The following is a 144,179-nucleotide window of genomic DNA, read 5'->3' as shown; positions in this document are numbered from 1 at the left end:
TCCTTTCTGTTTCTGATTTGCCCAGATCGCACAGAGTCGCAGGGCAAAGAGCATACGCAGAAATGAAAGGTATAGATCCGGTAATTAAAAAAGGCTAAATAAACCGAAACCGAAATAAACAGAGAGAAAATAACTGTAAACTGCAAAAAAACACTGTATACCTCCAGATCTTAAAAATGACGCAGCTAGGGCTACCGGAAACCTTTTCGTGTGAAACAAAAGGGGTTCCTCACTGGAACAGATGCTCCCAACACAACAGAGCAATCCTCTCGGCCCAAAAGCAGTCAGAAACAGTAGATCTAGGAAACGGCAGTCGGATGCAGTTCTACCGGCTTCAGATTTGGATCACCAACGGACGCGGCCCTCAAATAGCTCTGATACCATGTAGGAATTTACAGGGTAAGTTCCTCAGACAGAACACCAAAGGACACCGCTCACAACAAGATCGCAGATCAATACACCAGTATTTTTGACGTGGTTAAAACCCTCAAAGAGGGAAACAGTCCACGGCCTGAGCCAACGCGGCCACTTCAGGCAATTTATTAATAAAAGAATGAAAATTTACATAAGCTTCTCTCATGCACGGATTACCCTACAAATGACCCTCCATGCGCTTTAAATAGAAATCATGGACCAATCGGGTGTCAAGCCACGGATCAAGTGTCGGTAATACCGAGGAGAGAATGAACCGTCAAATCACTACATATCGTGACCGTCGGATTGTAAGTTACAAAATGTACAAGGTAAAGAAACACACTTTACCTAACTCTATACTAGACCAAGTTGTACTTAACTATTTCCTATGTGTCGGAATAGTACTACAGTACATTTCGCATGGTGTGAATAAATGATTTGATGTCAAACACCATACAAAGTCTTTCGGTCGAAGGCCATTGATGTCAACCTATCGCCGGAAGCGAGAAACCTGCCATTGATGTATGCAAGCCTTAAGGTACTAAATGGGTGTTTCTAAGTCAACTTCTTGGATAAAGAGCTGATGTCAACAAGAAGCGACTCGTCGCAGGAGGGCCTTGATGTATCCCACATCAACAACATGAAACGAGGTAAATGATTTTGGAGATGAGAATTGACTTAGACACAAAGGTTCAGGAATGGCGGTCATGAAAATGAAGGTTTACGGTATTACAAAGGATGAAGTTTGAACTGAATGACTTCTCTTGAACATGTTGGTGACACTATGATGAATTGGTAGCATTGACCCAAAACAAAGTAATGGATGGTATGATAGACCAACGATGTGATAACCATCAAGCTGAAAAACCCAACCCACATAGTCACGGTGATAAGGTGAAAGTGTCATGTTCAAGAGTGACTTGCTACCATAAAGTTTTCTCGGATTTTTCCATTTTCCCCAGTCATTGCTGACCAATACCTCTTTATTTTTTATCAAGCTTGAGGAGGATAACATATTCTTGTTGTATAATTTCACCCTTCGGGCAAATCCATCGCTATTTGATGCTTTAACGAGTCTAGCAAAGGTGAAACTCGGCCTTGTCTAGATGGACAAGTTTGTCGCTATTTGATGTTTTTAACGAGTTTAACGACAAAGACAACTCAGTCCTTTTCATGTTTAGAGAGTTTGAAAAGGGACGAAAAGGAAACTCCACAAGTTCTTTTTCGTAAAATAATCTCTCAAGTCCAAAAAAGCGTAAAATAATACAAGAGAGATGTCATTTCCAATCCTTTAATGAGCTGGAATAGACAAGCGCTCGACAATATTTTCATATTTAGAGAGTCTGAAAAGAGTTTAAAGAGGACTCCAAGGGGGTTCCTTTTTTGTTTTTAACAAAGCTTGAAAAAGAGACAAAAGTTTGCTTTGTGGTCAAAGATGTTCAATTTACACTTGAGCACGTCAAATTCTACTTTTCAGCTGTTAAACCTGCTCAAAACTCCATCAAAGTGGATTAAAAGTACCTCCTCATGGATAAAATGAATAAAAACTAATGTTTACTCGATTAACGTGCAAGAAATAAACATAAAAACAAGTTTTATCATTCATTTTTACCATTTCACTTTTACCCTTTGACTTTGGTGCTCTGGAGCAGTTTTCTACCTCGAAGTTCACTAGCTAATTGCAGAGGATTCAGTGGACCGTTTCTCATGTCGTCCGGACCAGGTAGGAGCTATCTCTATTCTCTTTCATTTTATTCCATTTATTTTCAGTTTTAAGCAAAAAATTTGGGTTTTTGAGGCCCCTAGGGTTTCATTTTTCGAACTCTAGATCAGCGCACCCTTTCAATATCGAAAGGTGCACTGCATTGCACACACCTAGAAGGTTGTATGCATTGCAGTGCACTGTCTCTAAGGGAGGGGTGCGATGGGCGCAAAAAACCAAATTTTCACAATTGTTTTCTCCCAAATTTTCCACCGTTTTTTGCAAAAAAATGGATCCTAATTTGTCTAACGGTTGCATTGTAGACATTCATCGGATCAAAATGGTGATTATATGGAGAGAACGAGAGCATGAAGAACAAGATATGATTTCCCTAAATAATCAGGGAACAGTTGACGCCCTAAGGAATTGTGGGTTACTCAAGTATTTTCGATTATCTAGCATGCGGCAACAGATTGAGCTTTTACAGTTCCTTGTTCGTTCTTGGGATCCTACCGATCAAATCTTTTACATTAGGGTGCCCCCATTTCACTATCAGGATTTACCAAAGGAGGTGAATCAGTGAGAGACTATATACGATAGTTTTTTTGAGAAGGAGCTCAACCTAGCAGAGATAGAAAGATTAACATCAGGGATGTTAGTGATTTACCGTTGAGAACAATTCTTCTTACCCTCGCCAAACTGGCTGGCAGTGCAACATTACACATGGCAAATAGGTCATATATGCAGTATGCTTTAGAGTGTTTGGAGCCAAAAGTGTTCAATTGGTGTGAGTCAGTTCTTTCATCCATGAAAAAACAACTGACCAAGGTAAATAATGGAAAGGCAAAAAAATTTGGCTATGGGTTGATCTTGATTTCTTTTGCCTTGGAGAGAATTCCACTCATGTAACCATAACTCATCTCACTAGGAGTACCTGGACCTAGAGACCCACGGATGCAGAGGTGGGTAGATCTTATGGCTAGGCATGCTGGCCAGTCATTGATCTCATTTACCCATGCTTTCTTTGAGTGGTTTGACCGACAGGACATGGCCTTCACAGAATATCCATATTTAGGAATGGATTTCTGTGGTGATCCAGATTTGATGTTACCGGTTGGAGCGCAGTGGAGTGCTATTGGTAAATTGTTTGACCAAAGTGTTTTTTTTTTGTCTTTAAAGTTTCTACTTTTTTTGTGTTTTTTTATTATTGCCAAGACTAAAAAACATTTTTTATATGTATGCAGATGTTGGACCTATTCGACCTATGGGACACCAACAAGAGGTAGGTGTGCCAATACAGAGAGCTGTTGGGAGAGCAGTTCTCTGAGACTTGGATTTAGCAGAGACATTGGCCAAGCTACAGGATCACATAGAGGGTTTGACCCTAGGTATTCCGGATGTCCGGATCGAGGAGTTACCTATGTGATTGCAATGCCACACCATTGGTGTGCCAAGTCATTGGATGAGACTCCTACACATGATAGCACAGGCTGTGACCTGTTATCATGAGAAGCACTAGTCTACTTGAATATTTTCTACATACATTTTTGAGTTTTGTGGGTCAGATGACCAATTTTTGTCTTGGACACAAACTGTTTGTAAAAATTTTTATGCAACTATCTATTTTACTTTCAGAGCTTTATTATCATTAAGTGATGCAATCCTATTCAACTGATGATGTGAATTGAAAATATTTACTTTACATATGTCGCAAATGTCTATTTAACACATAATTCGCTAGAGAATCAGTTAATGTGTTTATATTTCTGGAAATATGTTGATATTGAATAAACTCAAAATACCTTTCCAAAATATGAACTCTAAGGAACATGCGATGAATTGTTGGGTTTCGAATGGTATAGACGCCAGTAAGTTGTAGTACAACAAGTTGTGAGTCTAGCCTAATGATGATTTGGCCAATGCCAAGTGAAACGGCATCAGAGAGGAGTTCAATCAACGCGGTATACTCAGCGATATTGTTTGTCGATTGTCCAATACATATCCCTCTAAAACTCACTAACTCGCCGCTTGGAGCGAAAATGCCCCATGTTGCAGAAGATAAATTCTGCGTACTACGACTAGCTCCATCGGCAAAACCAACAAATGGTTCCAAGTTCGACATCTGCAACAAATGCGAAGTGGATTACTTAACCAAACAAGAACTCTAAAAGAAACACACACACACATGCAATCGAAGCATATATACAGTGAGTTTTACTACACTTCACTAAGCATAGTAACGTTTAAGGTACAGCCTGTTTCGGGGCTGCGACAATAGAATCACATCATAGTCCACTAACACGTAGGCACCTTTCGTCAACACACGCTTAATAATATAAGGGCCCATCCATAGCGATTCAAATTTTCCCACTCCAAGTTTATCAGAGTCTTGATCGTAAAGCAACACCAAGTCACCTTCTGAGAAGACACAAGGCTTGACATTTTTATCATATTGCGCCTTGATGCGTTTCTTATGTGCCTCGTTAGCCACTGTGACATCACGACGGGTTTCATCAAGATGGATTAATTCCAAGAAACACGCTTCTTCTTCAGGAGTGTCAAGTAGCAGGTAAATTCTGAGTTTGAGAGACAAGATTTCACATTGGATTGGAAAGACTGATTCCAAACCATACACCAACTAGGCAAGACTGATTCCAAACCATACACCAACTAGAAGGGTGTGAATCTGGTCGCATTTATCACCAAGGTTCGATATGCCCACAAAGCCAAGTACAGGATTAAATTCCAATTCCTTTTATGAACTCCAATCATTCTTTGCAACATGTGCTTAAGTACTTTGTTGATAGCCTCAACTTGTCCATTAGCTTGCAAGTAGTATGGAGTAGAACTATCATGAGATAGTGCTAATTTGGCAGCTAATTCAACCATCATGTGATTACAAAAATGTGACCCATGATCTGTAACTATGGCTTGTGATACACCAAACCTGGCAACCACATGGTTGAAGAAAAACAAAGCAGTTGTTTCACCACTGTTATTCAATGTTGGCATCGCCTCGGCCCGTTTGGTAAAATAGTCAACGACGACTATAATATACCAATGCCACCCGGCCAAGGTGGGGTTACATGTCATGAATTCAATGCCCCATTTTGAGAATGAGCCAACAACAACCACTGGATGCAATGGTGCAGGTGGTAATCTGATTTTACAGTCAAATATCTGGCAAGCATGGCAATTTCTGACAACAAGAATGCAATCTTTGAAAATGGTTGGCCATAAGTAACCAGCACATGGAATTTTCTGTGCAGTTGCGTAACCAGATAAACGTCCCCCACAAGCACCTGAATGACACTCATTAAAAAAAAAATTGACCTCCTCATGAGTAAGGCACCTACATAAAATCGTATCGACACCATGACGATAAAGTGTATCACCAATGATTAGATAATCTTTGGCTTGGTATCAAGTACGTAGTTGTTCAGAGCGAGAGGTATTAGGCTGAAAAGTTTGGGTCTGGAGATAAATCAGTATATCTCCATACCATGGATCACTTGACGAGATAAGAAACAGAGACTCATCCAAGGTTGATGCTTCTAATGTTAAATCGTTCGAGGATGAGGGAATATCGCAAAGTAACTCGGCAAAGACGAGATTTCTTTGATTTAGATTTGATGAATTCCAAATCAAACTCCTGCAAGATAACTATCCATTTAGAATATTTTCCCCCCAGCAATTGACGTGACAAAATGTATGTCATAGGGTTGCAATCCGATATAATGGTAGTTTTGTGGAGGAGGATGTAATGACAAAATCTCTACACAGCTTGAACGGCTGCCAAGGCTAACTTTTCAATATGTGAATACTTGCTTTCTGTATCGTTGAGATTACGACTCAAATAATAAATAGGATGTTCGATTCCACTTTCTTCTTGAACTAAAACCATACCAATGGTTGTATCTGCAATGGCAAGATACAGGTAAGAGTCTTTTTTATAGTTTGGGGCATACATTAATGATGCTCTAATCAGGGAATCTTTGAGGGCATCAAAAGAAGCTTGCGCAACTTGGTCCCAGTGGAAAGGTACCCCTTTCTTCAATAGATGTGTAAAACCTTTAGCCAATTCAACATAGTTTAGAATGAATCTCCTCAGAAAGTTTGCCTTCCCTTGAAGTCTCTGTATCTGTAACAAGTTTGAAGGTGGAGGTAAGTCAAGGATTGCCTGAACCTTAATGGGATCAAGTCGAATTCCATTTTTTGAAACTACAAATCCAAGCAATCAACCAGAACCAACACAAAAAACACATTTATGTGGATTGAGTCTTATCTTGTAGTGTCGACACCGTAAGAATATTGCTCTCAAATGTTGCAGGTGATCAGTCCATTTTCGTGAATGAGCAGGAAAATCATCAAGATAAGGTTGAATAATGTGCTTGATGTCATGGAAGGCATAATTCATCACCCTATGAAATGTAGCCCCTGCATTCTTCAAACCAAAAGGTAACTTTCGATAAACGAATGTGCCCCACGGACAAATAAAAGCGGTTTTTGGTCCTGTGGGCAGATATTGATTTTATTATAGCCAGAAAATCCATCCATGAATGAAAATATTTCACATCCGACACATTCATCAATAATCTGGTTGATAAAAGGTGTAGGATAATTGTCTTTTGGACATGCTTGGTTTACATCCTTATAATCGACGCACACTCGAATTGTCCCTTGTTTTTTCATCACTGGAACAATATTAGATACCCAATCAATAAGAGGTATAGGGAAAATGAAGCCAGCACGCAAAAGTTTTTCAACCTATGCTTTAATAACAGCGACTTTCTTAGGATGAACAAGTTGAAGCCGCTGTCGTACTATTTTGACACCAAGGTACATTTTAATCTCATGTTCAACAATACTTGAGTCAATGCTTGGCATCTCCTCGTAATACCATGCAAAAATATCTCTAAATTCACGAAACAGAGCACGGTAATTATCAAGTTCCAATGGAGAAAATGATTTGCCGACATGAATGTTTTCTACAATGTCAAGCTTAGTCGAAATGTTTATAGAAATTGTTTATTCTATGTTTGACAAATTACGCTCAGAATCTACAGTATTTACAAAATTTGACACAATGGGTGATTTAGTTCATTTGAATAATCTTCAATATCATCTGGAAGGTGGAAACGATGATGATAATCCTCCCACGGTGCCTCTCCTATCATCATTGATTTGACGATTCCTTCATTCGTAGAATGCATACGTGAAAAAGGATCTGAAGAGGTACCATATTCTAACGATGTATCTACCCATACAATTGTTGAGTGTGGATTAGTGTTTGTTGCACAAGCTCGAAAGATTGATTGCTATGATGATTCAATGGGGCTTAACCGCAACACCTCACTATGACCATCAATTTCAAAGTAGTTGGAAATCCTCTTAAAATCAGATGATGTAGAAGAAATCATGTTGCAAGATGGTGATGGGAGGGTAAAGGTTCCCATTAGGGAAGGATCTTTAAGGAGACCTACTCCAACACTTTGAAGTGACAGTGGAGGTCCGTGTATCAATGAGATGCTTCCCGTAGCCTATGAACTATTGGCAAAGAAGGCCAGATGGTTAATAACTATGACTCCACCCTTGAAAGCGAATGCAATTGTATGAAAGTACGTGGAAATGACAGTAGCCATAGCATATACCCAAGGCCTTCTTAGTAAAATGTTGTAATCGAGGGGTTCGTCAACTACCTCAATGTCAACAGTAACTGTTTTGCCCCCTAGTTCGATTTGCAAGTTACTCAAAATCCCACATGGAGTATATGTTCTTCCATCAAAGGCTTTTAACGTAGTTGGTGATCGTGACAATGGCGGTGAATCAAGTGTTTTCCAGTAGCTCTTGGACATAATGCAAGTAGATGCCCCCTCATCAATAATAGTTCGGCGAACATTCTTATTGAGAGCTTTTACTTGGATTAGGAAAGTTAATTGCGTTGGTAACTGTGGTGAATATCCCACATGGTTAAAAACCACAAGATTTGAATCCATAGGATCTATTCGACCTATTGCTGACAATAAAGCTTGTTTATGGGAGGGACAGTTTTGCAACACCTCAAGTATCGACATAGCGGAAGGTGATTGAGCCAGATCTTCCACTATATTATAGTTTTGAGCTGCTCGATCATGAGGGTTGAATGTTGACTTGTGCACAACTCCCTTTGGTGGTTTTATTGTCAATTTAGGTACAACTGGTGGAACAAATTCAGATGAAGTCGAGATCGAAGTACTAGGTTGATCAGTGGCCTGATTGTTCGATGACGACGGATTTCCATAATCTTTGTTTCTTATGGCCACCAAAACATCGTTTTGTCGATTTGTGATGGATAACATGAGTACTTGGGATGCGGAAGCATGGTCAGTTGCAACCAAATGTGTCTCCGGGGTTGGAAACGGATCTGTCAACACTGTTGATGTGGTTGAAATCTTTAAAAGTTTAGAGACCTCAGAGTGATGTGGACAATCTCTTGTATAATGCTCATCATTACATATCAGACATGGATAACGAGGTTTCCTGGCCACGGTGGAGGAATCAGATGATTTCTTTGTAGAGGAATTTTCTTGTTTCTTTTTGTTATTCTTCCCCTTTTTCTTACCTCCTGGTTGCTTTGGATTTTTTCCTTTGTCAGATGACACGACATTAATCTCTAAGGCAAGAGTGTTTTCTGATGCATTTGTAGTTTGATTGGAAACAACAAGAGTTTGACCAGATGGTCTTCCTGCCGCCTGTTTGCTTCAAGAACCGATCACACTATCACCAGCATGAGAGTCCTTACTCGATTGTGGAGGTGGTGGAATAGTGAAAACTAGTCTAGGTGCATTGGGAATTTTATCATAGAGCGTGCCGGATTGTGTGTAAATCAAATCCAAGTATTGGGCATGAGCGATGACTTGCGCTTCTGTGACAACTCCACCTTTTGCCACATCCTTAGTGATTTATGGCAACAAGGACTTTATGAACCACTCAGCTAAAAGCTGATCGGGAACATATGTCTTAATCATTTGACGACGACACCGCCACTCATGAATATGATCTGATATATGGGTAGCAGTAGTCTGTTTAAAGTTGATCAAGAGCTTCGTTCCAGTCTCGTATCTGATAGGTAACTGGAAGTGGGTCAAAAAGGTAGTGGCTAAAGTGGTGAAGTTACCAAAAGAAGCTCTTGGTAATTCAATGTACCATTTAGCAGCTGGACCAGTAAGTGTTCTTTGGAAAAGATGAAGTCTGATCGAATCATCATTCAAAGTGTTGGATGAACACCATAAATGAAAGGTCATAACATGATTCGATGGGTCTTCTCCAGGATTTCCGTTAAACTTCGGAATATCAGATGGTAACTTATGCGGAATTACCGGCCACCAAGGTGCATATGAGATTGGATCATTGGTGAGCCGATTTAAATCTGGTAATTCTAAAGTTGCTACGAATGGAAACTGTCAATTCAAGTCAGGTTGAACATACCCAGGATATGATGGAATTGCCTATGCAATAGGTCTTTGCAGACCAACATATGGCATCTGCATTTGGTAACCTTGGTATGGTTGTTGAACAAAACCAGTATAAGGTGGTTGTTGATAACCAGGCTGAATTTGTGGTTATCCATAACCTGCAAAGCCTTGTTTCCCAAGACCTTGGTAAGATTGAGATTGACCAAAACCAGGTTGAGCTTGTGAACCAAGTCTAAACTAAGGTTGGAACTGCTGGAACTGGGGTTGTTGGAATTGTGGCAGCCACGGTTGTTGAACCAACTGTTGTGGACTTAACTGTTGTTTCCCAACAATGAAAGGTTGACCAGGTTGTGAATCAACCATACCTGTGTAATCCTGGGTCAGTCCAAATAAAGGTATACTAACATGAGGTTGTTGTTGCACTCCAAAAACAAGTGGTTGTTGTATAACAACTTGAGAAACTTGAACCTCTTGACTTGAAACTTGTGGTTGCAAGGGAGAAGGATCAGTTTGTACCGGTTGAGATACAACAGTTTGAGCTTGTGACTGTGGCACAGTAGTAACAACAGGTGTAGTAGGAACAGCTGACACAGGTTGCATTGGTTGTGTTGGATACACAAGCCTTGGTTGAGTTAGCATTGCTGATTCCATTGACAAACTCTAATTCCAGGTTGACTTGAATATTGTGGGAAATTACCATATGGTTGTCCTCCGGAATAAGGAGGATACGATGAATAAGCATATTGCTCTCCATATGGTGGCAATCCAGTATTTAATGGATACACAGGTCTTTGTTGACCAGATTTCCCAGCCTGATACTGATGTGCAGGATCAAACTGTTGAGTTCCCATTAGAGAAGAACCAGGTAAAATTCCGGTTGAGGACATGGGTGATGACCATGGTGCAGAAGCAACCCTTGAGTGGGTTCCTGACAATGATTGGTAACCAATCGGGACGGACAATTCACCATACAGGTGCGACTCAGGTGTGGTAGAAAACATCGAAGGAATTACAACAGAAGATTCTGATGTAGTTGCATCAAATGATATAGTCTAGGATGTTAACGGTTGTTCAGCCTTAGTTAAATGTCCCAAAAGTTGTCCAAAGATTCGATGGCTACTTGAAAGGAAGTAGGATTAGATGAAGCAAAGTAATCAGGAGTAGTAGGGTAAAGATAAAGCCCAGTTCCAAAGTGAAACGAGGTTCCAGATGTGAAATCTTCTACTAATTCCTCCTCTATGGAAATCAAATCTGGTGGAAGAACTTGACCATCAAGTCCGTAAAATATTTCTGGTGTTGATGAAATTGTAGTTTCAACAGTTACTGATGTCTGAGGGGTAACAACTTTTGAATGTTGAAATGCGAAGTCCAGATGTTCAGGTAAATGAAAAACAGTTTCAAAGGGAGGTTCCTGAACAACTTTAGGTTCATATGTAACTTCTATTTGAACTGGGATAAATTCTGGACTAACTTCTGGTTGAACTGATTCAAGTTTAGAAGCACTTTCTTATTGAACAATTTCAAGTTGAGTATCAAGTTGTTGTTGGACAACCTCGGTTACCGTTTCACTAGGATCAGTGCTAATGTCCTCAGGTAATTGTGAAACTTCTTCTTTAGGAACGGATGTACCAGAAATATTCGGAGTAACTGGAGTCTCTGTACTTACCGAAATAGATGTTTCAGGTAACTCGGATGAAGAACTAGGAGTTCTTGATGTACTAGACTCAGTTAAGCGAGACCGCTTTGTCTGAATTGGTGTCGCTTCTGGAGGCAAAGGCGGTTGGCTTGTTGTTCTCCGCGAACGACGGGGTTTGGATTGATGTTCCTCCACAATTGCTAATTAATTTAATTATCAAAAAGAAATAAACAAAAAGGGGTAACTAGGCAAAAGGTTTACTAGGCAACTATGAACTGCAGAATACCTCCTGGTGAACCAAGAAGTACAGGCAGGCAATCTCCCCGAATGTTGTGTTCGATGTATCACATTTGCAAGGCGGCCGACTCGGTTACTTAAGGATGGATAGCAACCTAGTGTTGTCCTCCCATATATACCCGAAGGTACGTGGAGGCCCAGTCCGTATAAGCACTGTCTAATGCAAAAACGCACAGTGAGAGCATTCCCATATACTTTACATACTGTAACACCGCCCTATATACCTGAAGGTATGTGGATGAGCTACGATATACTCATGTATTGGAATGAGGTATCACACTTGGGATGTATTGCAGACAAGTTAGCAACAACTGCTTGGTTTAACGACGCCGAAACACGTCTCTAGCCTAGAACCACTAAATTTTTCGTTAATGACAATGTTCCATTAGGTAAATTGATATTTATTTTAAGTTTATCTTGCTTAGGAATTTGTCTTTCAAGTTCACCACATGATGTATTTTGAAATTCCTAGGAATGCAACTATCATGATAAGCATTCTTTCCATTCAGTTTTAACAATGAAAATCCTAGCTACTTAGGGATAGAGCAATCATATTTCTTTTGATCAAAGAGCAAAGAGCACAATCTAAATGCAAATTCCCTACACTATTCCTTTCAGCATACACAAAATCTTTTCAATGCAAGATGCATGTATTTCTTTTCAATTTCCCTTAATGTGAATGATTCAAAAAGGAAAACTAATGCACAAATGATCAGCAAACTCTTTTCATAAAAATGACGATTTTGCGACAATTTCTTTTCAAGGAAAGGAAGACTCTACGACACTTTCATTTTCAAAGAAATGAGGAATTACGACACTTTCAATGAAAAGACTAATCATATGCACATATCAATCAATCGATCTTTCATGAATGAAGATTTTATGACAATTCAACTTTCGAAGGAAAAGACGATTTTACGACACTTTCTTTCGCTAAAGATCAATCGATCAAAACTAACTTTCGACTATAGATTGAAAATGACAAAGTAAATACATAAGAAACATTTATCAATCCTAGTCTAAGTAGGGCCAAATTAAGGAGATGAAAAACTATTTTCAGAGACAAAACATCATTGACATTCAGCAACTCATTCAAACAAGAGAAAATTGGCAAAAACTTTCAGTTCCTAGATGGGAAACTGACCCTCAAGGGATCAGCGCATGAATCAGTTAGAGATAGTAGGCTGAATTGCATTGGATCTATGTGGGAAGTGCGTTGCAGTGCATTGTGTCCTTCATTGGACTACGCTAGTGACAGTAAGCCATTCTAAAGGCAATTTTGACATAGTTTCAACTCAATTTTCAATGAAAGAAGACTGAAATTCAAACAACGACCACAAGTACAGTATGTAGAAATGTCTTAAGAGGCTGATGAGCTACTAAGATAGATGATCACTCCCCAATGGAGTCACCAATTTGTTTTGGGAAGTTTTAGTGTTCTTGGATAAACGCCTAACTCTCTAGACTGGTAGCTTAGTCTAGAAACAACAGTACAAAGCATTCTCTACCTTTCCTATAAACAATAGATAAAATAAGAGAATAGAGAACCTACTTATAGCTTCCGCTTGTTCCTTATCTCCTTTGACACATGTTGTTGCTCCTTCCCGCACTTAAGCCGCTTGAGAAGTACCTGCACACAGATAGAAACAAGAACCCATCAAAGCATATGATAATGATCTATTGATTAAACATAGCATGGAATCGAGTACATGATAAGCATATGAAAGCATAAAAAGACAATACAAGCATATGGAAAAAGCTTTGAACACTTTATTAGTGAAAGGAAGAGTTACAACCCAATTTGCCTGATTCAGCATCACTCCTCCAGTTCAATCCCATCCTCTCCTCACAACAAGCAAGACACTTTGACATCATTACAACACTTGCAATCAACTCAAATCCCATACCAACAGCATCTCCCTACCATTCAATAATTTCCATCCCCTGATCACTTAGATGAGTGGTCTTTGTATAGGTGAATGAAGGAAGTTATGCCATGAATGGTGATAATGAATTCCCTCCCAAATTTAGAATTCAGTTACATGGAAGAAGGGATAAGGGGATTGATGTTCCTTAACTCCCTTCCTCATCCAAATACGAACTCAAAGGAGTGGATAGCCTTGAGAAACTTCTAGAGGCATCCAATGGATAAGGAATCTTTAAAACCCTCATGGAAATTCGCTCAAATTCGCCCAGCGTAGGCCAAAGAGGGACCATGTGCACTGCATAGCACCCTGACAGTGTATGGTTTGCATTGCAACGCAACCTAATGAAGGTCTACCTGCACTGATCTTCTTAGAGGCAGTTTCTAGATGTTTTTCAGTGATGGAACTTCTTGGGAAGTGAGGCATTCTGATGTTTAACTTCTTTAGAGCATGTAAAAACTGCATTTGGGGTTGATGGGCCCTAATAGTATCGATTTGTAAGTTGGGGTTGATATGCCCTAATGGATCTGTAATGCCCAGATACCTGTAGCTCCTTCCCCTGTTGTTTCTGGATTTTCTTTATGTTGGGTTTGCTTGGGAGTTTGCATTTTAGATGTTTTCTCAAGATTTGTGTCTATATGGAGCTTTTTATTGAACTTCTCCCATTCTTGATCCAGGTCAATGATTGGATCTTTTCCTAACTGAGTTGAAGTAGAAGCAACCTCACCATATTTCTTTACTAAGGCCTGCTCGACCGTCTCCTCTATACTTCCAACTGTGTCTTTCTTAGACTCTTTATTTGTGTTTCCTCCCCCATTTTGAGATTGTCATTCTGAATGCTCTGACTCATGAGTCGAATTCTCTTGGGTTTCTTCTTTAGAATTTTCTTTGGAACTTCCCTCCAAGATTACGCTAGGAGTTGGCTCTCTTATTGGTTCAATCTGCAGTAGTTCCAATGGGACCTTTAGCAGTCTCTTATTTCTGTACACAAGGAAAGAATTAATATCTTATGGGATCAACAGTAGTGATTCCATATGTAAAACTTGTGAAAATGTTTATGCTTGTAGGAAGAGGTCATCAAAGGCATCCTCTTCATGGGTGAATTGTTTGACTTTTACCATAGTAGTAAATTCCTTAACAATGTGATTTGGGTCGTATTGCCTTCCTAGAACTGTAGCCAATTTCAGAGACATAATAATCTTTGCTTCCTTTACTGCATGTCCATAATCGTGTAGTGCGAAAGCACCACATTGTAATGGGAAAGTTGACCAAATGCCTTTCTTTTTCTCTTTGAGTCCTCTGGTTAAACCGCCTTCCCCTGTTGTCTGGTAGTCTATTTCTCTAGCCAAAAGTTTGTCAGGGACATAGTATGGGAGGACATGCGGAGAAGCAATTCTCCCAAAAACCCTAATGTAGGTGAATGTCTCTTCCCCAAACCATCTGCATAGTGGCAAGATATCTACTTCGGCCTCTTGAGAAAACCTAGGGGTTGTTCTATCAAAAACTGCTTTATGAATAAGAAACATAACACCTTGACAAATTTTATAAAAATGGGGGTGAAATTGGGATTCCCACAAAATTTTATGGTATATATGGATGGGAAGCGGGTTTTGTACAATCCACTTCCATCCCATATTTGGAAACTGAGAACTAAAACAAATTGCATCCATAACAAAAGCACTCATAAAGAAAGGGGGGAAAATCCTTAAAGAAGGACTTCTTTTCCTTCTATATTCCATAATGGTCTTTTCCAAATTGTCTGATAAAATTTGAGCCCAGTTCATAATCGTTACATTAACTGCTGCATCTATTAACGAGAGCCATTCCATGGAAAATTTGGTGCTATCAGGTCTACCGAATAACCTACATATCATTGTTGTTACGAAACTATGAGGGGGAGAGATGGATGCTATTGAGTACATACCAGTTTTATCTCGTTTGAGTTTGCTTCCGCTTGACCTCTAGGTCTATGTAACGTTTAATGGGTCCTCGTTCTCTTTGGTGAATTTCTCAAGGAACTCTTTGTTGTAGAGCTTTTGAGGCTCTGGTAACTGGTACATTAGTTGTAGGTTGTCTGGTGAGAAAGACCCCATGACCTGTTTCCTTTTATTCTTGAAGGTTTTGTCTGAGATGTCTACCTCATCAATTACCCATTTCACCATATCTATGTATGGTATTATCTTTGTTCTCGCAACTATTCGGTGCAAGAATGAACATGTTGTTTCGAAATAGGAAGCATCAGATGACTCCTGAACATTAGACGTGGCCTTTGTTACCAGTGGCCTGGGCTACTCTTCTTCTAATAGGTTATACATGGCTTCCCATGTCGTGGTTCCTTCGTCCTTGCTGCATGTGGTATCAGAGAAAATCTATGCCAAGTTTGATTTCTCAAATGCAGTCACCTTTCCCTTCTTCGCCATTATTTCGAACAATGAGAAAATGGAAACTATCAGATAAACACAAAGAGAGAATGACAGTGAGAATTAAATGATACAGTTACCTCAAAAGGTGACAAGAAGGGAGCTTTTACTCAAAATGCAGATGAAAAGATATCATATCACGTCGAGCCGCTCTTAACATAAATGCCATTAAACTTATTAACTACCCACTAAGGTCTCTTATCATTGCCTTTATTACTCATTTCAACTACCACATCGCAAATGAGAAAGGGAAAACTTTAAGGTGGCGAGTTTAAAGTGCGAAAATGTCCATTATGCAATTGCGATAACATTATCACAATATCGCAAATCGTATTATCGCATTTTTGGTTGTGTGTTTTTCTAGAGTTGTTTAGAATTCCGCGAGATGCGAGATGAGTGGCATATTTTTCATTTTTTAGAGCGTACTTCGCCTAAATGAATAATTATTTCATAAAGTGCCCTTTTATTAAGCGCCATACTTAACTTGTAGTTTATAACATTTGTTTTTATCGGGTCTGGGTTCTATCGCACTTCACAAACTTTTATAGTTCACAAGATTTTCTTTTAAGTAAAGTGTCACCATGCAATAAGTATTGGCTTGCTCTACAGCAATATCGCAGTTCGCATACTACGACAGGTTTTGTGAGTTGCGTCTTTTGTGAAAGCCTATATGCAATTGCGATAAGCGCTTCATTTTACAATAAATGCCTGTAGTCTTAGCTTTTAAATGGAAATTCTAATGATATTCTACGTTTATTTCGGTGATCCATTCCATCGCAATTCATGGATCCTGGATGTTAATTAACCTTTGACACACTTGGTCCTATGATATGCGATAAAAGCGAGATTTGCTAGTGTTAAAGGGATTCGACTTGATATCTTAATTTATTTCTAAAAGTTTTAAAAATAAAGTGCCTAAGTGCTAAATTTTTCTTGGAGGGCTTTTATTAAAGGGTCCCCATTTATTAATAAAATATTAACTATTAAATCAATAAATGGGGGGGTTGTTGAATAGCACAACAATTGACAATTCACTGGAAAAACTAGTTATCTCTGATAGTTTTTTGAAATTTCTAAAACTTTCAAAATAAAGATAGTTCAAAAAATAGGAATTACATGAAATATAAGATAAGTAACATTTCTCTGAATAAGAAAACAAAATCCACCTAATTATCATCCATTTGATATCCTCTTCAAAATGAAAATTCCTTTGTCTACATCAGTCTTTACTTGGTTTTAAAGATAAAGCAGGGGGCTCTTGCAAATTAGCTTTTAGATGTACTCATTTGTCACAGGTAGAGCCTCTGCTGCCAGCAGATGTCCATAGCCTCGACAGGGTTACCTATTAACCACCAATGATTTAGTATCCCATCCAGATAAGAGTGCAATTTTTAGAGATAAATTCAAATTCATATACCTACTCTTCTTTTTTTTCTTTCTTTTTTAGATAGTTTATTTTTTCTTTTTTAAACATTTTCATTTTTTCTAATTCAAGGTCATTGTCTTGATTTGGTGGCCAAAATTGACAATGCCATTCACTAGTTATAACTCAAATGAACAAGCTGGCTCATGATGAGACCCATTGTCTTTTGATTAAAATAATCTCAAGCCATTACCTTGTTTTGATATGCAGTATTGGTAATGTCAGTTTATTATTTCTCAATGAACATGGTAAGTCGGCTCTTGATGAGACCTCTTATCCTTTAAGTTTAAGTATATTTTAAAATTACACTCTAAAAAGAGAAAAGTTTACTAGATGGGGAGAATCATGGACTCCTTAAGAGTTTCTGGATGACAATTATAGAGTTAAAGATGCTTATTTGCAAAGAGTCTTTGCTTTGTTAAAGATTCTTTTCTTGATTGATGCTAGAACAAAGGTCTTTTTATGAAGTTGAGGTTTTTCAAAGGAAAAATGATTTTGGTGGAAAACAAGCAGGTTTCAGAGAAATAGAACTTAGCTTATGTCTCAAATGTGAAAATTATCTTCTCAACAATCTCTACTTATACAAGTGAAAAGTCAAAATATAAAAGAGATTTTTATTGAAAGGCCAAAATTAAATGCTATTTAACTTTTATTTTCCTAGAAAAGTAAAGGAAATAATGTACAAGAGATAGAAGATGTTATCTTCTATGAAAAATATTTCTTCAAAATCTGCCCATTAACAGGTAGAGAATCTCTCTTGCCTGATAAATCTTGCAATAAAAAGGTTGATGGGCTGATTTGTTCCACAATTTAAAATGGGCCAAGCCACATTCTTTGGAATTTTGTATGCTTACCTTTTTCCTCGTGTGCTTTATCCCACTTCGATACAAGGTCTCCGAGCTGAAAGGATTTAGGACTTACAGAATTCGCATCAAATGAAGATTTAACTAACTGTTGATGATGTGCATGTATGATTTTGGCTTTGTCCCTTTCTTCTTTGAGCTTGAGAATTTGCGATTGTCTTAATTGCATAGAAGAGGAAGGAGTTTCTTCAATAAATTGAACCAGGGCTAGAGAGGTAATAACTACATTTCTAGGGAGAAAAACCTCTTTCCCATAGACTAAATTAAAAGGAGAAATGCCCATTGAGGCCTTCTGCGTTATTCGATCTGCCCATAGAGCAAATGTTAAATATTTATGCCAGTTTTTCTGACTTTGATCAATGGTTCATTTGATGATCCTTATGAGATTTTTATTTGTAGATTCATTTAAACCATTTCCCTGAGGATAATAGTTAGCAGAATATTTAAGTTTAAAACCTCTTTTAAGAGCAAATTCTATCATAGCATTGCATGTAAAATAAGATGCATTGTCAAACATGAGGGCAGTTGGTAGACCAAATCTAGTAATAATAAACTAGTCAATAAATTCAATGTTGTTTTCAAAATTGGCTACCTTAAGTGGAATTGCTTCCACCCATTTTGTAAAGTAATCAGTTGCTGTAAGGATATATCTATGTTGCTTTGAAGAGTGAGGAACGATATCACCTATTATGTCCAGTCCCCACTATTCAAATGGTTGTTCAACGTTAACCGGTTGCAATGGTAATGCGGGTTTCCTCTATCTTCCAGCAACTGTTTGACAAATTTTACATTTCCTTACATATTCATGTGCATCTTTGAATAAGGTTGGCCAATAATAACCAGCATGTAGGATTTTACGTTTGTTGTGTCTCCTCCAAAATGTCCACCAGCATGTCCATCATGGAGTTCTTGCAAAACCTTTTCTGCCTCAGATTTTTCAAGCCATCTAAGTAAAACAAAATCATAATTTTTTCTAAACAAAACATATTTGATGATTTCATATTGCTTAGATTTTATCCTCAAAGCCCTTTTTCTTTTATGCATAGGGGCATATTCATTTTTCAAATAAAAGATGATATCAACATATTTAGATTCAGTATCGTTGAGGCTTACCTCACATATTTGTATATCATCACCTGAATCTTGTAGTGTTGGTAAGTTGGATGCTCCTGCTAGCATTCTGCAAAAACCTTGACCTTTAACAATTTTAGCTGGTCTGATCTCAATGTCATATTCTTGCAATGTTGTTACCTAATTTTCTCTTTTCTCACCTACTTCTCTTTACATTAGTAAATTTCTCACTGCTAAGAATGGGACTACTACCTTAGTGTGAGTTTTGAGAAGAAAGGGTCTGAAATGTTTTATTGATTTGAAAACAACAAAAGCTTGTTTTTCAACATCTGAATAATTTAATTCAGCCCCCTGCAAATTGGAACTAAAGAAGGAAATTGGTGCTTCGATTTTGTCATCATTGACCTGTGTCAATATAGCTGCATATGATGTCTCAGAAGCAAAGGTATATAAAATGAAATGATTAGAAAAATTAGGAGTTGCTAAAGAGGGAGAATTTATGATTGCTTGTTTGATCAGATTAAAAGCTTCATGCTCGGTATGTCCCCATTTAAAAACATATTTTTTCTTAATCATAGATTGGAGGGGTAAAACAATTCGTGAAAAGTCAGGGACAAATCTCTTAACAAAATTTATCTGACCTAGGAAATATTGCATGGATTTTTTATTATGAGGTAAAGAGATTTCAGAAATTTCTCTTATCCTATCAGGATCAATGTGAATCCCTTCTTTAGATACAATAAATCCAATAAGTTTTCCTTCACTCAAAGCAAAGAAATATTTCTTGGGATTTAGAGAAATTCCATATCTTTGACAACGCTCAAAGATTTGTTTTAAATCCTTTAAATGATTACTGCGCTTTTTTGAATACAAAGTTATGTCATCTAAATAAATTACCACTGATTTATTTACCAAACCTTTGAAAGCTATATCCATGGCTCTCTGAAATGTTGCACCAGCATTTATTAACCCAAATGGCATCTTTTGGTAAGCATATGTTCCCCATTTGGTTCGAAATGTGGTCTTTAGCCGATCATTTGGATGTACGAGAATCTAATTATAACTTGAAAATCCATCCAGAAAAGACATCAGTTCTGAGCCTGCAACTGATTGCAGTATCTGTTCCATAGGAGATAATGGAAAGGTGTCCTTCTAACAAGATTTGTTGAGATCACAAAATTTTATACATATTCGAATATCACCATTCTTTTTTCTGACTGGAACAAGGTCATAAACCCACCTTGAATGCCTGACAGGAAAAATTATTTTGGCTTTGAGAAGCTTATTCAATTCAGGTTTGATCTGATTTTCTAAATTCAAATGAATATTTATCAACTTCTATTGTACAGGATTTTCATCGAATATCATGGGAATGGTATGTTGAATGATGGAAGTATCATATGCCTTAAGATCTTCATAGTTCTACGCAAAAACATTTCTGTATTTCTTTAACACATGAATAAAGGCTAGTCTTTCATCAGGTGTAAGACCAAGTCCCAAATTAATATTTTAAGGTTTAAGGTCAGTTCCAAGATTAACTAATTCAAACCTCAAAGTTGAACTCTGAAGTTTTGAGTTAGTAGGTTTCTTGAATCTGTCCTTAAGATCATATAAATCTTCTAGCTTAACCACAGATTTAGGTATGGAATTTGCAGTTGTTTCTTGCTTAAGCTGGTTGTCATGCTGATCTTCATCTATTATCTGGTCATCATAAGAGCCTTCAGATGTTAGAAAATTTATGATATCCGGATCATTATTAAAAACTTTCCAATTGGTGATATTGTTGGGAATAGAAGGACTAAAAATTAATTCAATAGAAAAGTGATCAGGGCTATAATCTCCTGGTGGAATGAGCTTGGATGAAACGTTAGCCAAAAGATCGACACTTGCATTTTGAAGTCTTGGAATCAGGGAAATGTTAAATGTTGTAAAATGGGAGGTTAGATTCTGGACTAGTGATTGATAATGTTTCAAATGTCCAGAGAGACAATGTATAGTATTCAACACTTGTTTAATTACAATTTCTGAATCTCCAAACACTTGAAGATATTTGATATCAAGGTCGATGGCTTTGTACAACCCTTGAACTAATGCTTCATATTCGACAGTGTTATTTGTGCATTTGAATTCAAGTTTGCATGCTAACATAGTTTTTTCCCCTTTGGGACTAACCAATATGCAACCTGCTCCAGCTCCATCGTTAGATTTAGATCCATCAAAAAATAATTTCCAAAATAAAGACTCAACTACAGGTCTATCTACAAAATTTATACACTTAGAAGAATCTGTTTGAGAATAATTTTCAACTTGTGATATAATAGAATTTTCCAAAAAGGGTGAAGTATTTGCATTAAAATTGCCTAGAAATGATTCAACTGAGTAATTTCCAATGATATTGTTGTTGTATGCGACAGGCTCATTTTCTCCCTCCAGTTCTGTAACAATATACTTTTGATGTTTCTCATGGTCAACCCTTATTTGATTCGGCTTATTGTTATAAGGAAGCCACATATGGGACCAGTCAGTTGCGAAATAGCCATGAATATTTTCAGACCAGTCTCTACTAAGGATCAAGCCGTAGAATTCCAGGATATCGGCCAGAAGAATGTCAATTAATTGACATACTTTCGGGTTTGATGAGAGTCTAATACTGACCTGATTGAGTTCTCCTATAACTTCGACTTGAGATTGATCTAACTACACAATGCGAACATCATACTTTTGGGGTTCCACATTCAATTTTGCACAAACTGTTTTTGGTAGAATATTGGATGAAGCTCTAGAATCAACTAAACAATAGTGCAAATTCTTATTGAAAACTTCAAAAGTCAAAAGAAATGGACATGTATGGGATTTGGATATTCCACATATTAGAGCAATATCAGTTGAACTGATTTTGTTTGATGAGGTAGTAGGAGGCCTTCCCATTTCTTGAGCAGCCTGTGAGATTACAGCAGTGGGAAGAGGAGAAGTAGGGACTGCTTTTATCTCTTTGAGCAATAGATTATGTTGATGTTTTAACTTGCTAAGCTCGTGGAATGTAATATTAGCCCTAGTCTTTTTCATATCTTCAACGATGTTGTATTCCATTTCATCAGATACTAGCATAGTTTTGGCTGAAGGTGAAGAATTTGATTGAGGAGGAGTCATTTGAGTGGATTTGGGGGAAGATTTCTTACCTATTGCTTTATCTTTGGGAGCTGGAGTTGATGTTTTCTGTTTTTGATTTGTTTATGGAAAATCAACAGTGCTCCTACTCCTAGTTGCGACAAGTAATGCTTCTTGTGATTCTTCATTAGGAAGAATGAAATCCCACATTCCTTGTAATTCAACTACTTCTTCATCATCAGTTTGTTCTTCAGTTGTTGAGATTTCCTCTTCCTCCGCATCGGATTCAACATTTGATATTGTATTTAGATGTTTAGGATCGAAGGAAGGATTTCTTTTGTAAGGTCTGTAAGCTTTCCTTGAAGAAGTCTCAACTACCTGTTTTTTAATGTCGACCATTTCATTGGACATGGTTTTAAGGACCTTTTGTAGACCTTCAAGATCAAAAGGATCTTTAGGTGTTTTCTTCTTGGAGTCGTCCCTGAACGTGACCTTCTTGGATTTTCTTTCTTCTAATGCATTCTTCTTATCTAAAGCTAAAATGCATTTTTTCTACAGCTATGGCTTATTTCATATTTTCTGCCAAGGTTGGTTTGGCAGCCATGTCCACAAAAATAGCTGCGTTCGAGGGAAGAATAGTAATGTACCATTCATTCGAACAGCTCCTGAATTTGTCCATGGTCTTTGAGCCATCGTGAATCTCTGTGTACAGGAAGATTTTCCAGTAGTTGAAGGTGATTGGGTAGAGGAAGCTTGTGCTCCAATACCAATGTAAATCACGATCTGGAGTTGTGAGGTGGATGATTGATTTTGTAATGAAGATGACGCAATCAATGAGGGTGTTTTGGGTGATGATGAAAGAATCTCACTATGAGCTTCAGATGGTGTTTTCTTAGTTTTCCTTCTAGGGTGAGGTCGAGGAAATTCAAATGGGGAAATCCCAAATTTTTCGCTCTGCGGTCTGGTTAACCTTTGAGAGGAAGGAAATTGAGAAGAAACACTGGCTTGGGATAATTTAGATTCTTCTTGAGATAGAGAAATCCCTTGCAATTTATGGATTAAAGACTGAACTTCGATAGTTTCTGTAGAAGAAGATCGATATGATTTCTTTGGAAAAACAATAGTGGATTCTAAACATTTCTTTACAACTTCACGCATAGGATTTGGGGATTTGGAATGTGACCGAGAAGTTGGAGGTGATGGTGAGGGAGTTTTACTCTTAGAATGGCTTTCTGATTTAGATTTGCTTGCCATTCATAGTCAGACCCTCCTTCTAGTGCCAAAATGTTGAAGCCTCGAAAATCGTTGTGACAACATGGAGGAAAACCACCCGGTCCGGACCTTGAAAGCAGCTCCATTTTTGTTTGGTATAGTGGCTCTGACAGGGGATAATGGGACTAGTTTCCCAGAAAGGGTTGATTTGATAATGTTGATGGGATGATATAGGATGTAACACGAAAGGAATCAGCTAAGTGTAATCAAATCTAACTACTAAACATATGCATATATCTTAATCTAACATTATCTGACTATAAATATACCCAGGAATAAAATACGATATGCGATTTACAATGATGTCTTACAACAATTGGTCATAAAGATCATTCAACTCCCAAAAGAAATGAAATCATTTAAAAATAATTGTTTTGGGTAAATAGTTAGAAAAAACAATTGAGAGAAATATATCGCATATGAAAATCATTCATGTATCCAAAAATGAAATCAGAGCTAACATCATACAGAAGTTCAATAATGCAAAATTAGAATTCTGACTTTCATACATAAAACAATTAAAAGAAGAAGTATTGCTTAATACATAAATAAAACATAATCATACGATAAAAGTACCATATATGATAAGTCCCACTCATGTGCTTCAGCAATATTGACCCAATTTCATTCAATCCGACGCATTCTAAGAGTACAAAAGTGCATTTCAGTAGAGCATCCTAGATATTTAAATAAAAATAGATCATGTTCCATTCATTTAATCAAAACCTCCTCAAAAGTACAGAAGTGTAATGTCTTGAAAAGTGTTTTTGATAAAAAATTCTGGACCCCTCTCTAAATGCATGAGAGGGGTTTAAATACTAAAATATATGCCTCAAAATAGATTATTACAAAAATAGTTGAGGAGGTTTCAAACAACCTTCCTCAGAATGGGCAAAAATAAAAATAAAACTAAAATAAATTAATGACTAGCTCCTTTGAACTTGATCTCTGAGGTCGCAAATATCAATCATTGGCTTGAGCTGAGGCAGCTGGCTGATTGTAGATTTTAACTACCCAGCAAATATGGCATCTGTCAATGCTGGCACCATCTTTTGTGTAGAGGTTGTTAAACACCTCAGATTCATCCACTGGCTATGTGGTTTTACTAGAAATTGCCAGTATGTCTCCCAATTCAGGTTGGTTAGTTGTTTAATAGCCTCTTCCTTTTCCTGCGCTATTTGTTTCCACTGCTATTCTAGTTGCTTGACATTTGGTAGAAACCCTGGTACACATTATTTGACAAGGTTGGCACCATGAAGGTTTTCATTTACGACCTCTATTATGCTGCTTGTTGCTCCTGCTACTATTGTTGTTGCCCTTTCTTCCTGTTTCAACCGAGAATCCCAATCTGTAAACAAAATATCTTTGTGGGACTCTTCCACTTTTGGTAGGTCAACCTTCCTTCCATCTTCTGATTCTTTCCAGGTGATAAATTCAGAAACCTTTTTGTGGATTTCTTCGTACTCAAACCTCATATCAATTACTTGGTTTGTTAATTTATCATTGGTCTCGCAGTAAGGATTTATTTGCGATATTTTCTGGCAGAATATTTCCTCCTGTTGCATTAATAGGGAATTGAGGCTGACTTCTTCTTTAATGAATTCGTCAATTTGCGGGTTGTCTCTGAGTTTATCCACTATAGCTTGCATTTGATGAATTTGCGCATCCTTTTCTGATAAACTGGCCTGGTGTTGTACTCTCATATGCTCGAATTCCCTTTGAAGTTGGGCTACCTGTAATTCTGCTTGTTGATTAGTTTTTTCTTGGGCTAATTGTTGTTCTAGCAGCAAAATTTTTTGTTCCTTTTCCTTCAGCAGCATTCGGACTTCTGTTTCCTTGTCAATGGTGGTTGTGGCATAAGCTCCTGCAAATTGCAACAACTTTGCAAGATTCTATGATGGGTCGATAGGCATGTCCTTCCACACAATATCCATTGGTTCATTTTCCAGAGTCGTAACAGCAGTGGTGTCCAGTTTCCTTTTCTTCCTTTGTCTTTTCACTACAACCTTGTGGGTAGGACTGTAGAATATATCTAATGGAGGTATTTCCTCAATTCTTAAGACAATTTCGGAAGTAGGAACAACAGGAATAATCTCAATATCCTGGGTACCTATAGCTCCTTCCCCTGTTGTTTCTGGATTTTCTTTATGTTGGGTTTGCTTGGGAGTTTGCAATTCAGATGTTTGCTCAAGATTTGTGTCTATATGGAACTTTTATTGAACTTCTCCCATTCTTGTTCCAGGTCAATGATTGGAGCTTTTCCTGACTGAGTTGAAGTAGAAGCAACCTCTGCCTGTTTCTTTGCCAAGGCCTACTCGGTCGTCTCCTCTGTACTTCCAGCTTTGTCTTTCTCGAAATCTTTATTTGTGTTTCCTCCCCTATTTTGACACTGCCATTCTGAGTGCTCTAACTCATGAGTTGACTTCTCTTGTGTTTCTTCTTCAGAATTTTCTTTGGAACTTCCATCCAAGCTTACTCTAGGAGTTGTCTCTCTTATTGGTTCAATATGCAGTAGGTCCAATGGGACATTTATCAGTCTCTTATTTCTGTACACATGGAAAGCATTAATATCTTCTGGGGTCAACAGTAGTGGTGCCATATGTAGAACTTGTGAAAATGTGTATGCTTGTAGGAAGAGGTCATCAAAGGCATCCTCTTCATGGGTGAATTGTTTGAATTTTATCATAGTAATAAATTCCTTAACAATGTGATTTGGGTCGTATTTCCTTCCTGGAACTGTAGCCAATTTCAGAGACATAATAATCTCTGCTTCCTTTACTACATGTCCATAATCGTGTAGTGCGAAAGCACCACATTGTAATGGGAAAGTTGGCCAAATGGCTTTCTTCTGCTCTTTGAATCCTCTAGTTAAACCACCTTCCCCTGTTGTCTGGTAGGCAATTTCTCTAGCTAAAAGTTTGTCAGGGACATAATATGGGAGGACATGCAGAGAAGCAATGCTCCCAAAACCCTAATGTAGGTGAATGTCTCTTCCCCAAACCATCTAGCTACTGGAAAGATATCTACTTCGGCCTCTTGAGAAAACCTAGGGGTTGTTCTATCAAAAACTGCTTTATGAATAGGCAGCATAACACCTTGACAGATTTTATAAAAATGGGGGTGGAATTGGGATTCCCACAAAATTTTATGGTATATATGGTTGTGAAAAGGGTTCTGTATAGTCCACTTTCATCCCATATTCAGAAACTGAGAACTAAAACAAATTGCATCCATAACAAAAGCACTCATAAAGAAAGGGGGAAAAATCCTTAAAGAAGGACTTCTTTTCCTTCTATATTCCATAATGGTCTTTGTCAAATTGTTTGATAAAATTTAAGCCCAATACATAATCATTGCATTAACTACTGCATCTATTAATGAGAGCCATTCCATGGAAAATTTGGTGTTATCGGGTCTACCGAATAACCTACATATCATTGTTGTTGCGAAACTATGAGGGGGAGAGATGGATGCTATTAAGTACATACCAGTTTTATCCCGTTGGAGTTTGCTTCCGCTTGACCTCCAGGTCTGCGTAACATCTGACGGGTCCTCGTTCTCTTTGGCGAATTTCTCAAGGAACTCTTTCTTGTAGAGATTTTGAGACTCTGGTAACTAGTACATTAGTCGTAGGTTGTCTGGTGTGAAAGACCCCATGACCTGTTGCCTTTTATTCTTGAAGGTTCTGTCTGAGATGTTTACCTCATCAATTACCCTTTTCACCATATCCATTTATGATATTATCTTTGGTCTCGTAGCTATTCGGTGCAAGAATAAACATGTTGTTTTGAAATAGGAGGCATTAGATAACTCTTGAGCATCAGTGGTGGAATTTGTTACCAGTGGCCAGGGTTGCTATTCTTCTAAGAGGTTATACATGGCTTCCTATGTCGTGGTCCCTCTATCCTTGCTACATGTGGTATCAGAGAAAAGTGGTACCATATCTGATTTCTCAGATGCGATCGCCTTTCTCTTCTTTGCCATTCTTTCGAACAATGTTTTGTGCGGAGGTTTCCTGAAATGGAGCAAATGGAAATTATCGGATAAACACAAAGCGAGAATGAAAATGAGAATTAAATGATATAGTTAACCTCAAAAGGTGACAAGAAAGGAGCTTTTATTCAAAATGCAGATGAAAAGATATCATATCACGTCGAGCCGCTCTTAACATAAATGCCATTAAACTTATTAACTACCCACTAAGGTCTCTTATCATTGCCTTTATTACTCATTTAAACTACCGCATCGCAAACAAGAAAGGGAAAACTTTAAGGTGGCGATTTTAAAGTGCGAAAATGTCGATTATGCGATTGTGATAAGATTATCGCAATATCGCAAATCACACTATCACATTTTTGGTTGTGCGTTTTTCTAGAGTTGTTTAGAATTCTGCGGGATGCGAGGTGAGTGGCATACTTTTCATTGTTTAGAGCGTACTTTGCCTAAATGAATAATTATTTCATAAAGTGCCTTTTTACTAAGCATCAGACTTAACTTGTAGTTTATAACATTTGTTTTTATTGGGTCTGGGTTTTATCACACTTCGCAAACTTTTATAGTTCACAAGATTGTCTTTTAAGTAAAGTGTCGCGATGCAATAAGTATTGGCTTGCTCTACCACAATATCGCAGTTCGCATATTACGACAAGCTTTGTGAGTTGCGTCTTTTGTGAAAGCCAATATGCGATTGCAATAAGCGCTTCATTTTACAAGAAATGCCTTTAATCTTAGCTTTTAAATGAAAAGTTTAATGATATTCTAAGTTTATTTCGGTGATCCCTTCCATCGCAATTCGTGGATCCTGGTTGTTAATTAACCTTTGACACACTTGGTCTTGCGAAATGCGATAAAAGTGAGATTTCCCAGTGTTAAAGGGATTCAACTTGATATGTTAATTTATTTCTAAAAATTTTAAAAAGAAAGCGCCTAAGTGATAAAGTTTTCTTGGAGGGATTTTATTAAAGGGTCCCCATTTATTAATAGAATATTAACTATTAAATCAATAAATGGGGTGGTTGTTGAACAACACAACAGATACAAAAAAAAAAAAAAAAAAAACCTATTCCATCAATTTTATTGTTTACATTTATTTAAATAAATAGGTTTTTTTTCCAATAAAAAAAAAATTGCACTTGGTTCAGGCTCGCCCGGCCCCACACAAGTGTGCTTGCAGCACAATGGCCCCTTCGTAGGCAGGGGGTCGATTCCCAGAATCAACTCCCTACCTGCCAAGGGACCGTTGTGCCGCGGGTACGCCTTCCCACAGGGTGCCTGCTACACAACGGCCCCTTGGCAGGCAGGGGGAAGATTCTGGGAATCAACCCCCTATCTGCCAAGGGATCGTTGTGCATCGGGCACACTCACCCACGGTCATGCCCATGACACAACGATCCCTTTGCAGGCAAGGGGTTGATTCCCAGAATCAACCCCCTTCCTTCCAGGGGGGACGTTGTGTTGCGTGGGCATGCCCATTGCTCAACGATCCCCTCCCTGCCAGGTGGTTTTTGTGCCACGAGCGGGAGTTCCCGCGACATAGTGGCCCCCTTGAAGCTAGGGGGTTCTCGTGGAATAGGGCCCCCCTAGAAGGCAGGGTCGATTCCTAGAATTAGCCCCTGCCTGCTAGGGGGGCATTGTATAGCGAGCACTCCCGCCTGCGGGGTGCCCGCTGCATAACAACCCCCTGCCTGCCAAGGGGCCGTTGTGAGGTGGGAACGCCCACTATGCCCATTGCACAACGACCCCCTGGAAAGCAGGGGGAAATTGTGCCGCGGACACCCTGTGTTGGAAATAATACTGAGAGGGGGGGTGAATCAGTATTATCAGATCAATCAAACCTTTTCTATGCTCAGAAACATATACGCTACTTCAGTTAAGTAAAACAGCGTGTACACGCTACTGTGACTAAATAAAACAGCGTATAAGCAGAAAACTCATAACTTAGTTAGCTTATTCTTCAGTTAAGTTCATCAGGACATTATTCAGCACATTAACAGTAAGCAGATGCAGTATAACAGAACGGATCAAAAGTCACACACATGAACACCAAGATATAAGGTGGAAACCCAATGTGGGTGAAAACCACCTGCTGCAAGTTATCTCTATCTTTCTTTAAGAAACTTCAGTTTACAATCTTTTGTACTGGTGCAGCCTTATACCAGTACGCAGGCTACAACCTGCAGAAGGCTACAACCTTCTCTCGTTCTCCAAACTTCCTTGGAAGGGAGCTCCAACCCCCTTTGTTCTTGTACTAGCCAAGATACTAGTACGTAGGTGCTGACCTACAATCTTCTTTTCTTCAGGTATCACCTTTCATACATTTTCAGACTTGAATATTCCTGAAGCACAACATTACAATCTGAAGACCACAATTCATTCAATTTCCACAACAGATCATTGAAGCATAAAACAACCAAACTCTGAATCACTGAACCACTGAACCCTGTCAATCACCAGTTATCAGAACACAGAGCAGACTACAGAACTCTGCAATAACTGTCAGACCCCACTGTAAACCCAAAAACAAGCTTCAAAAGATATACGCTACTTCAAGGAGCCAAACCCGCGTATACACGCTCTTTTACCGAAGCCAACCTGCGTACAGATCTAAAAATAAACTTTCTCAATTTGCAGCTGTACCAGACATTAGTTAGACCCAGAACATAGCATTGCGACAATATGCAGATCTAGAAATAAGCATAATCAACCATATCATGATAGTGCATTTCAAACCATTAGATCCCGATCTATCCTTAGATCTAGTCTTCCATCAACCAATGTGATCTCTCCTTGGCTTAGATCAAGCAACCCAGCACCTGCAAATCAGATCTCTTTCACTCTTAGATATTCAAGCCTTGTCGAAAGATGATTTTGCCTAATGATCTTCTTCTCCTTATATAGTCTTAGGCCTAGCTCAATACCAAGAGCCAAAACCATAGTAACACAATACCATCAACTTCAAAACTAGGGATCGACACGCCCGTCGAGACACAATGGTCCGAAATCATAGGCACAACTTCCAAGGACTAACCACCATGGACCAAAGGAACCTTTCCACATACACGCGCTTTTTATGAATCGAACTAGCGTGTACACGCGACTTGGGCTTAACGAAACGGCGTGTATGAGCTTCCTTGGCATGCTGTACTGAGATCTGTCTTCTGATTAAGATGCCATCACTTGTACCAACCTCTGAGCACTTGTACCATCCTCTGAGTGAGTTGCCATCAAGGACAACACTTGAATCATAATGCCAACAATCTCCCCCTTTGGACTTGATGGCAACCACCACACCAAGTCACTCTCCCCCTTTGACATCAAGAGCAAAGGGCTGTGCTCCCCCTGAGGACATGCTGATACCTCTGCTTGGCTGTGCTGACTCGTGCTCCCCCTGACAGTAGGCCAGATCTGAAAAAGATGTTCTTCAACAAGAGCCAAGATTTATACACCATAAGGGACCTTCCTATCACCAAAAGACTCAATACATACATCCATACTCCCTACCAAGAGGGGACATATCAGAAACAACCAATTATATTACAGCATTCATCCCAGGCATAGTGGGGAAACCAACATAGGCCGTTACATGACCTTGACACCATAAAAGAGATATGACAAGAGAGATACATGACATAGAGACAACAGATCTAGACCAAGACTTAGGAAAGACACCAGCAACATCTGATAAACATCTTGTTAGATCAGCAACCAGAATTTCTTTCTGAGCTCCTTCTCCTGAAACCAACAACCAAAACATCTGAATGCCAACAATGCTTTATGAGACTTTTGAGCTGCTCCCCCTGAACCTGTGCCTGTTGCACTCCCTGAAACTGTGCCTGAAGAATTCTGACATTCCTATTGCTTTTCAGAACTTCAGAGTTTTCCCTTGCTGTTCAGAACTTCATATACGCGTTTTATCCTGTATAAAACAGCGTATGTACGCGGATATTCTTTCTGCAACAAGCGTCCAGCATACACGCGACTTACCCATCATAAATCCGCGTGTATACGCTCATATCCCTTCCGTAACCTGCGTATACCAACTTTTCTGTAGAACAAACAATCTTCAACAACAGGATGAAGCATCAACTACTCCCAGCTTTTGTCTGAGATATTCAAAAGTTTCCCTGGGCAGTGGTTTTGTGAGAATATCAGCAACTTGCTCCTTAGAAGGAACATACTCCAACTTGACCTTCTGCTCAAGCACTTGTTCCCGAAGAAAATGGTACTTGATTGGTATGTGCTTGGTCTTTGAGTGCATGACAGGATTCTTTGAAATGCTGATTGCACTTGTATTATCACATAAGATAGAGACAGGTGGAGTGCAAGTGATTTGAAAGTCCTGCAAGGTCTGCATCATCCAAAGAAGTTGTGTGCAACAAGATGCTGCAGCCACATATTCTGCTTCAGCTGTAGATAAGGCAATCGAACTTTGTTTCTTGCTGAACCAAGATACTAATCTAGAACCCATGAAGAAAGCACCTCCACTTGTGCTTTTCCTATCATCCACACTTCCAGCCCAATCTGCATCTGTGTAAGCATGAAGAGTGAGATCAGTATTTCTAGGATACCATAAGCCATAGTTTTGGGTCCCTTGAAGATATTTGAAGATTCTTTTGACTGCCTGAAGATGAGTTTCCTTTGGGTTGGCTTGAAATCTTCCAACCATTCCTACTGCATGTGTAATATCTGGTCGAGTACCTGTCAAATAAAGCAAACTCCCAATCATGGATCTATAAGTGGGTTGGTGAACTGCTGCTGATTCATCATTTGCACTGAGGCTGCATCCTGTAACCATGGGTGTACATACTGGTTTTGACTCTTCCATGCCATACTTCTTCAAGATCTGCTTGAGGTATTTGGTTTGAGACAAGAAGATACCTCCTTCATTTTGTTGGATTTGCAATCCAAGAAAATATGTCAATTCTCCAAGAAGTGACATTTCGAATTCTTTCTGCATAACCAAGGCAAAGTTTTGACTCATGGTCTCTTCATTGCTGCCAAAAATAATATCATCTACATAAACAACAAGGATTAGCAATTTGTTATTTTCAACTTTTATATAGAGATTGCTATCTGCTGATCCTTTTGAAAAGCCTTGTTGGTGAAGATATTTGTCCAAGCGATAGTACCAAGCCCTTGGAGCTTGTTTGAGCCCATAGAGTGCCTTTTTCAATCTGCATACAAGGTTTGGATCATTTCCAAGAATGAACCCATCTGGCTGCTCAATATATACTTCTTCTTCTAAGTCTCCATTTAGGAAGGCTGATTTCACGTCCATTTGAAATACCTTGAAGTTTTGAAAGCTTGAGAGAGCAAGGAACATTCGGATGGCCTCTAGTCTTGCCACAGGAGCAAAGGTCTCTTCAAAATCTATTCCTTCTTGCTGTGCATACCCTTTACAAACAAGTCTGGCCTTGTTTCTAATTACTTCTCCATTTTCATTTAACTTATTCTTGAAGACCCATTTTGTTCCTATTACATTCTTATCTTTTGGTCTAGGAACTAATTCCCAAGTGTTGTTCCTTTCGATTTGCTCAAGTTCTTCATCCATTGCTTTGACCCAACATTCATCTTTGCATGCTTCTTTCACATTTTGTGGTTCAATGGAGGAGAGTAGAGCCAAGTAGCTTGAAGCTTCTGCAAGTGTCCTTCTTGTTTGTACTCCTGCTTCTTTCTGCCCCACAATCTGAGTTTCTGGATGATTCTTTTGGACATATCTGGATGGAGTCTTCTCTTCTATTCTTGTCTGCTCCTCTGGTTCTTCTTGAGATTCTTCTTCTTCATCATTTCGCCTTTGAGAGTAACCTTCATCTTCTTCAATGTCTTCATGATGAACTTGCCTAGGAATATATCCCTTCTCATCAACCACTATATCAATACTGTCAACAATTCTGCCAAGTCTTTTATTGTAGCACTTGTATGCTTTGCTATGTGGAGAATAACCAAGAAGAATGCCCTCATCTGCTCTAGGTTCAAGTTTGCCAAGTTGCTCATCAGTATTCTTAATATAACATTTGCTCCCAAAGATTTTGAAATGCTTCACGGAAGGAGTTTTACCACTCCAAAGCTCATGAGGTGTTTGAGTGCTGTTTACTCGGACATTTGTTTTGTTAAGAATGATAACAGCAGCATGTGCAGCTTCACCCCAGAAGGTTGCAGGAGTACCTGATTCATCGAGCATAGCACGAGCCATTTGTTGGATAGTTCTGTTCATTCTTTCCACAACCCCATTTTGCTGAGGAGTTCTAGCTGTAGAGAATTCTCTTCTTATCCCATGTTCATCGCAGAAATCGAAAAATTCATTTGATGTGAACTCCCCACCTCTGTCAGATCTGAGGCACTTAATTTTGTGTCCTGATTCATTTTCAGCCAATGCTTTGAAGGATTTGAATTTTTCGAATGCTTCATCTTTGTGCTTCATAAGCCCTAACCAAACAAACCTTGAGAAATCATCAATGAATAATATCAGATATTCTTCTCCTCGAGGTGTCCTTTTCCTAAATGGACCACATACATCTGTATGGACTAGCTCAAGAGGCAAGCTAGCTGATCCTTCCTTTTCTGGAAAGTTAGTTCTGGTTTGCTTTCCAAACTGACAAGATTTGCATATAGTGTTGTCTGGAATTTTGATATCTGGAAGATCGCGAACTGCCTGATATTTGCATGCTTTTCTTATTTGTGAGAAGCTTAGATGTCCCAACCTTCGATGCCATAGCCAGTGCTCTTCATCCTTGCTAAGATAGCATTGTTGTTGTCCTTCTTCAAATATGTACAGATTATTTGGAGTTCTTTTGCCTTTGAGAACTGTTTTACCTGTATCAAGATCACGAACAAGACATCCATTCGATCTGAAAATAACCTCGGTTTTTTGATCACACATCTGACTGACACTTAGAAGATTATGCTTCAATCCATCAACATACAAAACATTTCCAGCCTTGACCTTTTCTTTCAAAGGAGCAATACCTTTTCCTTTTATAGTTGCAGGAGTATCATTTCCAAAAGAAACTTTCTTTCCCTTTTCTAAAGTAGAATAAGATTCAAGTTTTTCTTTATCACCTGTCATATGTTTCGAACATCCACTGTCAATGTACCATAGATTTTCCTGTCCTTCTGCATAAAACGCTATCCCACATCTTTCTGTCTGAGGTTCTTTTATTCTCCATTTTTTGGTGCTCGTGGCTTGTTCCTTTTTCTCCTGAAACCTGCTCCTGCATTCAGATTCTTTATGACCAAAATTATTGCAAATAGAACATTCAACTTCATTTTCAAGAACCGAAAAGTTGTTATAGGTCCTCTTTGTAATCCCTGTCATACTTCTTTGTTTTTGAGCTTCCCTAGTCATGATTGTTTTATATGCAACACATTGAGCTGCTTTGTGACCAAAGTTATGGCAAGAAAAGCATTGTCCATTGAAGAAGCTTCTGCGGTTATTGAATCTACCAGCCAACTGATTGTAATTTCTATTTTCATCTATTCTTGTGCCAAACTGAGAAGATTTTACCTGTGGTTGGTTGTAGCTTTTGTTCACCCTTAAGAAGGATTGTCCCTGATAGTTTTTGTTTGTAATTCGTCCCTGCTTTACCTGATTATCTTCATTGTTCTTCTGCTCATTTCTTCTTGCTGCATCAAGATAATTCTTTGAGGTGGATGCTTAGAGGTTTCTCCATTATAGCCCAAACCTGTCTTGTTTAGAGGAGACCGCTGCACATTGATAATCTCATCCAAAGTTTCAGATCCTTTGACAAACTTAAGATTAATAGCTTTTGTTTTCTCAATTTCTTTTCTGAGACCAACAATTTCACCTTCTAGTTTTTCAAGATGTTTTTCCTTTTCATCAATTTGAAATTGCAAAGTATCAATGATCACACTCTTTTCTTCTATGCATCTCTTGAGTCTAGTAATTTCATTATAGAGATTATCCACATCTACAGCATCCTCATAATCATCATCTTCAAATGCCATTAATAGCTTATATTTATTACCTTGTTCATCTTCATCACTGTTTGATAAGCCATCACTATCTTCATGGGTGTAGTAGCTTTTCTTATTTGCACTTTGTTTCTTATTCCATCTAGCAGGTTCTTTTCCTTTATCTTTATTAGGACATTTTGCAGCATAATGACCTACTCTTCCACAAGCAAAGCATTTGAAAGGTAGCTTACCTCTGAACCTTCCAGCACCCCTTTGAAGATTTCTGACAAAATTTGATTCTTCTTCCTCTTCTTCTGGAACATGGCTTGCCTCATAGTAATCTTCTTTTCCTGATGCCTTAAAAGCAGCTTCCCTTCTGTCTGATGGACCTCCCTTTCTCATTTCATAAGCAGTTAGAATTCCATGTAACTGAGACATAGTGAGAACTTTGAGATTTTCCTTTTCTTCTATTGCAGATACTTTAGATTCAAACTTGGGGGATAATGATCTTAGAATCTTTGAAACTACTATAGTCTCTTTTATTTCTTCACCCAAATTTTTCATACAATTAACAATCTCGTCTACCCGAAGAAAATAATTTGCCACACTTTCATCATTATACATCTTGAGAGTCTCATATTGAATCCTGAGAGTTTGAAGTTTAGCTTCCTTTACCTGTTCATCTCCTTCATAGCTAGTGATCATTTTGTCCCATATCTCTTTTGCTGATTTGAAGTGCATGACCTTCATGAATTCTGTTTGGGATATACTTCCTAATAGAGTACTGACTGCTTTTGCATTTGTTTCATATGTCTTTTTCTCAGCTGGATCTGTAGGAGTAACTGAAGGAAAAGCATAGCCTGTTTCTACAATGTTCCAAACTTCTGTACCAAGAGATTGAAGATATGCAGTAACTCTTACCTTCCAATAATTGAAATTTGTTCCATCAAAAACCGGTGGCCTGATTGATGCTTCTTTCTCGTAGTTGCTCATGATGAATGATCTACCTTCAAGCGATCAAGCTTCCCTGAAGGACCTGCTCTGATACCAATTGTTGGAAATAATACTGAGAGGGGGGGTGAATCAGTATTATCAGATCAATCAAACCTTTTCTATGCTCAGAAACATATACGCTACTTCAGTTAAGTAAAACAGCGTGTACACGCTACTGTGACTAAATAAAACAGCGTATAAGCAGAAAACTCATAACTTAGTTAGCTTATTCTTCAGTTAAGTTCATCAGGACATTATTCAGCACATTAACAGTAAGCAGATGCAGTATAACAGAACGGATCAAAAGTCACACACATGAACACCAAGATATAAGGTGGAAACCCAATGTGGGTGAAAACCACCTGCTGCAAGTTATCTCTATCTTTCTTTAAGAAACTTCAGTTTACAATCTTTTGTACTGGTGCAGCCTTATACCAGTACGCAGGCTACAACCTGCAGAAGGCTACAACCTTCTCTCGTTCTCCAAACTTCCTTGGAAGGGAGCTCCAACCCCCTTTGTTCTTGTACTAGCCAAGATACTAGTACGTAGGTGCTGACCTACAATCTTCTTTTCTTCAGGTATCACCTTTCATACATTTTCAGACTTGAATATTCCTGAAGCACAACATTACAATCTGAAGACCACAATTCATTCAATTTCCACAACAGATCATTGAAGCATAAAACAACCAAACTCTGAATCACTGAACCACTGAACCCTGTCAATCACCAGTTATCAGAACACAGAGCAGACTACAGAACTCTGCAATAACTGTCAGACCCCACTGTAAACCCAAAAACAAGCTTCAAAAGATATACGCTACTTCAAGGAGCCAAACCCGCGTATACACGCTCTTTTACCGAAGCCAACCTGCGTACAGATCTAAAAATAAACTTTCTCAATTTGCAGCTGTACCAGACATTAGTTAGACCCAGAACATAGCATTGCGACAATATGCAGATCTAGAAATAAGCATAATCAACCATATCATGATAGTGCATTTCAAACCATTAGATCCCGATCTATCCTTAGATCTAGTCTTCCATCAACCAATGTGATCTCTCCTTGGCTTAGATCAAGCAACCCAGCACCTGCAAATCAGATCTCTTTCACTCTTAGATATTCAAGCCCTTGTCGAAAGATGATTTTGCCTAATGATCTTCTTCTCCTTATATAGTCTTAGGCCTAGCTCAATACCAAGAGCCAAAACCATAGTAACACAATACCATCAACTTCAAAACTAGGGATCGACACGCCCGTCGAGACACAATGGTCCGAAATCATAGGCACAACTTCCAAGGACTAACCACCATGGACCAAAGGAACCTTTCCACATACACGCGCTTTTTATGAATCGAACTAGCGTGTACACGCGACTTGGGCTTAACGAAACGGCGTGTATGAGCTTCCTTGGCATGCTGTACTGAGATCTGTCTTCTGATTAAGATGCCATCACTTGTACCAACCTCTGAGCACTTGTACCATCCTCTGAGTGAGTTGCCATCAAGGACAACACTTGAATCATAATGCCAACACCCTGCACCCAAGCCCGTGGCCCAGGGGCCCTGGGCACCCAAGGTTGATCCCCAGAATTATAAAAGTTAACTTTTATTTTTTTTGTAAATTTTCAATTTAAAAGTTAAAAGTTAAATTATAATTGTTTTTTGTTTTTTTTTTTAAGTTTAAAATTTTAAAATTATATTTTAATTGTTTTTTAACAAAATTATTTTAATTGTTGTATTTGTTTTTGGCTGTTTTTAATTTTGTTTTGTTTTGTTTTGTTTTTGTTTACTTAAGATATGATTTTTTTCTGGACGAAGGCGAGCAGCAAACCATGGCAATGGAACTGGAACAAACCATCGATTTTAGGGCTTCCGATTACCTTGGTTTGGGTTAGTTTTTCTTGGAACAGTCGCGGTGGGGAGTATGCGGTGAGGGGGATTCTGACTAGTCAGAAAAGGGAAGACGTGAATATTCTCTGGGCAGGGACATTGTTGGCAGGAGGCTGCAACCGTTTCCGAACGTTGTTATCATGGAGGAAGATCTCTTTTCTGCTCCACTGATTCGATGGATTCAACGCCAATATGGACAAATGATCCACCTTAGCGTCCATCCAAGCATTCATCGGCGAGCCCCCATGAACCAGATGACTAGGTTGGGACATATATAACTGAAATGGAGGATGATGTGACCTCCTTCAACGAACTAGGGTTTTCGCAAACAACCCTTGCTGTAGCTTCAGATTTCGATTTCAACCTACAAGATTTCCAGCCCCAGCCGGTACTCATGATACTGTCTCCTTCTAAGCTACAATATTAGGAACTTGAACAAATTGCAAATCAGGCATTTGGACCAAGAGAATCATCCGTGGCAGCAGGGGGTTTATCCAAACCCGAAGCAGTTACATTTGGCTTCAAGAACCTAGGGCTTAACATACTAGGAAAACCATTAACCGACCCAAGGGTTTCTCGCCCACAACACACAGTTAGAACCTTCGGTTGTTTCGAGGGAATTTCCCAACATATTTCAACCCAAGAAGAAAATAGGGTATCAGACTCGGATGATAACCAGCTAGAGGAGCCAGAGCATACTCCGGAAAATCACCCCCAGAGATTGGGAGGCAAAAAATCTAAGTGTACCAAGGTAAGGGAGCGTGGACGACTGCTGGTATTTGGCGAAGGCATAAGAATGGCACAGGAAGCAGACACAAAGAGGAGGGTGATTGTCGGCAGAGTCAGAGGCCATAATTATTCCACTGCAAGGCTAAAGAGATGGATGGTGGAGGTTTAGTGACATGTCCTAGAACAATTGTTGGCAATCCTCACCATGACGAGAGGATGGTTTTCCCTCACACTTGCAAACCCCGACTAGGCGAATTGGGTACTCTCCAAGTTCTAGCACATTGAGATGACTCAGTCCTGCTAAAACGATGGTCGCCACTATTTGATCCTGACAAAGAGAAATTGGGGGTGGGCCCAATATGGGTTAGAATACCAGGATTACCTCTTCAATTCTGGTCGGAGGATGTATTCAGGTGTATTGGGGACGATTTGGGGGTATACTTAGATCATGACAAATCATACATTGAATCTGGAAACATCGCCATAGCCAAAATACTAGTACACTTGGACACCAGAGAAGGACTCGTGGAAAGTCTCCATTTGCAATATCATGGGTTCATCAGATGGAAGATCCTGGATTATGAGGGGGTTCCATTCCGGTGCAGGAGATGCCATGAAGTTGGCCATTTATACAAGGACTACCCGTTGATCACATCTACAAACATTAAGTCTTCCAAGAGACAAGTGATTACGGGCACACTATTGAGAATGCAACAAGATGATGGAGCTTAGTGGAAAGAAGTCACCTTCACTAAGTGGGCCCGCAGGCTATTTGTGGCGCAAAGTCTATTTTTCGACTATGTCTATTTTTAGACATGGATCATGGTCTATGAGTTACAGGATGCTATTTGTGGATGATTGGTCATGTTGGTAAAAATAGATGGACTTCTATTTTTAGACATATGGGCGGTTTCTATTTTTAGACTGCCAGGCTAAAAATAGAACAGTCGAATATTATTAGCTCATAATAATATTTGGACTATAAACATTATCTTATCCTCTTAGAGCACTTTAGTTTGAGCTACATATGTGGCACATGCAGCTGTCAGAAGGAAATACGCTTTTCTTGTGAGTCAGTTGAGCTATTGCATGCAGGACTTCAGTTAGAACTCATGTGGTTGAGTTCGGTGGAGTTGATAGAGTTGTGTTCAGTTTGACTTGGTTGAACTAGTTGTATTTTAGTCTAACTAGAGAATACACTAGTGATGATTTGTGTGAATTAATTATTAATTAATTCACTAATTATTAACTCATAGAGAAACTGAAGAATACATCAGTTAACTCAGTGCATGTACAGTTCAGTGGAGACAGGTGTTAGAGGTTGAGATTGCTATCAGCTGTGACTATAGTTGTGCATGAGATTTGCACATGCATGGATGGAGATTGCCCATGAGGCTAGCGTAGTATAACCAAAGGAATTCGATTTCACAGAGTGATTGATTCTCTTGCGGGATTGCGCAGTGGAGGTAGGCAAAGCAGTGGAGGAGATTTGAGCTGTGATTGATCAGATCTGAGCTAGTTTTGTGTGTAACAGGTGGAGATAGTATTGAGTACTTGTGAGGAGTATTGTACTATATATTGTTACATGTTCTCTATCATTATAATATACAGATAGTGTGGGGTTTTCAACTGTATGATTTCCCCGGGTTACATACTGTGTTAATGTGTGCATGCGATTGATGTTTCATTATTTTTTGATGCTGCTAAATTGATGATCAACGTAGAGGAGATTATGTATTGTGCATGTATTCCGCAATAGTGTATAATCAGGATAATCTCTGTGAATAAGTGTCATATTATTCAAAATTTCTACACACACAAACTCAAATGGATATTGGAACGACCCCTGCACAGAATGCATCAACAGAACCCCTGAGGCGACAGAGGGACATTGGGAAGACTCCTCAGTAATCGGTTGCTTGGCCTCCTTCAGCAAGGGTCAAAAGATCTCAATCTTTTGGAACTGGTCTAATATCGAGTATTTCACTCTCATCCTCTCCTCCCATATCATGTCATGTTTTAAATTTAGTATATGCAAATTTATCTCTTGCTGCAATGGGTTTTGGCCTATCTACATGCAATTTGAGCCCCATCACGTGTCCTGTTGCATTGGTCCCCTTACCAACCCGGAAAATGATCCTACCACTATGGAGGGTGTCCTCTCCTCTCATATTGTAAGGGTTGAATCATCAGGAAACAACTCCCATCATAGATATAATCTTAGATCCCTCGCTCACCCCAAACCTCAACTTACCTTCGGCTTGGGTGATGACCCAACCCCCCTAAATCTCAAAAAATCCCTAGGGGAAGGCAATCCTACATATCCAAAGCTATCCATTGGGTTGGGATTGAGGTGGCGACTGACATACAATCCTCCATCGATCGTGTTCTTAGAGCATAAGGAAACCCTGAATTGGTTACCTTATGAAGTGCCTATCCTTCAACTACAGGGGTTTGGCCAGCCCAGACAAAAAATTGGCCCTAAGGAGACTATTTGAATATGAAAGGTTAGATGTAATATACCTACAAGAGACATTGGGAGATGGAGCAGCGATCAACACTATTCTGACATCCATCCTACCAGGTTGGACCTTTCATACCCTTGATGTGAGAGGACGATCGGGAGGATGTGTTATTGGCTTCAATAACAGAACTATCAAGACTGAAAACATTTGGGGAAGTGAAGGAGTATTGGGAGAAGACATCATATATGTTGAACTTGACACCCCACTCCGCTTGATCAATATATATGGGCCCTGTCACAACCGTGTAGGTTTCTGGGATAAACTGATGGCTTCATCATTTATGAATAAGGACAATATCATCATTGGTGGAGATCTGAACTTCTCATTGGGACATGCTGAATCATGGGGATCACGAGCATAGACTGACCCCCTAAATGACTATTTTGAGCACCTATTGGACTCACATAGTCTCCTGAATATAGACATGCCCAAAATTCAGCCCACTTGGCGCAATAAGAGGATCGGGGATGATGCATTGGCCCGAAGACTAGACCGATTTATCATTAAAGCACAACTGGTGGATCGATTGGACAAAATAAGACATTGGGTGGGATCTGGGGGTATATCTAATCATTCCCCAATTTTCTTCGAAGTCATGAACTCAAACTGTAAGCCAAATACTCCTTTCAAATTCAACTCAGCATGGCTTGAGGAGACTGAATTACATAATATTGTTAAGGAATCATGGATCCACTGCTGCCAAGATTCCAACTCTTCACCGGCCACAGTCATATCAAATAACTTGTCTCGGATCAAGCACAAGACCATTGTATGGGAAAAAGGAAAAAAGAAAAGAGATGAAGCTACTCTACTGAAGATTGAAGCTGAACTTGCTGCGATGGAGGACACTGGCAATTTAGGTTTTCAAACCATTGAAAGGAAGAATCAACTTATAAGTTTGGAAGCAGAAAATATTAAACTCTTAAGACAAAAAGAGGAAGCTTGGAGATTAAAGAGCAAAGCCATTTGGCTTCAGGAAGGGGATGACAATACTAAATTCTTCCAGCAATGTGCCAGAGGGAGAAAATTAACCAATACTATTTGGAAATTAAGGGATCAAAATGGCAGGGAGGCCAACACATTCAGTCAGCTTGCGGACATGGGCATTAGACACTTCTCCCAATTGTTTAGAGCTCCACGAGAAGCAACTATAACAAAAGTGCTCCGCATTGCCAGGATAATGCCTCGATTTTTTAATGAGGATGATGTGGAGAACTTGAACAAACCGGTCACATTGGGGGAAATTGAAGTTGTTCTGAAGTGGTTCAAAAAAGACAAAAGCCTCGGAGTAGATGGATGGCCCATTGAATTTTATCTTACCTTCTTTGACTTTATTGGTAAGGACCTCCTACTGGAAAATGAGGAATGCAGGTTGTATGGGAAGATGTATGATGGATTCAACTCTACATTTATAGCTCTCATCCCCAAGGTTGACAATCCCCAGACATTTGATGACTACCATCCTATATCCTTATGCAACTGCATATACAAAATCATATCCAAAATCATAGCAAACCACATCAAGCCCATCTTATCCATGCATATATCCAAGGAACAATTTGCCTTCCTCAATCATAGACAAATCCATGAAGCCATTGGTACTGCTCAAGAAGGCCTACACTCTATTAAACTCAAGAACCTTAAAAGCATCATTCTTAAAATTGACCTCTCAAAAGCCTTTGATAGAGCATGCTGGACATACCTTCAACTTATTCTAACCCACATTGGCTTTCCTCACTCTTTCATAAATTGGATCATGTGTTGCTTCACTTCTGCATCCTATAACATTCTTATCAATGGGGTTGCATCCAATTTTTCCATGCCGAGAGAGGCCTCAGACAAGGGTGTCCATTATCACCCCTTCTCTTCCTCCTGATCATGGAAGGATTAAGTAGCCTCATATCCACTGCCCGATCATTTAGGTCATTAAGTGGGGTCAAGTTGATTGATGTAACCTATCTTACACATCTTTTATTTTTTGATGATGTACTAATATTCTTAGATGGATCCATTCGGGACACAACTTGTTTCAAGCATATTTTGTCCCTGTTTTGTAAAGCTACAGGAATGATGCCTAATTTCATCAAATACACAATTTTGCATGAAATTTTTTCTCTCAATGAATAAAGATATGTTCTTCAACAATTTCAATTTACACAACTTGACATTGAAGAGGCCACCAAGTATCTTGATTTCAGACTCAAACCAAATGATTATCGTATTATGGACTGGACTTGGCTCATTGCAAAAATTGAAGGAAATTAACATTTGGCAGCATAGATGGTTATCTAGAGCTAGCATATTAGTGCTAATCAAATCAGTGCTAGAAGATATACCAATATACTGGATGGCTCTGGCCTGGATCCCTAAAGGTATCACCACCAGAATACAACAAATCTACCACAGATTCTTATGGAGAGGGAAGCAAGATGGCAAGACTTTTGCCTGGGTGAAATGGGAGAGAATAGGAAAGCCCAAAAAATGGGGTGGCTGGGGCATCAAGGATTTAAATAAATTTGCAATGGCTCTTGCAGAAAAACTGGGTTGGAAGATATTAACATCAGACAGCTTATGGAAAGAAGTTGTTTATCACAAATATATATCCCCTCTAACAACTCTGGAATGGATCCGCAGCCCGATCAAGGGAAAGTCTGGTTCCTCCATCATCTGGAGAGCTATAACACAATCCATTTTGGTCATAAAAAGAGGATTGGCTTGGCGTATTAGTATTGGTGAACTAGTATGCACAGGGAAAGATGCATGGTCAGGTTGTCGGAATGCGCACATACTATCACTGGAGCTCAAACAGACTCTCGAATCTATAGGAATTACACATCTCTCCCAGATCGTAGATGAGGAAAACTCTACATGGCTCTCACAGGCTTGGAAATTGGCCCAGGACCTCATGATTCCAGACATTTGGAGCAATGAATGGATCAGATATATTGGAGCACTAGAAGAGTCACATGTCAGAATAACAGACCGAGAGGATGAAATCATATGGGCTGCCTCTCCCCGAGGACGCTACACACCCAAAGATGGATATACCTTCCTTATAACGGAACAGGAACCTGTTGTTGCTGAATGGTGGTGGCGACCCCTCTGGAAACTCAAGGCACCTCCTAAATCTCGGATGTTCATGTGGTGCCTATTATCAAATAAAGTACCTACTAATGATAACCTCAATTGCCGATCTATACACGGCCCTTCACGATGCAGTCTCTGCAAGGAACATGCTGAAGACATTGACCATCTCTTCCTACTATTCCCTTCAATTAAACATGTTTGGAATCAAATATATCTTTCCCTTGACATCACCATTAGATGGCATGGGGATCAACTCACCTCAGCTTAGAAAACTTGGTGGAACTATGCATCATCACAGAAAATCCGTAACCTCCCCCTCCTATTTTGCTGGGGCATCTGGCTGGGATGGAGCAATATAATCTTCTAGGACTCCCACATTCAATGGAACTCCATATGCAACAACATTGAAGCACTATATCAGTTGATCCCTGAGGATCAGCCAAAGAAACAACCCCATACCATAACACTAGAAGCTATAGATAGATCATACCCATGGGCTTATTTTGATGGATCTTCCCAAGAAGTTGGTTGTGGAGGAGGTGAAATCCTATACATCTTGGATAGACATTATTACAAGCTCAAAATGGGATTAGGCCGAGGTACAAACAACTATGCAGAATTAAATAGCCTTAGACACCTACTCATATTTGCACTTGAGAAAAATTGCAACAGGATTCAGATCTTTGGGGACTCAAAAATTGTCATCAATTGGATCAACTTTGCATCTCATTGTCACGTGCACACACTTAGGGGATTACTGGATGAGGTTACTACTCTAAAATCACATTTTGATTTTATTGTCTACTCACACATTTATAGGGAAAGGAACCATATTTCTAACTGCCTTTCCAAGGAAGTCACGCAGCAACCCAGGGGTCAGTGGATAATACAAGAACATCAAGATCAGGAGTTGTACCATTTATATCACAGGCCTTTTATAGAGCATACAAGAGAAGAAGAGTCGAATGATCAGACTACATGATCCTTCGACTGATTTTGATAGCTTCATATGACTAATATTATGCTTTGCATGTTTATATATTCTAGCACTTTTTTATGTATATATTTATGGACATTTTTTGTATGAACTATGAACTGACACTGGATAGATGGCTCGATCCATCTCTGATATACGCATAAATCTTTATGCAATTGATACAACATGTAATTTTCAATTTTGACAATGGAAATTACGATTTTTTTCTTCGGAAAAAAAGATCTGAGTCTTTTCAAATTTACTTATATATATATAATTTTTGTAGGAAAATGGCATCAAGGAAGGTCTCTGTGAATCTTTCTGGACCAAAGGCAACAATTACATCATCTAAAGTTGCAGGTGGACCCTCAAAGAATATTGTTGAACGAAACCGACATATGCCACATGGTTAAAATCCAACAAGTGGCTCCTCAAAGGAAAAAAAGATAATTTCATATTGGATGAAATCACAAGAAATGAATTGTACAAAATTTTCATGATATGTGAAAGATAGAGAACGCGAAGAAGATCTGTAGATACATCTATATGCTGGTATGATTTACAATGGTGGAAGTTATGAGGTGTTGGGAAAGTTTCTAGACAAATGTTTGGTGTCGAATAAAAGTTGTTTACATACTTACAAAACCTCCCAAGTCACATGAGAATATTAGATATCATTTTGCATTGTCAATGTATGATGCAGATGAATATTCTACAAAGATAAGTGAACAAATTGTAAATGACATTGCATAAAAAAATGTATGTTTTCTTATTTATATTTATGTGTTTTGCGTTATTCTAATTGTATCATTATATTTTTTGTAACTTACTTATTATTAACATATTATATTTTGTTTGATAGGATTTTGTTGAGGGGCTGTCAATTATGTTGGGGGGAGTTTATTTTATAGAGCGAGATATTATGAATGTGGTCAGTGGTTTCAACACAGAGTCAGAAGAAGATATGGGAAAGAAGCAAAAAAAATACTTCATGATGCTACAAGACTACATACAGGAGATCAACAAAGAATGCCTATAATGGATCAATCTAGTAAAGCTAGACATGTTACTTTTGAAGATGAGGAAGTTGAAGCTGAAGAATATGTTTCCATTACTGAGAATGAGATTAGAACTAATGTTGGAAAGGAGAAAAACCATAAAAGACCAAAAAAAATGCCCAGGAATGTCTCTCTTCCAATTGATGATGAGGAGATTTCTTATGTAGAAGAAAATATGATAACCAATAGGAGGAAGAAATCAAAAGTTGGTCATTCTAAAAAAATCATGGGAAACAATGAAGATCAAAGTGAAAGCTCAAAAGGAAGCAGGGAAATCATAACACCAGGTGCTGATTTAGAGGATGACATTATGAAAACAAAACAAAATGCCATACGAATTCATTTGACAAAGTCAAACTTAATTGAGGGTGATCATGCAACTTAATGTCAGCCAATTATATAAGCCAAATGAAAGACAATCTAAATATCAAATTATAAAGCCACACCATCTGCATGTTCATAACTTGAAAACATTGTTCAGGTACAATCCATATGGACATGTGTTTGATTAGGTGGTTCTTGTTGATCCAATTCAATTTCTCAACAAAGAGGCATTTTTGAAGTTAAAATGTTTTGAATACAAATATTATGTAATTGGGGGGAACCATTCTGCAGAGGCTAGAAGACAATTGATGGAGGAATATCCCAATAACTCGTGTTTTGAAATAGTGAAATGTATCATTTATGTTAGTTTAACAGATACAGAAGCAAATTTATTAGCATGGGATCATAATACATATAATGAGTATAGGATGTCTACGACTTTCATCAAAAGGGTAAGATTTAGTCATAGCAAATTTGAAGAAAAATGTGGTGGGGATAAGACAAAAGTTAGTCTAGCATTTTAGAAGGAATGTTGTATGGAAATAGGTTATCAAATTGAAGAAAAAATCAATTCAAAAGGTGGAAAAGTAAATTCAGAGATATTCAGAGGTATGGATAACATTTTCCAGTTGGCATTTAGAACTAGAGAGATATGGGAATTGATTAATGATATTTTTGACATGTGGGAGAACATTGCCATAAAAAAACAGAAGGTTAGAAAGTATAAACTATTGATATGTACGAACAATAAATCAGGTCATGAAATCAAACACCTTCCAGATGATATGACTATCACACCTTGGAGAATAATGCAAGGAGTGAAGGATGACAAACTTGTCAAATCAATATTATCCTATGTGAAGTCAGGTGAATTATCATTGGACGAAATGTGCGAGGAATTTCAAAAGTAAGTTTGTTGAATTATTTTTACTTATTTTTGGATTATAATTTTCTTTTAAATAAACATATTGTTGTTCGTAGAATTTGTTATACATATCAATATATTAACATTTTTTATTTTATTTATTCAGTCACAAGGTTTATATGAAAATACAAGAACAGATGGTTAAATTGTTGAATGAAGATAGTTGGGATGATGTTGTACACAACTACCCAAATTCAAGTTCTACATCAACACTAAAATATTTTTATCTTGCATTTAAAAATGTATGCTGATTTATACATTCATTTTTCTTCATATGTATACTAATTTTAATTTTATGACTTATACATATATTTGTTTATTTCATTAAAGATGTCGAAGAAGGATGCAAATGGAGTACCAGATAGTTTCAAAAGCTTTATTGAAAAAATTAAGTTGGAAAGGTTGAGAAAGAAGTGTCTTAGGAATGTTGAACTTGACCCTAGTCTTAATCATTTCATTTGGAATGGGATCGACACTATCTAATATCAAATAATACAAGATGTTGTGAAAACATTGCAAAAATCATACCTAAAAGGGATTATTCCCTAGTTATTGTAGATATTCCTCATGGTCTCAATATCCCAAACGTTGAATATGATAGTGAGCCTTATACTTATGAAGCTTTTAGTAAAGTGGTTACGTGATTTTTAGTAGTCACAACATTACCATTTTGGAGATTTGTCACATTTCATTTAGACACACAATTTGGAATGTTATTGACAAGATTCAAGGGAAAAGCAAACTCAAGGATGCAACTTACATGATAAGACATTGAAATTGTATATTTGATTAATGTTAAAAAAAAAATTATGTACAAGTTAATTGAACTGTTAATTAAACTTTTACTATTTCATCTTACAGGCAAAATTCAAATCTTATTGGTTGCGGAGAACAGGCAATTATAAGTGATTGTGAGTTCATTCATGTTGAATGTTGGACAAAAGATGATAGCTATAAGCCTATGCTTCTAAATCGGGTAGATGGAAAGAGTCATAGCCAAGTACTGGTTCATGATGTTGTTGTAAAAAAACTAACATATGAAGATAAAGAAGCAAAATGAGAGATAATTAACATTTATAAAAAAACACAGTCATTGATTAACTATCTTATAGATTTATGTTCAAATGAAGGAGATTGGGTTTTGGATTTATTCTCAGGTTTAGATAAGTTTTATTATATAAAATTGAATTTCAATATATATATATATATATATTATTAATTTTTATGTGTTTATACTAATTTACTTAATTATTTCTTTTGTACTTGATGATTAGGTACAACACTAGCATGTTGCCTACAAAAAGGAAGAAATTGCATTGCCATTGAAAAAGACTCACTACAATGCAATTTTATTCAACAAAGAATTAATGCTATTCAATTTCTTTCATATGGAATGCAAGAAGTTGGTTTGAGGAAAAGGGATTATAATGAATCACGTGTGAAAAAAATGCAAAGGAACCTCAACCACCGTTAGATGGAATGATTGGAAAGTGATACTTTGGGAGATTTACAAACATCAAAGATTCGTCAGAAGAGGAAAATGACCAAACTAAAGCATAAAATATTATGGAAGAAGACAATAATGAAACTCTAGAAGATGATGAGCATGGATTATATGATATTCTTGATTAAATTTAAGTTATGCTTGCAAATCAAGCTCATTTTTTGGAACTATTCATTAGTTATACTTGTAATGTTTTGACTTTGAGATTTTATGAGAAGAATAAGTATTCAATTATTGTTGTTATATGTTTAATATTTGTATTATGTGATTTTCACTTTAATTTTTATGTGAATCATTATTTTTTGAAAAACAATTGTGATTATTATTATTTTTTGACATAAAATTCATAAAATTTGCTATTTTTTAAACTTTTTTGTTAAATTTTTCCCATAAAAATCATTTATTTGACATGTCATTTTTAGCAAAAAAATCTCAAAATGTGTATTTTTTTTGTTATATCTATATTCAAAATGTGTATTTTTATGTCAAATGTTAAAAATTATTGCTATTTTAGTGACAATTATTTGATGTGCATTGAAATATTAATTAATGATAGATAAATATATAGAAAATCGTAACTTTAAAATATATTATGCAAAAGAATGAAGATCTCACTAAAAATAAATGAAAAGAAAAACATAAAAAAAACACTTAAAAATAAATATCTTAGAGAAGAAGAAAAATAAGAAGAAGGCGATTGCCTAAAAAATTGTTAAATTAAAAAAATAATTATCCACACTTAATACATTAGAAAATTTAAAGTGTCTAAAATAAGTCGTCTAAAAAAATGGTTGATGTTGCATCAACACTTTTCAAAATCAGCATGAAAATCACTAACATTTTAAAAATAATGTTCATACTTGATACATAATAAAATTTAAAGTGTCAAAAATATGCCAAAAAGAAAGGTGTATTCTAGATAAGAGCTTTTCAAAATCGGATGATTTTTTGCTACCTCAACAAAAAGGTTACTCGGTACAATTCCTGTTTTATAGTTTACATTGTTTTAGGCATTTTCAAAGGAACATGGATTATAAAAGAGCCACGTAGAAAGCGAGTGAAACCATGAATTACCAACAATAAAAAAAAATTAAAAAATTAAACATAAGAGTGTTTTGAAAAGAGAAGCTCACCAAAACAATTTTTCCAAATTAGTTTGGAATCTAGATGTAAAAGGCAAGTTTTATGTGGTTGAAACAATAGGGTCACTACAAATCAATGTGCAAAAATACCCAAGATAACTAAATAGAGTTCATCAAGTCAGTTTCCCAAGATGGTGAAAGAAATGAAAGACTTTAAAAGGTCGCAACTGTCAATTCAGAGGCTGAGATCGAGAAAACTTACTATTGTTGGAAATATGTTAGAGAAGTGGAGGCAATGGGGGAGTAAAAATGAAAACCCGAGAAAAGAGAAAATCACGCAGCACAAGGCGAATAAGTATAATAATAAAGTGATTTAACAAAAATTTACATGAAGGGTCCCCATATTAATTTTTAAAAATTAACATGGGGTTGTTGTTGCCACCACACCACCCTAAAGGGATAGTTGCATTTGACACATGTCACTTAGACATTGTGCCACATCATTTATGCCACATTATCAATGCCATGTCCTCACGGGCCTTGGTCCCCAACCCATTCTAGCATTTAAATCTTTACACAAGCTCGGGGTCGTGCTATTGGGGATTAAGTTTAATCCTAGTTTATGGCCACTCAAGCTCTGAGTGATTGGAGACTTCCACAGTGATTCATATTGTTATAGATTTCTGGAAGGGTATTGTGTAATATATGTGATCCGTCCAACGTTTCAAATGGGAACTCCATCCATCATCAGGGACCAAAGGGAGCCATGAGAGTGAACAAGTGTTGGATTTCCTTTTATAAGAACCTTTTGGATTATGTACTTGTTGATTAACGGTCAAAATAATATTAGAAATAATATTGAATTTTATCATATTTGACCACTCAAGCTCTATCGAGGATTAAGTTAACCCCACTCTTAATCCTTGGTTATGATCTTTCTCAGTCCTATGTGGCATCCATGTTGACATCTTCTCCTCCTATCAAAACCTTCCATGTGAACTTAAGTCATAGGCTCCCCCAACCTGGCCCATCATGTTGCAACCACTCTCCATTAAAACTAGCCTACTTAAACACGCCATTGTGGTTTGGGTCCCCAACCCATACCAAGTGCACACATTTCAAAGTTAACCTTGAGAGCTCAGGGCTATGCATATGTCAGCCCGATGGGTTCCTCTCCACACATACATCACCCTGACCCAACCCTTTTAAGACTGTGCCAAAAAAAATTACTCATGGAACCTGAGTCATGCGCACATCATCCCTACATTATCTGACCCTGACCCTTTTCAGCGACTCTCAAATTCAAATAACTTAGAGAGCCTGAGACTGTAGGTCTGTGAGTCATAGTCAACTGGACTTATTTACCTATAGATGAAAAAAAGTGGAAACAACCCAAAACTTTGATTCTCTATGCTTATGGGACAAGGGCTCGATGTTAAGGCGTCGTTGATGATGAATGATAATCAACAACAAGATCCAAGACCTATAAACACTAAGAAAATAATAGTTCCATAGAAATGAACGAGAACAAAACCCAAGATCAACAAGACACTACCATATATCAGATGCTTCTTAAAGCTTAAGGAATGGCTCCAACAATCAGATTTGTCATAAGGCATGTACATACTACACTACCTCTATGAATTCATTGAATTCACATAATTCAATCGAATGAATAATCACACTATAGAAACCGAGATTATTCATGTATGTAGCTTTGTACCTCATAAGATGAATAACAAACATAAAGATCTATAAAATTCAATGTATCCATGATAACAGATAAAACAAGCATTCAACATGCACATTATAGAGATCTCAACAACCTTTCACATGTTGTACCAATCCATACATTTTCATAGCACATACAAGACATTATTCATCAATCCATGGCACCAATAAAGTAAAGTAAGTACATTTACATGATTAACTTGAATGGTTGGCAACTAAAGGAGGGAATTCAACTCTCCACCCAACCATAGGTCAACTACACCGCAATTTTTCTTGTAGCTAAACAACTCCTCAGATTCAGAGTCTGAGGAGTTGTTTACTCAAGGGAATTTCACACTAATGTCAAGTCAACCAAACAAGAGAGAGAGTGCATTGTCAAGGTGGTTTAACAATTGCCTCATGCAGTAAACACCATAATGACACTTCTACCTCTCTAAAATATATCATCAAGAATTACCCAAAGCTTAGTGAAGTTATGCTTAGTCTAAGAGAATGATCTCACTCTAGGAGTGGTTTATCAACTAGATTTTCAAAGAAAGCATTGCAGGTGTCTAAAGCACACTATCCATGTGGTTTATTAGCCCATTCGACAAGCTTTAAGTGGTTTATCATCCCCAAGGCAAGAACTTAGAGGTTTATCAACTGAGACAATAAGAACTTGAGCATCTCAACATGCCAAGTGGATTATCATCCTTCCAGAAAGTACCCCATTGTTTTATCAGCTCATTCAACAAGCTCTAAGTGGTTGACCAATCCCAAGGAAAGCACTTATAGGCTTATCAACCAGGACAACAAACACTACTGAGTCAATATATCCACTGAGTCTTGAATGGCCCATCAAAAAACTAATAAACAACACTAGCCATACTATAATTATAGGGAACGATGTCTCATCTTCTCTTCTGCATGCTCCCACATACTCTACTCTTACTCTCTCATTTGCTTACTTTGTGATCTGTCTTCTCTCCCTTGTCCCTTCTCTTGCATGTATACATTCTCAAAACATCCCATAAGAACATTGATAAAGGCCTCGCCCTTTGCTTCATACCACCCATACACAACTTCAGTGCTTGCAATGAAAGACCATTAATTTCTTAGGGAGATAGATGGGGAAAAATAAAAGAAGTGGGTGTGGTTTTGGGTTTTTTAAATAACACAAGTAACTCCCCCATCATATCTTTGAATTCGTGTCCACTCCTCCAGCTCGGCCATTTTGTATTTTCATATTTAAATTTATTTACATCAACATATTCACGTGGTGATATTTACATGAGCGATAGCAAAAGGGGTTGTTGCATTTTCAATTTGGAGCGTCAAACTTGTTGCCATATACACAACACGTAAAGTTGTTTCCAATTTGTATGGTTAGTTACTTGGTAACCTCTTATATTTGAATCATATCCATCTTGATATTTGCTTTGTTGTTGGTCTTGTTGCCTAGTATATGCAAACACCCCATGAAAGTCATTGGAAAGAAACAAAAAGGATACTTAGATATATCTAGAGTACAATTCAATTTGGGATACATTATATTTTAGGGGTGGCTCCTTTATTGGCTGGTTTCATTGGTTCAGATTAGGTTGGTAACCTTGATGATCAGAAGTCTATTGAAGGGTATGCTTTTAGTCTTAGTTTTGGACCCGTCACCTAGGCTTGTAAAAAGTAGCATGCTATTACTCTTCCTTTAGCGAAAGCAGAGTATTGAGCAATGATTAATGCAAGTCAAGAAGTCTTGTGGTTTTAACAAATCCGTTAAGAGTTTGGATTCTAGTAGCAACATCCAACCACCCTCTAGTGTGATAATAAAAGTGCCATCAAACTCACCAAGGATCCAATTCAACATCAACACAAAAAATACATTGAGATAAAAATGCACTTCATCGGAAAGATCATTCATCATCAACTTATTGAAGTGTTGTTTTGTCGTACAAATGATTAAGTGGTCGACATTTTCACAAAGTCTCTTACAAAAGAGAAGTTTTCTAACTTAGATTTATGTTAGGAGTTTAAGAAGTGGTCATTAAGGAGGGATGGGCACTAATGCCTTCTTCCTTATCCTATTATGTCACCTTTGTAAATCCTTCAATCCTATCCCAAGTTGTTCTTAAGGGGAGATGTTAGGATGTTCAAACACATGGGAGTTAGTTAAGTCCAACTTGGTTTAATGTGTCTATTATATAAAAGTGTGCTTCTTCAATATGCATTAGTTGCATTGTACTTAAACAATCATGATATGTTCTAGACATAGAGTGATCTGACGACTCATATTCTCCTCCATATTAACAACTATTGATTCATGGCTTAACACCTGATTGGCCCATGATCTCTTTTTAAAGAGCATGGAGGGTTATGAATGGTGATTGATTGTGAGAACTCTCTTATATAGTTTTATTTTATTTTGCATTAATCAAATTGCCTCAAGTGGGCATGTTTAATGGGGCTATGGATTGTTTCCCTCTTAGAGAGTTTTCCTGAACAATTGAAGATCAAAGGTAATGGCTTGAACTTGAATTTTTCCAACCCATTTCGATTACACAAAAAGACACATAGTAAAATTAAAGTTTAGCTTTTAAAAATATGATTTCAATCTTATGTCAAGCACATCCATACTCTACTATTGGGATTGTTGTACATACACAACATGAACATGCTAAATACTTACTACATCTAAACATAGTACCCATATTCTTCTTGCTTGGATCTCAAAATCAAACAATTGTATGAAATAGTTTTTATTTTTTTAATTAATTGTTGCATGACCTATATTTTTTAAATTCTATAAAAATCGTCACACACACACACACACACACACACACATATATCAAAAGCTTTCAGAAAAAAATATTATTCTTCGAGAAATTGGAAGTCGAGCTTACTGGATGACAAATAACTTAGCAGGTGGTGCTCACAGTGGCCTTGGCCACTATGTTGTAGGCTATCCTTCACTAGTTTATGTGATGTTGGTAAGTTATCGTTTGTTTAGATGCAATGTCCCAAATCACTATGTTCATTTTCTTGCTTGGATCTTCTTACAACATTTTTTTGTTTTGTTGCCCAATTTATCAAATGCTTGCATGTTGTAATATGTTTGAGTTAGCCTATTTTGATTCTTTGGCTAATATGATCGTGTAAGAGACTGGATAGTGGATAATTGTCTTTTTTAATTCAATCTTCTCTGAAGTCTAGTAAGGGAAGTTGTATATAGAGAATATTCTCTTATGTTTGGAAGTTCTATAGAAGAGTTTCATCGATGAATTGCTCTTTCTCAAACAAAGCCAAGTGGATGTTAGAAATCTCATGCAAATATATCAATGGCATCCTAAAAAAATATCTATGCTTGGTCACTTGGGTCAATTTTCCTCAAGGAGAGAATGGCCTACGGTGGGAGGGGTTACTCGTGGTTTTTCACTGCTTTAAGCATATGGATCATTACATAGATTTTCAAGTTGGAAGTGAAGGGGATATCAACAATTAAATACATTTATACCTACACAAATCACTTCTCACATATTGGATAGATATTTTCCTTGGCTCAAGTTCGCCTCAACTCCATGCATGTTTCATCCATTTGGGATGCATTTTCTAGATGAATACACGAGTAGAGGTTCCCAAAACACATATGCTAATGAAGGATCTCTATTGATTTGCACACAATTTGCCTAGGGAAAAAAAGATCTATTATTTTAAAAATATAACCCTGTTTCCTCCAATATTTATTCACTCCATTAAAGCTGTCACTGCTTATCACCATAGTTATGGTCACCCCCAAATTGCAAGGAATGTGCAAAGCCACATATAATGTATTTCTATCCCTTCATAGTTTTTTTAGTAGTTTGGATATTATATCTAAATTTACTTTCCTCTTACAATGACAAGTGCCTAAAGCAATCCATCCATTTCCTATACTATTTGTGACTCTTAGACTGTGACTCTTAGACAACATGGGAAGTAATCATTAGTTATGATATGGGGTAGCCACCATGTTCGTTGTCTACTAAATTTATCATTATGGTTCCTTAGCATTCATTATTAAATATATTAAATATATTATTCTATTTTCTTTCGAAGAAGGTCACTTCTTCATATTAAATTATATGACAATTATATTGTCTTAAAATAAATGCTTGTTAAAACCATTTAAATAATAGTTTACTTACCTAACATAATCCGTCTCAATAGAGAGTTTGAAAACAAAATAACTAGATAAAATGCTACCTAAAAGAAAGCTTATACATCTATGATGGTTATAACTAATTTCAATTTTGATTCGTAAGCAAGAACTATAAGAATCCATGATCCTAATTTAGATTTAAAATTTTTAGCAATAACTATAGGAATTCCTCTTACACCAGAATAGAAGGCGTGAGCAACAAATAAATAAATATCAAGGAATTCGTCTTACACTAAATGGATGGAAGGCGCGAGCAACAAAAATATAAATAGAATAGAGATGGAGAAACCTTGTCCGGTGGATATACTTAGAGAGATGAGCAAAACTCGATTGTGAGATTGTGAGTGAGTTTCCTTCGTATATATTTCAAAACGAATATGCTTAGGAACAAATAAACTTTGATTAACACTTTGAAAATTTTTATTAAACAATAACATGCATGAAAAACTTGAAAATAAATTTTGATGTCGCTCATATATTTCTAAATTTTTTTTCGGGAACAAACAAACTTTGATTAATACTTAAAATTTATAAACTTTGATTAACACTTGAAAATTTTTATTAAACAATAACATGCATGAAAAACTTGAAAATAAATTTTGATGTCGCTCATAGATTTCTAAATTTTTTCTCAGGAACAAACAAACTTTGATTAACACTTAAAATTTTTAATAAACAATAACATGCATGAAAAACTTGAAAATAAATTATGAGGGACTTAATAAACAATAACATGCATGAAAAACTTGAAAATAAATTTTGATGTCCCTCATAGATTTTTAATTTTATTTTATTTTTTATAGATTTTTCATCTGTTTTTATAGATATATAAAACTGAATGGTTATTTGATGTTTGAAATTATGTTACAACGTTGGATGAATTTTAGTCTCGAAGTTTGAATTTTGGTGAATTTTAATTTTTTTTTGAGGTTTGATGAACTTTATAGAATGTCATATCCATTGACCAAGTCTCTAGATCAAAACTCATAACTTCATGTTACAACTTAAGCTTGTAATTTATCTTTGCAATTTTTATATTCGTGATAGCATTTTTTATGTTTATTGATATCAATATCTTATCATTTTATCTTATATTTCATTTTAAATTATATATATATATATATATATATATATATATATATATATATATGAACATATGAACTTAATAGCAAACTTCAACTAAATTGAACACAACTTAAATTGACTACCCCACATGGCATTCATGTTTTACTTCCATGTTCATGAATTCTAGTTTTTTCTCCATAACTTATTATTATATTAAAAACAAATTATAATAAATTATATATATAAACAATATTAGATAATCATATTTCTTAATTTTTGGTGATAACATTCAATTTAGTTGTTTTATTTTTGTGATGAATTCTTGGTTTTTATTATTTTTTAGTTTAATTAAGCTATATTTAAACTAAGCAATTGTTACTAGCTACTATGTAGCCCTTGTTATATTTAGCTTTCTCAAAATCTTTATTATTTTTTCACAAAAACTTTATTAATTAGTGCTGAAAAATAATTTCTAAATCAAATATTTCATAATTAAATTTATATAAACTTTTCAAATATCTTTCATACTTATAAAAAATAAAATAAAAATATTTTATAATTAAAACTAAATTGACTTAGGTCACGGTTATACAAAAATTGAATACAAATATTTTATAATTAAATTTATATGTATTTTTCAAATATATTTTATATTTGAAAAAGAAATAATGATGAGTTTGTAAAATTAAAAACTATAAATTTATTATATGAATAATGTTATATGAGAAATTTAGTTTTATAAATTTATTATATGAATAATGTTACATGATAAAATGAGAATTTTTAGTTTTTTTATTTTTAACCTAAGTTTAATTTAAATTAAATTAAATTTAAATGAAATAATATTTTGTCCATTTGTAAGATGTTATTTTTTGAGATGTACAAAATTTAATAAATCTATATTTTATAATATAGTTTTATTTCTATAATATTATTTTAATTCTACCCGTGCAATTTTTTTCATAAAATTTAAATCAATAAATTGATAATAACTAAAACCTCATACAAATCAATTAACTTACATATCAATAAAAAATAAATTCATGTAATGAGTTTGAGTTTTGAGTTTTATTTTATTGTCTACCATAAATTTATACCAAGTGAAAACACCTTTCAAATACAACTACAGATATAAATCCCTGCTCTGATATTTTTAGTTCAGCAGGGCGTTCTTTATTGGCATGGTTTTTTTTTCCTTTATTGCAAACTGTAATTCATCCTTCTCTGATCTCGGTAGGGTGCTACTGGTTTTGACAATTCACCTCTTTCTAATTTAATAACTCAACTCACCCAGAGGAGTTTCCAAGCCTCCTCTCGGTTCTTTGCCAAATCTGCCTAGCTGGCTGTTCTCACAAAGAAGGGCCACATCTGACATCTGTTCATTGGTTAGAATTATCTTAGGTCACTAATAGGGTATCTTTAATTAAAAATTATTTATTTATAATTTTTAAAATATATTTCCAATTTAATAACTTAATTATATTTTAAAAATGACAGAGTATCTTTAATTAAAAATCATTTATTTATAGTTTCAACAATATATTTATAATTTAATAACTTAATTATATTTAAAAATGAATTCCTGATTGATTAGAGGATAATGTTCTGTTATAATTTAATTATATAACTTTTTTATATATTTGAATCCAAAATTTCTAATTTGGTGACATTTCATTTCCACGGCCATTACCAATTGAACTACCTAAGTGAACATTTCAGATTTAATATTTAATTATATATAAAGTGTATCTTTTTATTTTGTCTTGATTTAAAATATATTTATGTACAATTAAGATATTTCAAATTTAATATTTAATTATTATTATTTAGATTTGAATTTATTATGATGAGATTAAATTCAATTCTCAAATGGAGAGATACAATATCTTTCATAAACAAGTAATGAAAAAAATATTTCATAAATTTCTTAAAAATTGTGGGTTTATATATATATATTTTGTGTTTTTGTCTTTGAGATAGAGTCATTAAAACCATTCCATAAAGTTTTTAGATTAGTCGTCAATTTCTCATTTGTTTCAATTGGTTTGTTAAAGTTATTTTACCTTATTTTATTGAACCAAATATAGAAGATTAGTTTCAATTACCATGCAAAAAGTTAATGTGTGAATTTTGTTAAAACGGTTTAGTCTAGTGCAACTTTCTTCAAAGTGACTGTGTCAAATTCATCCATTTTAATACTAAATCACAAATCAAAAACTAAGTATTTTGATTAGAAACTAAGTGTTTTGATATCTATCTATAGTTACTAGTGATTTAATTTACATAACTTTGCTAGTCACAATTTAGTTGTTAAATTAATAATAAAACACTTGTTATTACAAATTATTCATAAATATTAATTAACTCGTCTTTACAATTTAATTTAAAAATTAATTTAATACTAAATCACAAATTATAGACCATCCCAACTCCATTTTGCTTTGCAAAAAAAATAAGTCTTGTTTAAAACGTACACCATTTGAGAGAGAACATTAAAAGTTTTGTTCCATATACGGTACACCATTTGAGAGAGAACATTAAAAGTTTTGATCCCAATATGGTACACCATTTGAGAGAGAACATTAAAAGTTGTGTTCCATATTCCCATGTCTTCAGTGCCAGAAACACAATTGCATTCAACTCTATATCAACCATGTATAATTCCCATGAACTTTGTAGGAGACAATTGGTTGTGCAAAACAAGTTTCTTAGAATTGACACTTTATTGAGTTGAAACCAAGTTTCTCCATATCAATTTGAACCAAACACTACCAAAAAAATAAAGTTATAAAACTTTATTACAACTAATGAGGTAAGGTGCTCACCAAAAAGCAACTCAAATTTTTAAAATTAGACCAGAACTAATTAGCCTATTTATTTAGTAGTATAGATATAGGACATGCATATTTATTTCGGAATTAGTAGTAATAGGAATAGAAGATAGACATGTTTATTTTGGAATTAATAGTAGAAGAAATAGAAAATAAGTATGTTTATTTTAGAATTAGTAATAGTAAAGATAGAAATTGAAATTTAAAAAATAGTTATAGTTTTTGGCTTTCCAATTTTTAATTAAAAAATTAATATCCACATAGGTAAATTTTATTTCAATAATTTTTTATTTATAACATTAAACTTTTATTACTTGTTTTTTTAATATATATATTAATTTTTTTATAATTAATAATATAATTTAAATAAAATAATAATTTATTTATTTAATTTTTTTTTATGATTTTAATTTTTGATAATGTAAAATATATTATAAGATAAATATTTTGGTTTCTCTTATCATCATTTATCACTAATGATCTCTCATATAAATTAGTAAGGTTGACCACTAAGAGTTAAGCAAGGTTGCCCTCTATCCCCTACACTAATGATCTCTCATATAAATTAGTAGGGTTGACCACTAAGAGTTAAGCAAGGTTGCCCTCTATCCCCTACTCTGTTTGATTTATATATTGATATAGTGGAAGAGTGACTAAATCTACAAGGTGGAGATGGTGTTCGGTTGGGAGAGTTTGTGATAAAGCGTCTTTATATGTTGATGATCTTGTATTGATTTCTAAATTGGCCCATGGATTGCAAATGCGCCTATATGCCTTGAACATTTTTGTAAAGCACTGTGGATGCAAGTCAATACTAGCAAGACCTAAAAATGATTTTCTCTAATAAAAGAAAGTAGAGCCAACATACATTCTTCTTTGAAGGCAACATTCTTGAAGAAGTAAATGAGTACAAGTACTTCGGGATTGATTTCAACAACAAACTTAATTGGGAGGACTATAGAGAGGAGAATTTTAGGAGGGTGGAAAGCATTATATGCTTTTCAAAACAAATGTAGAGAAGCAGAGTTATGGGATTGGAAAACGATTAAAGTTCTTTTTGGACTCCTAGTTTGTTCAATGATGCTATATGGGTGTGAATTGTGGCCTAGCAGCACCCCGTCTCAAAATGGAAACAAATTGAGAAAATAAAAAAACGCTTGATCATGAGCAAGTTCAAAATAAAAAGTTCAGTACCTTATGAGATAATGTTGATTGAAATAGGAGCACAAGTTCAAAATAAAAAGTTCGGTACCTTATGAGATAATGTTGAGTGAAACAGGAGCAACTCCCATTGAAGCAATTGCTATGGTGGGGCTCATAAGATATTTAAAAATAATTGAGCAAATGAGATTAGGTAGATGGCCTAATGTCATCTTCAATGAAGACATGAGTGAAAGAAAGAAAACATGGATGAGACAAAACTACTCATGGATGCAAAAATGAAATATTTACCTCAATGCCTGTCCCACAAATAGCAAGGAGCTAAAGAATTTTGTTATGGAGAAGTTTCGTACATGGTATGAGGCAAAGAGTTGGGTAGAAAGAAGTATTACATTGAGGAATTCAACCCTACCTGTGATCTACAACAAAAATAGTTCATTGGAGCTAGCATTCTATGGAGCGTAAAGGTTCTTATTGCTCAATTAAGAACCAACTCACATCAACTTCAATGTGAAACAGGCTCCACAAGTTTGCTCAATTAAGAACCAACTCGCATCAACTTCGGTGTGAAACAAGACGATGGAAAAGGCCTAAAAAAACTTGGGAAGAACAAGTATGTACATTTTGGACCTATAGGACAGTGGAATCGGAAAAACATTTAATATTGGAATGTGATGTATTCAAAGACATCAAAGAAAGTTATGGAAATATGTTATCATCGATTTCTTGGCATTGTCTTTTCAGCTAAGGGATTATTGGAAGATTGAGCCAGCGCATCATCAATTTAAATAAGAAAAAAAATTAAATTACAAAAGACGAAAAACACAAAACTAATATTCTTATAAACTATTTTTAATGTGATATAAATTAAAGTATCATTTCATTTTATTAAATTAATGCTTATCGAGGTTTCAGGAATAAACGATGAACTCATTAGTGCTCAGTGCTGATATATAGTCAGTGATAAAGTCATCACTCTAGTCATGGTCTAACGCACGCTCTAGTAACTGATCTCTTCTCAGTGCCACTTGATATTATTTAAATTTTTATTTAGATATTGTCTAAACTTCTATTTTTATATTTAAAAAATAAATTAAAATTATCCTGTTACATTGCAATCTCTTACACGCCTATGAGAATTAAACAAAACGTTTTGCAGCGCCAAAAGAAAACATGTGGTCAGCAAAAAACGTTTTTAATATTATATATAAACTTGGAAAATGGTAACCGATGGTTTGAGAATCCTCACAAGCTGTGAAATTATACTAATATTCCTAACACCGATCTTTTCATTTCCTCCCCAGCTCCAACGAACCAGTACAATCGAAAGATCATGAAGGGGAGGATGTGGAAGCAGTGGGCTATCCTTGAATCCGTCACCCAATGCAGAATATAATTGAGATCATTGAAGATGGCGATGAAGAAATTTTTGGGAAATTGGAAGAATGAGAGATTAATAAGACACTACTTACCTTCATTTGCATCTGCAGTGGGATCCCCCTCCCTGTCAAACACAAGCCCACCACAGTTAATTCGTTCGTATCATTCATGGAAGGTTGTGGGAGAAGAAACAGCCATACAATCCACAGCTTCCAGCCTATTCAATGGCGTGCATGTTTTTCAGTGTCCTGTAAGGAACCAGCAACATATATTTTCTCATTTCCTCTTTGGTTGGAGATAATAATAACCATAATGGTATTTGTGATTGTATGGATGTTGTACAGGATCAGACAGGGATAATGGCGAAACTGACTGAATGCATAGCGTCTCGTGGCGGGAATATCCTCAGCGGTGACGTTTTTGTCAGCAGACAGAAACAGGTCTTCTACTCCCGGAAGTGAGTGTGTATATACTTTGGTTACAGAGTTTTATATACTTCCTTACAGATATTATAGATCAATCTCTGTGGTTACCGCTATCTACTTCAGATTTTATGTTAAACGATTTGGAGGCTGTCAGTGGTCAATTGGGTTTGTTCTGGATGGAGGAAGAAACCATTAGATAAAGTGGGTCTGATCTATTTGTTGGTCTCTCATTCTCTGTTTACAGAGTTCTCAAATCAATTTCCATTGTGTATATATCACAGATCTGAGGAGAAGAAAAATTATTGCCTAAGATTGGTCATTAGGCTTATTTTTGGGGAAAATGGGCAATTGAAAATGAAGATTCATGCTTCGATTTCTACAAGCTAATATGCATCTAGTTAAAAACTGGCCAGAAATTTTGTAAACTGCGTGAAAATCAAGCAACTTAGAAATTTGCAAATATGTTTTTCAAACATTTACCATTCTTTTTGTTCCATCATTTATTTTGATTTGGCCCCGGGGAGAAGATTCTCCTTGCTTAAATGTAACTCTCGGAGTATTAGGTGGGTTAGGAGGTCTGCACTGGACATTGCTTCAGTGTTTGTAGTTAAAGGGCAGGTTGTCTAAAGTGCCACCCTCATCCCTGGAGGTCCGTATCAGTAACCAGAGAAGATACTAATAGAATTTAATACCCTTGATTACGGATCCTTCGTTTAGTGTCCTTCCTCAAAAAATTCGTGCTTGTTGGAACAATGGTTTCTTAAAATGAACCATGCATGAGTCGAGAGCTAGGGACTTTTTGGCTTCTGCCTTTTTTGATAGGTTGAGCTTATATGGCATTTATTGCAAATAGGATGGATCTCTAGAACTGAGCTTCTTTAGTAGTTTTAGCTTGGGAGGGCAATTCAGTCTTGGTTTCCCTTTTTCCATGCTCAGTATGTAACCTGTTAGATTTTTAGACTCTGAAAGCTTGCATAAATGAACTTTCAGAAGGAATCCTTTGCAAACATAATATGTTATAAATACTATAACGCAGAAGACAGATCCAAGGGCATACTTGTGAATTTTGAAGTATTGTTTTGTGGTGTTGAAGATTGCTTGAGATGACCCCTCTTTATCTATACTGTATGATATATTTACTGCTTGTTTTCTCTTGTCAGTATCTCTTCTGAATCGTTCCAATTCCTCAGACGGATGATAATTTTCTATTGATTTAATTCTTACCCATCTTTCAAATTATTTGAAGAGCATAATGAGAATATTTACAAACAGGGGACCAGATTAACTTTTGGGTGGTTACTCTGTTGTTTACCTTAACTATACCTGCTTTATCAGCCCTTCACTGCAATATTTCAGACATTCACTTTAACTCTGATTATTGTGCAAAGTTAAAGCTGGAAGGTTGTTGCAGTAAAGAAAATTTCGAAGCAGACTGCCTGGCCATAGGGCTGCCCTAAGGCTTGCACGAGAATTAGCAATTTGTTCGATCATCTGATGATGTTCTTTTGTGAAGATCTGAGAAACCCAACTTATGCAAAGACTCATAGAGGGATTGAGAGTGAATGATGGAGAGAGAGAGATTGAGGAAAAGAGTATATGTTGAGATTCGGAAAATTCCTTTTTTTCACATTTAAATTGCATTAAAGATAGTTCTTTGTGAGAGTTTCCAAGCCTAGGTGAATAATGTCCTTATGACCTCAAGTAATTAATAAATTGCTGAATTTAATTAATAAACGATAGCGTCAATCACACAATAGCTGGAAACTGAATAGTGGAAGCATAAAACACAGTTTCACAATACATAGATAATTACTCATTCGAAATAAACTTTCATTACCTCAAAAAGCTTACAAGGAAACCTTCACAAGCTACTCACACAAAAACAACATTGCACAGTTTTCACAATCACCTTGAATTGAGCGGAACAGCCTGCTGAGAAAGTTCGGCCTGGTGTATGGCTGTATGACCTGTATGGAGTCCAGACAATTGTATGATCTGTTTCTATGGTTGTAAAGTTATGTACGGCTCTATGGGGCTGTATAGATCCTTGTATGGGACTGCCTGTTGCATGCAAATGTCTTTTTCCTGGCTGCCTATGCTCTCTCTATCTCTTTCAACTTGCTCAATTGCGATGAAACCCTCTACCTTGACTTGTCTTTATACTTTTAGTTGAGACCAAAACCCTAATCTGTTTTTGAGTTTATTCCTACTCTAGGCCATGCATGTATGAGATACACCTTTTGAGACTTAACAACTAAATATAAGACTTTCACTTTTTTACTAAAGTGAATTACAAAATAGAATTATTTTCCAAAATTACTTTCCAAAACTATCTTGAACTACTTTCTGCATGTTGATAATGAATCTGTGCAAAAGTGCCTTTCCGATCTATAGTTCTCAACACTCCCTCTTAGTGAGGAAGGAATTTTGCACCAGTCCAAGTTTGTCTCTAAATGCCTCAAACTTCCCTTTTGCTAAGGGCTTGGTCAAAATATCAACTGCCTGTTGATTCAGGGGAATATACAGGAGCTTCACTGCTCATTTCTAAATCCTTTCTCATATGCAGTGCCAGTGATCTCTGCTCTTTGTTAAGCTAAGTGCCATGGAAGTCTGCTTCCTGCTGAACGAGGATACCATCACTAATTCCAAGCTAAAGCAACACCCTAATTTGCCTCTTCCTTGTCTGTTTTACTGCGTGCCCAATATGAGTCTGAATACACCTACAACTTCACTTCACCATCTACAAGATATCTCAAACCATACTCGATTGCGCCCCTCAAATACATGAGCACATGTTTTGTTGCTACCCAATGCTCTTGCCTTGGCTCCATCATGAATTAAGAGTGGTCATTGCAAAAAATATTTGGTCTGGTGTTAACCAAATATATCAAAGAACCTATTAGTTGCCTATACATCATGTGATCAAACGATTTTTTAAGTTGCACGAAACGGGGAAACACAATATATATATATATATATATATATATATATATATATTAGGACATTTAAGAAATATGTGCAATCATAAAGCATATATGATACATTCTAATTTATTACATTATGATTAAATTGTCAATTGTCAATGCATAAACTATAAGTCTCTAAATTTACATCACATTTACTCATGAATGATCACATAATGAAAATAGCAATATCCAAAATCAGCCACGAGAAATTTCTAATTTCTTGTCTCGTGCTTGATTGGGAGTCTCCTCCTACATAGTCGAACGACCTTAGTGCTCTTGATTAAATACAAGTTCCATACCCTAGTACCCTACGTGCTCTTGATTATTGGGAGTCTCCCCTGCATAGAGGGGTTGGTTCTCTTGATTAAATACAAGTTCCATACCCTAGTACATGACAAAATCCAATGGAAACATTGCAATCCCCCCAATCCTGAAATCTTGAAAAACAGATAAGTTTTTTGGATTTTGAGTGAGATCTAAAATTCTACCTTCTCCATATGAAATCTAGTGAGGGCGAAACCACTCTCAAACATCCTGAGTCATTTCATGGTAATGTTAAAAATTTAAGTAAAAGGATGAAAATGAAAGAAAAGGAGAATGTCACTTTTCCAGGCTGTACAGTATGCGTTTCCGTTTCGTTTCCTAGCTGAAACGGACTTGGGGGCAAGGTTTCCTGCAACATAGACGATTTTCAATATGATGCTGCCACTTTCTTTAGATTAGTGATCATGGGTGTGGCCATAAGTTTGCAATCCTCCATATGAAACCTCTTAAGGATTTGAACTACATACTTACCTTGTCCCAGGAAAATCTCCCATGGTGTTTGCCAAACCTCCAACCTCAAGAAGTAATGCATCATGTTGATTTCGTTCATCTCGAACTCAACTGCCATGTTTTGCTTTGCACCCTGCAATGAGCTTCTCTGCACATATAAAAATTTAAAAACAAGTCATCTACAGACAACACCAAAATGACTAGGTCAATTTGAACAAATACATAATATAAGTTAGAATTTGCTTTGCTTTTGGTGAAGCTTGTTACCCACCAAAAGTGGGTGACCCCATAGGAGAATTTTTCTCCTAGGCGTCTCTTTAGTTGACAGCTAGCAGCCCCTGACAGCCACTGATGTAGCCGATATATTGTGCCATTTGATGTCTGCTCTCCGAATCAGTGATATGTCCCCTTGCCCATTTGTCAAGAGCATATGTTCGAAGGTGGGCAATCCAACTTGAAAGGTATGTTTTTCATTGTGCAATCAGGTTCTAATGCTTGTTTTTCATTGGACATTTTGGGCATGGATTATTGGGTGACCTGGGAGAAGGAAGGGTTTTGACCGAGGTTTTGTTTCCTCACCATAAATTGGTGGTTAATCTCAACCCTAGTCCCATGGGATCTCTCTTATTGGCCTATGGCTTTAGGAAGGGCACTACTTGGGAAACCCCACTTTTGGTTGAGCGGTCCCATTTCACATTTTTCACTCCCCTATGCACATTACAAGCCATATTTCATCATCTTTCCTCTCTGGGTCCACATGACCACTGGGTCCACGAGGCGTTGGCACACCCCTTCCCCTTGTCCACATGTCTGGGTTGGGCTTGGAAATGTTGCTTCGAAGGTTGATGCTGCTAAAAGAAAGTTAAACGCATATCGTGGCCACAAGCAAGAAACAAAAGAAAAGAATATGATAAAATGCAAAAGATGGCTGAGACATTAAAATAGAACGTGGGAAAAAGCCAAACATGAGCTATACCCCTTATCATTATGGCCATCACCCTGGTTCCTAGGGCGCATGAGTGCCCCCGCATCATTGAGGAACTCGTGCACGTCCCAATCCCTGGTGGGCAATGAACTGCCCTACCTTAAGGGGGTAATAACTGCTTACATCATACACAACATGCTCTCATTTCTTGGAGCCTCGAGCAGTAATACAAAGAAAAATCAAGAAAAGGAAAAAGGCAAATGAAGAAGGGTGGAAAAACAAAGGTCGGGGTAACTCATGTAACCGTGATTGCTCCCTCCTACATCTGTATGCCCATACGTGGACATTCCTCATCATTGCCACTCTTTACCCATGGCATTTAGCCTTGAGACCCCTGTGTCCCCATGCATCTCATCATTATTCACATGACCCTTATCACTTGAAGGATGTACCTTGGACCTATCTTTCCCCTTAGGGGTTGGGAACACCTAATAGGGTCATTTATTAACCACTCCTATCTAGGGAGGTAGCACTACTTCGATATCAAAGCCCCAAATTTGGAAGGGAAACCCCATATGAAGTCTCACTGTGCCCTTGATGAACAAGCTTGTTTCACTTAGATACACTAATGAATTATTGTACCTGAAGGTGAGGAGGCGCATTGGACATTATATGTAATTGGAAGGTGGTTTCATCTTGGGCTGTGCAACTTAATTGGTGCCCAAGTCCTCCATAGGATCATATTGACACCACAAGGGATGCGTTGAGAGCCATGGGACTCCCATTATGTGCAAAACATCGTTTCACAACATGGACACCCTTAGCACCTTTAGTACTTTGAACTTTGTTTATTGCCCCACATTATTCGCGAGATGATGCACTTGGACTAGTGTGCCCAACCAACATACCATTATGGAGTGGCAGCTGATCCGAGGCCCAAAGGAGGTTTGTCTCACCCTTGAGACATGGGAGGGCAGGCACCATCATCAGGGCCCTCATTTCGAGCAATATACAGGCTTATCTATCACTAGGAGACCCATGAGACCATCATTTATGTCCCAAAACCACTTTGGGGCCCCAGATGATGACTTGCATGGAAAATTAGGGGCCATCCCCTAATTTGTGATTTATGCAGCCCTCTCTCATATCTTGGCACCTAGAGGACTCAACATGGCCCTCCAGCGGCCCTACATCAACATGATGCCATCAATTTGGCTAGCATATGGATGGCTAAATCATAATTTATGAAAGCTACTTGGTCGAATTGTGACGAAGGTTTGTTTCTGGCCCATTATTTTAATATTTTGGGGGCTAATTAGGCTAATTCGACTTAGTGAGACTCATATAAATAGAACACAAGTTCATTTGTGAGAGATCATCATCACACTTGGGATTTTCGGCCTTTTTGGCTAATTCACACTTTTTTCTTGGGAGGGTTTTTGGAGTCTCTTGGATGCACTTTGATATTTGGAGCTGATTTTTGATCTTGTCTTGGAGCTACTTCTTGAATATGGATGGACATATTGCATGACTATTTTGTAAGTTCTCTTGTTGATGAATATTTTCTTTGCAATTGTTTAGTGTATGTAATTGCTGCAACTAAAGTAAATGCTCTTGTGCCCTAATTTTGTTGAAGAAATTTTTGAAAGCTATTTGGTTGGCTCTTGCATATGTTATTCATGGTATAACATGCAATGAATGTTCCTAGTGATGAAATGCTATTTTTCTTCAAGAAACTCTATATTCTAATAGTAGGTAATTGTTGAAGGTTGGTAGCTAGGGCATCAACTTTTGACCTCCTTGAAGGCAAATTTGGCCAATCTAAAGCATATAGGAATCCATTAGCGCAAGGAAGAAGGCATTGGCCCAAGCTAATCGGTGATCACACTTCTTTTTCTCCATAATTTTTCTCCTTAAATATTTGGTCCCCTTTCACTTAGACGACTAGACTAGGGCATCAAGAGAAATATTTTAGAGAGTGAATTGTTTGGATTTCGTGAGCGCGAGACTCTTCCTTAAGGTCTTGTCTAAAGGACGTCCAAGTTTGGTAGGTTTCTCACAGTTCTCCATCCATAAAATCTTGTGCCCTAGAAGGGAAAAATTTGGCTTGGGGACTCTCTGGGGGTTGTATGAGCATAATATTTATTGGAATAAATCATAAGAAGTTGTTTCTCCTCCTTGCCTTGACCTTGAGAGTGCCTTGGTCCACGACAATTCACAAAACCCTAGGTCTCGTGCAAGTCTTTCTTAGGTCTCTTAAAGGGAGTGAAGAGCCTCTTAGAAGTGTCAAAGCATCACAAAGAGATTCCTTTAGAGGTCCTACCTCATCACCTAGAGTCTTGATCTTAGGGATACCTATTACCTTCACATATCTCAAACCCTAAGTCTTGATCTCCTCATCTTAAGACCTTTCTTCGAGAGCGTTTTAACTTCTTGGAAGCATTGAGCCATTGTTGTGTCTCTCCTTGAATGGGCTTTGTGGAATCACGTCATACTTAATCATCAATCTATTTATCCCAAGTGATTTCCTTCCCATTGGGACTCCTCCCATCAGTGAAAGTCCGTAAAGAAAAGGGGACATTGATTGTGGTGACAATGGGTCATTGTCCCATTGTTATCACTTGGTCTAGCTTTTTGTCCTATAGGGTTTCCCTTCTTAGGGCATGCTAGATTGTGTGGTAGCAAAGCCCATACTTTGTAAATATCCATCAATCTTGGAATACCATGCTCTCAGTGCTTGCTTGAGTCCATACAAGGATTTTATAATCCTGCACACATGGGACTCCCTATGTACCTCAAAGCCTTAAGGATGTTTTATGTACACTTCTTCCTCAATAATCCTATTAAGGAAATTTTTCTTCACATCCATATAGTGTATCCTCTAATAGAAGTGTACCCGGTAATAGGAGCAAATGTCTCCTTGTAGTTCACCCCCTCTCTTTGTGACAACTTTCTCACCGTAAATCTAGAAGGATTAGAATCTAGAATGTTGCTTATCAATGCCATATGGCCTAGAAACCTTTTTTGAGATCAATTCTCTCTGAATGTGCTCTTAGTAATATTATCATGCTCTTGAGCATCCCTCAATGTTTGAGTGAACCGTTGAGGTCTCTTGACTGAAGTAGAAGGGGCCCCTGTCTCCCCTCTTTACCTGAAGATTGTTGTATTGCGCAGGAAATCATTGGTGACCTTGGCTCAACTTTCAAAGATTTTTACTCCTCATCCTCTGTCATTGGAATAGTCTCATGGGACTTCCTAGTTGCAAAGTCTTCCTCAAACTTCAAAGCTCGACTCATTATTGAGATATAGATCCTATATGCCTTTGAAGTCTTATTGTAACCCACAAATAAACCCTTTTTGTTGGAGGGCTCCAACTTGGTCCTCTTCTCTACCATTACATGGATATAAACTAGACAACTAAATATGCAAAAGTGACTCACCTCTAGCTTCACACCAGTGAATGCCTCCTATGGTGTCTTATCCTCCAAGATCCTGTGAGGACACTAGTTCCAGATGTAGACTGCTGTGTTGCATTCCTTTGTTGAAAGAAACATCAACAAGTCCTGGTCATGTATCATGGCCTTTCCGGCCCCTATGATGGATTGATTCCTTTACTTTACAAGCCCATTATGTTTTGGGTTGTACAAAACTATTAGCTCTCTCTTGATTCCTAACTCCTTGTAGAAACCGTCAAACTCCTTGGAGGTATACTCTCCCCATTGTCCAATCTCAAAATTTTGATCTTCTTCCTTCTAGTTTACACGTAGAGCTTTGAACCTTTGAAACCTACCAAAGGCCTCATCCTTGGTTTTTAAGGAGTAGATGCAAGTCTTGCAAGAGAAATCATCAATACACGAAATGTAATACACACTTCTTGTTATTGAGACTATTGAAATTGGTCTTGTTGCTGCACAAACTAGCAGGCCTAGTATATAGGCTAAAACTAGAGGGCACAACAACAATTTGGGACAAAGGTCCACTGTCACCACAACCTATGTACCCTTCTCTTCTTGGATGTTCATTGACGGGAGGAGTCTCAGTATCCCTCATTTGTGATTAATATGTCTATACCAGGGTTCAAAATGAGGCAAGGATGACTCATTTAATGGAAAGATTCGATTGAAGTGTGAGCCTTTGGAGAAGCTAGGATGACTTTCCACGAAAACCCCTTGAGAGAAAGACTACACGAGAGTCGAGAGTCGAGACCTAGGGTTGAGATATTTGATAGGGTAAGAGTTCATCCAAGTTCAAGATAGTTAAGAGAAAAGGTTTTGAATGATATGCTACTAAAGTACGAACCTTTAACGAATCCATAAGTTGAAGAATGGCTTCTAGGGTTCCCACTTGGTGTGATAGCTATGGCATCAATTTAATTGAAAATCCACCATTTGAATTTGTTCAAAACTTGTCGACACCTAGAGGAGACACCAAGGAAGAGTCATGTCAGGACGGAATCCAAAAATTCCTTCTCCCTAAATTTTCGCACCAAGCCCTAAAAAGCCTCCTTATCCTTAAAGGGATGAAGAAAAGAAGAGAGAAAGAGGTGAAAATAATGATGTTTCGTTGTGTTAATGTGATCACGAAGGATGTAGAACTAGTTCCTAGCAATTGGGAGGACTAGAGTAAAAATTGACCTTGATTTGGTAACTTCGCTCATCAAGGAGGTCTAAAGAAGCAACTTCTCTATCTATGGATGCAGCTACACGACAACTTTAGACTTTATACTTCTATGACAATTGATATGGAGTTTCAAGGATGCAAATTATCCTCTAGGAACATTCATTCATTCATCATCTTATGAGTAACACATGCAAAATTTTCCAATAGTATCAAGGCCTTAAACAATTTTTTCATGAATTAGGGTACAATAATAACCATAAGACAAAAATTCCATGCATTAGACGTTCATTATTTCAGAAATATAGCATTAAAAGGCACTTACAAGAAAATGAAGAGTATATCCATCCACTAATTTGCCAAAGAGAAGCTCCAAGAAAGATAATGAATTTTTCCAAACATCAAAATGCATTAGAATCATCCCAATCTCTCCACAAAATTGCAGGTCGAAAATATCTAATGAGAGGGCTGAAAATCCCAACTGTGATGATCTCAAATGAGAGTGAGACTCTCATAGTTATATATGTTCTATGAGTTCGATTTTCTAAAGAAGAAGATGACACATGCCCTCCCATGTCTCTCTGGGTTAGACAAAACCTCCTGTGGGCCCTAGATCAACTGCCAAGTGTTAGGTGCAAGTGTGTGGCCAGCTGGGCAATGTGGTCCAAGTGCATCATCATCTCTATATGGTTGGGGCACGAACAAGCAATGTGGTGGTGCCGAATAAGCCCATGGTGTGACAATCAATGCTTTGTAAGGCTGGAGGCCCATGGCTCTCAACGCTCACCCTACAAGTGCCATTATGACCCTCTGGAGAGCTTGGATCCCGTACAGGGAGGCAAAGTCCAAGACGAAACCCACCTGCAATCCTGTATAAGATCCAATGCGTCCCCTCATCTTCCAGTACAATATTTCATTTGTATAATTGAGTAAATAAGCTTGCTAATCAAGGGTGGAAGTGGACACTTCATAGTGGCATGCCCTTTCAAATGGGCTTTAAAATGCATAGGTGTTACCTTGCTCGACAAGATAGGTTAATGAAAGACCCTGTTGGGTGGTTTCAACCTCTAAGGGGGAGACAGGTCCATGGTACATTCATCAAATGGTAGGTGTCACGTGAAATAATGATAGAATGGAGTGGTGGCAAGAGGGAAAGCTCCAATTCACATGCCATGGTACAAGGGTAACAATGATGAAGGGAGCCCACACATTGGGTGTATGAATGTAGGAGAGAGAAATTGTGGTACATGAGTTACCCTAACCTTTGTTTTTCCACCCTTCTTCATATGCCTTTTTCCTTTTATTGATTTTTCCTCCTTTTATTGCTTGGGGTTCTAGGGGATGAGAGAATGATGCGTATGATGTAGCAGTGATTACCCCTTTAAGGTTAGGCAGTTCATCACCCACCAGGGGTTAGGACAATCATGGGTTCCTTAATGATGCAGGGAGCACTCATAGGGGCCCTAAGAACCAGGGTGATGGCCATGATGATAGGGGGTAGAGCTCATTTTTGGCTTTTGCCCATGCGCTAAATTTTTATGTCCGAACTGTTAGGATCCTATTATATAGGAATCAAAGTATGTTTTCCTCTTACTATTTATCTTGGAGGTCTGCAGGCATTGGAAAAAAAATACTTCAAGAGTTCTACGCTATCACACAGACATTTCAGGCCTACCCATTTGATCCATTTTGCCAGAGGAGGTCTGAAAACATACAGAGCATGGAGGGCTACTTGGACTTGCTACGAATTTGCTGCACAAAATACCTTGTTTTAGTCATCAGTTTGAAACGCTGATTCTGACCACATGGAGCTGAATTTCAAAAAACTGAAAGAGGTTTTTCTCAAGCACAAACCAAAGCACAATAACCTCTTCCAGTTTCTTCACAGGTGTCATAGATCGGGAGTTTCAAATGCATCTTTAAGGCCTATTTTTCAGACTATGTATTTTCCTGTTTTAGTCATGATTTTGCAGAACAGTTTCTGAGGAGACGGGGAAGAATTTGAAGAAAATGAGAGAGGTTTTTCTTCAAAACAAGCTCATATACAAAAATCTATCTCAGATTTTACATAGGTGCTACCGTTTGGGAGTTACATGTGTCACTTGGTGGCCCATTTTCACAGTTTTTGTTGATAGAATGATGAAATTTTTGGATTTCGGTTTGAAAATGTGGAAATGTATAGATATCCAGAATGATGTTGGTGATATGGATAGAAAGGAATGGATAGGGATCAGAGAAGTAGATAAGATAAAGCTAATTTTATCAGAAAAGATGTTTCAGTTTTATTTTTAGCTTTATCTTAGTTTTTTGCTTTCAAAGATTGATGTTTCTAAATTGAAGATGATTCGATCCTCTCAAGTGGATGAAAGATACATTGTATCTTATTTTGATTGTTCAATATGCCTAATGTATTTAAATTGAACAAAATAAGAGAAAAGGGTTGGGATTTGTAGAGAAGGCCTGTGTATGTTTTTTCTCTTGCTGTAATAAAATTATTAGTGCAGGGATTTGACACTTGAGCTGAGATTCTTGTGGTATGAGTTTCAGGTTTCTGTGGCCTCTATTCACTATGTCTTTATTTCAATTTTTCACTTCTAATTGTTTCCAAGACAATTTTTTATAATTCATTTATGTTAATGCTCTGGATGACTGCTCTTTTTTCTGAACTATAATGGAATTCACTTTAACTACGTTCTCCTTTATAATGTTCCTCTAGATATTTGATCCTGAAATATATGTTTCAAGATTTTAATTCATGCTGTAATGTTCCAAACTTAAATAAATAGTGATATGCAAAGAAAAATGATTTATAGCACAAAAGTTTTAGACAATCAACGAATGCTCATAAAAACTCTGGAATTAAGAACCAATTGAGCCATTTTATTAATCAATGGAGCAAGTACAATAGTATGGAGGAATGCACTTGGGCTTGCCTCAATGGCAAGCGTGACAAAACCTAGGTGATAATACAATGATTTCAAATGCTGGAAATGAATGCTCCTCTAATGCTTTGCGTTGCCCAGAAAACTTCACTGCTGCTTGGAAAGGGACTGCAAGAAACTCCTCCTTCGGTGCTCAGAAAACGATGAAACTTCAGGCACAAAATCCTAGGCCAAAACCCACAAAAACCCAGAAATGGTTTGGCCTGATTTGGAATTCCCAAAATCGATCCCCAAAGGCACTATTCAATCCCCAACAATTCTACACTGTCTGTTGCAAAGATACGGCTTAAAACCCCACCTTCGGTGCTTAGAAAATTATGAAACTTTATATTTGGGATCCTTGTCAAAAACCCAGAAAGGATTTTGGCTGGTTTAGACTTCTGAAATTCAACCCCCTTGGAGCCCAACCTCAGCTGCAACTGCAAAACTCGGCCTGCTGGAAACTACCTGTAAATCCTCTCGGAAATGCCCCCAAAGTGCTGGGCTGACCCTTGCTATCCAATCCTTGACTTCCCAGGTGAGCTCTTGGCCTAAGACACTTGCTCCTAAGCTCCACGAAAAACTGCTGAGTGGCCTCTGCGTTGTCCCCTAGCCCAACAATTTGAACTGCTGGAATGTTGGCTCTGCTGGTTGTAAAACTCAACAAGAATGCTGGTCTATTCTTGCTATCTCAGCTCTCCAACTCTTTGACAAACAATTTGATCTCTGCTAGCCTCTATCTTCCTCTGCGTATTCTCTGGCTGCCCAGAAATACGCACTCCCTGCTCTGCACTGGTTGGTGGTGCTATGTCACTGCTCCGGAACTCTTGAAATCCTTGTAGAACTGCCTCTCTAGGGCGGGCACGGATGGTCCCCCGAAGTAGAGGTTGAATCTCCCACTTGAGAGATTCGTGGCTAAACAACCGGTTGACTCAGCTAAACAGCAGAGTGAACAATCAAGTGATTTTGTTTGCAAGATGTATGAATGAATGTCAAAATGAGAGCTGCTCCCTCCTTATAACTCCTTGGGCCTCCCTAGCCTCATGTGGGCCCCTCCATCCACCTATTCGACTTTCCCTCCAAGCTATTCGAATGGGCCAATTCGAATTCCCATGTGGGTGGCCCCCACATTCCACTAGCAACCAAATTAAGTCGAATTGCCTCCTAAGTCCCTAAGTCGAAAATGATGGGTTCTCTTCCTTAGCCAAAATTGTGCAAAATTGTGTAGCAGCACCCTGTTACAAATGTGTTTGAGAAGGGACATGACACATGCTCTGTTACATATTGGTTGGATATCTTTGTGTAATTTCCAGTGATTTTCAAAACTCATCCTATGCTATAACCAAATGTTGTGACTTGGAATAGCACTTACCTTGCCTCTGTTTTCATAAGTGTCTAATATGAAGTTCTGATAATTTTATGTAAAACTTTGAAAAATGAATCCATGCCCAGTGACCCTCCCTCTCAAGTCCATCAACCATTTTCATTAAATCCTTTTTTATCTTTACAGACCTGGCCTCTGTCAAGTGTCCTTGAGCATTACTGATTACATAATCTGATCTTCTTTCAAGTGAGGGAGCCCCCTCCGGTTGGAGAATACCAGTGTTCTAACCAAAATAGGTTTGTGGTTACCTCTGGGATTTCTCTCTTTAGCCTGGAGAAATTTATGGAGTGCTAACATCGACCATCTTTTGCATTTTGTGGCACTTTTCCTATTGTTTGCTTTTATCTTTCTTTCTAGCTGCATCAACCTCCGGGGCATCATTCCAGGCCCGACCCAAAGTGTGGACAAGGGAAGGGGGAGGCTAACACCTTATGGACCCAATGGACAAATGTGGACCCAGATGGGGAAAGTGTGAAAAGGGCTTGTAATGAGTAGAGGGGAGTGAGCTATATGGTATCAGGAAGCGGGACCACACAACCAAAATTAGGGTTTCCCATGGAGTGCCACTCCTAAAGCTAGTAGCCAATAAAAGAGATCCCATGGGAAAAGATACAAGATTAACCCCCAAGTTGAGTAAGGGAATAAGAGTACAACCAAAGTCCATGCTTTACGCCGAATCTCCCCATTAATCCATGTCCGAATGTGCCCAAGAAAAGAAAGCATAAACACCCAATTACATAATGAAAAATCATACCTTCGGGGTTGGGAGGCCCACCTTCAAACATACGATTTGGACATATGAGCGAGGGCACACAATGGTTGGCATAGGTGGCAGAGAACAGTAGCACATCAAGCTATCTGGTGGTTGCAAGGGGCTGTTGGTTGCTGACTGAAGATGAAGCTAGGAGAAAATTTCCTCCTATAGGGGTCACCCACTAGTGGTGGGTAATAGGTCCACAAACATCTGAATGTACTAGGGCTAGAATTCCCTTAGACCTATGCTTGTTGCTTGGGAAAATAACCTTAGTATGCTTGGCGAGTGTGCACCCTTTGCATACACTATGTTGCTCAATACTAAATTTCGAAAGACCTGTTACAATCTCCCTTAGACTAGGCAATGCCCTATGATGCAGATGCCCCATCCTCTTATGCCACAACTTGCACAAGCTATCACTGTTATGCACTAGGGCTTGAATAGGCTCACCTATCAACCTGTATAAATTGCCTTCTCTAATTTGTATTACCTACGTTGTAGATGGGTTAGAATCCTTCAGCCTGATGAGAACTTTTTTTGAACTCAACTACAATGCCCTTATCCTCCATGATTGATACTAAAAGCAAATTCTTCCTGATATTGGGAACAAAGAAGACATCATATAAATGAAAAGAATTACCTGACTCGAGTTGGAAGGGAATAGCACCATCTCCTGCTATTGCGTACTTAGCATCATCACCAAGTTCAACCTGTACTCTTGAGTCTTTCTTCTTCAATCTAGAAAAACAATTGTTGGGTCGATGTCATATGTGAAGATTCCCCACTATCCACATATCATGCAACCCTCAGAATTGCATTGGTAGAAAGGAAAGATGCTAATGAGAAATCCTTCTAGAACTTGGAAGCAAACTCGTTCATCTAAGTTTTTGTCGAGGATGCTACTTGCTTCCCTTTACCCTTCTTCTCTGGACATTGTGATGCATAATGATGGTGTTTATGGCACATGAAATATTCAAGTTTACTCTACTCCTTTCCTAGCTATGAGGTTGATTCCCTACTATTTCCCTAACCATTGTTGGGTCCTTTACCTCTACCCTTGTTTGATTGACCAAATAGAGTTAGCTTCTTGTCGTCACTCTTTTTGTTGGCTTTTGAGTCTCCTCCTGGATATGGTCATCCTAAAGCCTCGTGAAGCTAGGAAGGTTTTCTTAAGCACAAATGCCTTTGACAAATGGTTCTCATGACGTTGGGAAACCATTTAGTGCCATGTTCTATCCCTGCATCTTCAACCATCTTCCAATATTGCAAGAGGATCATGAAGTTGTGTGACCTTCATAAGGTAATTGGTGATTGTTTTGATTTGGTGATCTTTATAGATCTAAATTTTTCTGCAATATCATCTTCATGTTTATGTTCAGACTTTTGTAGAGACTAACCAACGCATCAAACATCTCCTTTGCTATCTTCTTCTCAGGTATATGAGGGATGAAATGATCCTTTGTAGAATCCAAGATCATCTACTTGGCCTTCACTTCCTTTTTGTTGTGGGATGCCAACTATTGTGGATTTGTAGGCGAACTTGAGCATCGTTGACAATATCCCAAAGATCATTCTCTTTTAGTAAGAGTGTAACCCTCACCTTCCATGCTAGGAAATTTGGGGCACAATCCAATCTATCCTCAAACTTGAGGCTAGTTGATGCCATCTCTAAGATATACTAGACAAACTCTCAAATTTGAAATTGGTTTGAAATCCTCTAACTATTGGTCCTTTTTCGTTATAATTGATTTATTGCTTCAAATCCCTAAGAATCTTAATAAGAGAAATAGCTTTGGTACCATGTGAAAGATTCCAAGCCTAGGTGACTAATGTCCTTATGATCTTAATTAAATAATAAATTGCTAAATTTAATTGATGTTGAAATTAAATTCAAACCATAGCATGAATCACACAATAGCTGGAAATTAAAAATGCAGAAGAATAAAACTCAGTTTCACACATAACAGGTAATTTCTTCTTCAAAAACAACTTTCATTCCGTCGAATAGGTTACAAGGAAAGATCCACAAGCTTTCCACAACAACAATGTTGCGTAGTTATTGAAATCACCCCGAACTAAGTAGAACAATTTGTTGATAGTGTACGACCTATTGTACAACTTGTACGATTTGTCCATACGGATTGCACAGACACCTGTATAGTCTATTTGTACGATTGTACAAATCTATATGGTCATGTTAGTACGATTGTACAAAACTTTATGTATCCCTTTATGGGATTGTTTTATCTCAAATGTCTCATTCCTGGTTGCTCTCTCTCCCTCTCTCTCATTTGTTCAATTGTGATGAAGGTCTCTACCTTGACCTATCTTCATACTTTTAGCGGTGACTGAAACCCTAATCTATTTTGGATTTTACTCCTCGTCTAAGTCATGCATACATGAGATACACCTTCTTACACTTAACAACTAAATATAAGACATTCACTTTTTTACTAAAGTGGATCACAAAATATAATTACTTTTCAAAAATATCTTGAACTACTTTTTGCATGTTCACATTGAACCTATTTAGAAGTTCCTGTCCAAGTTATAATTTGTAAAAATGTTTAGAGGATTACAAAGAAACATAGGATGACCATAAATCTTCACTTTCACATTTTTCACTTATCTATTCATAAGGTTGCTTGTTTGTCCATCAGGCTAAAGTACACAAAGGTGCCTAGCAACAACTCTTCCTAGGCATGTCTTTCGTCCCATGAAGATATAAAATTGGACATTTAATTATTATTATTTATAGTAATGGTCTTGATACTGCAAAATCTAGCACCTTAGTGCAAAGTCTCACTAATCACTCTAGATTGAGAGCAACAATGGTTAGTTACCTTAGCAACTTGCTATTTTTGTGGTAAGATATTATGATCCAAGTGGATATTGGTGGCCACTCGCCTATTCCACTTGGACCCCCATTATTATTTCTTTAAGTTTCCTTAATTGTAGCACAATTTACTATTTTTGGCAGTTTTTTCGGGTCCTAAACTTCCAGAGCCATTTTGAGGCCCCAAACAACGTTTTTTTTTGGAAAACAGGCAAACTCATAGTGAGTTTGTAGCCGAAAGTTGTTGTCCTCGGATAGATCTTCCTAACGAGGTATCGTACGCGTCAAACAGAGATCGTATGCCAAAGTTATGACATCGGGAATTTGATGTACCAACTAACCCCAACAGGGCCCACAAACTTTTGGTGCTTCATATCTTAGGGTTAGGTTTTTGGATGTTTATGGTTTTTCATTGTGTCTCAATAATAAAAAGGCCTTCGAGTCTCATTGCAACACAGTTCAAAAGGCATGTAGCTGCCACATCTCTTCTCAGAGATAACTACCATTTCCTAAGCTAGTTTATTTCCATTCTACATGTAAACAATTTTCAGTATTTGTTATCAATGAATTGAAATTCAGTTTTCGCTGTAGCTCCGTGTTTCTATTTAAATCTGTATTTCATTTCATTTCTGCATAAATTTGGACTAGGGGTATCAGAGCGGTCTTCTCTTTCTCTGTTTTTCTGTGCATGTCCCCAACGAGGTCGGGGTATAAGGAGTTAGGACTTGAATTGGTTGAACCCTTGCAAGGCCGACCTCACTGACCCTGACAGCCTCCCATGGTGGAAGAAAAGAATGATGAGAGAGCAGGAGATCCTTTCAAAATATTGCTCGAAGAAGCCCTCGAGCGACAAAGGAACGAGATGCTGGATAACTTTTCCCAGATCCTTTGGCAGGTATCAGCGGGCGAAGCATCTACATCTGGCAACCACCTTGGAGGCGCCACTCTCTTTAAGGTACAAGTTAACTTTGACATTCTTGTATTTGAAGGCCAGATAGATGCAGATGTTGTACATAAATGGTTAAATCTGCTGGAAGAATATTTTTCGGTTCATGATTTTTCCAATAGAGAAAATATTACTTTTGCACTCTTCAAATCCACCCCCCATGTCAAGGATGTTGGATGGTATTGTCATTAATGTCAACCCATGGAGTTGACTGGGTTTGACTTTGACCAAAAACACCAGTCATTGATGTCAAATGGTTAATGAATGCTTCTTAGTAATTGTCGGATTACATCAAGATGGTAGCTACACTGTTGGATGTTTAAAAACCCAAGTCCTAGGGTTTGGGTTCCCTGGATTGAGGATGTGCCCCAACTTTGTTGAGGGTGTTTAGTAGGTCAAATCATTGAGTTTGGGTCAAAGATCTATGTCATTAGATTCTCTTCGAAAAGATGTTTCTGTTGATATGTGGTATGCCCGGAGAGGCCTCCTAGTTTGAGAGATATTCACAATTGACGTTGAAAACCCTAGTCAATGGGTGAAAACCCCAAGGGATGGTGACATGGCACTCATCATCGTCCTGTTGATCAAATTATGGGTTTCTCATCTAGGTTTAAGGATCAACCATTGTATAAAGGGTCTCAAGCATATGCAAGCAACGTCCCTCATGAAAACTAAATATTAAATCTCAAACTCCCCAAGGGTTGTTTATGCTAAGGTTTCTCGACTTAAAACAGAAATTAGAGGAAGCCGGTCTCCCACAAAAAAGCTTTATCTGCTAGTCAAAGCTAAAGGTTTTGAACCTTAATCCTCCTCTATATAGTATAAAAGGACTTCAAATACATTCGAATAATTTATTCATGACCTAATTGTCATGGACATGGAAGGGTTTTGTTTTCAAAGACAAATTAAATTCAAACTTAAAAATCTTTTAAAGAGATTTTTCTCCAAGTCAACCTTAAATTTATTTTTAAATCCTAATGTCTCCTCCAAAATAGGAATCCAACGATCCTCCTATGAAGCCCCTTCTATCCAACAGAAAACTATATAATAACGATTCTTTAGTCCTCTAGAAATAAACAAAAAATATATATGAGAAAGCTCTGAAATGGAAATTCGGTTCTGTGAAGAATAAAAGACAGATTCAAAAGAATAGCTAAGGGATTTGGGCAGTCTTTATTTTCGATTTGAATTTGGGATTTGTTGAGGTCAAAAGAAAAATTCTGAGGCCAACGTAGCTGTGTTGTAGCATTTTCTCACATTATAAAGCTCTGCGGCAGCCTATTGGGGTAACAATTTTGGTTTTGTTTTATTTTATTTTGGTTCTTGGGAATTTTTTTATTCTTTTATATCTCAGGGATTTGTTTGGACTTGTTCAGGCTTTTATTTGATCTGAAGTGCAGTTCTGTAGTCCTAACTTTGCTCATCAAACTAAAGATTCGATCGTCATTAGAAATTTTGTTTTAGCACCTTATCATACATAATTTTCAAAGTTCAGTCAGCGAGGGTCCTGAGGTCTACGCATTAGTTCTCTTACGGTTTCGTTTGGATCTGATTATTGTTAGTTTGGTGGCCCGGTCCTCATTAGGGTATCTATCTCTGAGGAAGCAAGCATTTAAATTGTTGATAAACTCCCTTGCAAAACTGTTTGGAACTGATTACAGTTATTTAGATTTAAAATGGCAACTTATTATTATTCAAATAGCAGTCATAGGAAATAATCTGTGTATAGTAATATGTGAATGGTTTGGACCATGGCAGAAGTGTGATATTGGTTATTGGAACAGTGTTTTAATTAGCGCAGTTACTTTAGTGTGACATATGAAAAGCAGCAAACCTTTCAGGCAGTTATAGAACAGGTCATCATTAGTTAAGCAATTCTGAAGGTGAAGGTCTCTCTTTTTAGGGTAGATCTCCATAGGCTTTGCTAGCAATGAATCTCTAGACAATTTACTAATTTAGTGAAGGACAGAGGTACCCCTGTCAATATATGACAATGAATTTCACCTTAAGACAGTTATTGTAATCTCATTGTATATAAGTTGAATAAAATCAAGAACCAAAGGTAGTAAACCAATCATTTACTTTGAATTTTACTTTGAGCATCTTGTTGACAAATCTCTCATTACAATTCTGAACCAAAACCAGTGACATAACTCTGGTGTGATATGATGCCTTAACTCCAACTTGACTCAATATCAATGTTGCATTAATCGTTATCGGGATAATATCGGAGCGAGGAAAAAATCGGAAAAAATCGTAATTATCGGGAAATAATCGAAAATAATCGGGAAAAATTGTTTGGTACAAAAATATTCATTTTTTTTCAATTTTTTTAATATCTAAACCATCTACAACATAAAATAAATACATTGGCACATAAATATGATAAAAGAACTAATATATAAGATGTTTAATATCATTTCTAGTGCTAAAATCACACATAACATTGAATCATGTCTTGAATAGTAAGTCCTGACCCCTGAGTCCCAACTCAGCCTCAAAATATCAACAAAAAATATAATAATGGATCTCATCATGTCATAATGTCATATACAATAAAATGAAGAAAATAACTAAAGTCTAATCCTATTGATTTCCTCTGCCCTTCTTGCAAGAAAATGCCATAGCTTTCCCTTTCCCTCTAGATGTAGATGCTAGTGCTGGTGGAGTTGGCAGTGGAGTCTGTTGTGCTCTAGAAGCTGAAGAACTAGAAGTAGGAGCTATAGGAGGTAGACCATGTCCTCTATTGGTGGCAGGGGTAGCCCGGGCAGGTGGTGTCACCTGGAAACATTACAATCTCCCAATCCTGAAATCCTGAAAAACTAATAAGTCTGCTGGATTTTGAATGAAATCTAAAATTCTACTTTCTCCATATGAAATCCAATGAGGCCAGAACCACTCTCAAACATCCTGAGTCATTTCATGGTAATGTTAAAAATTTAAGTAAAAGTGACAATCGCTTTTACTTTAAGAATTTAACATTACTATGAATAGCATATCAATACTAGGGCCTAGACTTGATCATTAAGCTGTCCCACTCAAAAATTATTTGTTTCTTTCAAAAAAATTGCATTTCGAACATTTAGCATCCCTTATAAAACCGCGTTGCCCTGACCCTCAGCGATAAATTGGGAAAAAATAAAAATCGCGTATAAAAAAAAACGCTAGTATTACTCGTGATAATATTGGCTTCGAGAAAAAATTGCGATAAAGCGATAATATTGCGATATTATCGCGATTTTAACAACACTACATAATATGACAAGGGTAGTTGAATAAGGTTGACTGTATATGGCATAGATGAATAATGGCAGGACAACTGTTGTGAACTATGTTAAGTAATTGGTTCAACTGTAATATATATGGCAGCAGCAGTATTGACTTGACAAGTTGTAAATTGTTTGAGCTATGACATGTTAGCATTTGACATGTAACGTGATTGGTCAGCAAGTGACATAGACCTTGACTTGACTTGCCATAACTAGGCAGTGAGACATGGATAGCATGGTAGTAATGAACAAGTTGTATTTTTTATCCTTTTGATGTGACTGTGATTTCTTATACAGTAAGACCTTGACAACAGTTGCTTGCTTTGACTATGACTTTAACCTATAATGGACAGCAAGTGAAATTGACTAACAATGATTGACTTAGTGAGCATTCTATGGTGTTTAACCTTCACTATTTGTGACATGATAGTAATACCTTGACATAACCTTAAGTTGACATCTTAACCTTGACATAATTCCTTGAATAAGACTTAACATATGGTTTGGGACAATGAATTTACATCTAATTGACAAGTCTTTGATTATACTTGACCAAGATACTATATAACAATGTTGCGGTACTTTTGATGACATTGAAATAGAGTTCACACCTTAACTTTGGTATGATTGATTGACTTGACTTATAGACTGAAGCACATAGACATATGACAATATTGATCTAAGGTTTGTCTCATAGTATGACCTAGGGATTTGTGTGCATTGACACAATTGTAATCTTGCAGGGAAGCAAGCGTTGAAGGCATTTTTCATCCAGTTGTATAGCATATTGAAGTAAGAATGGATAGCAGGGCTTGACCAGTTAAGTAACATTGTTTACACGCATGCTGGTAGCTCTCTGGGGACAGAACTTGAGAACATTGATTGCAGGGCATCGAGATGACCTAAGACACCTTGGGTTATGCCATCAATTGATAGCAGTGCCAGATTGTTGTAGCATCATGTGCAACTTGATGATAGCAGTGGTTGAGCATTGATGACTATTCATTCGTGAAGTGACATTCAGTGGTAGCCAGTAGTTATGTAGTGATAGTGATTTGCAGTAACAGTGATGACAATTGTGCAGTGGCAGTGATATGCAGTGTTTAGTGACAGTGATGTGCAGTGGTACACTGATAGCTTGTTGTGTAGCATCATGCAACGACTACTGGGATTCAATATCTATTCTACATTTTCCTTACAACTATCCTACATTGATTCAAAGTACAAGGTATCCAGTTTGAAAATTGTGAAACATGGTATTCTGGCTTATCAAGGTGGCAGGGTGGTGCTAGGGCAAGGGTGTTGTGGCGTCCATTCAGTTGTGGCTGATAAACTAACAGGGCAGCGAAGCATCTTTTTCGACAATAGCTGGTAAACAAAGTGTTGGGGCAGTCATCAGGTTGTGCTCTGATCTACAGGGCGATGGGCTATCCCTCTGGTTGCAACAGGATATTAGGGTCCAGTAACGTCCTACAGGTTGTAGCCTATGAATTAGGGGGTTGACGCCTCCCTCAGTTGTAGCTGAAATCTTGATGTAATCAATTTTCTTTTAACAGGGAGAAGACAATTACTAAAGAAGCGTTCGGTGGTTTTTGACCCGGAGGGGGTTTTCCACCTAAAAATTTGTGTCCTCTGTTTTATCTTTCTGCATTGTTGTATGGTGTTGTCTACTGTTGATTATTGTTTATGATCATCTGAAGAAGAACAATAATAATAATTGAAGATTAACTAATGCTCTGAAAAAGATTAAAAAGTGCTAACTTGTAAGAAACACTGATTCACGCCCCTCTCAATATTTCCAACAAAGGAATGGTGGGAAACCTACTATGAGCAGAGGGATGAGAATGAACCCTCATTGTTTTCAGCCGCACCCACTTGGAATTCTTTCCGAGACGTTGTCAAGGAACAATATTACCCTGTCGGGAGCAATGAAGATAAGTACATAAAATGGACCACACTGCAGCAGGAAAGGGACCAAGACATGCCGAAGTTCACAAATATTTTTCATACCCTTCGCACAAAGTTGGGTATCAAGGATTCTGAGCGGCATCTAGTACTCAAGTACCACGACTGTCTACACAAATACATTCAGGACGAGATGGAGTTCTTGGACATTTCCTTGCTCAACACTGTATATCAATATGCTATCAAGATCGAGCAAAAATTTAAACAGAAGAAGCAAGACTTTGGATATGCGAATTCGAAGTAAGGAAAAAACGCCCCCAAACTACAGAACAAAGGACAAATCCAAGGCAGGGTGACCCAAGATAACCCATCGAAGCCACAAGCAAAGAATAACACCATGAAAACGAAGAAAGACACAGGGAAGTGGTGCGAATTCCACAAGAGCCCCACTCACAACACAAGTGAGTGCCACGCCAAACAGTGACTGGTGGCCGAGCTGAAGGCTTAAGAGTCAGATGCATGTTTAGACTTCGAGTCAGAACTTGACAAGGGGAATGACAAAGGGAAGAAAATAATTGATGCAGAGCCTAGAACCACCGTTTCTACCACCAAGGTCTAGAAGATTGAGCTTGAAGATCCAGAGGAAGGGGAGACACTCTTTCACTCATAGATGTGGGTGAAGGGGTCTCCATTGCAGTTCATTGTCGACAATGAGAGCCAAAAGAACTTCATTTCAGCAGAGGTCGTTAAGCAGTTGGGCCTACCGACCATGCCACACTCGCAGCCATACACCATCAGATGGCTCCCCCAAGGACAAGATCTCTGTGTTAGCCAGCAGTGTCGCTTTCCCTACAACATCAAGCCTTTCACGAATGAAGTATTGTGTGATGTTGCTCCTCTTGAAGTTTGTGATGTGTTATTAGGCAAACCATACTTGTGGAAGCGCCATGTTGTGTATCAGTTCTAGCCTCACACTGTCATTTCCTTGGGCAATAAGTTATACAGGATACCGAAGGTAGCCCTGCCTACCGCCATCTCTTTGATCTCTAGTATCTACTAAGCAATTGAATAAGATTATCTCTCAGATTGGGAAATTTGTTTTCTTTTTGATTCGCTGTCAAAGCGAGGGGAGGATCGTGGCAACATCCATGACCCTTGGGAAGGGTTCCTCCATGCAGTACAAGCAGGTGGATAAGGTCGTGGAAGAATACAGAGACATCTTCTCCTCACCCACAGGGGTACCTTTGCACTGTTAGGTCAAGCATTCGATCGATCTGACTCCCAGAGCACCTCTGGCCAATGCACAAATATATTGCCACTTCATTATGGAAAATGAAGAAATCAAGCAGCAGATCCAGGAGTTGTTGTAGAAAGGGCACATCTGACCAAGTTCTCACCTTGTGGGATCCCGATTGTACATGTACAAAAGAAGGATGGGACCTAGAGGTTCTGCATTGATTATCAGGCATTAAACAAAATCATTGTCAGGAACAAATATCCAATCCCACAGATTGATGACCTTCTTGACCAGTTTAAGGGGGCAAGTATTTCAGCAAGATCAATTTGAAGTCTGTCTATCACTAGGTTCCAATAGAACCCACGGATGTATGGAAGACCACCTTCAAATCCAAGGAGGGCCTTTTCGAGTGGTTGACCATGCCTTTGGGGTTGACAAATGCCCCTGCAACTTTTATGAGGCTGATGGATGACATCTTGCAGCCCTTCACCAACTCGTTCATGTTGATTTGTGGTAGCATCAATTGTGCTCTAGCCATGAAATTTGGTGGAGAGGTTAGGAAACATGAGATCTCCAATACCCAGAAAGGGTTTGGGCAGATTCTAAACAATTTAGGAGATATTAAAATAATTAATATTTTTAATGGAGTCCCTAAGTCTAAACTTAGGGGAATTGGAAATTAAAATATTAATGTGGATTAATATAAAACTATGTTAGAATGGTCCAAAAGACATGGATCAAGCCAGATCTAATCTTAGCCGTCGATTAGGGACTTAATCTCAGCCGTTGATATGTCAACGAGAAAAGTATAAGAGGAGGCTTGAGGGTCACTTGGAGAGTACACCAGATGATTAGTCATTCTATTCTCTAGAGTGGGGTTTGCTAAGAGAGATAGAATCAGTGATCGGAGTTGCAGCTGAGGGGCATTGAGTACAGAGAGACAGAGAGGCAGAGATAGTGCCGGGAGAGTAGCGCATGAGCCAAAGAGTGACGCAGTAGCAGGCAGGGCTCACGCAGAGGCAGCCAAGAGCTGTGCAATGCTTCAGAGAGGCCAGCGTTGCTGACGCAGAGGGCCAGAAGGCTGACGCAGGCCCATTCAAGGTGACGCAGGGCCAGCGCTGGGTAGAGAGAGGCTGACGCAGTCCAAAAAGGCAGATGCTGGGGTTTTTGGGGCAGATTGGAGCTGAGGAGCTATCGGAAGGATTATCCGGGGTTTCAGTCGGGACATTTGTCTTAGACTGAGAGGTACTACTGCCAAGGAAATTCTCTGTTGGGTAAGCCGGATTTGGCACCTAGATTGTACTATGAAATTGCTTAATAAGAAAACCCTCAGATAGCTGCACCGGTTTTCCCGCATTGGGTTTTTGAATTTTCCAGGGACATTGGTCCAAAAATAACGGTGTCATTTGGTGTGATTGTTTCTGTTTCCTTCAGTTGATGATCTGTAATATGTTGAGCATGCACTAGTGTTTATTTTCAGTATTTACATTGTAAATAAATTGTTAAGTAACGGAACAAGTAGGTAGGAATAAATCAGTAAAGTGCATGGAGGGTTTCTAACTGGTAGACTTAGAAACTTCAACAGTTCACGGTTGTATATCTGGACGACATCCTCATCTTCAACAAGAGTTGGGAAGAGCACTTGCAACACATTCGACAGGTCCTTCAAACCCTGCGGCAACACAAACTATGTGCCAACTTGGAGAAATGCACCTTTGGCATGAGCTAGGTCCAATATCTGGGTTACATCATTGATGAGCAAGGCGTGCATGTGGATCTAGCTAAGATCCAAGTCATTTGGGATTGGCCAGCCTCGACCACTCTAACAGAGCTTCGTAGCTTTTTGGGCCTTGCCAATTTTTATCGGAGGTTCATGTTGGGATTCTCTCATATCACTTGGCCTTTGAGTCAAGTTACCAAGGGCAGAGCGAAAGCAAAGTTTTCCTGGTCCAAGTCCCAATAGAAGGCGTTTGTTGAGCTGAAGCACCGCCTCTGCTCTACACTTGTACTCACATTTCCAAACTTGCAACAACCATTTGAAATTGAGACAGACGCCTTCGACTATGCTATTAGTGTAGTTCTCACCCAACAAGGACATCTGGTGGCCTATCACAGTGAGACACTTTCCGATACAATTCGGAAATACCCCACCTATGATAAAGAAATGTATTCTATCGTGAGGGCATGCCGACAAGGGAAACATTACATTATGGGGAAGGGGATAGTCATCCACACAGATCATCGACCTCTTCAGTTTATATAGACACAAGGGAAGTTGTAAAATGATTGACATCAGAAGTGGTCTACATATCTGCAACAATTCCACTTGAACATTAAATACAAGAAGGGCAACACCAATCATGTTGTAGATTGCCTCAGTCGGCCCCCAATTGCAGCACTAACTATTGTTCTCAACTCTTGTGGCCACGAGACCTCTGGATGGACGCAATTGTACAAAAATGATCTAGAGTTCGCCACCACATACCAAATGCTAGTGGATGGCAAGCAAGTTCTAGATTTCCACCTCCAGGACGCATTATTATGCTACCTGGGCCACCTTTGTGTTCCTTCAAGCGAGCGTGCCAAGCTGATTTGGGAGGCGCACTACAGTTGGGTCGCATGACACTTTGGTGTGGAGAAAACTGTGGTCGTACTACAAAAGTATTTTTATTGGCCAAAACTCTGACAGGATGTTGGAAAATATATTAGATCCTGCACTGCTTGTGCCATCGCCAAGCCAACCATCAAGAAGCAAGGCTTGTACACTCCTCTGCCTACTCCCAGCCAACCCTGGGAATCCATCTCCATGGACTATTTGTCGGGCCTCCCTTCTACCAAGCATAGTTTTGACTATGTATTTGTGGTCATGGACAGATTTTCTGAGATGGCTATATTGGTAGCCTGTAAGAAGAGTATCATAGCAGAGGATTGCCAAACTCTTCTTTGAATATGGGTACATTTTGGGATCCTGCAGACCATTATATCAGATTGGGATAGCAGGTTCCTGAGCACATTTTGGTCGAGCCTCTGGACATTATTGGACACCAAGCTCACCAAGTCGACTGCATTCCATCCCCAGATTGATGGCCAGACAGAGGTCGTCAACAAGATGATAGTGCACATACTATGCATGTACAACTCCAAGCATCCACGAACCTGGGATGAGAGCCTTCCTTATATGCAACACAATTATAATAGAGCTCTCCATAGCTTGACTAGCCGTAGTCCCTTTCACGTGGGTCTAGGATTTCAACCATTGTGTCTGATTGATGTTGCTGTGCCTCATGCGACTACATAGACAAAATCCACACATGTACAGTTTGAGGCTAATAAAGCAACTAGGTTTATTGAACGCATCCAGCACATCCACCAACAGGTGCACGAAATCTTGGATAAGTCCAATGCCAAGTACAAGCAATGACATGATCAACATCGAGTGCCACATAAGTTTTAGGTGGGCGACAAAGTTTGGTTGCATTTGTAGAAAGAACGCTTTTTAGGAGCCCATCAGAAGCTCCAACCACTCTGATATGGGCCTTACACCATCACCAAGGCAGTGGGAGACAATGCTTTCGAGCTCAACATTCCCCCATTCCTTGGCCTGCACCCAGTGTTCAATGTGGACCGCCTTTGGCCATACTTTCCACCATTGTTGGACACATCAGACATTGCAGAATAACTAACACCAACAAAGCTCAACCCAGACTGCATGGAATAGGCCACAACTGATTAGATCGTGGACACACAGATCAAGAACTCTCGCCAATAGAAGATCCAACTGTATTGGGTTGTCAAAGTTGACCAACTTTTTCACCAAGGCAAGTGGCTCACTAGGGACCAAGTTCAGCAGAAGTTTCCCCATCTCATGGAGGCACTCAATGCAATGGGGACCATTGCTTCCTAAGGGGGGAGGATTGATCCAGGTGGATATTGGTGGCCACTCACCTATTCCACATAGACCCCCACCACTGTTTCTTTTAGTTTCCTTAATTGTAGCACAATTTACTATTTTTGGCAGTTTTTTGGGTCCTAAACTTCTGACGCTGTTTTGAGGCCCTAAACGACAATTTTTTGGAAAACAGGCAGACCCACAGTCTAAATCAAGAGTTTGCAATTGAAAGTTGTTATCGGATAGATCTTTCTAACGAGGTATCGTAAGCATCAAACGAAGATCGTATGCCAAAGATACAACCCCGAGAAATAGATGTACCAACTAATCCCAACGGGGCCATAGACTTTTGGCCCTTCATCTCCTAGGGTTAGGTTTTTAGATGTTTAGGGTTTTCTATTGTCTCAATGATAAAAAGGCCTTCGTGCCTCATTGTAACACAGTTCAGAAGGCATGTAGCCTCCACAACTCTTCTCAGAGATAACTACCATTGCCTGAGCTAGTCTATTTCCATTCCGCATGTAAACAATTTCTAGTATTTGTTATTAATGAATTGAAGTTCAATTTCACTATAGCTTTGTGTTTCTGTTTAAATCTGTATTTCATTTCGTTCTCGCATAAATCTGGATCAGTAGGTGGATCATATTATCCCTATAAGGGAGGTTTCTACAGTAGATATAAGAGATTAAGTAACCCAAGTAGCGTAGGCTAAATAACTCCTAAGGGTTCTACTATAAGATTCACCCAAGGATAGATACTCAAATGTTAGGGTCTTAGATGATTTAAGATATAATTTCCATATAACAAGTTTAAAGGACACTATGGCTAAATCTTGAGGGCTTAGTAAGTCCTAAAGAGGCTCAAAAATTACATTTTGCTACTATAGATTAGGGTTTTAAATATCAAAATTATAGCATGCAAATATTTATAACAACAATAACAAAACAACCCCAAAATCTATGATAATCAAGTAAAAATTAGGTTATTCAATGGGTAGACAAGAAATTTTTTTACAACAATTTTCAATTGTTGAAAACACATAAAATGCTATAGAAACCCTAAACGCTAGTTCTAATTAGTGGCTGAAAAATAATAAATTTACTTTTCAATTTAGTGCATGCAAAATCTAACTCTAGAGGCTAGGACTATAAGGTCCAAGGTAAATAATGCTGAAAAATGCAGATTTTGTTGTGATCTAACCCTAATTTACCATAGGAAACATAAAACATTGATTTAGGGTTTTATTTTTGTTGTTTTAGGGATTGACATAAGAGAATAGACTAGTGCCTTTCTCAATCAATGGCTAATGGAGTCTAAGGCTATATTTCTATGGCAGAGGACTAGTGGAAGTGATTTAAAGGAGAGAGAAAGCTACACTTAGGCTTCTCAATTCCTCAAACCCTAGTGTACTTCAATCTTCTTGGAGACTAAATGGAGCAAAATACTCTTAGGTTCCTCAATAGAAACTTGATGATAATCTTGCCAAGAAGATGTTAGAGCCATAAAATATTCAACAACACTTTGGTGAAAATTTCATTAAAACCCTAATTTTGCAACAATTACAAGATTGGAGAAGATACTTGCAATAAGTTACTACAAAATCAGCATAGAATCGCAATTAGTCATCCAAAGGAGAGAACCATCCAATCACGATATCCTTCCTAGGACAAATTTGCTGACTTAATGCTACATTGCGACCAAGAGAGAGGAAAAGATCTAATGCACACTATTCTTTAAGTATATGTGACAATGAAATAAAGTTAAACCAACTTCCCTATACTTATATGAGGGAAACCAAGTTAATTTAATCCAAAATTAGACTAAAAGCCCTAAAAATAATATAAAATGTGATTACAAGTTGGATAGGTCACAAGCTGGCCCCTAAAGATAGCTAACTCTATGAGTAAGTGTCTTTCAACCCACACATGTTAGCTAAAAGGCCTCCAAGGGTGACATCATCCTCCAAAAGATGTGTCTCTCTTCAAAATGTGCCATGGATAACTCAAGGAGGTCATCTCATCCTAAAGCCACATCTCCTCATCAGAAGGTGTCCAATCATCGAGCAAGGCTCCCTCAACAAGACATCATCATGAAATTTAGCCTATGTCATCAATCCAAGCCACATGAAAGGGACTTCAATGACCTAGGGCATGGCATCATCATGCAAAGTGATGTGCCATCCCCTCTAGAGGGGTCTCAAGTCATCATCATCGTCATAGCCATCCTAGAAATAGGGCAACGCACATCAAGAAGGTGCAATGCCAGCCTGGGGGCATCTTGTCATCTATGTGAAAATTTGGATGCCCAAATTTCTACTGCAACAACTGATTAAGTTTCTCCTATTTGTTAATTTCTGAATCAAGTTACTTACTGTTTCCTACAGTAAATATTGAAACTAATACACTGCAATCTACACCATTTAATTATAAGCGAAACAAGAAACTAAATAGGAAAGAGATACAACACATCTACATAGTTATTTTTGGACAAATGTTCCCGGAAAAACCCAATGTGGGAAAACCGATGCAACAACTCTGAGGGTTTTATTTTTATGTAGTAGTAATTTCTGAATACAATCTCTGGCTGCCTTCCCAACAATCCAGTTACAAAGAATATCATTGACAGAGAGATTTGTGAGATTACTTCACACTATCACTAGAAGTCCTGGCTGATCCAGCCCTTGAATGAACAACTCCTGGTTACCTCTGCGCAGTGTCTGCATTAGCCCAGCGTCACACTGTCTAGGGACTGCGTCACTCCTTCCGGATGATCGATTTGCCTTTGAGATTTTGAATTTTGCTCTCCCGATCTCACACCCCGGCTTCCAACTACATAAATCGAACCCTCCAGCAAATTTTAGACTCCCTCAAGGCTTCTACACTGCCTTTGCGAGGCTCTGCGCTGCCTCTGCTGTATCTCTCTCCGCCTTCTCTGCCGAGTATTCTCCGACTGGGAAAGATTTCCCTTCGGATACTATCCCTGCCCCTCACTGCATAAGATCACTATCAAAAATCTCTCCGGAAGCTGCTCTGCTTCAGAAAATTGAACTTCTGATCTCCCCTCTGTGTGTTCTCCAAGTGCCCCTCAAGCCTCTTCTTATATATTTCGGTTGGGAAACCAACGACCCAGATCAACTTCTAATCAATGGCTTAGATCATTTTGGCTTGATCTTCGTCTTCTTCTAGAAGTTACACCCACAGTTTAGACTTAGGGACCCATTAATTTTTTTTTATTTTTTTAATAATTTCCCAAAACGATTTTTGGGTATTGGAGAATGCATGTGTCTAAGCCTCCCTGCAAAATTTGAGACTTAGAGCACATCCGATGCTACCAGAAATCAAAACTCTCTCTTAGTAAGGAATGTGCTCTAACAGTGTTACTTGGGAGCGGGAGCGACATTTTCAGAAGCTCCTGGTTTGGGAGCGAATCCCGGAGTGTTTTTTATATAATATATATATTTTATATTTTGATACATATATGTCAACAAAAACATGTAGAATAATGAATTAGATATAAAAAACATAAAAAAACAAAGATTGAACCATATAACAACAATCATCTAGAAGTTATAATCTTCATCAACCATGTCCACAAGTTAGTAACATAGTAACATACAACATATTGAGTCTCATGATTCATCAATCTTAAAGTTTCAAGCTTTCAAAATTCAATATATAACATTTATCATCATTGATCACCAAAGTTGTACTTGTAAGCTAAGTGTAACCATTACAACAAATAATATCTAACATGAAATGAAATGAAACAACTTTCAACTTTCATGAAGCATCATATTCATAATTCATTACTGAGTTATAATTGCCAACTTCAAACTTAAATTGTCATATATTGTTTTAAAAAATATCATAATAAATATGAAAGAGTCAATAGTTATAAAAGCTACTAGAAACTAGAAAAGAGAAGTAAATCTATTATCTATTTCTTATGCTTGGGCCTCTTGCCACCACGAGAAATGTCTAATTTTTCAGTCTTGTTGGAAAATCAAGATATTTGTCATTAATATCACCCTCGAAGCATTAATATCCAGAGGTATCTTTGTCATTACGTCTGTATCTGTATGGGGATCTTTGTCATTAATATCACCTTCTAAGCATTAACATAAGATAGAAAAAGCATAGCATGTCAAGTCAAGATTTTGTTTGAGTGATGCGTACATTTTTAGGAGGGTCATGATAGAGGAGTTCGACAACCAATGTCAGTAACATCAAGGTACATAGAGGGATTGGTGCTCTTGATTAAATACGAGTTCCATTCCCTAATACATGACAAAATTCAATTGAAACATTGCAATCCCCCAATCCTGAAATCTTGAAAAACTGATAAGTCTGCTAGATTTTGAATGAAATCTAAAATTCTACTTTCTCCATATGAAATCCAATGAGGCCGGAACCACTCTCAAACATCCTGAGTCATTTCATGGTAATGTTAAAAATTTAAGTAAAAGTGACATTCTCCTTAATCTTCATTTTCATCCTTTTACTTTAAGAATTTAACATTACCATGAATAGCATATCAATACTAGGGCCTAGGCTTGATCATTAAGCTGCCCCACTCAAAAATTATTTGTTTCTTTCAAAAAAATTGCATTTCGAACATTACTACAAAAAAAAATTGCAAAAAAGGCAAAATGCTCTCGAAAAGGCAGGGAGCGATTTTTTTTTAGGGCGTGCGATCCCAACCCGCTCCCGAGACGCTCCCAGCGGGAGCGCGGATTGGGAGCGGGATCGAGGGGTTGGATTGAGGGCCAGTGTAACCATTTCAGATCCTTGAGGTGTCGACCCCATAATTGCTAACTCGTCATGGGTCTCCTAAAGCTTCGTGAGGAACGGATCAATGTGTTGCCCCTTCTGCATCTCCGTAGATCTCATCTTTTGCTCCAAGTACATCTTCCACTGCTCGGAAGATCCTTGATATAGCGTCGAAAATGCATCCCACATCTCTTTGGCAGTATTTCTGCCAGCTATGTGGCAGATTATATGATCCTTCACTCTGTCGAGGATCATTCTCTTTGTCTTCGCCATTTCTCCCTTGTACTTATTGAGCGGATCTGGATCTGCGGGCTCAACTACCACGCTGTTGACGTAGACTTTGACAAAATGATCATCTAGAAGGCATGACATCCTTGCCTTCTAGATCACATAGTTGGATGCCCCATCCAACCTATCCTGATCTCTCAGTCCACTGGCTGCCATCTCTGCCAATCAAAATGACGAATAGCCTCCTCTCTCCTCTACGCAACACTAGACTGGCATACACACTCCTTGCTGGAGCATGTAGATCTGCCCCTCTCTGCTGCTAATCAGCTAGTGAGAATTCGAATTCACTGGCACGGAATTCTCTGAGGAAGAAATTCCCTCAAGTGTCTCCCTTCTTCCTTCTGACGTCTTTCTGCCCAGCAACGTCTTGCATAACATTGCATCCCACCAGAACCCCTCTTCACTAAAGCTTTTGCTGCGCTACTCCCTCTGCCGCTAACAATTTCGATCTGGAAATCCTACCTCTTTGTCCACTCACTCAGAGAGAGATTTACCACGAAAATCTTGCCCTCTTGGCCTGACTGCGCAAACCCTCAAGGGATTCGAATTGCTGCCCCAGCAGGAATTTTGAACTCCCTTCTTCCTTAAGCACTGGGCTCTTCCGGCACTGTTCTCTTGTTTCACCTGCACCTGTGATACCATGTGAAAATTTGGATGCCCAAATTTCTACTACAGCAACTGATTAAGTTTCTCATACTTGTTAATTTCTGAATCAAGTTATTTACTGTTTCCTACAGTAAATATCGAAACTAATACACTCAGTCTACACCATTTAATTATAAGTAGAAACAAGAAACTGAACAGGAAAGAGATACGACAAATCTACACAGTTATTTTTGGACAAATGTCCCCGGAAAAACCCAATGTGGGAAAACCGGTGCAGCAGCTCTGAGGGCTTTATTATTATGCAATAGTAATTTTTGAATACAATCTCTAGATGCCTTCCCGACAATCCAGTTACAAAGAATATCAATGACAGAGAGATTTGTGAGATTATCTCACACTATCACTGGAAGTCTTGGCTGATCCAACCCTTGAATGAACAACCCCTGGCTGCCTCTGCGTTGTGTCTGCGTCAGGCCAACGTTTGCCTTTGAGATTTTGACTTTTGCTCTCCCGGTCTCACACCTCGGCTTCCAGCGACAGAAATAGAACCCTCCAACAAATTTTGGACTCCCTCAAGGCTTCTGCACTGCCTCTGCGTCAGCCTACACTACCTCTGCGTGGCTCTGCGTTAGCCCACACTACCTTTGCATGGCTCTGTGTCAGCCTCTCTGGCTTTGCGCTACCTCTGCTGGATCTCTTTCTGCCTTCTCTGCTGAGTATTCTCTGACCGAGAAAGATTTACTATCCCTGCCCCTCACTGCACAAGATCACTATCGAAAATATCTTCGGCAGCTGCTCTGCTTCAAAAAATCGAACTTCTGATCTCCCCTCTGTTTGTTCTCCAAGTGCCCCTCAAGCCTCTTCTTATATATTTCTGTTGGACAACCAATGACCCAGATTAACTTCTAAACAATGGCTTAGATCATTTTGGCTTGATCCTCGTCTTCTTCTAGAAGTTACACCCACAGTGTAGATTAATACCCATTAATTATTTTAATTTTCTAAGTTTAGACTTAGGGACCCATTAAAAATAATTAATTATTTTAATAAAACTGTCTCCGGGTGGAATTTCCCAAAACGATTTCTGGGTATTGGAGAATGCATGTGTCTAAACCTCCCTGCAAAATTTGAGACTTAGAGCACATCCGATGCTACCATAAATTAACATGGGGTACATCAGTTCTCTAAGCAACAACCTGGCTCAGATGTGCAGTGTTTCAAGTCCTAGAGGGAGAGGAAGGTTTCATCACTAATTGTGTTGAATGCATCCCAAGGCCAATGCTCCTAAAAATGTGGTCAACATCCTAACTTTGGTGCCCAGTGGGGTCAATAAATAGTGTTGGATGTCCTCCCAAAGTGTTGGAGAAGCATCATACAAGCCCTTGAGGGATAGTGGATGTACCTCAGAGAAAGATTCTAAAACATAATCATAAAATCAAGTGAGATCAACACCATAGGTGTAAGAATCATAAGAGTATCAGAGTGGGCCATATTTAATGTAAAAGGCATCAAAGTACTTCACACAAACATCATCTTCAAATGTCTTTCTAGCTTATGATTTGTAAACAAGTTACCATGCTTAGGTATGGGAGGTTTATCATAAGGCTCTTTAAGTGCTTCCAATCCTAAGAGGAGGAACAGTTCCTAGGCCAACCCATCAATTAGCAGGTGCAATATTGCAAGTGATCAATGCCATGGTATGGGTTTCACTTCATGGAGGATGCCACAGTCATGTACCAACTATATGAAATTCCAACATCTTTGAGCGTTGTAAAGTGAAGAGGGAGCGATCATGGGCCCCGAGTTACCCCTTTCCATGGCCAATTTTTACCACCCCTGTTGTGTGCCTTTTTCTTTGTTGTTTTTTTTTCATTTTAGATACATATCTCGGGTTACAAAATTTCATTGATTCATCATTGACCCCTTAAAGATGAAGCATTTCATTACTCATTGGGGTTGGGATAATCAAAGTTCCTTTTATTTAGATAGCACATGCATTAGCTAGGAACTAGTTGATGGCTATTGAGAAGGGTAGAGATCAAGCTAGGCTTTTGTCCACACAATTTCATTTATACCTACCAATCTTTTGCATTTTAATATTATGGCTCATGCTTTTTCTTTACTTTTTGCTTACTCAACCTCTTATGGCAAATTTTCTAGGTCCCTACTCAAAGATGAGGAAAACGAAGAATTAATACTGGTAACAAATAATAGTCAAGCCAAAGATGGGATGTGGATACATGGGAGAGATGGAAAGTGTTAAGTATGGATTACCATGGACATGCAACATCAATCAGAGCCTCCTATTTGTGCCCCTCCTAGACAGTGAAAGAAAGGCCTTGAGGGAGGTCACACTGAACTAAGAGCAAGTGATAACCACCAAGGTGAAGCATGGGAACAAGAGTACAACCAAAAGTAGTCTATCATCCAATTCAACCTATGATCCATATTAGAATGCGCTTTAAACATTAAATAAAAGCACTTGAATACAAAAATGGTTAATGTAACTTATAATAGATGACCCACCTTCATTAGATGAGTAGGCTAGATGAAATAAAGCACTAATCGAATCATGGATGAGAGGCCTTTAGGGTTAGCTATCTGTGGATCATCATCGCGCTGTTAGCTGGCAAGCTGAAACAATAGGAGAAATTTTTTCTCCTATGGGTTACCCCCATGGGACGTTACAGATTGATACTTCCTAATTAATTCCTCCAAAGTGTAAAAGCATTGCATTGTATTTCTTTTCTAGAAGTTCTTTGTATTTATTGACGTGAAGCTTTGCCAAATGTTAATATAAACTGATGCAGGTCCTGTGATAGCCCTTTTTCGTTACCCCTCTTGTAAATATTTTTATATACAATTGTAAATAATTGGTGTATATAGAAAATGACTGGACTGAGAGAGAGGACATGGATTTAGAGCTCTAGGAGGAGAAGCTACTTGGGGAAACAACGAAGCTCAGAATTGGCATTTAATTGGCCACTTATCTCCTTGATGAATTGTTAATTGGCCACCTATCTCCCTCATGAATTGAAGGCAAAACTAGTACAAACATTAAAATGTGTATGAGCAAGAGGACGACTAGTCCTGCCCTCGTGAGACATGTTGGTTTAGTCAACACACTAGAAAAAATGGCATAAGAGAGTATGCTGGGGAGATGGGATATTGATGCCCAACAGAGAAGAGAGCAAGAGAGATGAGAGAACACTCTCACAAGAAAACCCTTAGGAGTCGCGCTCCGAGTGCGTTATCAGCAAGCACACTAAGGCAGGAATGAAGAGATCCAAGCGTAGTGGTAGCATGACAATGAGAAAGGCTACGTAGCAGCAGTGCGTGAGAAGCACTAGATCAACTCAGTGGGAGCTCAGGTTGAAGTTGTGGTGTTGAGGAGGTAGAGCGAAAATGGACTTTGGATTCCTGCTCAGCGGGTGGAGACATTGGGTACTCTAGGACTTCTCATGGTGTTTTCACAGGTGGAGACCCTGAAAGTGGACTTTGGATTCCCATGAAAGCTATCAGGTAGAGGCATGGTGTGCTTTGGGTTCTTGTTGGATTGTAGGTGGAGGCACCATGGGCTTTGGATTCCTATATTGTGAATCGGGTGGAGACATCGTGGGCTCTGTATTTTTGTAAGTGACTACTGGGTGGAGACATTGTGTGCTCTGGACTCTTGCTAGATTGCAGGTGGAGACACTGTGTGCTCTGGATTCCCGGAAGTGATTGTTTGGGTGGAGACACTGTGATCTCTGGACTCTTGCTGGATTGCAAATGGAGGCACTATGAGCTTTGGATTCCCATGTGTTGTGAATGACTAGTGCGAATTTCCCTTGAGCACTTCACTCCTTAGACTTTGAATCTGGTTCGGGGGTGGTTAACTACAAGAAAGAATAACAGTGCAATTGACCTATGGTTGGGAGGAGAGTTTAGGTCCCTCTCTCAGTTTCCAATCCTTTAAATGATAAGATTAGTTGTTTGCTTGTCCTCTGTGTATGTTTGTTGCACTTGAATGATAAGTGTTGTTATATAACGAAGAATGCATCATCACTTTTAATGAAGGAATGAGTATTCCTGTATGTGTTTGTAATGAGATGTATTGCATGATTGTGCTTAGGATATAATGGACTTGTAGATCCCTCTGGATGTTGATATATTCTTTAGCTATTTACATGATTTATGATGATTGTTAGGAACTTAGTTGAATTACTATGGTGTTTTTGAAATTCCATGGTTTAACTGCTGTAACTATTAGAAGATCTCTGTGTTTGAGCATTGCAGAGTTTGCTGTTGAAGGATTGTTTGTAGCTTAACTTTGAGTTAACATGGATCCTTGTTGTGTGTGTAACCGATTATTTTGTTCCTTAATCTTGGCGCAGTGAAAGGAATAATGCATTTACGCATGGGTATGCCAAGAGGCATGAAGGAAATGTTCAAGACCTGTGTTGGATAGATCTGGTGCTGTTATAGTTGGAACTACAGAGTATGGTAGCCATGGATTTGGCTTGAACATGATGCTTGTGTGGAAGGCAGGTTCACATTGTCATGGATGTGTTCCATTTTTTGCCAATACTTGAAGTTCATTGTGTTGATGTATCGATGTGAATTTTGGTGGTTGTGCATAATTTGGGTGTAACCAAGCTCTTAGGAGAATCTTGGTTTCAACCCTGAGCTCTAGGAGAAAACTCAGAAAATCACTTTGAGTTATAAGGCTGAATTCACCTTGTATTCGACAAGTCCGAACATATTTGAGAGTCTATGTTCGGGGGAAATTGCAGTGACAAAGTTGCGTGGGAGTCAGACTTTGAATGAACCCAGATGCACTTGAAAACATACTAAGTTAAGGCTATCTAGGGTTGGGCCCATTAGGGGTAAACCTTGAGGGGTCGAGCGTTAATTGGCTCAAATGAGTCATATTCGGGGTGGGACCCCTTTTCGAAAGAAGCAACGTGGGACTAGATTAGTTTATAGGTTCGAGACATCTGGTGGCGCACATTAGACTATATGCTTGAGGGTCCGAACTTGTGCACTGATAAGAATTTAGTCCGAAGGTCTGGGAGTCTAGGAATTTGTTAAGCATAAGTCTATGGATGTGGGCCAGGCCCGGACTTGGGTGCTGATGGAGACTTAGTCTGGAGGTCCAGAGGTCTGAAGCTTTTTTGAAGTGCAAATAGCTTATACACCCAGATATCCCTTGGGATAGATAAAAAGGGGAATTCCTAAATTGCATGAGAGTCAAGTCAAGTGGGATTCGTGAGAGAGGCTGATGTGGCATGTGCCACAAATCATGTTAGTGAAGTTGCGTAAGCAACAGGTGGGCATCATAGTTGACATGGTAGGGGTGCGTAGGTTTTGTGTGAGTGCCACGTGGCCACCTTGCTTCTGTGGTAGGAGTTATATCGCCATTCTTTAATTGGGCATATCTTTTGATCTGAGCATCAAATTTCGATAAAATTTATATCACTGAACAACTCTCGACGAATTGAATGCTATGGTTTTATCCAAAGTTAATTTTGCTAACTTTGGAAGAGGAGAAATTTTGTAACCCCATTTCCATATCGAGACCATGGAAGTCAGGTTAGAGCAAAGTAACACCTCCCATTCAGCCTAGTAGGAGCTAAGGGGGTGAGAGGGAGCATTACAAATCTAGCATAACTTCATATCTATTAAGCATTAGGAGTGGTCCAAAAAAATGAGATGTAAATATTTTTGTCCTTAAAATATCTTAAGTTAATATGGAAGACATAAACTTTCTATATGACCTATGTTTAGTATATGCTTTTCTACAAATAATGTTCTAAAATTCTCTTATTCTAATGGTTGATAAGGTTTGATGACCATAGTGTTTATATATATAAAGTATTTGTGTTAAAAAAATCAACATCGACAAAAAATAGACGAGGGTCCAAAAAACATCTCTTTAGAAACAACAGTTAAAAAATCGACAAAAATTAGAAAACCAAAAAAGTGCAAAATATATTCATTTTTTTCATAATTTAAACATATAAAGCAACAACAACATCAGATAAACACTTTGGCACATAAATATGGAGAAGGTACTAAAAGTTATATATCAAAGTTGATACTAAATCTTGTTGAACTTGATAACTGTCCAATCAAGGACTCAAAAGTGGAGAACCCAATACAAAATAACATCACATATATAAATGTATATCATCATCATGAGTTATATGTACAAAGGCAAAAGTAGCAAATCTACCAGCTAGCTATATGAGATCAATGCCCTCTCCCCCTTTTATGGAAAAGATGATGGGTTCGTTTCCAAGCCCACCCCTAATAGTTGAAGGCCTTGGCCCTGCACCAATTGTTAGATGATGACTGATGGGTATAGAACTATGCTCGTTAATATCTATAGAAGTTGGTGCTGATGCTAGCACATTCTCGTCCTTCTCGTCCTTCTCCCGCTCCTCCTCCTTCTGTTCCTCCTGCTATTGTACTTGTTCATACTCTAACCATGCAGGTGACTCATCCATGATGGGAACCACAAACTCCACCCTCCACTTAGACCAAATATCAATATTGTCTAAGGAAATGGCATCCACATCGGGTGTTCTCTCCATTTGCTTCATCCATAGTCAGAGATCGTAATGGACATACACCGAGTCATTGAGACATGAGATATAAAAAATTTAATGAGTCTTGACTCTTGAGGGTCATAAATTACAATAAATGTAATTGCTCAATTGAAGTTCAAAGTTCTACCCTGTTGCACTTCTTTGAATATATTTTCTCAAATACACCCAATTATGTTCACATCCCAAAGTGCTATAGGTCTGACTGAGGACTTTGATGGCAATTTTTGGTAAAGTTGGTGCCCTTGCACCATAGTTTCGCCACCAAACATCTACAATAAAATAAAGAAAATGTAATTAAACTTTCAAATAAAACATAACTAAATTTAAAAAATCTAAAGTTCTAAATTGTAATGACTTTTCACTTACGTGGCATCAAGGTGGTCCTTTCATGAATAGTATCATCAAAGCCAAATAGTCCAATACCATACCAATACCTTTCTATCTCACGATTGATTGTGCTACGAATCCCGAGATTAGGTACCATCATATCAAGACAAGTATGGAGCCCTTCCATCACCTTGCCATCAAAATCAAAGTTGCATTTGTAGGAAAATGTTGGGTTGAGGAAAAATGTTGTTGCATGAATGGGTCAATGGAGCATCCCCGTCCATGACTATAAATCAAATGATTCAAATCCCATAACATCACTTGTTTATTAAACCTAAGGGTACCCTTGTCCACATAATAAACTTGGATAGTGTCCTTGACCCTATCCGCGGCCTCATACAAATAAGCCATTGCAAGCTTAACAGTAACAACCTATCTCAAAACCTTTACTAAAGGTTCAGTAATTGAGCACACTTCTTCTACTCTTTGCTAAAAGGATTCAGTTTACAATTTCTCCCAATTTCTCTCTTGTTGTATGTACAATTGCACCACTCATCACAAACAAACATTTGCTTAAACTCAATCGACATCAAAGCAAACACTGAAGAGTAATGAAGTTGGTGGCAAAATGTGTGATTACAAGGTGCCGCGACTCCCTGTTTTTGATGCATCTCCTCATAAGGCTAAGAACAAAAGCATGGTTATATATGAGCTTGGGGATGCTCCTAGCCATATCAATCACCTCCTTGATGATGGAGAGTTTCCCCATATCATCAAGCATCAAATCAATACAATGTGCAGCACATGGAGTCCAGAACAATGAGCGGTGCATGTCCATAAGCATCCTACCAACAACTACATAATTAGCTGCATTATCTATTATGATTTGCACCACATTATGCAAACCAATCTCTTGGAGGAACCCATCCATCAACTCACATATCAATGCTGCATCTTTTAGATGTGTCGATGCATCCACTGATTTAATAAACATGGTACCTCTAGGACTATGTACCAAGAAATTTAGAAGGGTCCCACCCTTCCTGTTTGTCCATCCATCAGACATCACTGTGCATGCAAAGACCTCCCATGACTGATTCAACTACGCCAATCTAGAGTTGATGTCCTTCTTTTCTACTTAAAGGATTGGTCCCACAACTCCTCATATGTAGCACTTTTATACCTTGGGCTCAAATAGCAATGGTGCACACTTTCTTGTCAAAATGGATTGTTTTTGGTGATGCTGAGAGGTAAGTCACTCCAGAAAAGACACCTCCCCATAACCTTGTATACTTCTTGCTTCTTCCTTTTTTATCACTGATTTGATGGAAGGTTGTGCTCCAACTTTGGTTTGTGAAACACAAAATGATGACTTCTTGGTAGGTGAAGCCGTGGAGCCCCTCCCACTATGCTCAGCCTCAGAGGTAGATAGCCCCAAAGATTTTCTGACACGTTTGGCCCTGTTTGCAGCTGCCTCTTCTTTCTTTTTGTCCTTTGCATAAATTTCATTATGCGTAGCTCTCATAATTTCTGAGCTAGAAGACTTACAAATCTCAACATCATGCCTGGGGATTTTAGCCAAATGGTATTTCAACCTGCTAACCCCTCCTGTCATATGTTGGCCACACAATTTGCAATTCAATCGTTGCTGGTTTGTCCCATCTTCAGGTTCCCCATACTGCCAAAATGGGTCCAAGGCCTTTGGCATATTTGCAGTGGAAATGGACAGCTTCAAAATTCAATCTTAGGGCACCAAAAACACAAAAAAATGGCATTAAACCCCCACTAGACAAAATAACAACCTATTCATTTAAAAAATCAAACCTTTAGAAATTTAGATTAGATTATTTGCAATGAAAAATGACAATAAGAGGGTGTATAAAAAACTAAAATCAAGCTTGCTGTCCCATTATAGAAAAAATTTAAAAACCCTTACATTGTTTTATGGGCATGAAAATCATGGCAAAATGACCCAAAAAAAAGGAAAATGTAGGCAGGCAAAGAGGCAAGCAATCATGCCTAAATCTATGCAAAAAAGTCATTAACATGGTGGGATTTAAGAACATACTTGTGAATGGAAGATGACAACACCGTTTGGCTATTTTGGCAAATGAACTTGAACCCTTGCTCCACTAAAAACAATTTGCTGGTGATGATGATTGTTGTTTGGTCCTCAATCCTTCCTTGAAGATGACCACAAGCTCTCCTCCCTCCTCTCCAACAGTAAACAAACAGAAATGGGAAAAGAAGACCACAAAATTCCCCTTAAAACCCTGCAGGGCAGGTGATTTCTTGTATCATGGTGCTAAATTTCGGCTAAACTTGCGATTTTTTCGAAAAAATCATGGTTTTTTCGAAGTGCAAAATATCATGATTTTTTTCTATCTATTTTTCAGCAAGGGTTAAAAGTTGTGATTTTTTGTAACATCGATGAAAAATCGCTGATGTTATCAACACTGTAAAATATTATATTCTACTGACTTAAGCTGTGACAGATGTTACAATCTCTTCAAGACTGAGTTGTAGAATGCACCTTGCTTCTCTTGGTACAATTATTGGAGAAAAAATGTTTAGATGAAGTGAAGAGTGGGATCAGGTCTGTACATTGCAACATATCTTACAGAAAAAAGCCAACTCACGTTGTGAGCCACACGAGAAACAAAGTCTCTGGTTGTGTGAGAATTGCTTACGGTTGACTTTGAAGACTTCCATACTTGTCTGTTGGAGATGGACAGAGATTTTAGGAGTCAAGTTACACTGATCAAGCTCTTGCACAAAAGAAGCAGATGGACTTGTTTGCAAGTTGAAGAAGACTAGTATTTTGTGAAGTTACCTGAGAACCTTTATAAAAGAAAAGAGGACAGCATAGAAGAGATCAAGTCCCCATCATTGGGTGTATTTACAGTCTTAAACAAAAATTGATTTTTTTATTAAATATCTTGACATAGTAGAAGAAAATGCATCAAGGATTTTGACATTGCCCTCAAATTATGGTAGAAATTCCCACTTTGCTTTGCAGCTACAGAATTGAACCTGGAATGTACTCAAGGAGTTCCAATCAAGAAATATTGCAAAGACTGAACTGTTACACTGAAATTCTGCTTGTTAGGTGGGATAGATCATAGAGTGCTGAAATTTTAACAGGATGTCCACTTTTTTGATGAAACTTACATCATCTGATCTCCATTTATAAAATGCATATATTTTGGAAATTAGACTGAAAAATGGTCCCGCTGACAATAACTTCATGTAAAATGGATGCTCCTACTACAAGCTATTGCATTTGCAATATAATGCTATTAAAATTTCCAGCTATGCGGAACACTTGTAAAAGAAAAATTTAGAGAGGCAGGGAGAGCAGGAAGAAATGAGAGAGAGAGAGGAGTGAGGAGCGAGGCTACAAGAACATGGGTGCCAAGTGGCAATCCTTTCTAGCAATAGGAACCATATGCAATGGAATCAATGATGGTCTTTTAAAAGTTTTGAAATTAGGCACTTTAAGGAACAATATTTTCATTTTGAGTTTGACTGATTAAAAGTTTCAATACTAAAATTGAAGTTTATTACAAAGATTAGATTGAATACTTTCTCTTTTCCCACATTGCTCCTGAATTCACTTGCACAAGTTGTTTACTTGTAGAAGATTGTAGTGAACTACAAACTGATTTTTTAATATATAGGTTTAAACTTTAGTTCTTTCCTTGTTAAGAAACCCAAGGGACTTATTGCACTAAAGTCTAAAACAATGATTTGATCTTCATGGAGGAAGCATTGTTCTAAGCCATCAACCAAATTATATTTGAAGGATGTTTGCATGGAAGAATTCAATTTCTTTGATTGTGTTGTTTGAAAACAGTCACTCAAAATATTGGGTTTAAAAGGACGCAATCTGATGTCAAGGGAATTTTTTCAGTCTGTGCACCTACAATGGTAACATTTGTTGTACATATGTTGCCTTGGAGAGAAGTTAGCTGGTTGTAACTATACTGACAGATTCGTTTACATTTGCTTCTTAAAACATATATGATTTTACTATCTTTATCTACGGAATGTGAAAGTTTTGGAAGTCTGCACTTTAAGACACTTAATAAATTTCCTCTCATTTATTTGAGGTTCCCTGGATCTATTTCATAAAACTTTCAGCCTTATGACCAAATCTGAAATATTTATTATGACGCTAAATACTTCAATTCTGTCCAACCTTTTCATTAGACAAGCTAAAGAAGGCACATACCAAAAATATACTTGAAGGAGAGATAAATATTACAGCACTTAGTGCAATTTCAACCAACATAAAGATATGAAAATACTTTTATCACAGGAAATTTGTAATAGCACTAAATCTGATTTGTAGTTTCGTTTAGGCATGTTAAAGCACGTAAAATTTCAGCTCGCCTGTTCCAACAAATCAGTGCATTAAAATAGCCATGGAAGTTGGAACTACTCATAGCAATGAGATACCAGTGTCTGTTTTTCAGAATTGCAACATATAAACTTAGGACAGCGATAGTACACTTCATATATTACACAAATGACAATAAATTACAGTGCCTGAGCTCATCCCAAGTTCGAACAACAAGTCCGTTCTGCTTATTCCAAGCAAGGACTCTCCAATTGTTTCCCAAATGCTTGTTAGGGTATCCACCATTAACAACAAACCATAACCACCAATACAAAGGCATAACAAGGGTATCCACCATCAACAACAAACCCTAACCAGAAATACAAAGGCCTAACAAGGCATCCTACCAAGCTATCTGGATATACCAAAGACTCCACGCCACTCTAGCATCAACACTGACAAGTCCAACCTTGGATCTCCCACTTGCATTACACAAGCTATCAAGGAGATTCACCAAGTATGCATCAGACAAATTCCTCTTGCATCAAAGCACTACAAATCCCTAGGGTTTCATCCCACAATCCCTAGATTTAGCTTACACCTGTACTTCAAGACAAACCCAAGTGCTCCTAGTCTTCTCTAGGGTTTACTTTAGACAAACTCTAAGTGTTCCAACTCTTTTATCATACAAGCACAGACTGAAGACAGGTAACTCAAAATTACAAGTGCATACTTGAATAGTTTGCTATAACAAAGGCTCTCTTCTCCCTTTACATAATATAGGCGAGGGAGGCCAGAAATAGAAAAATAGATTAGGTCCACAACAACATACTCCAAGTCAGTAGACTAGTCCACAACAACATATTTAAGTCAAGAGACTAGATCCATAACGCTTGGGTTTCCCTACTGCAGATATGTCGTTATTGTGTGGCTTCTGCCCCCTCTATTAGGCAGGAGCATATTATCATATATCCCCCTTTTTCTGGATAATTCTTAACCTTGGATACCAGAGAAGCTATTGTGTGGAGCCCTCAACTAACTATCTCTACCCAACAGGTCATTTTAATCTGGACCTTTCTTCAGAAGACATCATTAGATTCATTATTGGTGGCCTCAAAGTGGTTGATGCTCTCAGGTCCTATCTGATCCAGAAGATGGCTGGAGGCTGCTCAACTGACTTGATCTGTTCATTGGAACCTTGCTTTGCGTGGTTGCGTGTGTGTCCTCCTTTACAGGGCCGTTCTTCACTCTCTGATTGAGGATTCATCCTCAAGTCTACACATTTACACACTTGTGCATGCCTTTCTGCATTGTTTTGGTCATTTCATAGGGAGAAGATACCCTAGGCAATCTGCCACTTGGCCTGTAACACGAGACTTGCACTTCAGTCCCATTGATCTATTTTGGTCAGTAGTGGAGATTAGTACGTTTTCTTTCTTTCTTACTTAAGCTAGGCATAGTTGATGCAAAGTAAAATATGTTGTGAGATTTTTAGTTTTATTTTTTCTGCAAACTAACTAATTATGTACATGAATTCTCACACAACTAGTCAGTGAGTTTGTCTATGATCCTTTGCAGTGGCCACGGGAAGTCATGGAGGAGGATTTCATGAAATTGGCAAAGATGTTCAATGCACGGAAATCAATTGTGAGAGTGCCAGAGATAGATCCCAAATTCAAGATTGCTGTCCTGGCTTCACGACAGGTACTTTCTCAGGATAGTTTGTATTTATATTTACATAGCTGCTAGGAAAGATTCCTTCCATTTATGTTCTCAGGTCTGGCATGTGACGATTTAATGAGTGAGATATTTGGTGGAGCGCTTTATTTATCTAAAGTTATTAGAATATCTGGATCTCATACATTGCCTAGTATAATGTTTATAGTTTCTGTCAACATGCAGTGTGCTTTGATGTCGTGTGGGGAAACTTCAGCAAATGATGTGTAGGGTTAAATTATTTTTACCATATGTGAAACTAGAAATTTAATCATGCGCTGTATAACTGAATAATTACTGGACAAGAAGAATGTAACCGGTTTAAGAATGATTTAAGTTAGATTCAGATATTCCTTTGTTAATGATGGAATTTATCTGAGGTAGAGTAACTGCTCAATTATATTTAGTTGATGGACAGGACCATTGCTTGGTCGATTTACTGCATGGATGGCAGGAAAGAAAATTTCCTGTTGAAATTATGCGTGTAATAAGGTGGGTCTCAGTTTGAGCTGTGATGTTACTTTTTCATGCCTCTCAAAGTATGAAGGGACGTAACATTATTAATGAATTTTTTTTTTCCACAGTAACCACAACAGAGAGCCAAACACCCATATTATCCGGTTTCTTGAACGACACGGCATTCCCTACCATTATTTGCCAACTAGCAATGAAAATAAAAGAGAGGAGGAGATCTTGAACTTGGTTGGTGACACAGACCTCTTGGTTCTAGCTCGATATATGCAGGTAATTTCCTTTCATGTAAATAGTTTATTCGCATTGCAACTGAACTTTTTCTTTGGCTTTGTGTTGGGTTGTCTCATCTCACTTCATATAATCTTCCATGGCTCATGCCTGTATCCACCATTATCTTGTTATCTCACAACTCATCTTCCTTAGCCAGTACATCAGTTCGCCCTTATTCTTCTTATCTAGTAACATTTCTATAAAGAATGTTTGGGTTACCCTTTTCCACTACATCCAGATTATTATCATTATTAGTTTATTATAACATATCTCATCCCTTTGAAACTCATTTTCTCAATCTCTTTCTTTTGAAATTCATTCCATGCTGTTGAGCCAGGCTGATCACAGTGAGAAATGGAACTTAGATGGACAGCCTAACACTACGTTGACCTCACCAGTGAACCGAGACTCCATTGGCCTTCTCATATTTTCACTTTTAACATGGTTGAAAAATGATTCAAATGTCATTCTTGCAGTAAAACGTACAAGTTGTCAAATACCCGTTTTTCAAATTTGCAGATCCTGTCCAGCAAGTTTTTGGAAAGCTATGGAAAAGATATTATAAATATTCATCATGGGCTCCTGCCATCTTTCAAGGGAGGGAACCCTTTTAGGCAGGTCAGAGATTGTCATCTTTCAGGCTTATGCATCTCAAATGAAAAATACCATGACTTGTTATTTTTGTGGGTGCATTGTCTCTGTGTCTATGTTATTCATGTTTTTACATTAACCAGGCTTTTGATGTTGGAGTAAAATTGATTGGTGCAACAAGCCACTTTGTAACAGAAGAACTAGATGGTGGGCCCATAATTGAGCAAATGGTAAGAATCATTCTATTCTCATCTAACCTGACACAGAAGCCATCTACTGATTTGTTTGTTCATCTTTCTAATTAGCATAGCCTAAATGTTCTAAACTTCTATGCCTTTTCCCTTTTCAAAATAGATGAGTTTTGCTTAAAATCTGGCCAAAAATTGTTGGAATGACAGATTTGAGTTAAATCTATACAGATAGAGTGTCTTTTTTGGAAATATTGAGAGGGGGGGTGAATCAATATTTCTTTTTCAACTATTGTTTTACCAATTAAAACATTTATATTCAGAACACAAGATGAACAACAAGTATAAATGCTTTTATTAATATAATCTTTGCAATAAAATAGATACAATATATAAATGGTTGCAATTAGTTGCCAAGCACCAACTTGGACTTTTGTGAGGCTCCAACCTCCAGAGCTCCAACTCTGTTTCGCCAAGGCAACAATCTTGGACTTAGGAGCACCAACTCCCAAGGACTTCAATCCTTCCAATTCCTGAGACACCAGTCCCAAGGACACCAATCCTTCCTACTTCTGAGGCACCAATCCCAAGGACTCCAATCCTTCTTACTTCTGAGGCATCAACCCCAAGGACTCCAATCCTTCTTACTTCTGAGGCACCAACCCCAAGGGTTCCGACCCAATCTTGTCAAGGCATGTTTGATAGTAATGTTCTGCTCTCAGAACTCTTCTTTACTGAGTTCTGTCTGTTTACAGCTTCACTGTAGTCTCCATGCTACAACATCAATGACAACCAATCTTCTTATGAAGGAGTCTTTACAACTCTTCATACTGTCCACACAGAGTCTCCAATAGCCTTCATGACCTCTGATAATGTCTCCACACAGCTTTAGTGAGTCTACTATTAGCTGCACTAAGCTTTGCATAAGAACCAACTTTCTGTTCAAGCATCTGTTCTTACTGTCACAGTAAATGCTTCAGCATGACTGCTTCTTTGCTGACTACTTCTCCCTTCAAACAATGTCAGATAAAACTTTATTTATTACATCCCAGAATTGTTCTACAGACTGCATTGTGTACCTGATTAATTCTTTCACAGGGTAACACGATTAGCAGAGAAGCTCACCCTTCGAATGCCTCCTGTCCTGTTGGTCCTTCGGCCCTTTTCTATTTTGCTGGACCCTACAACTGCCTCTGTTTCCTCCAGCTTTTTCAACAACATACAACTTTCCTTGTTCTCTGTTTTTGTATCTTCCTGATGCCTCTGACTGTCGGTTTCCTCTTTCCGCTGGCTCTTCGGCTTCCTCCTCGGTCGCTGTAGTTTCCTTTGCGCTCGCTTGATCCTTCGGCTTCCCTCCTCGGTCGCTGTAGTTTCCTCTGCCTATTTGAATTAACCAATGCCTCACGGACACGTTAATTCAAAAGAGTAGGCCAAATTACAAAGGAAATGATGCTTATTAAACAATATCAGAGAGAGCCCTTTTTTTCCTTTTAATAACGTTCATACACAGGACTTTACTGTTAATGGAGAGACTGTACCAATCAGGAAGGCCCCACATGCCACGTCACCATCGCAATCGCAATTGCCATCGTTCAGGCCTCCTGAACTATTGGGAGCATTTTTTATGCATTTTGGCCTTCAAACCCCGCGAAATACAATTATTTGAAATACACAGGAATATATGGAAAAATCGACCGAAGGGCCGGACTTCAAATTTATTACACCCGCATCTATAACTGCATCGGGTCTGCTGTGTAATCGCAATTAATAGTCGCAGCTTCCCGATGGCTGATGGCCGATTCACCTGCGGATGCGATATGATATTAAATCAAACTGCAATGTTGCATCGGGTCCGCAACATATATCGCAATCGACGCTTTCAGGGGTGACACCCCTTTGTATATTGCGATATGCGAGTACCGATGGGCGGATGCGATATAATATTAAACCATTACATAATGTTGCAACGGGTCCGCAACATATCGCAGTTACATGATATATATATAGCAAGTTTGCATGTTTTAACGTGGCAAGGCTTAAATCCTGAATATATGAAATACACTTAAAACCATGCTTTGACACACTTAGCGAACTTCACTTGTTTATACACCCAGACAGATGTCTCGTCGGGTCCGCACATATATATCACAGTCGGGGGTTTTGGGTAGTGACTTATAGTAGAACCCGCTGATTATAATATCGCCGATATATATATGTACTCCGCCTCTATACTCTGATATATGTATATTTGCTGCCTTCGATAGTGTATTCCGATATATACACTATTTACGCCTTCGATTGTGTATATTGCATATATCGATATGTTTTCTGCCTCTGATAGTGTATTTGCATATATATATGTTTTCTGCTCTTTGGCATCAATACATGTATTGCTCCCGATAGTCCTGATATGCCTCCGATAGCTCTGTTTTACTCCTCCGATGGCTTTGTTTGTTCCTCTGATAGCTCTGTTTGCTCCTCTCTGTTTTCATATTCTACAATACTCCTCCTGTAGCTCCAATAGCTCTGTTTTGCCTCCTCTGATATGTTAACTCCTCTTTTGATTACTTCTTCCTTTCGGTTCTTCTTGGGCATGTATTACATGCGATGCTCCTCCGATGGCTCCTCCAATGTCTTCCTTTGGCTTTGCAATGCCTTTCATACCTTGATGGCTTTTTCCTTTTCCGATATGCCTCTCTTGCTCTGATATTCTGCAATACTCTTAAGCATAAGCGATAGCTTTGATATGCCTCCTTTGTTAACTCCTCCATTAACAGACTCTTGCTCATGGCTTGGCTATCCTGATGGCCTTGCTCCTGTCTCTTCATGGATCTACTCTGCTTCCCCTTCATGGATCATCTAGTATCTAGAATATTGCCATATTGACATCAATGACAACCTAGGTCAACAATCTCCCCCTTTGTTATTGATGGCAATATTCTTCTTCTCTCCCCCTTTGACATCAATGACAAATGAGTGCTTTGGGACTCCCCCTATCAAACTGCTTCTGTTCTTTATGAATGATAGATCTTCATGGGTCTGTGACTCCCCCTGTCATAGTGCTCTTCTTTTTACTCAAGATAGAAGGATTGATGCTTTATCATCAATTAGCACATTATTCCCTCTTCATGTCTCAAAACTACTTTATCATGGCTTCAACAATGCTTAAAGATGCTCTACTTCAATGCTTTCAATCAGATTGCAAATAGCCATACACCAAGTGTCCAAGTCCAGGTTTTTATGCTTCAATCCATATTGTTGTCTCCACAGTCAGAATTGAGAGGCCTTCATAGTCCGAATCAAGAGAAAATGCCACTGAAATTTTCTTTCTTGCCATCTTTCTTCAGATCCGAGTTCCTTTGTGTTTCTATGCTTCTCCTTAAGTCACTGCCATCCAGTATTCAACATCATTGCATTTGGATGAAATGGTGAGAGGTTGTGCCTCACTGTTGCTGTATTTTCTAAGTGACCAATATCAGCTTAAGTTATATTTGACTGCACGACATTCTCCTTTCTATGAGCCATCTTTTCCTTGTGTTCTTGTACATATCTCAGCAAGTTATTTCCGTTAGCAGATTTAGATATCCAATCTGTGACTGTCTTTTAAATTCATTTTGCTGATTTGCATCTTCTTGCAATGCTTCAGTTTTGTTATATGCTGCCAGTTGCTCTTACTTCAAACTCCATTCCAGATGTATCTGTTTGTTTGAAGATTGCCTCTATTAGTGTCCATAATTTATCTATTCTCACATTAAATCCCTGAGTCAAGACATTTAGCATCTGTAATATCAACACCATAGTTATTTTCCCTATTTCTCTAGCATTAGATGACTTTCTCTGTTGCTCCAAATACTACTTAGTGATTAAGTGGAAAGCATCTTTAACAACAGTCCAAAGAATGGTTACATGATCATGTTCTTCAATGGAGTACTCTTGAGAAATGATCTTTATCAAAGAATGATTGTTAATATAGCTCAACAAGGATTTCATAAGGACTCTTTCACTAATAGTTCCTGCAATAATGATCAAGAATCACAGGCTCCCCCTAACTGTATGCATCATCTCTTTTGGCAGAGTCTTCCCATCAAATGCTTAGATTGTCAAAATTCAGGCGAATGACCTGTGTTGTTGGGTGGGGAGTTCAAGGGACTTTCGGATTGTATTTGCTTCCTTCTCCATACTTGTGTAAATTTCTTCTTTTGCATGGTTCTAGCTTGTGTAAGATCCCAAGCTAAGTTATAATCACGTGCCATATGACTAATGTTATGACACTTGAAGCATTCTACATTGTTCATGAATAAGAATTCATGATTTCTTCTTGCAAAATTGTTTCTTAGAGATTGTTGGGGACCATAATATCTATCTTTATGAGATGGTTGGGGACCATAACATCTATCTTTATGATATGCTTTACAATCTTTTGCCATGTGACCAAAATTTGTATAAGAATAAAAATAACCAAAAAATGAACCTTGGTACCTAGGAGATGGAGATTTCCTTTATGTACTTCTGAAGCCTTTCTGCCTTGAGATCCTTTGATGATAACCATTGCCTCTTGCATCTTTGACATCATCTACATTTCTTCTTGGAGCAGGATTTCTTCCATTGTAGCCTTGATGTTTCTCCTTGCCTTTGCTGGAACTGGGAGCATCACCATTTCTTTCTGGCTTCTTCACATCCCTTTTGTTTGAAGCATTATCATTCTTGTTTGAGGATTCACCTGCATACCTGAGACCTGATTTATCAAATGGACATCTGTGATCGCTGAGCATATCATCCAAGGCTTGGGAGATCTTCAAGATTTTGTTCATCCCTTCAACCTTTTTTCTGAGGAAGACAATCTCTTCTTCCAATCTTTCACACTCATTATTCTTCTTAGCAAGTTGTTTCTCAGTTTCTTCCTTGATACGAGTAGCTTCATCTGCTTCTATTTTAAGGGAGATGATATCTGACTTCATTTTCCTTTGCTAGACTGCTTTCCATTTCTTCCTTGATCCTTGTAGCTTTACATGTTTCGGCCTTGAGAAGTTTGATGTTAGATTTTAATTTGAAGATTTCTTCATCCTTTGCTTTTAGTTGACAGATCATGGTGTTTCTTTCCTTTCCTGCTTCATCAACCTGTCCTTCTATGATTTCCAATGCTTCCATTGTCTTCTTAGCTCCTTGTGCTTGTTTCCTTGCTTCTTGTAGTTGAGATTTGAGAGAGGAGACCTCTACCTTGTACTGACCAATCTCTTCTTCAAGTTTGTTCAAGCTCTTGTGCCTTTGTTCAAGTTGACTTGACAAGGTATCTTCTCGTTTCTTTGCTTTATCCAATTGATTTGTCATGGATATGACTTCTTCATGATGCTTTCTTTTGCTTTGATGAAATTCCTTCTTAAGCTTAGCAAGCTTTTCATCCCTTTCTTGTACTTGAAGCTTGACAAGGTCAATTGTATCCCTTGTTTGATCTTGGTCACTAGCTAGTGCTATCTTCTTAAGTTTCTCATTTTCCTTTTTCAAATTGTTAATCTCTTCCATGGCAGCCATAAGTTGAGCGAGGAGATCTTCTACAAAATCTTTTTCATTCTCTTCATCTTCTAGGTTTGCTTTAGCCTTGATGTCATCATTCTCATTTTCAGCTTCTATGATGGGTTCTGGATTTCCTTCTTGATTTCCATCATCTTCTTGATTGATGGTCATGGTCAATGCTCCTTTTGAGTGAAGGTCATGAAGTTTGTCCCATATACCCTTCGTTGATGAATATTTTCCTAGATTGTTCTTTATAGAATCAGGCAGCCCATTCAAGATTGTCTTCATTGCTTTTGCATTGTACTCCTTGGATTCTCCATCCATCCTGCTATCAACAATCACTGATTTCCAGATTTCAATGCCTTGAGTCTGTAAGAAATTCCTCATTCTTGCTTCCCATATATTAAAGTTCCCATTGAACCTTGGAGCCTCCTCAAATTGATTGTCTTCTATCTTAGTAGTAGAGGGAGACACATCCTTAGGAGGATTGGAGACTTTCTTCCTTGACTTCGCCATTTGTGTTCTAAAGATCAACTTTCAAGCTGTTAGGCTTTGAATGAAGGTATTGGCTCTGATACCAATTGTTGGAAATACTGAGGAGGGGGGTGAATCAATATTTCTTTTTCAACTATTGTTTTACCAGTTAAAACATTTATATTTAGAACACAAGATGAACAACAAGTATAAATGCTTTTATTAATATAATCTTTGCAATAAAATAGATACAATATATAAATGGTTGCAATCAGTTGCCAAGCACCAACTTGGACTTTTGTGAGGCTCCAACCTCCAGAGCTCCAACTCTGTTTCGCCAAGGCAACAATCTTGGACTTAGGAGCACCAACTCTGAAGGACTTCAATCCTTCCAGTTCCCGAGACACCAGTCCCAAGGACACCAATCCTTCCTACTTCTAAGGCACCAATCCCAAGGACTCCAATCCTTCTTACTTCCGAGGCATCAACCCCAAGGACTCTAATCCTTCTTACTTCTGAGGCACCAACCCCAAAGGTTCCGACCCAATCTTGTCAAGGCATGTTTGATAGTATTGTTCTGCTCTCAGAACTCTTCTTTACTGAGTTTTGTCTGTTTACAACTTGACTGTAGTCTCCATGCTACAACATCAATGACAACCAGTCTTCTTATGAAGGAGTCTTTAGAACTCTTCATACTGTCCACATAGAGTCTCCAATAGCCTTCATGACCTCTGATAATGTTTCCACACAGCTTTAGTGAGTCTACTATTAGCTGCACTAAGCTCTGCATAAGAACCAACTTTCTGTTCAAGCATCTGTTCTTACTGTCATAGTAAATGCTTCAGCATGACTGCTTCTCTGCTGACTACTTCTCCCTTCAAACAATGTCAGATAAAACTTTATTTATTACATCCCAAAATTTTTGTACAGACTGCATTGTGTATCTGATTAATTCTTACACAGGGTAACACGATTAGCAGAGAAGCTGACCCTTCGAATGCCTCCTGTCTTGTTGGTCCTTCGACCCTTTTCTGTTCTGCTGGACCCTACAGCTGCCTCTGTTTCCTCTAGCTTTTTCAACAACATACAACTTTCCTTGTTCTTTGTTTTTTATCTTCATGATCCCTCTGACTATCGGTTTCCTCTTTCCACTGGCTCTTTGGCTTCCTCCTCGGTCGCTGTAGTTTCCTCTGCGCTTGCTTGATCCTTCGGCTTCCCTCCTCGGTCGCTATAGTTTCCTCTGTCTATTTGAATTAACCAATGCCTCACGGACACGTTAATTAAGAAGAGTAGGCCGAATTACAAAGGAAATGATGCTTAGTAAACAATATCAGAGAGAGCCATTTTTTTCCTTTTAATAACGTTCATACACAGGACTTTACTGTTAATGGAGAGACTGTACCAATCAGGAAGGCCCCACATGCCACGTCACCATCGCAATCCTAATCGCCATCGTTCAGGCCTCCTAAACTATTGGGAGCGTTTTTTATGCACTTTGGCCTTCAAACCCCACGCAATACAATTATTTGAAATACACAGGAATATATGGAAAAACTGACCGAAGCGCTTAAGGCCGGACTTCAAATATATTACACCCGCATCTATAACTACATCGGGTCCGCTGTGTAATCGCAATCGGTATTTGCAGCAACCCGATGGCCGACGGCCGATTCACCTGCGGATGCGATATGATATTAAATCAAACTACAATGTTGCATCGGGTCCGCAACATATATCGCAATCGACGCTTTCAGGGGTGACAACCCTTTGTATATTGCGATATGCGAGTTCCGATGGGCAGATGTGATATAATATTAAACCATTGCATAATGTTGCAGCGGGTCCACAACATATCGCAGTTACATGATATATATATATATATATATATATATATATATATATATATATATATATATATATTGCAAATTTGCATGTTTTAACGTGGCAAGGCTTAAAGCCTAAATATATGAAATACAGTTAAAACCATGCTTCGCCACACTTAGCGGACTTCACCTATTTATACACTCGGACAAATATGTCTCTTCGAGTCCACACATATATATCGCAGTCGGGGGTTTTGGGTAGTGACTCATAGTAGAACCCGCCGATTATAATATTGCCGATATATATATGTACTTCGTCTCTATACTCCGATATATGTATATTTGCTGTCTCCGATAGTGTATTCCGATATATACACTATTTACGCCTCCAATAGTGTATATTGCATATATGTATATGTTTTCTGCCTCCGATAGTGTATATTGCATATATATATGTTTTCCGCTCTTTGGCATCAATATATGTATTGCTCCTGATAGCCCTGATATGCCTCCGATAGCTCTGTTTTGCTCCTCCGATGGCTCTGTTTGCTCCTCCGATAGCTCTGTTTGCTCCTCTCTGTTTTTATATTCTGCAATACTCCTCTTGTAGCTTTGATAGCTTTGTTTTGCCTCCTTTGATATGTTAACTCCTCTTTTGATGACTTCTTCCTCTCGGTTCTTCTTGGGCATCTATTACAAGCGATGCTCCTCCGATGGCTCCTCCAATGTCTTCCTTTGGCTTTGCAATGTCTTTCATACCTTGATGGCTTCTGCCTTTTCCGATATGCCTCTCTTGCTCTGATATTCTGCAATACTCTTAAGCATAAGCGATAGCTTTGATATGCCTCCTTTGTTAACTCCTCCGTTAACAGACTCTTGCTCATGGCTTGGCTAACCTGATGGCCTTGCTCCTATCTCTTCATGGATCTGCTCTGCTTCCTCTTCATGGATCATCTAGTATCTAGAATATTGCCATATTGACATCAATGACAACCTAGGTCAACAGTCTTGGGGTTTTTTAGGGCTTTGAATCCATTTATGCATTCAAAAATGCATTTCAAGCATCAAAAAGTGATGATCTCACCAATATTTTATCTGGATTCTGATGAAAAAGGAAAATATGTAGAACAGTTAGAATTCACCTCTCTATTTGCATCCATGCAATTATACATTCTTACAAATAATATACAAATGCCTAAAGTGCTCTTTTGCATTTTTACCATTTTATCCAACGCTGTTTAGGGCCATCCATAAGAAAATAGTTCCTTGTTTGTACTGGGTGATTCCTTTTTATAATCATAGTGGTGTCAATTAGTATTGATAACCATGAATCTTACTACTGTTATTTGTAAGCTATTGCAGGTTGAACACATTACTCACCGGGATACCTTGTTATCGTTTGCGAACAAATCTGAGAACCTTGAAAAACAATGCCTAGCCAAAGCAATTAAATATTACTGTGAACTTCGTGTTTTAAGGTTTGACGACAGTAAAACAATTGTGTTTGATTAATCCAAGCATTTAATGTTTCCTCATCTATGGTAATAATTCTATCTACACAGATTCTACTATTCTTTGGTTTTATCAAGAGGATATAACATGTGCTTGGAGAAATAAAGACAGCAATGTGGAAACTCTAGGCATTTGGCGATGTTTTCATACCTTATAAAGGTCATTAGACTACTAGTCTGCTGCTGTATTCTGCTTGAATAAAAATGCTTAATACATAGGTGGAAATTGTACATCTTGTCAAACAAGGCAAAGTTGGCATGCCTTTCTTCACATGTGTGTTTTTTCTGTTGGATCTTCCTATTTTGTGTCATTCCCCCCTTCAATTTAGCATCCGACCTTCATTTCCTATCTTGTTCACCTGGGTGTAGCCCTGCTATACGTGCAAATTGACTTTGAGGTTGAGTATTTTTTTTTGGTTGTAATAATGAAATTAAATATTTTCATTCATTTGATGTATTCTGTGGATACACTGTAATTTCTAAGTAGCTCTGTGAACTAAAAATGTGAGCGCCCAGCAATATCATCCACAGGAAGAGGATTTTACTGCTAGAACATCAACTTTCAGCGTGGCAGATTTGAGGAATCAATGGAACTTGTAATGAAGCAGGGGCAAATTTTGAGGAAAATATAAAATCTGATTCATATGAATACTTAGTCTTTGGCGCTGCTGTTAGGTGACTTGGTGACGATGCATATTCTTAAATCAATTTTTAACATGACAGATTTGAGGCATCAATGAAACTTGTAATGAAGCAGGGGAGAATACTGAGGAATAGATCTGTGAACAATATAAATATTTAGTCTTTTCGTCTGAAATTTACATATGCTTAAATGCAAGTAAACACTGATAGGTGACTTACTGATGATGCTAATGTACCAATGTTAGGTTTTGCCATAAACATTTGAAAGTGTAGACATTGTAAAAAGTTGACCAACATGCAATGTTTCCTTAATGGAAAGGCAAACTCGAAAAGGGCATCGGGTGTTTGATGCCTTGAGCTCTTTGAGTGCATGTTTAAGGGCCTAATTCCTACCTTACTCTCGAGTTATTCAAATCTCATACCAAATAGCACACTCTTATGCAACTATAGCATTTTTAAGGGCCTAATTTCTACCTTACTCTCGAGTTATTCAAATCTCATACCAATTAGCACACTCTTATGCAACTATAGCATTTTTAAGGGCCTAATTCCTACCTTACTCTCGAGTTATTCAAATCTATACCAAATAGCACACTCTTATGCAACTGTATAGTGTATAAAGAGACTAGCTGTTAAGTGTTTTTTTTGCCTTGAATGACGATAAGGTTATGTACAGAGTTCCATAGAATCTTAGTCATACTAGAGAAGTTACTCTTAGCTATGGTGGTAGGACCTTTTGTGGCTTTAGAAATGTGACTGTATGATTATCTCAAATAAGCTATTGCTAAACAAATGTACAAAGCTAATGCTAAACAAATATACAATAGGCGAAGAAATCATCATGCTCAAACCAATGCCTACTCTAATCTATGATAAGCTAAACACACTTGGAGATTAGGTGAAGAAATCACCATGCTCAAACCAATGCTTACTCTAGTGCAATGATGACTTAAAGATAGTTGGAGATGATAGCTGTTATGAATATTTTTTCAAATGCATTAGATAGTGGAAGAAGACTAGATATTTATGATTTTATAATATAAAGAATTAAAGATCTTTATAGGCTTGTATTTGAAGGGTCAATTTAAAGAGTAGGATTTGAGTGATTTGACTATTTAAAATAGCAAATTAATAATTTGTTATGGAATGAATTTTCTCAAAATTTTCCCCAAAGAAAATTAAATCTTACTTTAAATACAAGAATACATTACACTATCACATGTTATCCTTCCTACTCAAATAATTTAGGAAAACATTTACGATTGAGCACCACAATCAAACTCTACATTATATTTTTTAAGTAACAAGAGCTTACCACAAACCTTGGTAGCGTAGTCATTATGCTACAATTTTTGCACCATGAAAGTCCATCATGCTACAATTTTTTTTATAGAGTTTTTAAAAGTCATTAAAATGATAATAATAATCTAATTTTAAGGTTAGGGCCAAGCCAAACACCAAATTGTTGTATGGGACCCCCTGTTTGTGGGACACAGAACCCATTTACAACTTACCTTGTAAAGAAAAGAAATCACAGAGCATACCATGAGATGAAGTTGATGCAAAACTATGGATTATCAAACAAAGTTAGCCTCCAATCAATAGGTTTACAAAGGATATGAGATCATTGAATGATTGACCAATACAAAGCCAAAATTACCAAATGAAATTGCAATCCCAAATAATATTTATTATCCTCTCGTTTATATATTGCTTGCATAGGCCATATAAGAAGCAAATTTTAGCTAATTCGTGGTTGTTGAGAGGAACACTAACCAACATTTTCCATTAAAATATAATCTTAAATGTATGTGTAACTCTGTTGTGTGAATCCTTTTTATCCAGTGTACCACATCGTTCATAGTAATCATGGTATTCAACTTCTAAGCCAATATGAAATTTTGGCTTGAATATGGTTACATGAAATGTGAACATTATAGGATAAGATTGACATCTAGGGAGACACTCCTTGCACCTAAGTTCAACCTTTGAAGAACATTTTAGATATATAATTGAGATAATCCTATTAAAAATTTCAAGTTAAGGGACTTATATCTGGTGCTTTAGAATTGATGACTTTCTTAACTATCTTCGAAGAATAATGACAAAAAAGGGACAACAAAAGGGTTGATTAGTTCCCTCAGAGAGATATTTCTCCATGCTCAAGTATATCTTTTATTCAAGTATTTTTACCATCAATAATGGTTTGTAATTAAATACGTGATATTGATCGAAAGTAAATCTTACTAATTAGGAGTAAGTTATTGATGCATCATAAAACAAATATGCTTTATCCACTTTTAAGTTTCTAAATTTACGGTGAAGTCAAGATTTTTCTTAAATCAATGACAATGTTACAAAAAGTAGTTGTAAATCATTATAGAGCCAAGATTGAATATATTAGAAAAGGTGATTAAGATTGCTTGAACCAAAGAGGTTAAAGGAGATATGAATACAAAAGTATAAACATGGAACCTAGGAGTTTGAAGCTATTTATCTCCAAGTAGTTCTACCATCAATGTCCAAAGTCAGGTGATAGCTTTTGCATAGTAATCTAGCCTTTTTTCCTTCTTAGTTCTTGCATCACAATCTATACCTTTTGCCTTAGCCTTTGTCATACATAAAAGGGTGAAGAAGCACTAAAGTGGAACAAAAAATATTAACATAGGGATATAACATTGTAACAATAGAACTTGCAACATCACATAGATAACAACCACAAGCCAAATATGACCCATAATACATGGTGTCAAAACCATCAATATATTACTATAAGAGAGGCAAAATGATATCAATAGCCATGTTTGCCATTCAGGACAACGTAAAGATCTAATACTTGGAGGAGGGTAGCAACTTTGTCCTCTAGAATTCTTTCAATGTATGTTGAATCGCCCCTAACCAATTGATTTCATATGAATCGTATATGGTTGTTGTTAGTGTTCAAACAATTTATGTTCGATTGAGCTAATAACCATGTTTAATGCATTTTTCTATATTGATATGCCTCTTTGAGAAGAATTGCAAGGATTCAATGGCTCATCCAAATTTGTTACCAATTCTTCCACTGAGGTAAAAACCCTCATTCTAAAACCATTCGACGTAGCCTTTTTTCATTAGTGAGGTTTTTTGATACAATTCCTTGGAATTTGTAATACTTTATGATTTAAATGTAGTATAACAAAGGGGTATATTTTGATGGTGTGGTTGTCCTTATAATGGGATTAAATATAGGGGTCAAGAAACAAATCAAACATGAGTAAAGCGATACATGATATAAGTGCTATGATGTACATGATAAGGGACACATGTCTGCATGGAGTAGAATGGTTATTAGTGGGAAACAAAATCCCATTGTTGGAATATGCAATTGTAATAATAGTTTATAATACATCACATGGATAACAAACACAAGCTAGAGAGGGCCCATAAGGCATAGTTGGTAGTAACAATATTTGAGAGGCATAATGAATCTATGATTCATAAACATCTTAGTGATAAATAATATGCCAATCCATTGTTTGTTTTGTATCATTATATAATTTGTTATCTATCTTCGTACTTTATGGGTAGAAAAAAATGAGGAATTGGCTTAGAGGGTCCATCTTAGTGGTAGGTCCTAGTTTGATGATTTGGATTTAGAACATTCTAGAGCCAATTTGAGGTATCAACTGTGTTGATTTGTGTAGCTTGGGAGTTACTCCACAACCCTAGGTGTTGGGTTTATGAGAAGGTTGACCACAAAATGGTTTTGTGGCCGAAGTACCCAAAGGATGGGATTTTGCACGCAAGGTGTGGGCAACCAAGAGGAGATATTATTTGTTTATTCATTGTTGCAAGTGGAGCACCCTTAAAGGAGCAAGGATGAATTAAGGTAATAATGAAGGGTCTTGATCAAATGGAGGGAATTAATTCTTGGTTAGTTGCGGTTTTGGCCAAAATTCAAGTCGGCCTAGGCTTGAAGAGATCCCTTGAGGGCTAGCATTCACCCTCATAGAAAATTGTAAGAAGGAGACGCCTCAAGCCATTTGAGCAACCATCCAAGTGCTTTTTGTCTAAGAGGGGAGACAAGTTTGAGGTAGCCGCAACCCTAAGGAGCCAAGCTAAGTGTGGAGAAGGAAAAGGTGAGGTATGGTCTAGCCGTGTAGGAGCAGACACTAGCAAAGTGACAAGGCAAATTTCTGTGCATTTGTTTGTGGTGAATTCTCTGTTTTTGCAAACCGAAAAGTTATGTGCTTTTGGATATAGGGTTGAGCCCCTGTGAAACCTTTTTTAGAGGGTTGTAAGGTCTATTTTAGAGGGTTGAATAACCAAGCATGAAGTTGGAGTGAGGTCGAGCAATTCATGAGACAACACAAAAGTTTTAATGGCCTATAAGGAGGATTTGCCAAGGTTTTGAGGGTGAATTTGGCCGTAGAAATTAGGGACCTCCTATAACTGTTCAAGAGATTTAAAAGGAGGGACGAAATATCAGAGAAAAAGTGCATAGAACCATGGAGTCTAGGGTAGAAAAGGTATCCTAGAAGAGTATGTTGGTTGTCCTCCTAAGGTGACGAAATCTTGGTGATGGAGGGATGTTCAAGGTTGAACAACAATGGTTTGTATGCCCTAGTTTAGGGCTCCTTCAAAGGTGCATTGACCTTAAGGGTATGTCCTAAACTCAATGTTGAAATCACTAAAGAATGGAGGTCGAGACCCTAAGTGAAGAAAGGTATGACCACACAATTTAGTGGGTAGTCTAATCTTCAAGTGGGAAACATTCAACCTCAGAGAACGAGCAAATGGGCAACAAGGGCTGACATAGTGAAGGATGAGGAGGTTTGTTCATAGGTGACGAACAATAGTATGTGCAAGCCCTATATGTTTCTTATTTGAAGGAATAAATAAGACTGTGTGTGGGCAGTGTTGGGGCTCTAAAGACTGATATTTTGGAGTAACCAAAATAAAAATCAAGAGGGCTAGTTAATCTAGTGTCCTAGATCAACAAGTGCAGGTGGCATTTCTTTGATAAGAGGGCAAGTTGTCAAGCCCTAGGTGTTGGTATCCTTGAGGAGCAAAAGAAGTTAGAGGGCAATGATAGAAGGCCTCAAGTACAATGTTCATGGAAGGAACCAATGGGTTGTTAGGAGGCAGACTTATGGGAGCCCTAGTTTAGTTGATGTAAGGAGACATATGGCCGATAAGAGGGCAGATCCAAAAGACCCAATGAGCAAACATACTAGTGGAGAAAGTGGGCTGTTAGTGGGTAGAACAATGAGCCATAGTTCAGTCATCTTGGAGTAGCCAAGTGTGGTTGATAGTGGCAGGTTGGACAACTGGAGATGCAGTTACAATGATCAACAAAAGAGGTGGCACAGGACCTACAGATGTGTTCAAGGTACGTGGATTGAAAGATCCGAGCATGCACACCATTAGTAAGTAGGTCAAGTGTATGTTTTTCCAGGTAGATTGGTGGTCATAGTTGTTGACACTAAGACCTAGTTGTTGACACTAAGCCCTAGTTGTGTCCTTGTATTAGGGTTGTATGTAAGGGCCATGATCCATGGTATGGGGGCCCTAAGACTATTGGATTAAAGTTTGTAATATAACATATAGTGGGTTAAAAAGTTAAAATTTTTCATGTGAACTAGTTGATTCACTAATGTTTGTTATGCCACTGTGCAAAGTAGAAGTGTTGTGGCATTTGAGTGTGTTTATGATATTGATTTTAGACTCAAACCAGAGTCTGGAGTGCTATGGAAAAAGTCAACATGGTATCAGAGCTTCTTTGAAGGGCCAGTCGATCAAAGTGTGCATAGAGAAGCAACTTAGAGGGAGATGAAATTGTCTAGATCATGGAGCAGAGGGTTTAGCTAAAGACATGGATATGTGGTCTCGATAGACTACATGGCGAGATGGAATGGGAATTTTGGTGGATTGATGGAGAACTTTGTGAGAAACAATTTGTTGTGTGGCGGTTCATAGATCATGGACTTCTTATGACTTGTCATGGATCGTTGGGAATATTCGTGGAATGCTTTGGCATGGACAAGTTGGCTTTGTGTGATGGATAAGATGTTGGCAGGCTAATATCTTCCTTGGGCATTGATGTTGCATATATGAGATTGGGGACATGTGCATGTGTTGTGTTTGATCCAGGAGGATGAGATTGCTTGTAGGGCTAAGTTGTGGTGATGTTATGGCCCGTGTTCGACCGCAAGTTAGACTGACCTTGTAGGGCATGAGATCAGTAGCAGCGTGAACCAGTGGAGATCGTGTAGAATTAAAGGGAGCAACCCTATGGAGGTTCAAATATTCAGGTTCTGATGAGATGAGGCAGGGACACTACCGAGATAGTGTGGTTCATTCTACAAGGTATGTTGTAGTGGTGAACACCAGTTTGGGCTAGTGTCAACGATGATGATGATGGATATTTCCTAGTGGCGGAAGTACCTCCCTTGCTAAGAGGGAGTGTTTATTTGTGTAGCTTAGGAGGTACTCCACAACACTAGGTGTTGGTTTTGTGAGAAGATTGACGACAAAAGGGTTTTGTGGGCGAAGTACCCAAGCAATGGGGTTTTGCACCCAAGGTGTGGGTGAAAAACCAAGAGGAGATATTATTTGTTTATTCATTGTTGCAAATGGAGCACCCTTAAAGGAGCAAAGGGCGACCTAAGGCAATAATGAAGGGTCTTGATGAAATGGAGGAGGAAATTAATTAATTCTTGGTTAGTTGGGGTTTTGACCAAAAGTCAAGTTGGCCTAGGCTTGAAGAGACCCCTTGAGGGCTAGTTTTCACCCTCATAGAAAACTATAAGGAGGAGAGGCCTCAAACCATTTGAGCACCCATCCAAGTGTTTTTCATCCAAGAGGGGAGACAAGTTTGAGGTAGCTAAAACCTTAAGGAGCCAAACCAAGTGCAGAGATGGATGAGGTGAGGTCTATTTTCCCTAGTTTTGGTTTGTCCGTGTAGGAGCAGATGCTGGTAAAGTGAGAAGGTAGGTTTTTGTGCATTTGTTTGTGTTGAATTCTTTGTCTTTGCAGGTTGAAAATTCCTGTGATTTTGGAGATAGGGTCGAGCCCCTATGACACCTTGTTTGGAGGGACGAATAGCTAAGCATGAAGATGGAGTGAGGCTGAGCATCTTCATGAGACAACACATACGTTTTAGTGGGTTGTAAGGAGGATTTGCTAAGGTTTTGAGGGTGAATTTGGTTGCGGAAATTAAGGCATACCTATAGCTGTTCAGGAGCCCTTAAAAGAGGGTTGAAACCTTAGAGGAAAAGTACATAGAACCATGGAGTCTAGGGTAGAAAATGGCGTCCTAGAAGAGTATGTTGGTTGTCCTCCTAAGGTGACGAAAGTTAGGTGATGGAGGGCTATTCAAGGTTGAACAAAAATGGTTTATATGCCCAAGTTTAATGCTCCTTCAATTGTGTGTTGACCTTAAGGGTCTGTCCTAAACTCAATGTTGAAATTGCTTAAGAATGGACGCTGAGACCCTAAGTGAAGAGAGGTATGACCGTACAGTTTAGTGGGTAGTTCAATCGTCAAGTGGGAAACATTCAACCTCAGAGAACAAGGAGATGGGTAGCAAGTAAGGGCTCAAATAGTGAATGATGAGGAGGTTTGTTCATAGGTGATGAACAATAGTATGTGCAAGGCCTAGATCTGTCTTCTTTGAAGGAATAGAGAAGACTATGCATGGGAAACTTTGAACCCCTTGATCAGTCAAAGTGTTGACTGCGTGTGGGTAGTGGTGTGTTCCCTAAAGACTGATATTTTGGAGTAGCTAAAATAACAGTTGAGAGGGCTCATTAATGTGGTGTCCTAGATAAAAAAGTGTAGGTGGCATTTCAATGATAAGAGGGAAAGTTGTCAAACCCTAGGTGTTGGTATCCTTGAGGAGCAAAGGAAAACTAGAGGGAAATGATAGAAGACCTTAAGTATAATGTTCATGCAAGGAACCATTGGGCTATTAGGAGGCAAACTTATGGGAGCCCTAGTTTAGTTGATGTAAGGAGACATATGGTTGATAAGAGAGCAGATCCAGAAGGCCCAATGAGTGGAAATCTTAGTGGAGCAAGAGGGCTGCTATTTGATAGATCAGTGGGTCATAGTTCAATAATCTTGGAGCTGCCAAGTGTGGTTGATAGTGGCAGGTTAGACAACTAAAGATGCAATTGTAGTGATTAACAGATGAGGTGGAAAAGGACCTGCATATGTGTTCAAGGTACATGGACTGAAAGGGATGAGCATGTACACCATCAACAAGTAGGTCAAGTGTATCTTTTTCAGGGTAGATTGGTGGTCATTGTTGTTGACTCCAAGCCCTAGTTGTTTCGTTGTATCAGGGATGTATGTAAGGGCCATGATCCGTGGTATAAAAGCATTAAGATTGTTGTATTAAAGTTTTTAATATATCATGTAATGGGTTAAAAAGTTAAAAATTATCATGCGCACTAGTTGATTCACTGATGTTTGTTATTTTGTTGTGCAAAGTAGAAGTTTTGTGGAATTTGAGTGTGTTTGTGATCATGATTTTAGACTCAAACCAAATTCTTGAGTGCCGTGGAAAAATCAACAAATTGAAACTTTTTTGGGATCAAAACCTTGCAAGCGTAGTTCCCATTCCCTTACACTATTTCACACATTGAAATCTATCCAATGGTGAAAAAATCATTTTAATTGTAGTTTGTATTTGGAAGTTATGCCTCTTGCAAGTTGACTTACCATGGTATCAATTGGATACCAACCCCATTAATCACACGTAGGGATAGTCATGTGTTGACTTTCAAGTAGATTCTAGAGGATCCAAAACCCTCTAGGGATAGTCATGTGTTGACCATGGTAAGTCATGTGTTGACTTACCATGGTATCAATTGGATACCAACCCCATTAATCACACGTAGGGATAGTCATGTGTTGAATTTCAAGTAGATTCTAGAGGATCGAAAACCCTAACACTAATTGAGGGTTGAAGCATGCAAAAACCCTATCCCTAATCCTAGATGGTTATTAGGGTATGTTAAATATTGGGCCTCTAAGAATATATGGGGTTCCATTCTTTTGGTATTGTAATTGTTCCATAATTAAGAAGAGCATCAATGAGTGGAATATTGAAGCATGATAGAGGAGGTAGAAGATTTTGTAGTTGTGATTTAGGCCATGATGTCCATGGCAACTCCATAGTGAATGCCCCTTTTTTTATACTTTCATTTCATAACTGAGAAAGGGAGTAGAGCATAGGCCTCACCTTTTAGTTGGGTTTTCTCCCACAATGGCTTTCCTAGGTCACATATTGTGTTCATTTTCTTGTTTCTTTTATTTGGTTTCAATTATTTCCATAAATTTGAGAACTATGTAAGCAAAATTAAAGTTGAGATCTAAGGTAATAAACCACATAATAAAGTTCAGATCTAAGGTAATAAACCACATAATAAAATATTTCATAATATTGTAATATCTATTGTGACAAACTATTTTAGTGGAATATTCATGGTAGTTTATAGAATAGATTGGTATCAAAGCAATTTTCTTCGGGGTTTCGTGAGAAGTTGCAAGATATATGAATTGGATTAAGAAGGAAGTCTTAGAAACCTAACCATGGCAGACAAGTCTTGCCATAACAACCCTTGAGATGAGGTAGAGGAGAGATTTTTGAAGTTGTAAAATCAAGTTAATGACGTCTCTCAAAACATGGGCCTCTTCATGGTGGCTTTCGCAAACAAATTTGGAATGAAAGATCTCGTACTTCAGCCCTGGTAGAGCATTCCTAAAAAACTAAGCACCATATCTGTTTGGAAAATGTCTCTATTGTCACAAGAGAAGAACAACATCATAGGCGAAAGATTAGAGAAGCCCTTGAGATTATCAAACATCCACATAATCTCAACAGGGACAATGGTGTTGAGATTAGTGGAAGTTGGCTTCCCTTAATTAGAGAAATTAAGATCACCAATACATTTCAGATATAGTGCTCAATGGGTAGATTTCTCCCTCTCCTCTTCCAATAGGTAGTAGTACTAATATCATTGTTACTCTTAATAATAATTTTCAAAAACTATTAAGTATGATAATATTAATAATAATAATTATTTAATTACAACATTTATAATAATAATTAGGATAATAACTATTACTATTATCATCAATTAGTATTATGAATTGTTATTATTAATTATTAATTAAAATATATTAATAATTAATAATAATTATTAAGTAATAAGTATTATTATATAATAATTAGTATTTAGTATTTAGTAAATAATAATTAGTAATGGGTATTTAATTATAATATTTACAATAATAATTACGATAATAACTATTACTATTATCATTATGAATCATTATTATTGATTATTAATAATAATAACTATTATTAATTATTAATAATAATAATAACTATTATTAATTATTAATAATATTTAATAACTATTATTTATTATTATTAGTTATTAATTATTTTAATAATAATAACTATTATTAATCATCATTAACCATTAACTATTATTAATTATTAGTAACCATTATCTGTTAATTATTATTAACTATTAACTATTATTAATTATTAATAACTATTGACTATAATAAATTATTATTAATTATTAATTAAGATCTATTAATAATTCATGTAACTAACTATGAATTAATATAGATTAAATAATTTTAAGAACAATAGAAATTATCTAATCATTGATATTTAATCAATAATTATAATGATTATTATAATTCATTATAATAATTATGATTATTATTATTAAACAATTATTATTTATAAATAACTAGAATCTATTATTAATGATTAATAACTATTAACTATTATTATTATTTAATAATAATAACTATTATTAACTATTAACTATAATTAATTATTAGTAACCATTAACTATTAATTATTATTAACTATTAATTATTAATAACTATTGACTATTATTAATTATTAATTATTAATTAAAATCTATTAATAATTCATCTAACTAGCTATGAATTAATATAGATTAAATATTTTTAAAGAACAATAAAAATTATCTAATCATTGATATTTAATCAAATAATTATAATGATCATAATAATTTATTATAATAATAATTATGATGATTATTATTAAATAATTATTATTTTAAATAACTAAGATCTATTAATTAATTAAACTATTAATAAAAATTTATAAAAATCACTATTTTAAATTATAAATATTAATTATTAAGATTATTATTATTAATCAATATTAAGATTTAGTTATATTAATATTCACGATTAGTATTTGATTGAGATTAAGGATTAAGTATTTATTTAATATTCCATTAATAATTGGATTTAATAATAATTTTAATACTTTAAAATTATTAAATTAACTCATATTAAAAAATTACTAAAGATAATAATAAATATTATTAATCAAGCCGACCTTCATCTCATCCTAAAATCAACTTACCTCATATCTATTTAAATATCTCAGTTAAGCTCTTCTACTATCAACATTCAAGAAGTCCTGATAATGGATCCCTGTTGGGATTTGAAACATTGATAAAAAATTGTTTTTACTGTGGGTTCTCCAGTAACTAACTCAAAAGATATAAACCACAGATGTCTAAAATCCAAAATTTGGACCTTTTTGGGAGGTTCGTGGCTCTAATTTAGAAGTTTGAGTGGATGAAAAATTTAAAGATAATGAATAACCATAAAAAGTGTAAAAAAAGAAGCTAAAGAAAGAGTAACCAATTTCTAGGTGTCATCACTTCTTTACACTTTTTATTTGAAATGGAAGTGAAAGTGGAATCATTGGTTGCAATAGTTAGAAACTCATTTTAGTGTCCATAACATAGTATAAGAGAACATATTTCATTTTCCTAAATAGATACACCCTAGCTTGGTGGGAAAATGATAAAGAGACACTTAGGCCGGAGGGTGATTCCCTAGTAACTAAGTGGGAGGAGTTTAAAACCCTCAGTAAGTACTTGGAGAATATGCGTATTAAGAAAGTACAACCAAGTGGTTCCATATAGAAATATCAATAGGATGCTTCCAAGGAGGGGAAGAAGAAGTGGAAAGGAAAGGAAAAGAAGGCAAAAACCATTGCACATTAGTCAGAGGATCCAAAAATTTGCTAAAACCATTTTAACATTGATGTCACACCAAAGATAAGCGTTGGAAGCTACATTTAAAGATGAATCCAAGATTCACTATAAGAAGGATACCAAGAAGAAAAACTTGCTAACCATGGATTCATACAACCAGGTAGAGAGTTGTTCAAATGTAGATGTAGGAGATGAAATTGGGTAGCCTTTATAATAAGGAAGAGAAGGATATAACTAAGCTCTTCCATATTGATATTTGGGTCCACAAGGCAAAGGTGGATTTTTTATTTGATTGTGATTTGTAGGCCAAGTACCTCATTGCAAAATATTTTTTTACCAATCTTGAATAATAAGTTCATGATTATCCTAACCCATATCCACTAGGATGGGTAGCTTAAGGATGTATATCTCAACGTCGATAAATAATGTAATGCCAAATTTTCCACAAGTGTAGACTTTATTAATGAAGTAGAGGTAGATGTAGTATCACTTGTGTGTTGTGTAGTGTTTAGAAGCCCCAATATGTATATGAGGGATGCAATCTTCACGAGGAGAGCCAACCAATACCTCCTAATCAAGGATGGGGATTATTTTATCATAAATGCGCACAAAGGGAGATCCAATATATCTCTAGTAAGTTCTAACCAACCGAAGAAATTAATCAATGTTGGTAAATAACTTGTATTACTTTTCCTAAGAGAGAATCAACTTGTAATATTTTATTGGTCAACAAAGAAGAGGATCTAGAATGTCACTAACAAGAAATGCAATTAAAAATTCAAGACAAGAGAAGAGAAGAATAATAGCTGGAAGAAAGTAGTTCACATTAAACTCTAGGAAGAAAACTTATCCAAAGATGAAAAAAAAAAAATACAATGTAATTTAATGGAATGGAATCGAATTAATACTTATGAAACCATGCTAGGATTAACTACATGTAATGCTTCACATAATATGCCCTAATTAGCTAATATGTTTTCATAAGGGAGCTAACTTGGCTTTCACTAGCCAAGTGGAGTACACTAGCTTATGTATGAGAGAAGTGGAGTGAACTAGCTCTTAGAAAATATGATATACTCCTTAATTGCATACTTAACCCTAGAAATTCGGAATTGGTTACTATAAAATAAGGTCTCACCGTACAATGTAGGAAGGAAATGCTCCTATCCCTAGAAAAATGGAATTAGCTTAAAATAATTCCCTAGAATGAAAGGATGAAGCTCAAGTGTGTTTTAGGAGAGAAAAAATTTCATTTGAGGGAAAATGAGTATGCATGTGAGGGAAAATAATGCATGTACCAACACCCCACCTTAAGCCTAGCTTAGGTGAGTATGACGTATGAAAAATTGGAACCCAACAATATGAAGCCATGCTAGGCACCCAAGTACATAATTTTATTCCCAAAAAGTGAGGAAAGAGAAAAGAACATAGTAGGTAGAGCCGTTCCCTCTCACCACCCACCTCTCACACTACCCCCCACCTCACCCCCACAAAAAAAGAAAAAGAAAAAAGGAAAAAAAAGAGAAAGGATAATGCAAAGTAGACTAAGTAGCCTTATTTTGAAGTAGATGTCTCATTTACTCCCACGTGAGCTCGTAACTCTATGAACTTCTGTTTGATGAAGGGTTTGGTAAATATTATACAATTTGTTTTGCAAATGGACATCATTGTTGATCAATGATATAATCATGAATCAACCCCCATATGTAATGCATATGAATGACAATGTGATTGATCCTTTGCTACTAAATTAGTTCTGTGGAGATTTGTATAGGTCTTTGTTTGTCACAAAATATGACTATATAAGGATAGTCATGCAAAATACCAAACTCAATGAGAATACGTTGCAACCAAAAGGTTTGTGTTGTTGCATTCACGACACCTCTATACTCTGCATTTGTAATCACTAAAGCAACAATTGACTACTTCTTACTTGAATAACAAATAGGACTTGATCTAAAATTGAATGTATAACTAGAAGTGGACCTATGATTTGTGCCATCACCAACCCAATCAAAATCTATTTACCCAACAAGGTCTAGATTGAAATTTGTTGCATAATATATCCTAAAATTGAGTGCTCTTAACATAGTTGAGAATTCTCTTTGAGACTTTCCAATGCAGTTTGTGAGGCTCCTACCTGTGTATAGAAACTAGTCCTATAACATAAGAGACGTTGGGTCTAGTGTAGGTAAGATAAAGTCAACTCCCAACTAGCTGTATCTATTATGTATTATCCACCAAGGGTGTGGTATTTTCATTCTCAATCTCAACTCCTGAAAGAAAGGTGTTGCAACAAATTTGCAATCATTCATTTGTAATCTAATGAGTAGGTCTAGTGCATATTTAGATTGTGTCATTTTGATCCTTGGATTAGATTAGGTAATTTCAAGACAAATAAAGTAACACAATAGTGCAAATAAATGATTGAAAACCTATCATGCAATGCATATTTAACCACAAAAATAGATGATGTTAAGCTCCATGTGATTAGTAAGTCATCTACATAAAGAACTACCAACAAGAAAGAGCTAACCCGTCCAAGCACGTAAACATTAGGACTTGAATTATAGTGAGATAAACCTTGGGACAATAAGAGGGAAGCCATTTCTACATACCATGCTTGTGGTGCCTACTTGAGGTCATTCAAATATTTATGCAATATGTATGCAAGAGATGAATTGCGTATATACCCATGCACTTGTTCCATGTAGATCTCCTCACATGTGAAAAAAAAACATTTTTCACATCCATATGATGAATCCCCCAACATTGAGTTACTACAATGGTGAGCACAAGTCAAATGAAATCCTTCTTTACAATAGGTGCAAAGGTCTCATTTTAGTTGTTTGATAAATTCATTTGCACCAATAAGCTTCCTACGAAGAGGTAGGGAACCAACTCTCAAGTTTGGTTCTTCATTAGAGACTAGTACTTCTCATCCATGGTAGCCTCCCAATATGGATTACTTGTAGCTTTTGTATAATACAATAAATTTGTAAAAATAACTATGTAATAATGAACGAACATCGAGGTCTTTGTAGTAGTGATTTCTTGTGGAGTACCTTGAAATTTTAAGTGATTCCTCCTTGTGTTTGTTGGATACCCAAATAGATCACCTATATCTTGAAGAGTTTTTTTTTCCCAAAGTAGTATGTATGTCAAAAATACAATAACCTATTCATCAATGTCATTATATTCTTCTTCTTCATCTAATTCTAAAATTTCATCTAAGGCAATTGAAGAGACATTTGTGAGATCCACATCAACAAGAACTGTTGGATTTGAAGCAGGTTCTTTTTCAATTGCATGTAAGGGGAACTCTTCAAATTCGATAGTTCTTCAATTGAAAATATTTTTAGCAAAAGGATTTAGTAGCCCATACCCATTAACACTATCGGGGTATCTAACAAAAATGCACTCTTGAATTTGAGATTCCAATGTCTTCATATTCTCTAATCGAAAGTGTTCCCATGCATGAGTTATGAACACCCTAAAGTGATTGAATTCCAGTTTTTGATTTCTCAAAGATTAGAATGGAGTGAATCCCTCCAATGATTTATGAGGTACTTGGTTCTAGATGTAGCTTATTGTTTATAAATTCAACACAAAAAATTAGAGCAAGGGACTTGGATTGTAGCATGCAACATTCCGTCTTCTTCAAGGTTTTGGTCTTTTGTTTTGCAACTCCATTCTATTGTGGATGTACAAAACTATATGCTAGAAATAAATACTTGCCTTTGCACATAGGTTTTGGAAATCTTTGTTCTCATACTCTCCCCCATTATTTGTACATAGGATCTTGATTCCCTTTCATCATTGCTTCTCTACAAGAGATTTGAAGTATTTGAAACACTTAAAAAAGAATTTTATTTGTACTTGAGAAAGTATATCCAAGTGTACCTTGACCAATTATCAGCAAATATCAAAACATACTTGGAATTGCTCATAGCATGATATCACCGTGAACAAGATCAAGAGATGATGAGGCTCTCCATGCCTTTCCCTTTTCAAAATTTTCTTTTGGATGCTTACCAAGAATGTGACCTTGAAATACACCATCAAAATACTTAATGTCTGGGAATCTTGACATAATAATTTGCTTGCTGAGATGTTATAAATAGTGGTAGTTAAGATACCGAAATATTTCATGCCACAACTTACTTCATCACAATATGTTATAAGTACAATGGAAGGAGAAATTGGAATAAAATTAGAAAATACATACTCGTTAGTACTTGAATGAGTGATTTGATATATATAAATAAAGTTGATGGAAAAGGAAGGGACATGTGATACATTCTGAAAATGCCCATGATCGTTGGTTCCTTTCCTAAATACTTGAAAAGGTGTATTATCTCCCATTATGATGATAGGACTGGTACATGGCTCCAAAGAAGTAAATATTTCCTATTATGAGGCCATATGGTTCAAGGCTACTAAATCAATAACCCATGTAGATAATGAGGAAGGGACAACAACAAGTGCATGGCCTGTTTCCTTGCCTTTTCATTGATCATTTTTTATATTTTAGATTTATCATCATTCTTTTTGATATGATAAGGTACATTGATAATATGCCTCTCAAGAAGATGGGCCATTTGATAAATTTGTTTTCTCATGCTTACATGTTCTTCATAATTGGGTTTCTTGCATTAAGCATGTATCACCTTTTCCTTCTTTGTTTTCCTAGTTTTAGAGTTGGAGGACTCTTATGTAGATTTTAAATTATGCTCCTTCTTTGATATTGGTCTTTCTTGCCTTTGACTTGTTGTTTATGTTTGTTGCTAGCCTTGCTTCCCTCATATGCAACAAGTGCATGTGCCTTTATTGTGTTGAGGGAACTAATTTGAAAAAGTTTATCTTTTTCATGGGTGAGAGAGGCAAAAAATCTATCCAATGAAGACATAATCCATTTAGCTATAATGTAGATTTTGTTGTATGGAAGGTAGAAACAAAAAATAAATATTTAGGACTTGGTTTGGATAGAATTGAGAGAATACGTTTCTCTTTTGTCTTGTCTATGCCACATAATTTGAGTTGAAGAAATAGTTATTTAAACTTAGTGAAGAAATCCTAGACAATGTCAAAGCTCAAAATAATGAGATCATTCTCCAACTAATGTCCTTGTAACACATCTTACTTCCTAAAGAGTCCTTCCAGTTTTGTCCAAACTTCATTGGGTGTTTTTGTCGATTTGAAGTGGAGTCAGAAGTTAAGAGAAATAGAGATACGTAAAAATCAACATGCTTCATCCATTTGATTAAACCCATTTTCATTTTCAACAATGAAATTTGTTTTAGTCTCAGTTTCCGTTATTATCTTGTATGGGTCTTTACTCCACAAGAGAATAACCACCCACATCTTCCATTCATAGTAGTTGAATGGTGTGAAAATTATTTAATTAATTGATCCATGATAACTAGTGTGCTCTAATTTGTGTCTTCCACTTGCAAATTTGTATACTACTCCCTTGGATTCACTTAAGCTTTGATACCATGTAAGAATTGGTTGATCAACTTTCCACACAATCTATAATCTAATTGAGAAGCAATACAATTAGCAATTTGAGAGAAGAGAAGAGAAGAATAATAATTGGAGTTTAAGAAATTCTCATTAACTTCTACGAAAAATAATAATTCAAAGATGAAAATAAACAATATAATGTAATTTAATGCAATGGAATAGAGTTAGTGCTCATGCAACTAAGTTAGACTTAACTACGTGCAATGCATGAAAGAATATTCCATAATGTAAAAACATTCTCATTCATAGTCCAGATGTAAAAACCCATTTAGAGCATTTAGAGATTTTTCTAAAAGAAGTTCAGCAGCATGGCATAGTTTTATCAGAAAGAAAAATGACTTTGTTTCAAGACAATATAGATTTTCTGGGAATTAATGTAGTCAATGGTGCAATTCAAATGCAACCACATGTATTGACCAAATTGACACAGTTTCCAGATGAATTGAAAGATACAAAAACAATTCAAAGATTCTTAGGAGTCCTGAATTACATTCACAAGTACATCCCAAGATTGACAGAGAAAACAACTCCAATCAAGAAACATCTCAAAGAGGGATGGTCACCAGAAGCAACAGCAGCAGTTAAACAGTTGAAAGCAGAATGTCAGCAATTGCCAAAGCTCCAACCACCAGGTGACGGTTTGCTTATTCTCCAAACTGATGCTTCTTTAAATTTTTGGGCAGCCGTTCTTTTTGAACGAAGGGAGAAAGGTGAAGAAAGACTTTGTGCCTATGCATCAGGTGAATTCACACCCAGCCAAAAGAATTATTTTATAGCAGAAAAAGAGACACTGGCTATATTCAATGGGATACAAAGGTTTGAGTTATATCTTACTCCCGTGAAATTTTTAATACGAACAGACTCCAAGAATTTTAAATACTTCTTATCTGCCAAAATATCAAGACAGATTGCAAAAGGAAGAATTCTTGCATGGCAGATTTGGTTCCAACAGTTTGATTTTGAAGTTGAGTGGATCCCAGGTAATTCAAATTATTTGACAGATTCATTAACCAGGGATATGAATAAAGCATTCATTACTTGTCCAGGTTCTTGTTTTACCATTCCAGGTAAAGGTCCACAGGACGACAATTTTTATACATTTGTTGACAGATTCAAGCTACTTGAAGGACATGCAAGCCATCTTGCAGAGGAAATCAAAAAAGTTGTGGGAATGAGACTGAGAAGAAACACTTGGATCCGAAAATGCCAAGCATGGCAATCCAAGAATGTAGGTATGTCTTTAGGCCTAGATGCTGAATTGGTAAAGGTATATCCTTTGCCTAACATGAAGATAAAATTATTTTTCAGAAGTCTCTCAGATCTATGGTCTAGTGAATATACTGAACAAATGGTATGGACCCTCAAGGTTTTAAATTTTTATCAACTTATTGGAGGGATTGATTTTGCTCTCAGCATTTTCATAGGAGCAAAAATTTTAGATCTTGAAGAAATTCCTATAAAGCCTGAATTAGGAAAGTATATTCTATCTTTAAAAATCCCAGATATTTTTGAGGAATTGGAAGCATCCTTTCTGCAAAGGATTGATGAGAATTATGCAACAAACGACACTTTTCCTCAATATGAAATTTTTGAAGGATTTGTTGACTGGGAGATAAAAGATGGTTTCTGCAGGAAAAAGCCAACCACTAGGATATCTCAGTGCATTCAAAGGATGCTGCAATATCTCAGAACTTTCTCATCCCCTTGGGATTATCACAGTCTCAGGTTAAGAGAAAGTATTGACCCTAATCCTTTTGCACAAGTTTTTAGTCATGAGAGGATCAGAGAAATCGAAACCAACAATAATGAAGAGATGATTAAGCAGCATGCTGGATGGTTCAGTGAGTTTGGAAATCTTAAGTTGACAGAAAAAATACAGATTCTACAAAAGATGGATGATTTACAAGGAGAACCCAAGGCATTAAGATTTATGATTAATCAAAAGGCTTTGGTAACTATCAGTGTTATTTCACCTAATTGGAATAACAATGTAATCCATATTATTAGCCTGATGATTTCAAATAGAATCTGTACATCAATGATTTTCGAATTAGGCTGGCAACACAAAGATTTTATGAGTAATAATTGCAGAGAATGGGTTCAACATGCAATCGAGAGTTCCACTAATATGTTTCAAATTTTTAAATGGGAACTCTTAAACGACATTGAATTGGCAGTACAGAGGTCACCCACAGTCCGAAATGTCTTTAAAGATTCTTTTCTAGATATCGAGATCAACCCTTTATCTTTCCTGAACAAGTGGGAAAAACAAGCGGCTATGTATACACCTCAACAACAGGGTCTCCACCGAATAAAGACAAATACGGAAAAGGGAGAATCATCAAGAACATCATCAAGAAGGACAATAATTTTAGATGAAGACGCCAAAAGAAAAGGAAAAGCAACAGAATCTACTTTACAGGACGAGCTGACAGATGCCCAGGACCCAGCAGATATCGACGAAGAGTACTCTAAGCTGATGGAACGTCACCACCAAAAGATGCTCGATGCGTTCAGGCCAACACATGATTCTTCTGATGAATTTGATCCTGATAATGACTATGATTCAGATAGGAGTCCTATAGGACCATGGTAGGATATGGTAGAATCTTTTGTACCAGAAAAGTTGAGTAGACACCATCGGCGAAAATATGCCGAAAGGACCCTCAATTATTTCTGTTTTATCATTGTAGTTTAGAACAGTAGAGTTAGAAAGTATATAAAAGAGAAGATCGGCAGAAGTTCAAGATCATCGCTTGACAGAGAACTCTGAGATCTAGTATTGTAATAAGCCTTATGTATTCTGCTTGTTTTATTAATATCGAAGCCTACTGGGCCGCCTGTCTGAGGACAGTTTCTGTAATCCAAAAGAACTTGGAACTGTAAGGCGAAGGCATTTGAAGACCTGTGGAGAGAGGTCGTAGTTGCGCGCACATGTTCGGTTGAGGAGAAGAAAGCTACCACAGATCTGCTGCTTAGAAGTCTTTGAATTTAATCAGAAGTAAGTTCGAATACCAAAGCTTTCTATTGTTCCCTGTTAGTCTCTGTTTATCGATCACCCCTATTTTGGTATCGAAGTAAGTTCGAATACCAAAGCTTTCTATTGTTGCCTGTTAGTCTTTGTTTATCGATCACCCCTATTTTGGTATCAGAGCCATACCCCGTTTCCTGGACACGATACATTCTATAGACAGAGTCTGAAGTTAGCCAGGAAGCCTTCGAAAAGCATTTGTTTTACAAGTGCTGTGTAGATAAAAGTTGCTTCAGTCAATCTCTGAAATAGATTGTAAAGGTTCAACATGGCCAATTTCTTAAGATCCTTTTCAAATATTGACAGACGATCTGTATCTGAAGTAGACAGTAGATCTCTTGAATCTGACAATGTAGAACATGAAAAGGTAGAAGACCCAGAAAGCTGGAACCCGCCCGTGTTAAGTTCTAAAGAAATTTATCCAGTTCCATCGTTGTTCAGACTATCAAAAAGGGCTTTGCTCAAGGAAGTAGAACTAAAAATAAAGATATCAGGTCCATCTGTACAAATTGTCGGTCTCAATTTGTTTTCTGATGATGAAATTAAAAAATTCAGAAAATATGTGGCTGAAAAGAGATTCTTCTATTTACATTTTGGGGGAATTAGAATTGGATTAGCTCCACTATTCCGTCATGGCCTCAACACTCCCTGCATAGCAGAAGTTTTTGACACCAGACATAACATATATGATCATGCCTGAATTGGAACAATACTTGGAAATCTATCCTCGGGATGTCAATATGGCACTATCTATCCAGATTATGCCATTAGTCTGTCTGATATTCACTTGAAAGATTGTTGGAAAGCTTTGATTGGAGTACAAGGTCTAGAAATGGTTCAAGACAGTGAATATTTATCCATGATAGTCCAAACCTCTTTCCAGCTAACAAATACAGTACATCCTAAATTAAGACAGCTAGTTTTAAAAGATTGTGTTGTTGTAGGAATAAGCAATGCACAAGTAGAAGGGGTTCATTATGATAAAGAAGCTTTGCCTAATGACTGGTATATCCAATATAAATCTCTGGCATCAACAGACAGTTCTAATAGTTCTATTAAAAGAATGTCTGTATCAGATGGTTGTGTTAGAATTCTTCCAAACAGACCAAAAATACCATGACCCATAGTCATGCCAGAAAAACATGTGTTACCAGCAATCCAAGAAAATGAACAACCTCCTGTCAGTGGAAGAAAATATTTTTATCGTCATATTCCTTTACCAGATGAAGCTAGTTCTTCCACCAGTATCCTGCTGTCTACAAACCAGTTGTACATACCAGAAGAAAAACCTTTCTTTGCTGTAAATAAAATGTTTCGAACATATGTTAGTTTAACTCCACCCGTTGAGGAATTCCAGTTTGCAAATCGCAGATTTGTAAAAGGAGGAAAATGGCCGCCTAAAACAAAATTCAGTACTTCTTTGTCCAATACTAGACAGCCAGCAACAAGAGCTGACTGTGCTCCATTACTAGAACAAAATTCACAGAATCCAAATGATATGGACCAAATATACCAGATAGGAAACTATCTAACCACTTGGTGTTCTCACGCTGAAGATGTTCTAGATGACTTAGGTAAACAAGCTGATCTGATAAATGCTAATCTGAAATTGCTTTATGATGAGCAACAATCAGAAAAGCTAGAAAAGGAAGAAAGAAGA

At 37.5% G+C, this 144,179-nt stretch overlaps 1 protein-coding gene across 4 annotated transcripts; it reads left to right on the top strand.

The window, feature by feature from the left end:
- Positions 1-62,753: 62,753 nt before the first annotated feature.
- LOC149262312 (formyltetrahydrofolate deformylase 1, mitochondrial-like) lies at positions 62,754-122,023 on the top strand. 4 transcript variants are annotated; one of them, XM_089423977.1, is made up of 8 exons: positions 62,754-63,183; positions 63,278-63,390; positions 110,260-110,410; positions 110,841-110,914; positions 111,007-111,166; positions 111,686-111,784; positions 111,901-111,987; positions 121,107-121,712. In XM_089423977.1, exons 1-8 carry the CDS (start codon positions 62,965-62,967, stop codon positions 121,263-121,265), a joined length of 1,062 nt encoding a protein of 353 aa, XP_089280103.1. In that variant the 5' UTR covers positions 62,754-62,964; the 3' UTR covers positions 121,266-121,712. The 4 variants fall into 4 exon arrangements, with proteins under 4 accessions (XP_089280103.1, XP_089280120.1, XP_089280128.1 ...); XM_089423994.1 differs by lacking the exon at positions 121,107-121,712 and adding an exon at positions 121,781-122,023 and having other exon boundaries at positions 62,755-63,183; XM_089424002.1 differs by lacking the exon at positions 121,107-121,712 and adding an exon at positions 121,796-122,022 and having other exon boundaries at positions 62,756-63,183.
- The last annotated feature ends 22,156 nt before the right edge of the window (positions 122,024-144,179 follow it).

This window comes from Pinus tabuliformis, chromosome 6, assembly GCF_031772625.1.
Source record: "Pinus tabuliformis cultivar Carrire ecotype Pingquan chromosome 6, CPIR1, whole genome shotgun sequence".
Classification (NCBI taxonomy): Eukaryota; Viridiplantae; Streptophyta; class Pinopsida; order Pinales; family Pinaceae; genus Pinus; species Pinus tabuliformis.
Note: the sequence above shows the minus strand (reverse complement) of the source record. Positions and strands in the feature narration are given on the sequence as shown.

What these genes read in the sequence shown, in the direction of transcription:
- LOC149262312 (XM_089423977.1), top strand. Translation starts at nt 62,965, where the DNA reads ATGGCGATGAAGAAATTTTTGGGAAATTGGAAGAATGAGAGATTAATA. An exon ending in CAGGTCTTCTACTCCCGGAA is followed by an intron (nt 63,391 to 110,259) that starts GTGAGTGTGTAT and finishes ACAACTAGTCAG; the next exon opens with TGAGTTTGTCTATGATCCTT. An exon ending in CTGTCCTGGCTTCACGACAG is followed by an intron (nt 110,411 to 110,840) that starts GTACTTTCTCAG and finishes GTTGATGGACAG; the next exon opens with GACCATTGCTTGGTCGATTT.